General features: G+C 42.5%; 2 protein-coding genes, 2 long non-coding RNA genes and 1 other non-coding gene across 10 annotated transcripts; 3 read left to right on the top strand and 2 right to left on the bottom strand.

Annotated features, from left to right (window-relative positions):
- Positions 1–23,059: 23,059 nt before the first annotated feature.
- Positions 23,060–39,291, bottom strand: LOC138770018 (uncharacterized). 2 transcript variants are annotated; one of them, XR_011359374.1, is made up of 3 exons: positions 38,918–39,291; positions 34,614–34,689; positions 23,060–26,990 (listed from the first exon to the last, which is right to left on the bottom strand). It is a non-coding gene; the product is annotated as an uncharacterized lncRNA (long non-coding RNA). The 2 variants fall into 2 exon arrangements; XR_011359375.1 differs by having other exon boundaries at positions 34,614–34,686.
- POU2AF3 (POU class 2 homeobox associating factor 3) lies at positions 26,014–45,982 on the top strand. Of its 4 annotated transcripts, none has more exons than XM_069948861.1 (5): positions 26,014–26,916; positions 35,855–35,949; positions 38,997–39,063; positions 39,851–40,059; positions 43,461–45,982. In XM_069948861.1, the coding sequence occupies exons 1-5, from the start codon at positions 26,910–26,912 to the stop codon at positions 43,791–43,793; spliced, it is 711 nt and encodes a 236-aa protein (XP_069804962.1). In that variant the 5' UTR covers positions 26,014–26,909; the 3' UTR covers positions 43,794–45,982. The 4 variants fall into 4 exon arrangements, with proteins under 4 accessions (XP_069804962.1, XP_069804963.1, XP_069804964.1 ...); XM_069948862.1 differs by lacking the exon at positions 26,014–26,916 and adding an exon at positions 34,161–34,741; XM_069948863.1 differs by lacking the exons at positions 26,014–26,916; positions 35,855–35,949 and adding an exon at positions 36,177–36,264 and having other exon boundaries at positions 43,461–45,981.
- A 6,250-nt stretch (positions 45,983–52,232) lies between these two features.
- Positions 52,233–52,430, top strand: LOC138770178 (U2 spliceosomal RNA). Its single transcript, XR_011359426.1, has one exon. It is a non-coding gene; the product is annotated as a U2 spliceosomal RNA (small nuclear RNA).
- Positions 52,431–77,412: 24,982 nt separating this feature from the next.
- On the bottom strand, positions 77,413–130,144 carry POU2AF1 (POU class 2 homeobox associating factor 1). Of its 2 annotated transcripts, none has more exons than XM_069949092.1 (5): positions 129,780–130,144; positions 84,914–85,044; positions 80,672–80,714; positions 80,305–80,585; positions 77,413–79,124 (listed from the first exon to the last, which is right to left on the bottom strand). In XM_069949092.1, exons 1-5 carry the CDS (start codon positions 129,793–129,795, stop codon positions 78,798–78,800), a joined length of 798 nt encoding a protein of 265 aa, XP_069805193.1. In that variant the 5' UTR covers positions 129,796–130,144; the 3' UTR covers positions 77,413–78,797. The 2 variants fall into 2 exon arrangements, with proteins under 2 accessions (XP_069805193.1, XP_069805192.1); XM_069949091.1 differs by lacking the exon at positions 129,780–130,144 and adding an exon at positions 87,865–88,039.
- LOC138769291 (uncharacterized) lies at positions 96,177–100,750 on the top strand. Its single transcript, XR_011359232.1, has 3 exons — positions 96,177–97,829; positions 100,178–100,212; positions 100,618–100,750. It is a non-coding gene; the product is annotated as an uncharacterized lncRNA (long non-coding RNA).
- Positions 130,145–137,177: the final 7,033 nt, after the last annotated feature.

Raw genomic sequence — 137,177 nt, 5'->3', positions numbered from 1 at the left:
TGTTCTTTAAAAAAACGCATCCATTTTGATCCTTTTTGATAATGAAGAAAAAACAAAAACGGACGAAAAAAAAAACAGATTGCAAAAACAACAGTGTGAACCCAGCCTTATTATAATATATTAATAAGTTATATATCTTGGACTTTTTTATGTACATATAATTTTCTAATAATGAAGAACCCTGTTAAAAGGTGCAAATATAACAAAAGGAAAAGAAAAAAAAAACAATAAAAATATTTAGTTATATAGAATGACAGATAAATTGGTTCCAACCAAACAGTATTTTTAGATCTGTATAAAGATGTAAATAAGTATGGGTGTCATTGTCCAAAGGGTATAGTAAGTCGTAACTTGAAGTGAAATGTTTACTTTTCTTGGTGTTGGTGCTCTGATCTGAAAGGTACAGCAGGTTATTTGATCACATAGGTTTGCCTATCTCTACACATCATGAAGGGGGTTTCCAGAGAAACCCCATTGATGGCTCATATGCATGATAGGCCGTCAATAGCAGATCATTGGGGTTCCAACAACCAGTACCCCCACCAATTACCTGTTCTGCACAGCCGCACGAACAGAAGTAAACAGAATGTTCCAGATTGATCAGTTTGTCCAAGACAGAAGCCGGACACAGTTTTGTCTTACAGATAGCAACCAATCATAGCCCATTTTTATAAAAAGCTGAGCTGTGATTGGTTGGCCAGTGTATAAAGGCTGTAACCTCAGCTCTGTACATTGTGTAGTGGTGGTACTGGATTACCTCCACGCCACTTTCAAAGAATTGAATGGGAGCTGCACTGCAGTAACCTAGGGCCACCACTACACCATGTACTAAACGGAGGCTGACCCAGATTTATCAGTCAGTCTAAGGACAAAAAACGTCTGATCTGCCCATAACAACCATTCACAGCTCAATTTAGTTACCCAAACCTGAACTCTGATTTGTTTGTATGGGCAAATTATACAATTTATGTCCCCAGACAGATTGATAAATATGGACCGGACCACTGTCTATAGTTCCAGTGAAGAACAGCTGATTGGTGGGGATGTCAGGTGTGGGCACCCCACCAGATCAGCTATTGATAGCCTATCCTGTGGATAGAACATCAATATTTTCCCTGAAAACCTTATCTAATCTTAAAGGGGTTGTCCAGCCAAAATCTTTTTCTTTCAAATCAACTGGTGCCAGAAAGTTATATAGATTTGTAATTTATACTATTCAAAAATCTAAATTTTTCCCGTTCTTATCAGCTGCTGTGTGTCCTGCAGGAAGAATTGTTTTATTTTCAGCCTGACACAGTGCTCTCTGCTGACATCTCTGGCCGAGACAGGAACTGTCCAGATTAGGACAGAGTAGGACTCTGGGCAGTTCCTGTCTCGGCCAGAGATGTCAGCAGAGAGCACTGTGTTAGAATAAAAATAACACTTCCTGCAGGACATACAGCAGCTGATAGGTACCGGAAGACTTAAGATTTTTAAATAGTATAAATTAGAAATCTATATAACTTTCTGACACTAGTTGATTTGAAAGAAAAAGATTTTGGCTGGGTAACCCCTTTAAGCAGTCACTGATGACTGACCTCTCCTAGATTTGTTAATTCTATAATGAACCTTATACAATAATAATAAACCTCACACAAAATATATTTTTTAAAACTTTATCTTTGTAACCGATTTTCTTTTTACTATAAAAAGATTTTTTTTTTTAATAGAGAGTCTGTATAGAAATAATTATTCTAGACTAATGTCATAGAAAGTGTACACAGTAACAGTGTGCTTGGTTCTGCTGGGTTTATGTTGTTTTTGGAGCAAAGAACCATCAGGCTGGGAAACAGAGCCTTAGATACTGTAGATGTTTGTCTATTATTGTAAACGGCGCAGCTTCTACTCAAATACATACTGTCACAGTACATTCCCAAAGCTGTATCTAGTAGGGTGACTGTTGGTTACACAGCGGCAAATGGGTTACTGTGACTGTCATGCAATATCAATCACAGAACATCTTTTTAAATGGGTACTCCAGCGAAAAGCTTTTTCCTAGTAATTGAAACACATTACAAAGTTATATAACTTTGTAATATGCTTCAATCACCTACCTGCCCCCCTTCCCTTTCTTTCCCCCCCTCAATCTCCCACCAGGAAGTGAAGTAAACCCATTCTTACCTAATGACTGTTGACCCCAGGCTTTCCTGTTGCAGCCATTTTGTGACAATGACATCATCAAGAGGGAGGCGGGTCTTAGCCCTGTTAGGCCAGCCTCCCTTTGTCAGATGACTCAGGTTGCTCAGCTCTGATTGGCTGAACAAGCTGTAAGCCATCTAAAAGTTTTACAGAGTCAGTTAGACATCACAGGAGACAAAGTGCATCATGGGAAACCCCAAACCAGGAAGTAAAGAAAAAATTAAGACACCAATTGGAGTTTTATGGACCTGCAAACAGCAGGAAATTGAAATGGAGAGAGACTCAGGAGGGATGGTAAATGTAAAAGCTATGTTGATTGATTGATTGATTTTTTTTTTATCAGTGCCGGAGTACCCCTTTTAGGAATTGTCCAAGATACATAAATAAAATTACAGCCTAATAAGGTGTTAAAATAACAAACTACACTATATTCACTATTAGGTGTGCAGAGCTGAATGCTACTTTGGTCCTCTCCACCGCCTTTATTTACTTCCCTGCATTATGTGCTCTCCCTGCTCTCCTGCAGCCATCACTAGCCTCACCATTAGAAAATAGTGAGTTTTTTTTTTTATTCATCAGACTACCGCTTTAATGTGTACCTCTATCTATATAAAACTATCTAAGATCATGAACAGAGATGAGCGTGACCAAACTTTTTTTTTTCCCTTCACTTTTTCATATGTAGAGTTGATCGAACCTCAGGAAATCCTATGTTAGATCGAACTCGAACATTCACGAACCTGCCGCATTTGATTGCTACAGCCTTTCCGCTCCGTGGGGAAGGAGGAGACAGCCCGGGTACTGCCTGGAATTACGGGATTCAGCCCATTACCTAGGCTGTATCCCAGAATTCCAGGCGGTACTCAGGGAACCTAGGATTTCCCAAAATTCAATCAACTCTATTCATATCTAGGGAACAGATCATCTATGGCCGTATTTTACATGAACATGCATGGCTACACTTCTCATATCTACTTTAGCTAGGGGGGGGGGATTTTGTATTGTGTGCATTGGCATACACCAGGAAAAAGATGCAGTTTATGGTTATACTGATTAAAAAACTGAAGTACAGTACAGTAAGGCTATGTTTACACCTTGTGGTTGTATCATTTTTGTAAGTGGTTCACATCATGTGTAGCATATAGAAAACTCCTAATGACACCTTGTAGATAGGCTTCAATCATCCAAATGGGGTTCCCAAGATTGAATACACATATAGATGAAATGTCCCCATTCAAATGAATGGAAATGACTTTGTGAAACAAATTTGCCAAGTGTGAATATACTGTACATTTACGGTTCGATCTCCTCTTTGTAATTTGTGTTGTACTATTGCATGACTGTACACCTGTAATAAATAATGTAGCTTATTTATAAGACAACTACATACATTTCTATGGTACTTGTTTCTCTTATTACATTTCTCTTTCTCTTATTATTGGAATAAAATGTATCTATGTACTAAATCTCTGTGGCAGATGATTAAAGCTATTTACAACTAAGTCACAAACAAAGGTTTCAGAACAGTCTAAGGCCCCTATTACACGGGATAACTGTGAGGAGCAAACAAGCGCTGTCAGCGCTCGTTTCCTCCTCGTTCCCCGCTTGCTGCCGCCGCTATGAAAGCAGTGAGCGGGTGAGAGCCGTGGGGCCCCCTGAGAGGTGCAGGGGGCTGTCCAGGTTTGCTTGATCGTCCGGGCAGCCCATAGCGTATCTGCCGCGGCCGCTCCTGGTCAACGGAGTGACGGCCGCAGATGGCTGCTATATGAGTCGTTTGTATTTCAACATGTTGAAAGACAAACAACTACAACGATCAGCCGACATCGTTCATGTCGGCTGATCAGTGTGTTCTATTACACAGGACAATTATCGTCCGTAACGGCTGATATCAGTCAAATACGGTCAATAATCGTTCCGTGTATTAGGTTATATTCACACAACGATCATTTTGCGACCAACTTTTTGGATTTTAATGCTAAAAGGAGTCCGTCTTTTGATAATGACGTCCCAAATAATGATCATGATTATGATTTGTGGCCGTGTGTGAACATAGCCTGTATCTGCTCCCTATGGACAGCGTATCACCAAGATATGAGAAGGGAATGTAAAACTTTCTTGGCAGCCTTGTATGTTCTTGTTGAAATAAATCTCCCACATACAAAGGGGAAATTCCTTCTAAAACATTATAATATTACAACTACACACTGAAAATAATGCTGGGCAAATAAATACTCAGTAAGTCTAATCTTTATTGAATAGTAAAAGATACACATAAGAATATGTAAAGAGGCGATGCAGAGCACCATTAAGTTAGCAGACACATGAACGAAATTAATACATTACCCCAAGTAAGTAGTGAGCTGGACAGATGTGAACATATTTTCTGCGCTGACATATATATATATATATATATATATATATATATATATATATATATACTTTTTTTTTTACATTAAAGGGGTTGTCTGGGATTTTTCAATAAACTAGCATTGCACTGTCGGTGTTGTATATTCTACATACACTATTTTCTATTCTATTTCTATTTTTTATTTAGAACACTTATTGTGTTTTCAGGCTTAGTCACATGACCACTCTGCCTGTGGTTTCTTTACTTCCTGTGATGTCACGTACCTTTTCTGTTTGCTGTGTCTGCCAGTGAGGGAACAGTGAGTCATCAGGTGGGTGGGGTTATGCATCCACTTTTTTTAGCCCCACCCCTGTAGGAGGAGCAAACATCTGAGCCCAGTAGAAACTGCAGCAGTAAGGCCTTATTCACACTTACCAAAATTTACGGATCCTTATTTCCATATCCGAGTTAGTGCACAATGATGTCTACTGGGCTATTCACACTATCAGTAGATGAAACGGATGAAAATCAATGCCGAAAAAAAAAGGACATGTTCTAGAGCGGACCCAGTGCGGACCCAGATTTTTTTTACGGATCCTCTCATTGAAATCAATTGTTTGCGGACTGTTTATGGATTGCAACATGTTTGGCATCCATATTTCCGTATTCCCGTAAAAAAATACGGATGACTCATAGGTCACAAGGTTCTGTTTCTAGGCAACCACAGGCTGACAAGCGATCATGTGACTTATTTTAGGGGTTGGGCAAACTGGTCCTATTTTTCTTTTTAACCTACTCAACTTTATTAACTTGTATAAAGCAATCATTAGTAAAAACAGATTTATGGAAATACGGATGCAATACGGATGTACTACTTGATGTCCAATCCATAATTTTTAGCGGGTTGTTTCACGACTAAAAAAAATTACTGAACGTGTGAATAAGGCCTAAGGGCAGCATGAGATGGAGGAGACCAGAAGCTATGTTGTGGGTTAATCATGTTGTGGGGTGCACAGAGGTTCACTATGTTGTCTTGTAGTGTTGGGGTCCTGGGATAAAAGCTACATGTATGTCCCCCAATGTTTGCATGGATTTTATCACACTCTCCAAAACATTGTGAGCTCCATTGGGGACAGTGACCAAGATGAGTGACTACAATCTCTGTATAAATAAAATATGGGGGTGATTTATCAAAACTTGTGCAGAGTAAGGCCCCATTCACACGTCCGTGTCAGTTTTTACTGTCAGGAAATTCTGATCAGGAGACCTCAAATGTCATCAGGAAAGTATCAGGATTTCCTGACAGTAATCCGTTTTTACCTTCAGGAAACCATCAGGAAAAACCTTTAGGATTTCCTGATCAGAAGAAAAATAGGACACGATCAGAGATGTATTTCTGCAAACTGGATGGTCACAGCTTGCAGAAGTACAACTCCTATCATGCCCGGCTGACAGGTCATGATGGAAATTGTACTTCTGCAGTCTGTGGTCACCCAGGTTGCAGGACATGATGGGAGTTGTACTTCTGCAACCTGGGTGGCCACAGGCTGCAGAAGTACAACTCCCATCATGAACTGTCAGCAGGGCATGATGGGGGTTATACTTCTGCAACCTGGATGGCCACAGGCTGCAGAAGTACAACTTCCATCATGACCTGTCAGCAGGGGCATGGTGGGAGTTGTACTTCTGCAACCTGGATGGCCACAGGCTGCAGAAGTACAACTTCCATCATGACCTGTCAGCAGGGGCATGGTGGGAGTTGTACTTCTGCAACCTGGATGGCCACAGGCTGCAGAAGTACAACTCCCATCATGAACTGTCAGCAGGGCATGATGGGGGTTATACTTCTGCAACCTGGATGGCCACAGGCTGCAGAAGTACAACTTCCATCATGACCTGTCAGCAGGGGCATGGTGGGAGTTGTACTTCTGCAACCTGGGTGGCCACAGGCTGCAGAAGTACAACTCCCATCATGACTTGTCAGCAGGGGCATGGTGGGAGTTGTACTTCTGCAACCTGGATGGCCACAGGCTGCAGAAGTACAACTCCCATCATGGCCTGTCAGCAGGGCATGATGGGAGTTGTACTTCTGCAACCTGGATGGCCACAGGCTGCAGAAGTTCAACTACCATCATGACTTGTCAGCAGGGGCATGGTGGGAGTTGTACTTCTGCAACCTGGATGGCCACAGGCTGCAGAAGTACAACTCCCATCATGGCCTGTCAGCAGGGCATGATAGGAGTTGTACTTCTGAAACCTGGATGGCCACAGGCTGCAGAAGTTCAACTACCATCATGACTTGTCAGCAGGGGCATGATGGGAGTTGTACTTCTGCAACCTGGATGGCCACAGGCTGCAGAAGTACAACTCCCATCATGGCCTGTCAGCAGGGCATGATGGGAGTTGTACTTCTGCAACCTGGGTGGCCACAGGCTGCAGAAGTACAACTACCATCATGGCCTGTCAGCAGGGCATGATGGGAGTTGTACTTCTGCAACCTGGGTGGCCACAGGCTGCAGAAGTACAACTACCATCATGGCCTGTCAGCAGGTGATAGCAACATGTTTGTTTATTTATTTATTTACTTTGATTTAAAACATGGGGAAAGGGGGGTGATTCAACTCAACTCTGACAGCTGCCTCCGATTATCTAATTAGCGGGCACGGCGATTGAACCGTGCCCGCTAATAGCCACGATCCCGGGCTACACTCGGCACCTGGGATTGTGGCGGGTCAGAGCGGGGTCGCCACGCGGCCCCGCTCTGAACACCTCCTGGGGACATATGACGTACGGGTACATCATATGTCCCTAAGAGGTTAAAGGGGTTATCCAGCGCTACAAAAACATGGCTACTTTTCCCCCTACTGTTGTCTCCAGTTCAGGTGTAGTTTGCAATTAAGCTCCATTCACTTCAATGGAACTGAGTTTCAAAACCCCACCAACACTGGAGACAACAGTAGGGGGAAAGTGGCCATGTTTTTGTAGCGCTGGATAACCCCTTTAATGCTTAGTCCCGGCTCCCGGTAAGGCTGGGTTCACACTACGTTTCTGCAATGTGGGGTTTTTTTTCATCCATTTTTTGCAAAAACGGATAAAAAAAAAAAGGGATTGCAAAAGCGTAGTGTGAACACAGCCTAACTAGACATGAGGGCAAAGCCTCAGCAGCTTGTAAGTCATGCTTCCTCTGTCTTCTTCCCAGCCACTCATGCTTTGCATTACGTTACATAGTAAGCACAATAAAAAAAAACACATGCCCAACCAAGGAGGAGATGGACGGAGGGAATAGGGGTGGATGATGGGTACATTCTATACATAAGCATTAATGTTATTTTGTTCTAAGAACTTGTCTAAGCCTATTTTGAAGCCCCCCACCCACATTAATAATGCTCCCTGTTGTGCTCTAACATAAAAAAAAAAAAAAAAAAAAAAAACATGTGATACTTACCAGTTGCAGGAAAGCAACAGAACCCTCAATCTTCTGGCTCCAGTCTGTGAGCCGTGGGACCAATCCTCTACCCGGTGTGATGACGTCATATCCTTGTGCCTGCTGGAGAGACCACATCGCGGCTGCTCATAGGCTGGGGGCGTGAGGCATCCTCAGCCTATGACAGAGAATAGAGCAGCAGGACGTTGATAGGTCCTGCTGCTCTGTTCTCCTCCTTATGTTCAGTCCGCTCACAATGCAGCTTCTAGGAATGCTGGCTGGGCAGTAAAGGTTGCCCGGGTCTGGCTTAGGGTATGTGCACACTGAGGAAAAGGCGAGGAATTCAGCTTGAAATTCAGCTTGAAATTCCTCCTGTAAAATATGTACAGAGCAAAGTCCCATTGTGTTCAATGGGTTTTCTGCTCTGTTGTTCACACTGCAGAATTTCCGAGCAGAATTTTCTGCTGTAGATCTGCTAGAGGAATCCTATAGAAGTCAATGGGGGGCTTAAATTCTGCTTGAATTCTGCCTGAAAACTTTCTGCTTCAATTCCTCGAGAATTCCTCAGTGTGCACATACCCTTAAAGGGAATGTGTAATCAGAAAATTACCTATTGTTTAAATTAAGCTTTTATGTTAAACATATTTTTATAGAATTTTTGGTGATTTTTTTTGTTACTGTATAAGTTATAAAATAATCCTGTAATTATTTTATCACACTGATCCACGATGCCAGATTCAGGTGCCAGATGTGAACCGTAGAAAGCTTACAGGCCAGCCAGGTGTGTCGGTATCTCGGAGTTTGGCCTTTTCTTCTGGCAGTTTCTCCAAATTTGTTGTATGTTGCTAGGAACGGATATTGCATTGTCATAGCATTTTTAAAGCCAACAAAGGTTTCAGGCAAGGTATGTTTAATGTTTCCAAGACAAGAAGTCATAGTACCTGGCTGCATTAAAGCTGTGTTGCGAAATTTATTTCGGCATGGGTGGCTACTGTGGTGCTGTATACTAATCTTGAGAGGGAAGGGGGGGATCCAAACTCCTCCATAGGGCCGGAAAATAGGCTCTGGTTTCATAGACCAAGTGATGGAGCATGGAGTGGCAATAGGTTTATATTATATAGCTATTATATAGAATATACAGATACACAATACAGCGAGTCTCCAATAAACCCTTAGGCAATAATGTAGTAGATAACCATTAAAAGTGTGTACAGTGTTGTAAAACTCAATCTGAATTTGCTATGATCCCTTCTTAAGACATTAAAGTAAAGTAATAAATTCCACAGGCTCACTCAAAAATAGAACTTTTACTGGTTTAAAAAGTGCTGATCTGTGACTCTGAAACATGCTGGTTGCCATCTGTTGTATGATGGCTTGGTTGCAAAGGACTGCAAAAGATTTCCTTATGCTACAAAAAATAAACTGCATATTATGTTCACATTGCTTCGGGCCTTGAAGTGAAGGGGCCCTGTTCTAGTTGGCTCCATTAATTCTGCTATTAGGTGTTCAGGTCTTGTGCAGGAGGACTCCTCTCTTCGGAGGACCTTAAAGTGTCACTGTCACTTCAGAAAACTTTTGACATTTCATAGAGACAAGACTAAAGTTTTGATCAGTCCGGGTCTGAAAGTTCAGACACGTACCTATCGGGAGTTAGAGCCGGGAAAAGACGCTCTGCACGCGTCCTCTCCCGGCTCTGTGTCTCGTGATCAGTTGGACTTACAATGGAGGTCTATGGGTCCCAACTGATCAGTCCGACTGATCACATGACACAGAACTGGGAGAGGGCACCCTGTAGCGCGTCTTCTCCCGGCTCTAACTCCCGATCAGTACGGGTCTGAACACTAAGATCCAGACCGATCAAAACTTTTGACATGGCTCTATTACATTTTAAAAGTTTTCTGAAGTGACAGTGACACTTTAAGGGGTTGGACTATGGCCTAAGAACTGCGGAAAAGGGACTAAATTCAGGGCCCGTCTAACTGACCTGAATGAGACTACTGGACCACTGAAACAGAATGCAGCTCTTCTGACGACACAACTGGTAAAGCTAAAGGAAAGGAAAAAGAAAAAATAATTAAAAGTAGAAAAATTGGGACACCACTGTCCCTTTAGGAGAAGAATCAGAGGAAGAGAAATCAAGAGTAAAAGGAAAAGGGAACAAGAAGGACCCCGAAGTGCAGGAAAGCAATGGGAACAATGAGTGATAACCTGTATACAGACATTGAAGTGCACATTGCATACTTACCTTTGTCAGGAAGGTCTGGTGCTTCTTTATCCTGAAAAAAGAATTGCTGAAAAAACACATTGGAGCCACAAGTCTCCCCTCCTTGGTCTGGCACTGGGATTTAAAGCCTCAACCTTTTGATTTTTAAATTGATTTGTACAAGGACATAAGGAAAATTAATCTCTTCCAATTCTTAAAGAAGTCGGCCCAACTTCGTAACGTTGTGTTTTTAAAACAAATATTTTATACATTTTTATCTTCTGCCTGATTTTGGACCTGCGTCCGATTCCACCCAGGATTGTTGGAGTGGAGGAATTTTTTACTTTAGAATCCTGTTATGGTACCTGGGAGTGGCTGCGGTTCTCATACATGCTGTTGTGCCTTGCATCCGCACAACAACATCAGGTGAGAGTCTACCATTTACTCTCCTTCACCACTTTTATCCTTCTCAGACATCACACCATGAATCACTGTTCACATTTGTATTTTCAGATCACAGATGAGTCTTCGAAAGCTTTGGTAGGGAGAGGTCAGTTGTCGCTGACTACTGTGCAGCCTTTTGGCTTTGAGGATTGGAGAAAAGGGGCTCTTTTCTTTTTGGACACAGCTTGTGATGGACCATATTCAGGTTTTTTTCACACAATGATTGCTTTGAGATGTATTTTTCGAGGCAAAAATGTGGCCATATTTTCACCTCAAATTGGCAGCTTTTTCAAAAATATGGCCAAAACAAATGTTGTATGGACATAGCTTCACCCTTTGAGAAAGCATGATCTCTGGCTTATACCGTGTACATATTGTAATAATGTATATGTATAATTTAGCTACGCTTTCATAATTGTGCTTATAAATCTCATGGTTGCTAAAGAAATCGCATATTATTTCTCAGTCCGTGACAAGTACTATAATCTGGCTCCAGGCACTTTCGAGGAATGCAATGGTGCCCTTACTAGAATACAAATGTAATGTCATTCATTTGTCAAAACATGTAGGTGGAATGTTAGTTTTACAGCAAGATCTGAGCAGCTGATGTAAATACATTAATTTGTCTACGTAGGCTGAGAACACTTCAGGGCTACTGTTAGTAGAATGAGCTACTAGTAGTGGTAACCTAAAAGCACTGACACCTACTCACTGGATAGGCTGCTGAGGCCCCTGTCAATGACAAGAATAGGGAACCCCAGTCCCCCTTTTCCTATCTTTAGGAATGTAGACATTCAGAGGTTAGTATGGAATGGTGGTTAAGCAGGCTTTGTATATGCACCATTCAAACCTTACGGCATGGACAGAAACAGCTTAGAATAGCATGCTATGTTCTCTCTCATTTTAACCCTTTAAAGCGACTCTGCCCATCCCACCACCCACCCACCCCCAAACCGCTTGTACCGTCGGATAGCTGCTTTTAATCCAAGATCTGTCCTGTGGTCCGTTCCGCAGGTGATGCAGTTATTGTCCTAAAAAACTGGATGGTGAAGGCGCATGTGCAGTGTTCAGACTAGTGATGAATAGGAGAAATCCTGCCTGGGGTATTCCTAATAAGGAGAGCGGGGATAAGAGACATTGCAGGCCAAGGGCATGGGTACTGTTTAAGGGTGCCTTCACACCTACCGGATCCACAGCGGATCTCACTTCTGCGGATTCGAAGCGAGAACCGCTGCAGATCCTGTACCATTCACCCGTATGATAGCATATATTCGCAGCGGGATTAACATTCCGCTGTGAATATGTGCTTTAACCCCTCGCTGTCCGCAGCCCCGCCGCCGCATCTCCATCCCCGGCCACATCCCCCATCTCCGGTCGCATCCCCCCATCCCCCGCCGCATCCAGCAGCCCGCATCCCCTATCCCCGGCCGCATCCTGCAGCCCGCCGCCAAGAGCATAAAGTACCTGCTCGGCGGCGTGGCTGCAGTGAGGCTCCCGGAACCGGGAGCCTCACTGCAGCTGCGCCGCCGAGCAGGTACTTTATGCTCTCAGCGGCGGGCTGCAGGATGCGGCCGGGGATGTGGGCTGCTGGATGCAGCGGGGGATGGGGGGATGCGGCCGGAGATGGGGGATGCGGCCGAGGATGGGCTAATGCGGCGGCGGGGCTGCAGACGAGGGGTTTAAGCACATATTCACAGCGGGATCTTAATCCCGCTGCGAATATGTGCTATCATAGGGGTGAATGGTAACGGATCCGCAGAGGTTCCGGTGAGATCCGCTGTGGATCCGGTAGGTGTAAAGGCACCCTAAAAGTAGTTTTTAGGGCAATAGCTGCATCACCTGCTGAGCGGACCCCAGGACGGATGTTGTATTAAAAGCAGCTATCTGACGGTACAAGTGGTTTGGGGGGGCAGATTGTCGGTACAGAGACGCTTTAAGGATCAAGCCAATTTTCGTTTTCATGCTTTCGTTTTTTCCTCCTTGTGTTTAAAAGACCACAGAGCTTGCATTTTTTCACCTACTAACCCACATGATCCCTTATTTTCGGCACCACTAGTTGTACTTTGCAATGACAGACTTAAATTTTTCATAAAATACGCTGCAAAACGGTGCAAAATAAAGAGCAAAACTTTGAAAATTTGAAAGTGCCCTTTGGGAAAACTGACATGTTATCTATGTTCTTTAAGTTGGTACAATTACAACGACAGGTAACTTGTATAACTTATATTTTATTCGACAGCTTTTAAAAAATTAAAACCTTTAAAAAAAAAAAGGTTTACAATTGCTCTATTACCATCCTTATAATGATTTTATTTTTTGGTCTATGGGGCCATGTGAGGTGTCATTTTTTGCATCATGATCTGTACTTTCTATTGGTACCTTGATTACTTATATGCGACTTTTTGTTGACTATTTATAAAAAAAAATTCTGGATTTGATGCAACCAAAATGTGCTTTTTTTTTTTTCACTTATGCCGTTTATCGTGCATGATCAGGGATCATTTTTTATTTATAAAATGGGAAAAGGGGGGTGATTCAAACTTTTATTAGGGGAGGGGATTTTTATTAATAAAAAAAGCTTTTTTTACACATATATTAATTTGAAGTTAAATTGACTTCTAATACAACTGCACTAATCTCTCATATATCCCAGAGCTATGGATTGGCGAGCCGGCATCAGCGTCATTGTGATGCTGAGGCCCGCCAGGGTAAGAATAGCGCGGGCGCAGGGGGGGGATCCATGCACTAGACACCAGGGATGGGCTTTTCAAGGCATTAAATAGCGGCCGGGAATGCAGCAGTTTAGAGAGAAATCACTGCGCAACCCCCTCTGAACCAACCTCTTTATAAGCGCATTTTGGGTTGCAAATGCAAAGAGTTTTTCGCTCTGGAAGACCTGTCCTGCATTATAGAGATAACCCATTGAGCTGAATAGTACTATGTAATTTTTAGTTTTTGCTGTGGTGGCAAACTGAACACTTCAAGCTGTATTAGGTCAATTATCAGCCAACCTGTCCTATACCTGCCCTGTTTAATAGACCCATCAGTCAATGTGAGAAATATTTGTTTATTGGCTGATCACTCTGAATTACATAAGCACAAAAACTTAACTTCCAACAGAAAAAGAAAGATTCTGCAAAAGAAAAAGACATTTTTTGGGTTAATGTATCATGTGGCCACCATATGTATAACCACATTTAAATACATTTTCAAATACATAAAGAGGAAATATCATCTAACTACTTGTATTCCCCATAAAATAAAAAATTGGAAACACTCTTTCTTAGAAGTTTGCATAGTTTTTTCCTATATTATTCCTTCTGGAGATTTATCAATAAATTGGCAACTCACAATTCTCAATTAATTGGACTGTCAGACTATGTACTGATAGACCTTATTTACACAAGGGAATGGTAACACCCAGTTGACAATTAATTTGAACATCTCATGAGAAATATTAACGTTTTGTTTTTTTTAAAGCACACAATGCAGTGTTATTTTTTGTACACGTGGGATCCAACCCATTTTAATGGAGTGAAAGTAAGGCAGCTCACTGAACCTCCGCTGGGGAACCTGGATGGTGCACAAGACAGCTGTATGGCACACAGCAAATGCAGAGACAAGGAAAGAAGGATGTCCAGCTCCAGATATCCAGTCCCATAAAAGCAAACTTTATTTGAAGATGAAACAAATACTCTAGTTTTGTTTGAATATATTCACATGAAGTCATCTTGATGTCATGTTCACACACCGTGTCAAACAACGTCCACTGTCTGACATGTTCACCTGGCCGATGCTGCAGTATCGGCTGGATGAACATAACTTGATTTTAATTGAAATGCGGGCACATTCTGGTGTGCCTGAACTCCAATGTCCCATAGACCACAGTGAAAAGTACATCCGGGAGCTGTATATTATTACACTGAGCACAGCCTATTTTGTACGGCCGCTTTTCACCAAACTGCAGCTATACAAAATAGACCTGTCAATTATTTTGTGCGACTGCAGTAAACAACGGCCATAGTGTAAACAGTGTGAATACACTACTGCCCAGTGGCGTAGCTACCACAGAGGCAGGGTAGGCAGATGCTATGGGGCCGTGCATGAGGGGGGCCCGGGGGAGAAGGTAAGAGCCTGTGTCCTTCTGCTTAACCCGTTATGTACTGCAGTGTGTAAGTTACCCAATGTTTGCTTACATGCTGCAACACAAAAAGGGGTTAACAAGCAGAAGACAGAGATCTCTGCTTCACTGCACTGATAACCTCTGACCTCTGTTCTCCAGCTGGCAATCAAGTAGAAAATGTGCAAAATGTTCTCCATGCAGAGGTCAGGGGTTATCAGTGCACCAGCAGTAAAGCAGATATATATATATAATATGCACAATGTTTTGTGTTGTGCATAGGGGCCGGGGGGCCCTTAAAAATTTTTATGTGGCCCTGTGAATCCTAGCTACGCCCCTGCTACTGCTATGGTTCCATTCACTGCTACACAATTAAGCAGTGCTCATAAACAACGGCCATTGTTGCAACCTGCAACAACAGACGTTGTTTATTGCTAAAATCCAGCATGTGAACGTGGCCTGAGGCTGGATTCACATTAGCCTAATAAGGACACATTATTACGGGCTCAGGTGTTAAGCTGCATTCACACGTTTAGGGATTTTCAAGGTCCTTGGATGAAGTCCGTTATCTACCTCTGTGATCCATGAAAAACCATCTGTGGTTGAATCTGTTTTGCATCAGTGGCCGTGTTTTTCAAGGATCCATTTAAAGCAATTTAAACGACACTGATTACATCATATCCATGTTTTTCACGGACTGCACGGATGACAGATCCGTGCAATCCGTGAAAAACACGGATCTCAGAGACTTCTATGGGGAAATCGGAGCTGTGATCTTGTCCAAGTTACAACATGTCCTATTTTTTCAAGGAACGGATTGCGGATCCAGGAAAAAAACGGAACATGTAAATAGCCCGATAGAAAACAATGGGCTATAAAATTGTCCATGATCACAGAACACTTCACGGAATGTGTGAATGCAGCCATAGGCTATGTTCACACAGCGTTTTTTCAGCTCCGTCTAAAATGACGTCCATCATCTTGAGTCTAAAATAACGGACGTCATTTAGCTGTCTTGCCTCCTCTTAGTGCAATGACAGCTACTGGCACATTATTCTAGTTTGGGTTACCAATTGGCCTTTAGGTGTGTCTTAATTGAAAGTCCATTGAAATTAATAGTAAAAACGGAGAAAGAACAGTGACAAAAGAAAAACTGTGTGTAAACAACTAATAAAAAACGTCTGCTGTGCGCAAAAGACTCCCGAAAAAAATGATCATGTTCATTGTTTTGCCGTCCACAGTAAAAACGTCCATTATTCAATACATTGTGTGCATTGGACGTCCTTCTTTCTATTGACTTCAATGCATTGCCATTGCAGTCAGTTAAAGCAATAACGGACGTTTTTTTAAATATCAAAATCGGCCGCCTTTTCTCTATTTTTGACCTTTTGTGAACATGGCCTTAGTCTGAACCTTGTTCTGATGATACAAGCTAACAGCTGTCAGTTTGGGTAGTCCGACCCACATTTGGGCTGGGACTGTGTCCATAAGACCCATATATATGACCATACTAGGTTAGTGTGAACACAGCCTAGTAATGAAGTACTCTCCTATTACTTTACACATTTTCTACCATACACAAAGCTGTAATCTTATGTATCGGCAGCTGCTAGAACATGTACAAAGGTGTGTGCTGCAGCTTGTGAGCCACTTAATCAATAGGAATAATAACGGCTTATACACAGTGAACAGAGCTCCTGTATGCAGTAAATCTCCTAAATTACTATGCAAACCTTTCACCTATGGAGTTTACCTTTTGAAGTCAGCGAGCTTCAGCATAGATCATGCAATAGTTCTATAGAATGGCCGTCAAACCACCTGAAAAATATTGTTTTTAAAAATGCAACCAATAGTCGAGAATTTTTTTCTATTAGTTCTATAGTCCTTGCTTTCATCTAGACCTAAGACACTGTAAATAAGATAAAAATATAATTCAATACATCTAAATACTTCGCCCTTTATTTATAAGGAATGCATCATGTGCTCAGCTTGGCGGAAGGATTCATTGACAACTCACAAACTCCATTTATAATCATGTATTGGTAAAGCTGGGATTTAGTAGGGATAACTGTAGAAATGAATGGAGTAGCACTATGACACCGTGACTTTTTGCCATATAGATGTAATACAGAGTGGAGATCCAATAACATACAGCCGCTCACACTCTTTGAGTTATGAGGATGCTTATAGGTTATGGTGTGTACAGTAATTTGCTCTCAACCATTTGATCCTGCTGAAGATACCAATGAAGTCAAAGTGGAATTTTGAGCAGCATAAAAGAATTCAAAGAAAAATAATTGGTGCCAAGATTTTCAGTCCAAGATACTAGAAATAAATGTTTAACGTTACGCATGAAAACCTTCCTCTTAAACAATTTATAAAGTGCTCCTCTGATTACAGATGGAATGAGGGCTAGATACGAGTGCCTGAGCAAACACAGATGGAAGACTGCCAATGGCAATTCTAATTTCCAAGAGTTATCCAGACACAAAACTATTTTCTATGGGGTTCTTTTTAAAGTGTCACTGTTGTTTTTATTTTAATTTTTTTTTTTTGCAGAAATCAATAGTACAGGCAATTTTAAGAAACTTTGTAACTGGGTTTATTAGGCAAATATGCCATTATCTGCATTTAAAAAGACTTTCCCCAGATCCCCCCTCCCTCCTCTCTCTCATTCACTGTCTATTATCAGGAAATCATGTCTTGTTTACATCAGACGTGCCCTGTATAATCTATGAAGAGGGGAGGGGGGAGAAGGGAGATTAGTCGCCAGCAGAGAACAGAGAACAAAGAATTACACAGTGAGAGCTGTATGAAAGATGGTATTCAGAGGTAAGTGCTGACATCAGAGGAGATAGCCCTGTGATGTAGCTGTAGATTAACTCTTTGTTGTCCTGTTTTGGTGCCTTATCTCCCTCCACCCCTCCCCTCTCCATAGACAACCATGAAGATGGGGGGAGAGCTTTAAAAGGCTTTTTCATGATAAAAATGCTTTTTTTGGCTAATAAACCCAATTACAAAGTTTCTTAAAATCGCCTGTACTATTGATTTCTGCAAAAAAGTGTAAATGACAGTGACACTTTAATGATCATCATAGTTTTGTATAAAAAAAGAAACTGGTGTCTATTCTTATGAAAGGTTCACATGATGTTTGTGCCCTTCTTGGCATGGATTTGTCATAAAAATGAGAAAACAGGGTGCTGAGCACAGGTACACACTCTATTACTTTCAATGGCTCAAATGTAGTAAGGTATGTTGAGAAAAAGGCATTTTTATTTAATAAGATATATTACATTGAACTTTTTAATTATTTTCAGTTTGTTGAAAGAAGGAAAGTATAGTTTGTTGAAATTTAATTATTTGTGATAAACAATACAAATTGCAGTTATAAAAGTAGGACAAACAATACATTACAATGATATCCAAGTGTAAATTGTTTACCCACTACTGTAGGCCTCACATTTATGAATGGTATGCTGAATATATAAGGTAACAAAATGAAATAAGGGAACATGATCAGCTGTGAAACATCACAGAATGACTATGGTATGAATATTAACACATCAAGCTGTATTAATACAGCATTAATATCTTTGTAGATAAATGCACTTTATTTTTTACAATTTTTTAATCTTTTAAACCACTGCTATAAAGAACATTACATCAGGTTTACCATATACAAATAAGAACAAATAGGAGCAATAGATAAGGAGGTCAATTTATTGCAGATGAGCAGTGAAAACAATTGTAGCCATAGCATTTCAATAAATAACATTACTGATATTGAATGTGTTAAATTAGATGAATGTTCACTAGTGCCTGAAGTCAAGCAAGCAAAATGGGGGAACGTGAGTCCTTGGTTCTGGAGGAACACATTGATGTAGTTGGTGTCACCGAGACATTGCAAGACTCCTCACATGACTGGACGAAGGATAGAGGTGTATGTCTCCATGGTAAAAATGGTATGAAAGCAAGTATGAAAGATTCAATAGTTGGTGATGATCATGATGACATGGAATCCTTGTGGATAGAACAAGGTGAGGTAAACATCACTAAAAAAAAATAATTGTGTAATCTATAGACCCTTTCCTCCACACACTCCCAACATTACTGAGGTGACTGTAACTGTCCATGAAAATCCTGTCAATAGTGACCACAATATGGTTATATAGCTGATATGCCGCAGTAGCTGTGTCCCTCAGTAGTATATTGCCATTAGTTTCACCCCTCTCGGCCCCCGCATTGTTTCGAAAATCGCTAAGTGCTCTTATGCAAATTACTTGCATAAGAGCATTTAGGGCGTTGCTCGGGGCCGGAGAGCTTTGACGCACTTCGCCTGCCCCTTCCTGTCCACTATGCATATTCATGCATATGCATAGTGGTCTCTATTAACGGCAGCTTCACAGGGAAGCAGTCCCATCGGAGACGGGCTGCTTCCCACGCATGCGTGAATCCCCCGGGCCGCCGCCAATCCTCCTGACTTAAGTATAAGTCTATCTGTGAGTCCTGAGGAACCTCCGGGAGGATTGGCAGGGGCCCAGGGGATTCACGCATGGGAAGCAGTCCCGTCGGAGTCCCTGCACAGCTGCGGTGTATAGAGTCCACTATGCATATATGAAGGGGGAGGGGAGGGCTGGGCGGGGCAATGTTCTCCGGCTTCGAGCAATGCACTAAATGCTCTTATGCAAGTGATTTTAGAAACAATGCGGGGGAGGAGAGGGGTGAAACTAATGGCAATATACTTCAGAGGGACACAGCTACTGCGGCATATCAGCAGGTTCTCTGGAAAGAACCTGCTGATAGTGCCGCTTTAAAGGATAGAAAATACACATTGGGAGGGCAAAAACATTTAATTTTTCCTGGATTAAGTCTGAACCGGTCACCTGTCAGGTTACTTCAGGTGGTGTCAGGAGCCGGCTGTCATGCTCGGCTCCCGGCACTGCTTGGGCATGCGGTCGGCTCCTTGTGAGCACCGACAGCATCCTTGGCAACTGGCCCACCTGTCCTGTGTCTCTGGGTCCCAGTTCTGACAGGTGGCCTGTTCTAAAACCATATCTGGCAGCAAAATAGGTGTCAATGTCGATTCACCTAACACCTAGGTGTCAATGTCAGTCCACCTAACATAACCTGACAGGTTCTTCACAGGGATAACTTCACCCAGTTAAGCTGTGGGCATTTGTGGATCACTGACATACAATGACACTTATTCTGCTGCCAGACACAGTTTTAGGAGAGGCCACCTGATGTAGCCTGACAGGTGACTCACAAGGTTAACTTCACCCATGAGAGCTGTAGACCGCGTATACTGACACAAAATGACAGGACAGGTGCAATTTCACAGCTAAACAGCTTACACTACTTCTCTCACAATAACCTTTATCTGTCCCTGATACCTAGTCAACCTTCTATAACCCTCTCTAACCCTGTCCCTCCCTATCTCTATTTAGCTAGTGTGAATGTATGTATTCAGTTCACTGTACATGAGCTGACTGGCTGGCTACAGATGCACTCCAATATATATAGTGAAGGAGAAACTGTGATGTTGCAGGGGGGTTGCTTGCAGTCGACTGCCCAACTGTAAGGGATTAAGGATAAAAAACAAACTTTTAGCAAAATTTGTAACAAATCTGGGTTTGGGAAGTTTAATTCGCTTATCTCTACAAATGAGGGTTATTGTGGATAAATGTAAAGGTAAGCATTTGAGTACTAATAACCTGCATGCATGCATGCATACATGCATAATATGCCCTAGGGGGACTTGGGTGTACTCCTAAATAATACAGTACAGAACAGCACACAATGTCAGTCAGCGGCTTCTAAGACCAGCAGAATATTGTTATGCATTAAACCTGGTCTGAACTCTCAGGACAGGGACATAAAATTACAATTTATAAAGCTTTGGTGCAGCCTCATCTGGAGTATGCCGTTCAGTTTTGGGCGCCGGTTCATAGTAAAGATGTCCTAGAGCTCAAAAAGTAACAAAAGCGTGCAACTAAACATGTAAAGAGCATTGAGCATCCATAGTTATGAGGGAAGGTTGAAAGAATAAATGTGTTTAGTCTTTGAGAAGAAATGTATAAGTGGAGATATGATTAATTTAAATAATTGTCAGGGACGGGCACAACAAGGCAGGAAATAGGACACGGACAGTGAGCCCTAAGCTGGACCCGCCCTCTGTCCCTACCTACTAGCCTCAAGACAGCCCTAGGCGACTGCGGGGAACCACGATGACAGTCCCTTTACTGCTAAGGTGGAACACAAAACAGAGACAGACTAACAAACACAATAAGCCAAGGTAAACAGTCCGGGTCGGTAACAGTGGGCAACAAAAGTACACAATCGATTAACAGTTGAATAGTCGGGGAAATGCAAAATAGGTCTGGGCAGGTAGCAGGCTAGGCAGGAGAATAAACAGGCAAAGGTCAGACAGATACACCAGAAACAGACAGAACACTTAGCTGAGTATACATTAATAGCCGGCGACTTGTATATAGAGGAGCTGCCACTATTTCATGCTGCCATTGTTTGGAAAGTATGAAGCATCTTATAAGTTTCCTTTAAAGTGAATCTGTCAGCTGAAAATCAAGATCCAAACAGCTGACACTGCTAGAAAGCTCCCAGGTCAAGGAGATACATGGTTCTTTTCATACCGGTGTAAAATTAATGAACATGCTCATGTCATGAACCTGTCATGCTGCACCTGGAAGAGGATCATTTCCCTCTGGGATGACTTGCAGAAACTATGCCCTTCTGAGCATCATCCCTTCAAGAAGCAGTTTTCTGTAAAATAAAATTCAACTATAAAATCCAAAACCACAAACACATACTTAAGGTTGGCTTCACACTGCCTTAAAACGCAAATAAAAAAGCCATGGTGCCAGTGCTTATGTGCATGGCGTTTCTTAGTGGCACTTTTTTGGGACGAAAACCCCATGGATTGGTACCCAGGGGGTAAACTTAACCTCCTGTGAGCTAGACTGTGGTCCATAAGGGGATGGGATGGGAGGGGGTCCGGGGGGTGACAGTCTGGTCCCCAGGGGTTAAATTAACCCCCTGTGGCCAGACTGTGCTCTGTTAAAGGGGGGTGCGAACGGGGGAGGGACAACATACTTTCCGGACTTCTCCCCATCTTCAGCCAATCAGTGTCTGAGGCAGGACCCTGCTGAACCCACTGATTTGCTGAGCAGACACTTGTGCAGTGTCTGCTCAGCCAATCTACAGCTGCAGCGATGACCTGGCTTAATTGCTGATGGCGAAGAGAGAAGACATCAGAGGTGAGTACTGACACCCCCCCCCCTTCCCGCACTGCACCATCCCAGCAAGAGAGGGTGCTCTTAACCCCCTTTCTTGCTGGTATCGGTACAGTGTGAGACCAGTCTGGCCCCCAGGGGGTTAAGTGCATTCTCGCTTTGGCGATGCATTTTCACTTAACCCCTGATGTGCCAGACTATAAGCTGCATGTGGCAAGATCCTACATACTGCAAGGCGCAAAACACCTGTGAAAATGATGGGTGTTCTGCTCCTGCCTTTTTTTGTGTCTCCCATTTTGTTTTTCAGATTTCAGTATCCAAAGGATTGCGTCGTATTCGGTGGACCTAGTCGATGACCAGTGCTTTGGTGTTTTTTTTAATAAAATGGTCAATGAGTCGTGTGGGGTGTTATTTTTTGAATAAAACATTTTTATCAATTGTGTCTTGTCTTTTTTGTCTAATTTACTTTACAGGCTTAATAGTGGAAGCTGTAGGGGCTTAGAGTTAGCTGGTATAAAATGGCTAACACTAACTGCCCCCCCCCCTTCATTATTACCCCTGTACCCACCTTACCAGTGGTACTGGGAAGAGCCAGGTACCACTATTCCCGGAGTGTCAGAATTGGTGCTCCTGGACTGGGAGGACCAAAATAAATGGCCCCTCCCACCCTGGTAATACTAGGCTTCTGCTGTTTGGCTTGTTAACCTTGCTGGTTATGGAAATATGGGGAACCCTACCCCCTTTTTGTTTTAATAAATAATTTTAAAAAATGAGTAGGGTTCCCTAGGGTTGAAAAAGCAAACAGTAGCAGCCTAGTAGTGCCAGGGTGGGAAGGGCCATTTATTTTGGTTGACTGGCTAAAGACCAGAGGGTAAGTTAACCCTTCCGCCGACCACCCCCATCAACAGAGCAAGTCTGGCCCACAGGTGGTTAATTTAACCCCCTGGGGACCAGACTTTCACCCCCTGGACTCCCTCTCACCCCACTATAGACCACAGTCTGGCCCACAGGGGGTTAAGTTAACCCCCTGGGGACCAGACTGTTTGTTCTCCCCCCCCCCCCCCCCGTCCACTACCCCAACAGCCAGGCTCACAGCAAACTTTGTGTGAAGGGTCCGGCGCCCACTTCAGCAAGGAAAGGGTCACTTATCCCCTTCCTTTCTGGAGCGGGTTCATTCTGGTCAGTGAACCCAGCGATGAAGTCCATGTTCGGTCAAAACGCTAACCTGAAAAACATCAAAAACACACAACACATTATTCACACATAAATAGTAAGGCTGCATTCACACGTCCTGTGTTCTGTCCGTGAAACACAGGCGTTAAATGCAAACCCTGGTCTGTTTATCCAGACGGCATGATGTTTAGATACATCATGCCGTCCAGGGAAACAGACAAGGGTTTGCATTCAACGTCCAAGTCGTCCGTGTTTTACAGATAGAACACGAGGCGTGGAAATGCAGCCTTAGTGTTTTTCTTTAATGTCTAATTGTTTATGATCCATCAGAATTGTAAAGTGCTGCAGAATTTGTTTTTAATTATTAAATATTATTAATATTTTATTTTTGACTGTAGACTAGGTTTCACCGACCGTGCTTAAACATGTCCCTTCTTGGCTTCCATACAACTTGGGTGTAAACCTTTATGTTGGACATATATATATATATATATATATATATATATATTGAATAATACTAAAAAATAATACTAAAAAAATGAAATACTAAAAAACTGTGCTAACTCAGTGAAGTATTTACAAAGTTATTTAACCATTTATGTAGCTTTACATTGTGTAGGTTATGGTGAAAAACGTGAAGTGAATAGTACTTAGTAGGTATAATGGACAAATTGGAGAGCGCAAACCAAAAACAAGAAGCAATGCTCCCTTTTAACAGTAGGTGGCACTGTAACCATTACTTTTCACTGTACAAACTTTACTGCACAAAGTGTTTGCACATGGAACTTAAATGAGTCGTGCTTTGTTAATATATGCAAGTATAATGTCTGTCTGTCAATCTATTTAATACCTGCTTGCAAATATATACATGAACGTGAGTGCTATGGCACTGAACACTGACCTGCCATTCATTTTTATCACGTGTTCACTGGAGATTATCAATCGTGTGATCTTAGTAAGAAAACACACATAATATATATATATATATACACTTAGTGCACAGCCACTCACTACACTATTCAGGTGGTCATCTGTATATGAGGAAATAAACGTTCTGCAGCTGCATATATTACACATAGGGCCCTATTCCACCGGACGATTATGGTTCAGATTATCGTTAAATCGCTCGAATCTAAACGATAATCGTTCGGTTGAAATGCAGTTAACGATTAACGACCGAACGAAAAATCGTTGATCGCTTTATAAGACCTGGACCTATTTTTATCCTTGCTCGTTCACAAAACGTTCGCAAATCGTTCGCATTGAATAAGACATCGTTTGGTCGTTTGCAATAGATACGAACCGAATAGCAAATAAATAGCGAAGAAAAAACGATCGCAATTACTATCATAAGTAACGATTAACGTTCCATGGAAATGAGTGAACGTTTTCAGGTCTTTGGCAATAGCGGTCGTTTGAGATTGTTAATCGTAAACGATTATGCAAACGATAATCGTCCGGTGGAATAGGGCACATAGGCTGTGTTTACACATATGCGTTTGGAATGCATTTGAAATGGTTTCCACAGCATTCAGAATGCAGTCTGAGACTATGTTCACACACTACTGTATAAAACAGAAAAAAAATTCAATAAAATAACGCACACAATCAAAGTCAATAGGAAATCTACCAGCGGTCCCACACCATATAGAATAATGGACATGATTGATTATAACCCTCCAAATAATGCTCATTTTTACTGACTGCTTTTTGGGGAAAAAAATTTCACCAGTTTACACTGGTGTTTTATTTTCAAAGGTGTAAGCGTATTTTGATATTTTTTCTAGATGTGCTCACACATTCAGGTTGTTAAATTCAATTACTGAATACAGAGGCAGTAATGGATATGAAAAGAGAGGTCTCGGTCCTCCATTCATATTTCTGGCTTTGTATTTGAAAACTGCAATTTTAAACCTGAACGTGTGAACACACCCGTAAAGGTCGCCAAATGTCAAACTGGAAAACGTGTGAGTAAGTGGGTATACAAGTGTGTGCACAGCATAAGTGCATCATATAATGGTCCGTTTACACAAAGCGATAATTTGCCCAATCAATCGTTAAACGATTTTGAAGTAACGATTTTGTTTTTATAACGATCAGTGTTTTGATGAATAAATCGTTAGAAAAATCGTTTTTAAGATCGCTTAAGCCAATCTCACACATAGGGTAAATCTTTGAAAGTCTGTTTACACAAAGCGATCTGCGAATTTTTGCGAGCGACCAGCGACAATTTTAGAACATGTCGAAAGATCAGAATGAACGATTTCTTGCTCTTCGCTTGATCGTTTGCTGTCTTTACACGACTCAAATGCGATCGTTATTGCGAAAATTTGAACAATAATCGTTCCGTGTAAATGCACCATAAGAGTTATATATGTTCTGTGATTTATATAGTGCTTGTAGTGTTATGTCATTTTGTATAGGACTCTGTCATGTTATAGTGTGTGCAAACACGTCTGCTATCCATCATAATATTATTATTGCACACGTAGAAAACATTACTTAATCCAATCCTAAAAATGCAGCTAAAAATGAAATATCATGTCCTGACACCTTTCTGCATCATAAAAACATTCTTATTTTTCCTATTTCCCCACCTCCCCATATTATACAATAATTACACCAAGATTTTGCATATATCACTGTCATCTATTGCCCCCCAGAAAAATTTTAGCCTGGTTTACTATGTGCCCCTAACCCCTATAATAACAGTATATATAATAATAAAATAGAGAAAGAGCAGCAGAGTCCCCCCTCCCCCCTCTACAATACTTGGGGTTGTGTGTGCAGTCCGCATTATAACACTGCCTAACCCATATGCTGTTAAATATTTAATATAATCTAATATAATAATTTATATGAGCCAGGTATAATCCCTATATATGCATTTGCACCCATTCCACATGCTATCTGCACTTAGTAGAACAGGTTTTACAGTGTAACAGTTTCAGAATCCTGTGCCCCCCATAACCTGTAATCTGAATTCTTATTATTAATGGACAGAGGTGTAAGCTTAGTAATAATACACTGCCCATAAGCAGAGCAGCAGAGAGTGTGAGGCGCCTGGCCTGCTCCTCTCCTACAATGACACAATGTTCAGCACTGTCTCTTCAGCAGCCACGCCCCCTGCTGGCCTAGCTGCCTTGTATCCCCCAAAAACCCCTCTAATCAGCCCTATAGGACCCCCTAAAATGTGCCTCCTGCCCCATCAGCTCCTATACCACTAGCTCTCACATCTAAGCAAGTGACTGGGGATCTGCAGGGCTCTGCTCTCCAGTTCCTGGGCTTATTTCTCTTCTTACTGCTAATTTTGGGGAAAGCTTTGTAAAATGTTAAAAATTTCTTCCGAAAAATCCTGGTGGGAGGGATTGACATCAAATCTTATTCCCAAAGACCCTCAGTTACAGGCACAAGGGCTTTGTTTCACCAAAAGATCTCTCTTTTTGTTAGGGCTTTGAATATTCAAATTGAAACTATCGCGCAATCATTGATTGTCAAATCATTGGTTTCTAGAGTTTTTAAATAGATGGCATGGTGGGGAAAAAATCCAAACCTATATCTGTAGCCATAATACATTTGTATGCTATATCCACAGTCTCCATTACTGCACAGGGACTTGCTTGATTTCATGAAATTTAAAGAAATTACACTCTTGAGCCTTATTTTGCCTCTCTAGAAGGGACTCAGCTCCCTATACAAGACTGCAGCCTTCCCTGGGGATTCCTCCTTTTTGAAATCAAAGAGAGAAAAAACTTTATTCATCTTCTCCAATGTCTGGTAAGTGGATTTTAGTCTTATTTTGCCACATTTGGGCAGATTTTTGCTGCCTTTTCTTCGTCTATGCTGTATACCTTTAAAAGAGAAAGGAGAGAGAGAGACTTCATTAATATGCAGAATGCTGCTGCACTGTGCAAATCACAAAGGCTGAATTCAACAGGTTTTGCATATTTACCAAACAGATTATTCTGAGGATGTTTTTTTGTTACTTTGTTATTTATATTATTAAATAGAAAAAGAGGATAATGTTATAAGGGGGGGGGGGGGTAGTACAGGAAGGGGCAATGAGGCAGTGGGGGGTTCAGGGCTGCTGATAGTTGTGTGGAGGGGTCTGGGGGGACATTGAAGCTCAGCACTGTTGTTTATTGCAGCTTTATGTTGTATTTTGTATTTTTTAGTGGTAGTGGGAGCAGTGCAGGGCTAGCAGGGGGCATAGGTACTAGGCAGGATGCCACTGTTCACACTCAGCAGATTGCAGGATCAGGTGAATTCAATGACAAATCAAGTAATTTTAGTGACTTTGAATTTAAAAAACGAGATTAGAAATCAGCGTATTGCGGATCCCCCATCTCTGACCGGGGAAACTGGGCGTTTCTGTTTTCCCCTATGGCTACGAGCAGCGATCAGAACCGTATGTTCTCCAGCGAGATCCCCTCCTCCCTCCCTCCTAGATCTGCACATGCAGAAGGGTCACTGGCAAGTCCCTCTAATCCGATATCGGAGCCGAGTTTTCCCCCAGGACTGAATTCCCTTCTGTTCTCCCCCTGCGAGCGATCGGGACTCGCTGATCAGAGCTCGGCTGCTAGGCCGCCTGTCACCAGCAGGTGGCGCTCTATACGGGCGATTTCCACTTTTCTCGCCCGGCTTAGTAGCTACACGGTGCGGCAGCTTCAGCTCAGCCAGTGCCCAATGTGATAGATACAATAACCAGCCCCTATATACCGCACTATATGATATATTCAATGCACACTTACTATGTTCATGCACTTTATACTCTCTATATAAGCCACACTGCATACTATGCAATACTAAAAACTATACAAGCATGGTTGTACAGTCCTCGCCTTGTTCCATCTGTATTACTCTGCATTGTGTCTCCTCTGCACTCAGCACTATAATAAATCAGGTGCTTGTATAACAGGATTTACATGCCCCCCCCCCCAATCTATAATTGTAAACAACACAGTATAATCACCTGCTGATAGTTTGGGGGATATACAATATACAGGGTCTATACAGGGTCGGTGGGTTTACTATGCAGCATGTCCGACATATACAGTGTCAGCCCCTGCTCATGATGCTTCTGTTATACAGTATATATAGAATATCCAAGCCAAGGTGAGATCATGTGTCCCATGTATACATCACACGTGTCCCTACAGATAGTGTGTATCATGCTCTATATACCCAGCAGGGATCAGTCTATATATCATATACAGGTTATTATACATATCCCTCCTGTCTGCTGCATGGCACCCATATCCAGCTAGTCTGTGCCCACCCAGGGGATGTATGACCTGCTGCTGCTGCTGAGATCAGGGGGAAGGCTGTGTACCCTATATACCACATTACTACTGCCCCTGCATATGTGCAATGTCCTGTAACCAGGGGGATTCTACTGCTACTGCTCCTACTGCTGAGATCAGGGGGTATAGTGTAATATATATATATATATATATATATATATATATATATATATATATATACTGCTGTACTGCTGCTGAACTATACAGTATATCTACATTGCTGCCCTGTAGCTGGGGCCATGGGTATACAGTATATAGTATATCTACATTGCTACCCTGTAGCTGGGGTCATGGGTATACAGTATATAGTATATCTACATTGCTGTCCAGTTGCATTGGTTAGGGGTTAAACAGTATATAGTATATCCACATTGCTGTCCTGTAGCTGCAGTCGGGGGCTATACAGTATATAGTATATCCACATTGCTGTCCTGGAGCTGGATGTATAGTATATTCTGTGTAGGCAGTACAGTATACAGTATATCCACATTGCTGTCCTGGAGCTGGGGTCAGGGACTATGCAGTATACAGTATATACACACTGCTGTCCTGGAGCTGGGATCAGGCACTATACAGTATACAGTATATACACACTGCTGTCCTGGAGCTGGGGTCAGGGACTATGCAGTATACAGTATATACACACTGCTGTCCTGTAGCTGGATGTATAGTATATTCTGTGTAGGCAGTACAGTATACAGTATATCCACATTGCTGTCCTGGAGCTGGGGTCAGGGACTATGCAGTATACAGTATATACACACACATACTGCTGTACTGGGTAAGGGACTATACAGTATACAATATATACACATTGCTGTCCTGGAGCTGGATGTATAGTATATTCTGTGTAGGCAGTACAGTATACAGTATATCCACATTACTGTCCTGGAGCTGGGGTCAGGGACTATGCAGTATATAGTATATCCACATTGCTGTCCTGGAGCTGGGGTCAGGGACTATGCAGTATATAGTATATACACATTGCTGTCTTGGAGCTGGGGTCAGGGACTATGCAGTATACAGTATATCCACATTGCTGTCCTGGAGCTGGGGTCAGGGACTATGCAGTATACAGTATATACACATTGCTGTCCTGGAGCTGGGGTCAGGGACTATGCAGTATACAGTATATACACATTGCTGTCCTGGAGCTGGGGTCAGGGACTATGCAGTATACAGTATATACACACTGCTGTCCTGTAGCTGGATGTATAGTATATTCTGTGTAGGCAGTACAGTATACAGTATATCCACATTGCTGTCCTGGAGCTGGGGTCAGGGACTATGCAGTATATAGTATATACACATTGCTGTCTTGGAGCTGGGGTCAGGGACTATGCAGTATACAGTATATACACATTGCTGTCCTGGAGCTGGGGTCAGGGACTATGCAGTATACAGTATATACACATTGATGTCCTGGAGCTGGGGTCAGGGACTATGCAGTATACAGTATATACACACTGCTGTCCTGTAGCTGGGGTCAGGGACTATGCAGTATTCAGTATATACACACTGCTGTCCTGGAGCTGGGGTCAGGGACTATGCAGTATACAGTATATACACATTGCTGTCCTGGAGCTGGGGTCAGGCACTATACAGTATACAGTATATACACATTGCTGTCCTGTAGCTGGGATCAGGCACTATACAGTATACAGTATATACACATTGCTGTCCTGTAGCTGGGGTCAGGGACTATGCAGTATTCAGTATATACACACTGCTGTCCTGGAGCTGGGGTCAGGGACTATGCAGTATACAGTATATACACATTGCTGTCCTGGAGCTGGGGTCAGGGACTATGCAGTATACAGTATATACACATTGCTGTCCTGGAGCTGGGGTCAGGGACTATGCAGTATACAGTATATACACACTGTTGTCCTGTAGCTGGGGTCAGGGACTATGCAGTATACAGTATATACACACTGCTGTCCTGTAGCTGGGGTCAGGGGCTATGCAGTATACAGTATATCCCCTCACTGTATAGTATATCCTGTATGTATAGTGTATATACTGTATACTCGCACACACGTGGTGCAGCCGCCATGCCTCCATCTCCTCCGCTCCCGCCGCCGTGGAGATGACCCCGCTGGCCCCGGCACTTACCTGGCAGTCACAGGGGGCCGCCCGGGCTGTGGGGGTGAGGGAGCCGGGCACACAGCGGGCACCGCACTCCCCGCCGCCGCCTCCACTGCCGGGAGACACGCTGTCGTAAAAAGAACCTGCTCTATCCGAGACTTTACGTCTCCTGAGCAGCCCGGGAGCCCCGTGCTGTGTGTGGCCGGGTACAGAGGAGGGAAGGCGGCCGGGGGTGAGCAGCCGGGGCACAGAGGAGGGCAGGCAGCCGGGGCACAGAGGAGGGCAGGCAGCCGGGGCACAGAGGAGGGCAGGCAGCCGGGGGTGAGCAGCCGGGACACAGAGGAGGGCAGGCAGCCGGGGCACAGAGGAGGGCAGGCAGCCGGGGCTCCCCGTGCTGTGTGTGGCGGGGTACAGAGGGGGTCAGGCAGCCGGGGGTGATCTCTGCCATAGCTGTATGGATTTTATTAAAAGGATGACAGATCCCAGCTTCTCTGTAAGTATCCCACAGCCTGCAGGCCATCTCCTGACCATTAGCTCTATAGCAGACTTAAAGGGGGTCTCCACTTTTATGTAAACCAGTAGCTGACATGCTATAAATGATCATCTAGTGACAATACAGATGCAGGCAATCTAATGTATATAAGGGTTCTCCCAAATCTTCCTCCTATGGCTGAGGAAAGTGGGCTCTATTGTTCCTGTAGGTTACACATGGCTGCCAGTAATCTCTGGCATCTGATTGTCCCTTAAAATGCACACCACCCCATTAAAGACACCGAGCTCAGCACAGGAGTTTGCTCAGTGATGCACATAGGGTCTTCATGGCAGCCGCTCACCATGCCCATCGCCCACTGATTGACAACTTGTTGCCTGTACTGTGCACTGACTGACAGCTGTCAATCAGAGGCCAGGGGGGGGGGGGGGGTTGCACGCTGCACTCAGCTTAGGAAGGAATGGATGCATTGAACCCTATAAGTAATACACTGCTGAATACTACCGCTGCCTTAGATAGGGCAACATGCACTAGTGCCAGCTATATGGGCCGTAACTATAAGGAAGTCAGGTTTTAGGAAGCCATAATAATCCCGCAAGCATGGAGCCACTAGACCCGAGAAAAGTAAACTGACTGGCCGTGTGGACGTAATGCATGAACTTCTTGAGTCAATTGAAATGCCTTATTGGCGGGGGGGGGGGGGGGGGACCTCACATACAGCCATGGCGCCGAGCAGGTAATGTATGCTCTGGGTGGCAGGGGGTTAAAGGGGCCGGGTTACATACTCGCAGTGGAATGAAGATTCCGCTGCAGGAATGTAGCCCCATTTATCGTCACAGTGCAAGGATTCGCAGCAGATTTCACAGCAAACTCGCAGCGTGAAATCCATTCTGCATCCAGTACTTGTGAAGCTACCCTTAAAGGGGTTATCCAGCACTACAAAAACATGGCCACTCTTGTCTCCAGGTCAAGTGCGGTTTGCAAATAAGCTCCATTCACTTCAATGGAACTGAGTTACAAAACCCTCAGAGTTGAGACAAGAGTGGTGTCTCTGAAGAAAGTGGCCATGTTTTTGTAGCGCTGGATACCCCCTTTAACCCCCTCCCGCCGCTGCACTGTAAATTCACGTCGCTGCAGCCTATGCCTGGTGCTGCAGCAACGTGAGTTTACTGCAGAAGATGACACAGGCGTATGAGCTGCGCCTGTGTCATCCGTGGCGGGTCCCGGCTATCAGTGATAGCCAGAGACCCGCCGCAACTCTCAGCACCGGAGCCGCGCTCCGGTGCTGAGAGTTAACCCTATAGATACTGCGGTCAGCACGACCGCAGTATCTATAGGGCTCCAGAGAGACAATTCTCCCTCTACTGAGGAAGAATTGTCTCTCTGGTGTCCATCGGGGCTCTGCGAACTGATCACAGAGCCCCAATGGTAGCCTCCAGCTTCCGGTTTCTATCTATGGAGGCCGGCAGGGGGAGGGAGGACAGAACGCGCGCCTATGAGCTCTGCTGCCTCCCCTCTCTGTCTGCCTCTGTTATAAGATAGTAACAGCGGTAGGGGACATCGGAGAGGCGGCAGAGCTAGGGGACATCAGCTTATGGGATCTTTATGATCCCATAAGCTGATGTAAAATCACGACCTGGGCATTGAGGCATCAATGATCCCAGGTCGTGAAAGGGTTAATTATTCCTCTTATTTCAATGTTTCCAGAAATACCCCATATGTTGCCACAGTGCATTAACCACGCGCCTCAGACATGACAGAGGCATGATGAATTTCGGGGCCTCCTTTTATTTAAGGGGTTTTTTTTTAGCCATTATAACAAGTCACACCTTGGGTGCCAAAATATTTTTGCAAGACAAGTTGGCGCTTTCATCTGTACCATACCTGTGCAAAACATGGTCTGCCTACATGGTGTGCCACTTACAGCAATCCAGCAGCAGGGAAGCAGATCTATGACCTGCATCCCCTCCACACACACATACTCACCTGGCCCGTACAGGTGAGTATGTGGGGGGAGGGAGGTTGTACTGTATTCATGGGAGCCTATACAGATTTTGGTATGGGTCCCCATGCATCCTATCTACGCTCCTTTGGGTGCTGTATGGATTAAGATACTTCCCCCTAGAAGCAACGCATATAGGGGGCAGCTCCTGCACATGTGCCATCTCATTAACAATGCCATGGATACTGTGGAGTACCTGCCATGTGCCAAGATGTAATAAAGAGGAGCCAATTTTTTTCTCTTTCTTTTTCACAGTTTTTATCCACTTTGCATAAAGTATTGGTGTGCCAATCATGAGGTAATATAAGGGAAAAGGTCTTAGGGGGAGATTTATCAAACAGGTGTAAAGTAGAATTGTCTTAGTTGCCCCTAGCAACCAATCAGATTCCACTTTTCATTCCTCACAGATTCTTTGGGAAATGAAAGGTGGAATCTGATTGGTTGCTAGGGGCAACTGAGACAATTCTACTTTACACCAGTTTGATAAATTTGACCTGTTTATGCCAATTTTTTATACTATAGACATTTTTATGATTTTGGCACTGTATGCTACAAAACTGTTTCTAAATCTTCCTCATTAAATGTAAGAATAGATGGTAGGATGATAAATAGTTCTTGCAAATTAAAGTCACCTTCTGCTAGTACAAATACCAGGAGTTGAACTCCTTATAGGGTACTTTATTGTAAGTTTAGTGGGGGCAGTTTCAAGGAAGGAGGTAACTACAGTACAGTAGGTGATTGGTAGGGATCCAACCACTGGGACTCCTCCAATGATAAGGACAGAAGTCAATAATCGCATAAGTAAATGGATCACTGACCTGAGCATGCAGATTTGATTTACGACGACTGAAGAAGTTGGATGCAGCCCTAGGAAGTCCTTGGAAACCTGAATACAGCCTATTAGGTTTGCATCCAACATCTTCAGCCATCGAATCCTGCATTCTTAGGTTCACTCATTTCCAGTTAGAACACAACGGGGGAGATTTATCAAACTGGTGCAAAGTACAATTGTCTTAGTTGCCCCTAGCAACCAATCAGATTCCACTTTTCAATTTCCAAAGAATCTGTGAGGAATGAAAGGTGGAATCTGATTGGTTGCTAGGGGCAACTAAACAATTCTACTTTACACCAGTTTGATAAATCTCCCCCATAATGTTATAGGGAGATAAACCTTTCTTTTCGATTTATTACACCATTTACTTTTAATTGACAAAAATCCAATATGTACTGTAAATGAGGTCATTTGGTGCACTAAGAGTGTTCCATGACCCCTTGGTGCACTGGGCTACCCCCCGCCAGTTTCTTCTGCACCACCTTCGTATGCATACCCATGTATTCATAATGTAGTGACATCTTTTCCTGGCCCAAGATGCCACGCTTTTGCAGTAACAGCCCACGGGATCTTGGGGCGGGGGAAGAAGATGTCACTATGTTATGCATACATGTATATACATAAGCAAGCAATGTAGAAGAGGTCAGCAGGTGGGCGAGTGCACTGAGAGACCTGTCTACTGACTTCCACAGATATTGCTTCACCTTTATGCAGCATCTAAACATTTCCAGTAGTTGTTTAGTTTAAGTGAATTCTTACATATAAAACAGCTTCATCATGTTGGTGAGTTTCCCCCCATAAACTTCTCACGTCAGGTCCTTCTGGAAGATTTCTGCTGGATTAAATTCAGGACTTTTTCATTAAGAGAAACTTTTGACATGTCACAGGTACAGTATATGTTAAAGGTTTGGTCGGTCAATGTTTCACCACTATTACATTTGTCACTCACAGATACAGTATGTCATTTTGGAACATTCTCCTTAATAAATAAATCAACAAGTCTACTACGTGTGACCTATTGTTTGATTTGGTTCTCCTTATCTACTTTTAATGGAAACTCTAAGGGATCACAAACTTTCAAGCACAATCGTACTGAGTTTTCTCCATTGATGCTCCAGGATTTGGAGCTTTGTATGATAATGTGCTATGTATGATTTCAGCATAAGCAGTGGATAGTCATGACGCTGCCCTAACAGTAGATGGCAGGGGAGAAAAAGTTAGACATGTTAGATTTCAACGTCCCTGATTATGTTAGTTTGGGGGAGGGGGGGGGGGTAATACCCTTCCAGACACCTCTGGTGGTGGCTTTCTCCCTTCCCCGATTCCAAATACATGCACATACATACACTAGCCAAGTGTGTTTCTCTATAGAGAATTGGGAGAGATAACTGTCAGCCAAAATGATGTGAAGTGTATGGCTAGTTTTAGTATCTGTTGGTATCAACAAATTTAAAGAAGAATTAGCAAGAAATATGAGTGAAAAACGTAACAATATCATGTCAACAGAAAGCTTATATATGGTCAAGAAAGACTAATATATAACGAGCAAACTTGCCGAAAGTTCATTTTTGTGCAACGTTCATTGGAATCCAAACACTCAGGAGATGACTCCCAGTGTCTGGAGAAGTTGGATGCTACCATAGGGCTGCCAGGAAAACATGGACACAGCCTATGGTTGTATCCATGTTTTCTAGAACTCCCTAGGGCGGCATCCATCTTCTCCAGCCACCGGGAATAAAATGCTGAGTGTTCAGATTCAGATGACCATTGTGGAACCTGAAAATTCGGCAAGTTCGCTCAACACTACTAATATACTATGGATGTACCCAGAATTACTCGCCATATCCCTACAGTGTCTCCTGTAAATTACCAAGAAAATCTACCAGGCTGGATCACTCACATGACTTGGACAAAGTTTTCAACAACAAATATGATATTTGCTTTTCTCATGATGCATATTTTCACGTTCTGCCATTTAATTTTTTAAATATTTTTTGTAGCCAAGCCAAAGGTGTACCAAGGTGTTAAAGTTAGAATGACTGTGAAAGAGATGCTGGAACAGAGGAGGGCGCTACAAGCAGAAAAGACCGCCTTGGTAAGTCTTCCCACCCTCATCTGTGCAGTAGCCACCAGACCATTATAGAGAACATCTGCAGCCTAGTAGACACACAGCACTGTTTGCTTTTCTCACCTGTGTAAGCCCATGCCAGGTATATGTAATTATTAATAGGGCAAGTTACTGTGCAGAGTGAAAGGGAACAATGGCTCTGTGGAACATACAAGTGCAGTTTGTCCTCCACCTTCACATTGAGTTAATCTATCTACATACATTGTAGGACTGTCTGGGCGCACGATATGTCACAGATTCTCTTATGTACTGCCGGGGATTGATGATTAACATCTAAAACAAGTAAGGCGGGTGGAACAAAGAATTTATTTACAATGTGTAGTAGCATAAGGAAATAACAAGGTATTAATACTCCAGAGATGTACACTGTATCAGGAGGGTTTCTTATGCATTTTGAGGGCAGAATCAGGAGTAGATCATTAAGTTAAAACATATATTAAGAAAAGACTGAGGGGTTAATTTATCAATGGTTTTTATGTAGACTTTGCAACCTTTCCTGTGCTTTGCAGAAAAAAAACTTTTTTTACACCCATTTTCTGGTGAAAATTTCCCTCCTAGATCCCTCCTCTTTTTTAATTCATTTTTTTTACTTTGGATTAAAAAAAACTACATGAAAAAGGTGAACATATGAGCGTACCCTTAAACCGGGACACTGTGGGACTGGATTCACTCATTGGTGGTCTCTAATTGCCCATGTAATACAACATTGTGAGACCATGCAATAGGTTTAACACAAATTATAATTATTGCCTGGGATGTTCCTTTATAGCTTAACCAAAGCCTAATGATCATATTAGTCCAATAGTCCACCCATCATTGATTCAGGGGGCCTGGAAGCGGATATATGAAACTTAATTTGACACAGTATCTTTGGATTTTATATGATAATGACATGTTTTAGTACTTTGTCTGAAAACGTAGTTACTTGTTGAGGTAGAATGCCATTTTTGGGTCAATGGAGCATTTTGTTTGTTCCTTCACAATCACTACTTATTCAGTAGAGAAAACCACCATTGGTCACAGAGTATTTTTCTAGCAAATGAAAAAAGAAGCACCCATATGCGCTGACTCTCCTGTGAAAGTGATGGTTGTTGACAGCCATATGGATAAAATATCACCCTCTGGGGTCACACATTAGACTGCACTTTCCTATGCAATGGGCCACCACAAAAAAATATATATAACTGGAGACTATGGGCAATATGTACCTTGATTTGGCTAGACTACCTTATAAAAGGTAGCTTTCCCTTCAAGTCAGTGTTTCACTCCAATTAGGGGTCTTAGAGCCATAACTAGCAATAGATACCAAGCCAAAAAGTAAAATTAAAGAATACCCATGACTAGGAATGGATGCCAAGCCAAAAAGTAAAGAATACCCATGACTAGGAATAGATGCTAAGCCAAAAAGTAAACAAAAATACCCATGACTAGGAATAGATATCAAGCCAAAAAGTAAAAGCAAAAAATAGCCATCAGCAGATAGCTACTTTAGGGATATTGCCCCTCATCAGTATAGAGTAAGGTGCTGGCTGACTATTGAGAGGGCTACTGATGTGGGACCGAAGGGATAGTGAATGTCCTGTGTATCTCAATATATCTTTGTCATGTTCTCCTCCAGGAGACTTAGTACCCCTTTGGTCCCATGACAATGGGCCTCTCACTAGCCTGTCAGAACCCTGCTCTGTACTGATGAGGGGCAATAACCCCAAAGCAGCTGTCTACGGGTAGGAAGTATTTCCTTTTGGAGGGATTTTTGGCTTGGCATTTATCTCTAGCCAATTTTCTAAGACTTCTAGTTGGAGTAAATCACTGACTTGAAAGGAAAGCCAACTTTTTTGCATATTCAATCTTCCCGGAATTCACAGTGGAGCATGAATGGCCTGTAAGTCTTTATCTATCTTTATGAAGCTCTCCTCAAGGAGACTTAGTGCCGCTCTGGTCCCACTGTTTGACGTCCGCGCAGTCTGTCAGAGGTATAGGTCAGGCAATACCCACAATGTATACATCTAGGCTTAGGCATGACTCTTTATGACCTTCATCTTAGTTAACTTTTATTTACATGCTGCACAAACCACAAGTCCCAGCATGGGCAGTGAATCAGATACTGAGACATGTAAATCCAGAATAACTGAAGGGCCAGTGATTCTGTCCCTCAGCCTCATTGGTTTCCTTCAGAACCCCTAACCAGTAAATAGACTATCATTACAATGACCACTTTTACAATACAAGTTAAGGCAATCCTTAACAAATGCATTCATTGTTTCTTTCTTTTTTTTTGTTAAATTTATTCTTTGTACTTTCACGGGCAAAATACAAGTCTTGGAAGGTTTCTGTACTTAGAAGTATTTGCATTGGGAGCTGCCAGGTAAATCATTAGCACTTCCTGGTTCATGACATTGTAAACCTGAATCTGTATTATGAACAATAAACCAGAATAAGCTGCCTCTCCCACCCAGCAGCAGACTATAGGCTCACCCCCTCCTTCTCCGCCAGTTACACAGATATCAGTTCTGCAACACCTCAGTCCCTTTAAACATTAACCCCCTTTATGCTGGAACAGTAGTATCAGCTACTGGACCTCACCTCTCCTAAAACATTGAAACAAGCTGGAAACAATTGTCCTCAGTGTGGGCAATCTGAACTGAAAATAACAAGATGTTTAGCTATATGTCCCCATTGAGCTATATAGAAGTAGAATACATGGGAAGGAATTAAAGGCTTTAGAAGCAGTACAGAATAGCAGAGCCATATAGCAGCATTGCACAGTATGCTTTCCTCTTGCTACAATGTATTTTTCTTCCCTTATCTTAACAAAGAATTCTGAAGACATAATATCACCACCACATCATATACAATATCACTCACTGCATATAGAAGACTAAGCAACGGACACACAACTTCATAAACAATACTAATAGAATTGCATAGGACTTACCACCATGCCTTCTTCTGGAAACATTCTTCTATATGATATACCTAATGTAAAAAATTCTCTGCTATTATCGTTTATGCAGGAGTCCAGGCAGAACAAAATGCAAGTTTCACATCCAATCCCTCCTCCTCCTTCTTCTTCTTCTTCAGGTTGGTGTTTAAAAAAAAAAAAAAAATCTTTAAAAAATGTTCAAATCCTGACAAAGCGGCAGTGAATTCTTTGTACATGGAGGCTCATAGCTCACAGCTCGACTTAAGATCCACTCAATAATTACTGCAACCAATCAGATGAGTCAACAGGTAGAAGGAATGCAGATGAGGACACGGGATAACCATGTAAGGGTTTTTTTTGTGACATATTTGATCTGTAGGTCTAATCTATGTTGGGGAAATTCAGATATATCACCCTTCAAACCATCAGATCAGTTTCGTAGTTGTAAAGTACAAGAGATTACATCTTGTTGCTATGCCTCCCAAGTTTTTTTTACGTAGTGCTGTTGTTTTTTTCTTAGGGTTTTCTGATCCTCAGTTGAGATAAGGGAATTGTTTGTTTTTTTTAGATTAGCTTAGGAGGTTATTATTGAGTCCTAAAGCTGAGAAGAATTGCAACGTCTTGTAAGGTCATCATAGTAGTTAACTACCTTAGTATCATCTGTGTCCTTAAATGGCTGAAATAAAGTCTTAGTGATATGTTTAGGGAACATCTTACCCAGAATTTATCCGATACTTGAGAATCCAGAATAGAAACCTCTAAGATTCCGGTTACAAAAGCTTTTTTATTAGGTGATGTGCTAAGAGTCAGAGGTCCACTATGACCAAAATATGAAGTCGGTTATTGAAGGCAAACAAGATTATGCAAAAGAGTTAATTCATGTTTGATATGCAAATCTACCATTGTATACATAAAACTAACCATGGTCTTGTGTCCTAATCCTAGAAGTGATATGTGCACGTGAACCTACATCCTGTGTACCCAGTTACCAGGAGACCAGACAGCCTCCAGTCTATGGTGCTCCGGAGGATAGTCTAGTGGATGCCTACCTTCACCCCGAGCCTCTCACCGACTCCAGCTTTAGTATATTCCAGAACCAGTCGTGTTTCCAGGATGAACTCTTCCAGCCGTCTCCCATCTTCTACCACAACATGGTAACTTTTATTTTTATGCTTCTCCTTGATAAAGTTTTGAACAAAAGTCATGCCCTAAAACAGGCCGTAGTGGTATCTCTCATTAGATATGATGACCGATGAGCCCATGTACAGATTATAGTTACATCTCACCATAATATTTATGGAACACATCCACTCCCTGACTCTATTTTCCCTTCCACCTATCGTTCTCCTTTGATCCCTGTAATCTTATTAAATGCAGACACTCTCAGTTTCTCTATCATTTTCACTCGTTTCAGCTTCCTTTCAAACCATCTAAGAAAAAATATATTTCTATTTGCTGACACTATACATAAAGTACACCACTTAATAATATTAACATAAAAAGGTAAAATGCCAATACTGCAAGTTTTCCTCATTTGGTATTATCATATTGTAGCTCTTGGCTGCTCTTTCTAAAAACACATAAATGTGTCACAGCATATGTGTCCATGCTTTGGGACCCTACTTTGTGAGTTTGAATTGAAAGCCACCCTGTATGAGTGACTCCCAATCTTGTAGACTTTGGTTGGTATCTAAATGACCGCCATGTAAGGAAGATGCCTGAGTATCCAAGTTCAGAAAAACATGGCCACCTTCTTAAAAAAAAAAAGCACTTTTTTGCAGTTAGGCTTATTCACTTCAATGGAAGTGAATTGAAAAACCCCACCCAAACTGGAGACAAGAACGGTGCTGTTTCTGAAAGAAAGCATCCATGTTTTTTTTCTAAGTCTGAATAACCCCTTTAAGCTTTACAATAGCTTTGTATGAAGAACGGGTTGCACTGCTTTCTTCTGATAGAAGCCTATACTATTACTGGTATAGTATAGGGCTTTTAATCCACTGCTACCTAACGTAAAGGGGTATTCCGACCATTTTTTTCAATGTAGTGCTGGGGCTGCATAGAGATTAATAGACATCTATTTTTACCTCACCGTGCTTTCTCCAGGGTCCTCCCTCAGCATTTTCGGGTCCCCCACTAAACACTCAGGTCACTACTTCTGAGATTGGTCTCGGGAAAGATAACCCACTTAGCCAAACACTAACTGAAGTTGGACTGCGCCATGGCCAGTAGTTGGCTGAGCGGGGTGTCACTGCCAGGATGAATCCATTTGAAAGTAGTGGCTGGAGCATTCAGCGGGGTACCCAAAGATGAGGAGGAGCCAGAGGGAACGTGATTAGGTAATGGGATCCTTATTACTTTATATGCAGCCCTAGTACTATATAAAATATATATATATATATATATATATATATATATATATATATATATATGTATATATAGCCAGAGTTTCTTTTAAATAGTGCCACCCTGGTGCGTTTTAGAGCAATCGATAACTGAATCTATAGACCATTACATTGATTGACCTTAGGAAATAAAAACTTGAAAACCTTTCCCCCTACAAAAGTGAAGGCTAAAACTGTTTCTTTAAGATTTAAGAGTCTTTAAGGCTGGCCATACACATTAGAGATATGTCAACTGACTCCACCGATTTCATCTCTTCCCCAATGGCAGATGCCAGAGGAGTGGAGAATCAGCCATGTCAGATCTTTTTGTCCCCTGAGGGTTTTTTTGGCCTCATTTTTTAAATAGCACTAACTAATGGCACTAACTTACCTCTCAATGTGTCCGTGATCTGCCATCTGACTGGCCCAGGCCGCCCTGCCGTGCTCTGGGATCTCCTGTGCTGCCAACATCATGACCCTGCTGATTGACAGCCCGCTCAGCCAGTCATTGACTGGGGCGAGACGCCACTCCAGTCACTGATTGGCTGGGTTGGCTGTCCATCAGCCGGGTTGGGCATTTTACAACGAGTCGTGACATCATCACAACTTGGGGGAAATTTCTTCCGGCGAGGGTCCTGGGGTCGGTCAGGTGGTGCATTGCTGGCATGGGAAGAGGTAAGAAATCAATAATGCTCATTTTCTCCCCTGCTGCCTGACAACAATTTGTTATGGCCAGACTTCTCCTTTAACAAATTACAGGTCAAAAGGTGGATAGTAGACATGGTAGACATAGTAGACATAGGTGGGATTGTGAATTGGTCATAAAACCTTTGTATAAAATAGAGAAACTAGTATATAAGCTATTAGATTTTAGAATATTAGTAAATACTACCCACTATTCAACAATTTGGTAAAAATAAATAGATGCACCATATATTGTCTGCTGGTAAAGTATACTAAAGCAAGTAAATGGAAACGTGAAAATTACTTAATAGAGCTGTTGATAGGACAAATTGTATCATGCATTTAGTGATGCAGGTGGTTGGGGACTAAGCACAGGGACATGGCAGAATAATATAAATCCATATACTATAGAAGGCCTGGATAGCATATTTATAAAATTAAGATAATGTTTACAGCTTCAGGCACATGACTTTTTTCTTTCCGTTTTTCATATTTTTAAAATGAGGTTCATCAATTTTCAGGTCCAAATGATTTCAGTTTGGGCACCATTCATTACAATGACAGCTGTTGGTACATTATTCAGGCTCTTTTGGGTATGGTTCTTTTTTAAAGGTCCATTGAATTTAATAGTAAAGATGGTGAAAGGATGGTGAAAAAAAATGTGTATGAACAAGTAAAAATAACGTCCGCTGTTTGCAAAAACTTCAGCAAATAATGGTCATGAATATAAATGTGACGCCCACGCCATCAATGTATTGGGCATCCATCATTCTATTGACATCAATTAAAATGCAGTAATAACAGACGTTATTTAAAAAAGAAAAAGCAGATGCTATTTCTATTTTCTTTACTTAGCGTGAATATAGCCTTAGGGAGAATGTTATATGTAGATATTATTAGTATTTGCTAAATTTTAATCTTGAAAATTCCTATGTTAATTAAAGGGGTTGGCCACTTTATAGTAAAATTACTTCGTGTACAGTATTAGTAAGTGTACTTACTATATACTCTCAGCATCTCCCTGTGTACCTGTGTAAAAATCTAATTCTACTTTTCCAGTCTCTGCTGTCCTGCTCTGTGGTGAGTCTGTCCATAAGATGGCCAACATGGAGGACCCCCGACCCCCAGTGTCCACCATAGGCATGTACAGGCTCAGTCGTGGACACTGGGGGCGGAGCATGGTCACATGTTCCTCCATGTTGGCCATCTTATGGACAGACTCACCACAGAGCAGGACAGCACAGCCTGGAGACGGAGAGTCTGGTTTTAACTCTATGGGGTACACAGGGAGCTGCTGTCAGTAAGTGCAGTGAATACACCTACTAATACTGTATACTGAACAATTTTACTATAAAGTGGCCAACCCATTCATAAAAAAAAAATGGAATGTCAATATGTGTGAACAGATATTGTCAGCTAATTAGCTGTATATTCACATAAAGAACAAAGAAAATGGTAATAACTGAGTATTTGTATCTTTCTCCTTGCAGACTCCAGAATCACCTTCAGATTCATCTGAAATGTCAAACTCTTTTGAATATTCCCCGAGTTGCCAAGGTTTAGAGTTTGTAAGCCAGAACTATAGTTCTCCTTCTCACCAGGACACCAAGAGCTGTGCATACGCTGATATGGATTATCCTGTATACCAGCACCAGACCAATTCCACATGCTGTTACTGTGCTTACTGCTGCTCAATGGACTATCAGGAGCCACTGAACACACAGGAGCCATGTGCTTACCCTAATACAGACTATATGGGTTATCTTACCTCCTCTGAGGATTTCCTTACCAGGGAACTCAACATTTACAATATGTACAGTTAACCAGTGACCAGAGCCTTACCCCTGTCATTCAATAATTACAATGTGCTTTAATTCATTCAGCTGATTGTATTCTTATGTCGTTACTGGCATCTTAAGGCCCTATTCCACGGAACGGTTATCGGCCGTATTTGTCAAAAAACAAACGACTGATACAGCAACGATCTGCTGCCGTCGCTCCGTTGAATAGGAGCGTCAGCAGCAGACGCTGCTGTATCCTATTGGCTGCCTGGACGATCAGCCACCCCCCCCCCCCCCGCAGCTCCCGGCGCCCCCCCCCCCCCCCCAGACTCACTCGCTCGCTGCTCCTGTCAGTAGCCCGTGGAATAGGGCCTTTAGTGATAGAATGGGCTTTATCTGGTCCTAAAAGATACAAACACTACAATAAACAATACATCCATATAGGAAAACTCCAGGAAAGACTAAAGGCAGCTGCAAATTGTCCCTTGTCTGAACACTGTGACATGAGTATGACTAGCACTGTGTTATGCGTAGTGACAGATCTGTCTCTGTGTCATGCACCACCCACTCAGGTCTTGCTTCAGGTATAATACAGTGGGAAAGACAATCAAAACTGAAAATATGATAAAAGTCTGGCACAAAGTGCACCATAAACTGGCTCCCATGACTTGTACTACAATATTAATGTGTTTTGAACATTTTTTTTATACACTTTTGCACCAAATTTGACAAAGGGGTATGACTTATGCAGCAGGATACCTTCCCAAAACTGTGGCAGGTACACAGTCCACTCCTAAAATGAGTGGTGTACAGACCTGCCAATAGCAGTCCATGGTGCATCTGCCAGTTCTATAAACTCTAGGAGCGAACCGCATACCTTCTGGAGTTTTGAGAAGGAATCCTACCATGTAGACTAAATGATAAGTACTGTTAGGCTGGGTTCACACAATGTGTGACAGGCCGTGTCACAGAACAGCTGCTGTCTGTGAAGTTCATTCCCTCTGGTACTGCATCACTTTTTTTAAATTGGAATACCAATTAACAATGCAGACCATTGCAGAATACCATTGCAGACAATGTAAAGTGCGATTTAATGAATAGTGGCCGCATAAAATTGACATGTCACTTTTTTGTGCCGCCACATGGAATCCTGGCCGGAGAGTATACAGTGTGTATACACTCTGGTCAAGACTCCATAGACTTCAAGACAATCGGACACTTCATTAAATATTGGCCGTTGTTGCAAATCTGCACAAACGGCTGTGTTTATTGAAAACTTACGTTGTGTGAACTTGGCCTTAAAATGGTCACCAACATTTCAACAAACATTTTCAATAAAAAGCAGCAGCATAGTAGGCATTATAAATCAGTATTGGGTAGTGTAAGCTGACAGCAGCGTCTCGGTTTATCTCAGTCCCCTTATCTCAGTCTTACTACAGTATCTTCTCCTTACATGCTTATAGGCATTATGTAACTTGATCCCTCAGCGAGATGATCAGTTTTAAGATGGATCTTTAACCGTTTTATTTTTTATATTCACTTGTACTATGCAATATAAATTATGCAATATTTGAGGTAAGGTTTGTGACCATTTAGATGTTACCCAATCAAAATTTTAATTTGTTAACTGGATGAGGAGCCATTGGGCACTAGAATTTTCCTTCATGGCATATATAACAATGGTAGGGTCTGGTATTTATAGCCAGTAACATAGTCACGTGTTTTATAGCTGCCTATATGCTTCCTTCTAGACTGATCCCGACTCACCTGAGCATGAAGACTATATACTCAAACACTTAAAACCAAATGCACTGTGCCAATGTTTCACTGACTGCCGCAAGTAGACACTGCCTATTGACAGTATGTTACTTTTTGTTATTTTCACGTCACTTTTTTTCTTCTGCACAAACTGCAAACATGAAGCTGTCAGAACTGAAGCTTCGGATTCCTTGAATTCCACGATTGTCGTTACTTGAAAGTCTTTTTTATTTTAGGAATCCTTTTCAGGGCAGGGATTTAGAACAAAAATATAGAGAGATCTAAAAGGCCAAAGGAATAATTTTAACAACCTTTTTTTTAACTAGAATATAAAATTCATAGCTGAAATGGAAAATTGATGTCTATTTTTACTATTATAACTTACTAATCAAAACTAAGAATGTGTTTTTTTATATATAATTTCAAAGCGTCTGCCTTTTTATATGTTTTATGTGTTTTGTTTGTCTTTGTTTGCATTGTATATAGCAAATTATGAACAAAACTGACATTTTCTAATAAATGTATATATTTTGTAACAAATAATATTTTTCTATTTTATTATGACTCGCCAATGTGTATTTTCAATTACTTGAGATGAGCTAAGTTACAGTAATATCGGCTGAACCGAACCTGATCAACTGTCCAGTAAATCCAACTGCCAAGATGGATGTAGTCCTAAGGTGCCTGGAAAACATGGATACAGTCATTGGAGACCTATGGCTGCATCCATTTTTTCCAGGCAGCCCTAGGGATACATCCATTTTTTCTAGACAACGGGATTAAACGGCTAAGCCATCAGGTTCAGGTTCGGCCGAACTTACTGTAACTTCGCTCATCTCTAGGCATGATGTGATGTGTAGGTGGCTAAACCCATCCTATACAGTATTAGGCTATGTTCATACAACGTATACTTTCGTAAAACCAAAGTTGTTGAACAACGGCCGTGATTATTATGAACATATACGTTACCTGGCCGTCTATGGGATGCCGGCTGGAGTGTATACACATAGTATCCCTAGTGGATACTAGTAGGGATCCCTAGTGGCGCTGCAAACAACTGACATATATATATTATAAAACATTTCTAAAATCTTGCAGTTTTTATTCTGGCGACTAAGCCTATTAACCTCTTAAGGACGGAGCCAATTTTTGTTTTTGCGTTTTCGTTTTTTCCTCCTTGTGTTTAAAAGGCCATAGCACTTGCATTTTTCCACCTAGAGACCCACATGAGCCCTTATTTTTTGCGTCACTAATTGTACTTTGCAATGACAGGCTGAATTTTTGCATAAAGTACACTGCGAAACCAGGAAAAAATTCAATGTGTGGTGAAATTGAACAAAAAAATGCATTTTTTATTTGGGGGGTATTTGTTTTTACGCCATTCGCCCTGGGGTAAAACTGACTTGTTATGCATGTTCCTCAAGTCGTTACGATTACAACGATATACAGTATTACATGTATAACTTTTCTTTTATCTGATGGCTTGTAAGAAATTCAAACCATTGTTAACAAATATATGTTCCTTAAAATCGCTCCATTCCCAGGCTTATAGAGCTTTTATCCTTTGGTCTATGGGGCTGTGTCAGGTGTCATTTTTTGCGCCATGATGTGTTCTTCTATCAGTACCTTGATTGCACATATACGACTTTTTGATCGCTTTTTATTACATTTTTTCTGGATTTGATGCGCAATTTTGCACTTTGGGATTTTTTTGCGCTTACGCCGTTTACCGTGCGAGATCAGGAATGTGATTATGGGGAATGAGATCATGAGAAAAGGGGGGTGATTCTGACTTTTATTAGGGGAGGGGGCTTTTTACTAATAACTTTTTTTTTTACACTTACACTAGAAGACCCCTGGGGGACTTCTAGTATATACACACTGATCTGTCATATACACACTGATCTGTCATTGAGATCTTTGCTGTATACTTATACAGCAAAGATCAATGAGATCTGCGCTCGTTTGCTCTCGGCTGCTGAAGCCGAAAGCATCCGAGTGCCGAGCCGGGATCAGCGCCATTTTGGAGCAGACACCCGGCCGGCATAGACATGTGGATTGCTCCTCCGGAACGATCCACCCCACTAGACACCAGGGAAGTGCTGCATACAGTAATTGGATGCAGCTGTAAACTTTGACAGCTGCATCCGATTACTGAATTAGAGGGCATGGCGATCAGACCGTGCCCGCTAATAGCCGCGGTCCCGGGCTACACGCAGTACCCGGGATCGCAGCGGTTCAGAGTGGGGTCGCCGTGCGGCCCCGTTTTGAACACCTCTTGCGGACGCATGACGTACCGTTACGTCATGCGTGCTTAAGAGGTTAATAATCTGACACTTCATGTTCTTAACAGATCACTTTCTGATGGTGCCCTTCTTATCATCGCAAGAATAGAGTGAAAGATGACGCTAGTAGGATCTATCATCATTCAGAATAGGTGATTCTCTTATATCCTCTGCACAGGTTACATAGCATGCCTGAAAACCTCCTTGACACAAATTAATGGTGTCCCCTCCAGTCTATTGTGACAGTGTCCATGGGGCTTTCTGTACAGCATATCTCTAAATGCTGTTAAAAACATCTCCGACTGCCTCTATGATGATGTACTAAAAATAATTAGAATAAGTAGAAAAAAATTTATGCCTAAGTCTGTGATTCTAGGAAGTAAAACATATTTAGGTGATATATTCACTTTAAGGTTAAACTTAAAAGAGAAGTACAGATAGACCTCTTTTTTTCACAAGTGTCGGGGAGGGGAAGGATAAAACAAATAACATCTCTCAACTCCCCAGCTCTTTCAGCTGTTCATATTATAGCTCTACATTCATTTTTATTGTCTATTCTATTCATTGTTTCCTACGCTGCATTTGCTGGACAGAATTTGCTCACTCTTATTCTTTTTAGTTAAGTTTTTTCAAACTGGTGTGCTTTCTCAGGTCTGTCTCCTAGCAACCTGTTCTGAGGCACCATTTTGTCCTCACTGTGAGACAGGGAGCACACTTGTTCTTGGGCTTGTGAAGGCATCAATTTCTGACCAGCAATAGCCACAGCAATATCTCAGAAGTACCTCAGCAGAAACATTAGTAACTACAGAAATAACTACAGTGTTGTATCATCCATTACTGCTGTATCAAAGTTCAATAAACCAAATCTTCATATCATTCATATCACTGTGTACTGTATGAGCTGGTGCTTGTCCGGTCTGCTCTACATTCTGTATACGAAGGTGGGAGAGTCTCACAGTCACTATAAGCCAGTTACACCTTCATTCGCCTCATATGGGGACAGAACAGACGCCTACCGCCTATCCAGTCCCTAGGGAGGTCTGCCAGGACTCCTCCTTTAAAGTGGTGCCCTAGGTCCCTAAGGTGAGTTTTTGTGCCCTTTCTACCTTCCAGTCCTGTTATTCAATGTCTACATAGTGTTATTAAAAGTGTGGAAGGAAATTTAAAAGTTGTAAATTGTGTATCTAAATATTCAAAAAATTTTCATTGTAGAAAATCTTATCACTGTATTCCCAATGTTAAAGCTGAAATTGCCTACTAAGAAGTTCAGTTTAGCCCAGAAATATGTGGTGACTTAAAGAGTGTTGTCCCAACTGCCGAATATTCCCAAATATTCCCGCTTACTGGTTTGGCGGCGGGGTGGTGGGTTATCACAAACATACACATACTGTACTCTCCTCCTCCAGTCCACCTTACCTACTTACTCATTCCCATTCCTCCACTGGTCTCCACTTCTGTGTTCTGTCGTCCCAACCCCATAGGAGCTGCCCCCACAGTCAATCAGTGGCCACAGTGTTGTTCCAACTCATTGAGTCATTGGCAGAGTGGACAGATCCTGTGGGATCGGGACAACACAAAACACTAAAAAAGTGGAGACCAGAGAGAGACTGAAAGTGTTAGTGTGGGCGCAGCAGCAGGGGGACTGGGGGTGTTGAGTACAGCATGTTTATTATTTTTACACATACTTCAGCCCTAAAGCTAATTTTTCTTCACCACAAGCATCCTCTCCAGAACATTAGCATACAAGTAATAATATAAATGAGGCTTTCTGCCCAGGAACATGTTCATTTACAGGTTCACATTTACTTTTCTAGGATCCCAGATTTATTTTGTGTTGCACTACATTTGTAAGATTTGTTGGTGTTAAGGATTGGTGTCCCATTTGTATATATAGAGCCGTATATAAGTATAAACTGTTTGTTGTGGACCCACCAGTTTGGTTCACATATGTAACAAATAAACTTTTCATATTTTATTACTCTATTACTTCATGTATATATAGCTAAATTGATCTGCACGTCACTCAGATCGCTGTAGGGTGTTTATACATGTATCTTTCTTTGCTCTTTTATTGTAAATACCCAAACTATATTTAGTCACCCATTTGTGTCCTCACGCTGTAGTTAGGCACTTGTTGAGCCTCTTAAACGATGGTTTGTGCCCCAATTTTGTGGTTATCGCCCTTCTTTGTGTCTCATTCTGTATTTAGTCCTCTTCTTTGCACCCCTTGCAGGCCCTGACACATAAAAAAAAAAAAGACAAACTCACCTATGATGAGCCGCAAGTCTTCTCCCCATGGGAGCCTCCTAATGCAGGTACTGAAATGCATGGTCATGCTGCCAGTGCCTGTGGCTGTCGGGCGGCAACCTACAGAGGATGTCATAGACAATGAGCCGAGGGCTCACTATTCTATTAGTTTTCATCAATGTCTGCATCCTTGATGATGCAGACACAGTTAAAAGCAACACCCTGCCAGGTAACCAGGGCTTGTGCCATGGATCACCAGTCAGGCTCTACTTTTCTGCCACTGGACCTGGAGGTGGCACATTGCTTTGCCAGCCCAATGCTGGTTTAAATCTCAGAAAGTTCAAACTGCTTCCCAACATTAGTGGGTTAACCTCCAAGTGATTTACTATATAACTATGATGTGGTCATTTGAAATAAGATGAGCCTGGTGGAAGTTTCCAGACCTCAAATAACCTCGAAATTTTTTAATGATTACATCATATCTTACTTACTTTGGTACGTGATTTGTGGAAGCGGGCATTCAGCAACTATCCATGTTTCTCTTATTTAGTTTGTATTGTTCAGCCATTCTATTGGAAATGGGATGATAATCCATACCAGCTTGCTACTTACCCATGGCCAAACTGAAACTCGAGTGTGAAACTGGAGTCTTATTTAATTTCCATGTTTTCTTAAAGAATAACAGCTGTATAGGATTAATGCACTACGGACTGCTGATTAAATCGAGAAGGAGAAGGAGATTAATAAAAGTGACCTTTTAACAATGGTTTTAGATTTCCATTTACCCACAATACATTCAGATTAAGACAATGTGTAGATCTAATTAACAGTAATTGAAGAATAAAGTCTCCAATCCGTGAGCCAAGTATATCACTCCCAGAGTTCTATAGCCAGTAGCAATTTGCTTTCCTCAGCTACCATGGACAGGGGTCTCGATGGCAGTGCCTTGAAAGACACAGAAAGCAAGAGCACGAGCCTGGACACTTTGCCACCATGCATAGAAGAAATGGCCACAAGGTGGAGTTAAAATAATAAATGTGAATATATTTAATTAAAAAATGTACACTTTTAGGCTATGTTGACACAACATATTTCAATTGACACAACATTGCAATTTGTAACAACGGCCATGATTAATTCAAAAGATACTTTGCATTGAAAATGAATGGAATCCGAGACGGAGTGTATGCATATAGCATACGTTCCGGCCAGGATTGCAAGCGGCCACGGGGAAAACTAATGTGTGAACTGAACTGTCAATGGAAAATTGTGTGCTATGGTGAGTTGGGATGTGGGCACACGGATGCACCAATTTAACATAAATTCAACATAAATGAAGTTTATCCGGCAGGTACTGCAGTACCGGCCGGGATGATCTTCACTGACACCGGCCATTCTGTGACAGGGCTGGGTCACAGAACAGTCGGTGTCATACAGCTTATGAACCCGGCTTTATACTCTTTTACTGGTTACTTCATCAGGTCCAGGAGAGAAGGCACCTTACACTACATAGAGAGGGTTACTGGATTCTGATATTTTTTCATGTTTGATATTTTTCTTGTGTAGCAGTCATGTGAAAAAAAGCACCTTAATGGGTAGTTTGTTTTTATATGGACTTAATCGACTATAACTAATAGAGGCGAGCAAATTGCTGATCTAAACGAAGCGAAGCGTTCATTTGATCAGTGCTTCAATCATCAAGTCGCTGGCCCTTGAGTGCTTCTCCACTCCCTGCCGTTCCACCCAGGATGCTGGGAAAAGCTGGATCCAATACTAGGAAACTTCTCCAAGTTTCCCTGGATTGGATCCAGCTTTTCCCTGGCACCTGGGGTGGAGCAGCAGGGAGTGGAGCACTGATCAGATGAAACGCTTTGATTAGTTTAGATCAGCGATTCGCTTATCTCTAATGACTAGGGACTAGAGATGAGCGAACCCCGAGTCCATCCGAACCCGATCGTTCGGCATTTGATTAGTGGTGGCTGCTGAAGTTGGATAAAGCCATAAGGCTATGTGAAAAACATGGATATAGTCATTGGCTGTATCCATGTTTTCCAGACAACCTTAGAGCTTTATCCAACTTCAACAGCCCCCGCTAATCAAATGCCGAACGATCGGGTTCAGATGGACTCGAGCATGCTCAAGGTTCGCTCATCTCTACTAGGGACCACTCAGGACCAGAAACATGTTAGTAATCGCTTCTCTGCCTTTTGGCTAAGATCAAGTGTCTGTTCTTATCAGTATAATATCTGATACGTCCCCTTTCTGGGGACCATATAGTAAATGGATTTGTAGTGCTTCAAGGTTCAGTGCAAAAAAAAAAAAAAAAGAAATATGTTGGTAGAGATTGTTATTGATTTTATGAATCTTTCCATAAGAAAGTCAATCATTTCAAGTGGTGCTGGCCAAATTTGGACTGAGATTTGGCCTGTTGTAATTCATGCCTTCACTGGAAAAAGTCACTGCTGGGGGAATCTTCTTCTCCTTTCCCAAATTGACATACATTGTAAGTTCTAAGTTCTTTTCATACTGCCATCACCATCCTATTTAGTGTATTTGATATAATTATTTGTAAACCAAAGCCGACCAGAACAAACACCAGGAAAAGCAATCCACTCCAGGTTTTGGCTTACAACTACTCATGCAAAGTATTGACCAAAATACTGCGATGGGAAGGTGAACTATGTAATATGCTAAAGAAATGAGCAGCGTTTGACATGTATTACGCACTTGTACAAACACTATAAGAGATTCCCAGCAGTATGGCCCGATTTAATAATCACATGGTATCAGAAAGGTAAAGACAAGCTGGCACCGCTACAATGGGAAGCACTGCTCCAATTATTGACAAAGCAGAATAAATCCGTTCACATAAATGATTACAGATCTTTGTCTATAGACTGTTCACTTATATCCTAGAACCAAGTAAATTAGCATCAGAGCCATTGTTCTAGCAGGTGAATGTAAACCAGGAACAACATATTGATCTTTTTATATGAAAAGAAACTTAACATAACAATGTATAATATGAGAAAAGGAAATATTGTGCAACAATTGTAACAGCGTGCAAAGATCCCCAGGTGTTTAATTTGGATTGGGCTGTATGTGAAATTATACATTATTGACTTAAGGGTGAAGATGTGAAATCAGAATTAAATATTTATGCAAGTTGATCTTTCTAGTCTAGTCTTTTCAGATCAACCGCAGTACCTAAAAGATGTCAGCATGGGGAAGGCGAATGCAAAGAAAGGAGGGGTAGCTACAATGGTGGCTTGACGGGAATCTGTCATGGTAATCTATCAAATACAATACTTCTATATTGCTCCTAGGTTCATCAGTTTTTTTTTTTGTTTTTTTTTTAAACAAACTCAAACCATTTATAATCTGAGCCAAAAATGAGAATATGGAATCCAGCTGTAATTACCTTTCATTGTCTCATATGGACAAAAGGTATTATACAGACTGTGGTAGCTTGGTGGGTTCACTTAGGGTCCCGTGAAAGGGTATCCCATTATGTAGCATATCAAATAACAAACTCAATATTTAATAATTGATGGGGTCAAATGCCCTGCTTTTTGTAGATTGTTAACATATGGTAAATCTCTACCTATGGCATTCAGGACCATGGACATAATAGTACATCCGTGTGTCCCTAAGGGGTGACCCCACTCTGTACATCGCCACTAATAATAAATAATAATAATAATTTTTATTTATATAGCGCCAACAGATTCCGCAGCACTTTACAATTCTGGAGGTACATACATAGACAAAAAAATCGACATTACAGAGATACATATAATTATCCATACATGAGGAGTGAGGTCCCTGCTCGCATGCATGAGCTAACATACTACATACATGCTGCTACATACTACATACTACATACATGCTACTACATACTACATACATCCTGCTATTAGCAGCTGGGTACTGTGCATGGCTCATAGCTGGCACAAACCGATCGTTTTTATTGGCTTTTCAACCATTTATATGCTAAAACTGACAGCACCATTTAAATGGCCTGTAAAGGGCTTCAGTGGTGATCCAGTAGCAAGATCGGCTCCATGTGATGCGATGGTGTGAAGCCGATCTGTTATGCTTACTTAGCGATGAAATGACACTGGTCCTGGCTCAGCGATCGCTAGAGGCTGCTTTCAGCAGCAGTAGTAGTAGCAGCAGCAGTAATTGGGCAATGATTACATAGATCAATGCAGTACATATGTACTGCACTGATCCCTATGAGCACAGCAATCATGATGTTGCTCATAGGAGTCCCCCAGGGGGGGCTTTAAAATATAAATTATCCTATCCCATAAATAATAAAAGTTTAAATCACCCCCCTTTTCCAATTTGCAGTTGCTGTGTGCGGAAACGTACAAATAAATTATCACATTCCTGATCTCCCAGGGTAAACAGCGTAAATGCAATAACCCACCAATGTGTAATATTGAAGATTTTTGGTCACATCACATGCAGAAAAATTTTAGATCAGTTCAAATTTCATGCAGATCATGGTGCAAAAAATGACACCTAGAACAGCCTCAAAGATCAAAAAAATAAGGATTGTGATGGTCAGAATAGAGCCATTTTAAACACATTTAGTTTTGACCACACCCCCTCTAAAATAAAATAAAATAAAAAAATTTCAATTTCACTGTGCAATTTTTTTTTCTTTTTTTTTTTTCTTTTCGCTTTTGCTGCATATATAATGGCTAAAATAAGTCTGTCATTGCAAATTACAATTGCTGTTGCAAAAAAATAAGAATGCAAATGGGTCTGCATGTGAAAAAATGCAAGTGCTATGGCCTTTTAAACACAAGGAGGAAAAAACAAAAGTGCAAAAACGAAAGAGTCCTGAGGGTGATAATATGGTATCCCCTTCAGCTGTCCAGGCATGATGGGAATTGTATTTTTACAACAGCTGGAGGGCCGAAGGTTCCCCATCCCGGCTTTAAACTTATATATAAGATAGATAGTTAGAAAGATAGATAGATAGATAGATAGATAGATAGATAGATAGATAGATAGATAGATAGGAGATAGATAGATAGATAGATAGATAGATAGATAGATAGATAGATAGATAGGAGATAGATAGATAGGAGATAGATAGATAGATAGATAGATAGATAGATAGATAGATAGATAGATAGATATGAAAATCCTCCCTTAAGATCTATACCCCTGTGGCCAAATTGATATGTTGACTGTTTGAAATCTGCGAGATGGAGATGTTATTTCCCAGGCCACTTTAAATTATTTTTGGCAAGTAGCCTGTATTACTTTACTGGTGTTTTGTTGAGGGAAGGGCTATGGCACTCATGTAGTTCCCTTGTGAAATCCATTGGGCTACTTGATGCCCTGGCAAGAGGTGAATACTATTTGTTGGGTGTATGCAGTGGCCTGTAAGGTGTGTAATCATTTCACTGCCAAACAGTCTGTGAATGGTATCACAATGTAGTGTCAAGGATTGCGTGTAATGTACTGCCAAGTGGTGTATATAATTTTCTGCCAAAGGGTTATGCAATGTGCTTCCAATGTTCAGTGAAGGTAAAGTTATGCAGGGAGATAACAGTGGAGACAGGAAAAGTGATTTGTTCATGTTGAATAAGACAAGTATTAGTTTTGTAAAAATAAAAAAAAAACAGCAACCAAGATGACTATTCCATGATTTCAGGTAACTAATACAAGTTTACTGTAAGAATACATTCATAAGATGCCACTTAAAGGAGAAGTCTGGCAAATGTTTTAATTTGCCAGCAGGCAGAGGGGGGGGGGGATAATAAACAAGTATAACAGGCCCCAGGATCCCAGCTGGAACTAATTTGCCCCAGAGTTCTGATGTCATCACGCCCCGGCTGATGGGCTGCCCCATTAGCCAATCAGTGACTTCAGCAGTGTCCAGCCCCAGTCACTGACTGGCTAAACGGGCAATCCATCAGCTGAGTTGTGATCTCCCCTGAGCTGGCGATTCCAGAGCCTGGTGGGGGTCCCAGGGCGGCAAGGCAGCACCTCAGGTGCACAGGGAGAGGTAAGTTAAGCTTGTTAATTACCCTCCTCCCTGCCCCTGAAATGTTTAAGGGTACAAACACACAGGCCGGATCCACAGCGGATTTTTCTCTGTGAATTTGCAGCAAAATTCCCTGCAGATCCCTTGCCTGTAGTTTGTAAGGGAAGACATACTTGCGGCGGGATTGACATCCCGCTGTAAATATGTAAAGAGACCGCCCCGTTAACCCCCGCCGGCCAGAGCATACTGCACCTGCTCCACGCACCGGCTTGCATCAGGGGCTCCAAGTCAGGGATACCAGTAAAGCAATTCAGGAACAAAAAGCTAGGTCAAAAAACGCTTGGAGTACAAGGCTCTATGGCTTGCAGAGAACACAGGTATAGGGAGGATACTTATGGGGCCTAGGGTCCCAACCCCAGGCATGATTGAGGCTGACACTCCAGCCCCAGGACACATCAGACAGCTGACTGGTGGTACCGGCCGCCAGTCAGTTGATTGTAAAAAAAACCACCTATTGCCGATCGGCCGAAGTTGGTGAAGCCCTGACCGTAGCTACATAAAACAGAAGTACAGCTGCACCCCTAGCAACACCATCGGCGCACTCCCTGCAGCCGGTCGGCAAGGGGCCGGCCGCATGCTCCGGAGCCTTGGTGTAATGTGCCACAGAAACTTCATAGAGGAAACATAGTCAAAGCCTGACTGGAGTTCTCTATTCCACTTATAAAACAGAGAGCCAGGGATGCTTTTTGCATACCTGACTTACTAAAAGTAATTACTTGAGGTTATTCCCTATCCAATCGAACAGTGGTGGGGAACCTGTGGCCCTGTAACGAGGGGCTTAACTACCACTGTAGCAGCCATAGCGGCTGCTATGGGGCCTGCAGCATTGCTCCTGCAATACACTAGGCCCCTGAGCTGTCATCCTTTGCAGCACCAGGTGGCCGAGTAGGCTTCCTGGAATCTGCAAATGTCCCTTTAACTGAAAGCACTCCTCAGATTTATAAGTTAAGAATACATACTTACAACTTAGTCAAGAGGGATAGTTTGTTGGGAGAACATCTACTAATGCATGAGGTTGTGCACTCACCACTTAGCACACATAGCACTGAACTGATACATATTATATATTGCTATACTGACAAATACAGAAGAAAAAAGTAGAAATGCAACATTTCATAGTTATTTGTCTTGGCCTGAAATCCTGAAATACTAAATACCATGCGAGTGGGAACAAGTTTTTCTTAAAAACCACATGTAATAAATCTAACACACCCTTTATAGCATAATTATATCAGTTCTAGAAATAAGGTAATTTATTTTTTAGGTTTCTTGAATCTAGGAAATGTTCATAGATGATTTGGGAAGTGTATAATGTATATATCTCATGAATGGTCAAGTATTTCATGACATTCTCAGTCACTTACATTAGTATCAACTATTACTTAAAAGGCTACCTGTCATGATGTTTGCTTACCTGATTGCTTACCTGATTACCCGGTTGGGTACCATGCACGAGCCCCATTCTAAACCCTATACGGCTCATGCATGGAACCAACCCAGCATGTTAGATCCAGGAACAACTGAACTTCCAGTGGCAGGAGCAACTGCATTCCAATCAGGTTAGTAAACAACATGACAGGTAACCTTTTAAAGTGAATGTCCACTAGGTACATGGCTTTGTGTTTTTTAAATAAACAGACCGCGACTTGGTTCCTGCACACAGTGCCAGTCTATTCCTGAGCACCGACCAGGCATGAGGCACTGGGGTTAGGCCGCCTGTGTGACGAAACCCCCTCCCATCTTTGTTGCGGCTCCATTAGAATTGATGGAGCAGTGTCACAGAGGGGATCGTCCAGTGCTTCTTGCCATGCCAGTGCTCAGGAATAGAATGGCACTGTGTGCAGAAACTGGTTGGGGGTTCAAAAGAAAGGCCTGCGCCACCGGCAGCCCTGTGTCAGCGCCAGTCTATTCATGTAAAAAACACAAAGCGATGTACCTAGTGGTACATTCACTTTAAAGGGAACCTGTCACCGGGGTGACAGGCTCCTGACCCCCAGTTAGAGCACCCTATACTCACCTAATCCCGCCATGTCCCGCTTCTGGAGATGGTCGGGTCACGGAGATATCGGCGCCCAAAGCCCGGCGCGCACGCTCCTCAGATGAGTCCAACGCTCATAGAGAATGACGGAGCGCTGGACTCTCCTGTCATTCTCTATGAGTGTTGGACTCATCTGAGGAGCGCGCACGTCGGGCTTTGGGCGTCGATATCTCCGTGACCCGACCATCTCCAGAAGCGGGACCCGGCGGGATTAGGTGAGTATAGGGTGCTCTAACAGGGGTCAGGAGCCTGTCACCCCGTCACCGGGGGTGACAGGTCCTCTTTAAGTAATTCATATAGAAAAAAAGACAAATTTGGTCAGCTCTCCTAGAACACCATTCACACTTGGCAGGAGCACGTTGCTATGGCTGAAGTTGCAAACACACAAAAACACAGAGAAATGCAACAGCTCACCGCAATGGCAAGATACAGACCCACTACAGACATGAAAATAGTCAAAAGCAGCCAACCCCCAACTGCCAAAAAAAACTTCCATAAAAATAATGAGGCTCTTGGTTACCACTTGAAAATGGTGTAAACTGCCCCACCACATTACGGTGGCCTCATGCTCGGGGCAGTCCTACACTGTACTATGGCCTCTCCATGGCATAAAAAATACGCCTATGCTCTGGGCATGCAAGATCCGTCTAATACCAGCAAGAGTAAACTGCTCCGAGCATAAGGCCACCGTAACGTGGTGGGGCAGTTTACACCATTTTCAAGTGGTAACCAAGAGCCTCATTATTTTTATGGAAGTTTTTTTTTTTGGAGTTGGGGGGGCTGCTTTTGACTATTTTCATGTCTGTAGTGGGTCTGTATCTTGCCATTGCAGTGAGCTGATTTTTCTGTGTTTTTGAATAATTCATATAGTAAATATAACTCATGTTGATGGCCTACTTTCTTTAAAGGAAAAATTAACAGTAGGTTTGACAACTCTATGGGAGCCTAACAATAGGTTAGGCTAGGTTTACACTGCGTTTTTGAAGTCCATTAAGTGCCATTTGTTTGGATCCATTTTCTTATTGACTTACTTTATTTGAAGTGACACTGTCACCCCCTTTTTGCATTTTGACTGCTCTCCACAGGTGTAAAGGGTAAATGTTACAGCTTTCATTACTTATTTTATATTATACCTCATGGTGTTTGTTCTGGTAAAAAGTCGTTTTTATCACCTGTGGATTGGTATATGTGGGCTTGGCCTCGCTGCCTTTGTGCCACATCGCTGCCCCTAGTGCCACTTAGCCCCGCCCCTATCTGGGACGTCATTGTCACATAGGCCCCGCCCCCTCAGCAGCCATTGGAAGGGCAAGCCTAAAGCTCTGGGCCCCACCCCCCTAGATTGTCCCACACCAATGGCCGCTGAGGGGGCCTATGCGGCGATGACGGCAAAAATGGGGGCGGGGTTAAGTGGCACTAGGGCGGAGCAATGTGGCACAAAGGCAGTGAGGCCCCGCCCAAATATACCAATCCACAGGTGATAAAAGCGACTTTTTAAGAGAACAAGCACTATGAGGTGTGATATAAATGAAATATAATGAAAACTGTAACATTTACCCTTTACACCTGTGGAGAGCAGTCAAAATGCAAATAGGGGGTGACAGTGTCACTTTAAAAAAACAAAAACAATGAAAGCTGATCCATTTACAAAAAAAATGTGGTTGACTGCATAAAAGTAACCATTTAAAAACAGATCCCTTAAACGGGCTGCAAAAATGCAGTGCAAACCCAGTCTTGCAGTCTTTTGAACCACTATAAGTGTCCATTCAAAGTATAGAATAACTTTTTACATACATGTCAGAAGTTTTGATTGGTCAGGGACTTAGTACTGAGACCCCCACAATCAATGAGAAGTGAGAAGGAAGAGACGAGCAGTGTGCTACCCCAGCTCATAGCAATCTCTGTACTGTTTTTTTCCGAATGGTGCCGTTATAAGCCAATAGGGCTGTCCATTAAAACAAGACAAACCTAGGGAGTGAAGAGTGCTACCTGTCCATTTCTTACCATATCTTTTAATGATTGGTGAAAGGCTTGCCATTATACTCCCAAGCAGAGATTTAAAAAAAGAGGGAGTGCTCCAAAAATTAAATTTGGGGAGGCTTACTGTGAATTTTTCGATCAATTTGATTATACATTGTAGGTCTTGCTGCTCAGTGAACATTGATGAGCCTTCTGACCACTTATCTCTGTGTACCTGTCAGGAACCGGTGACACCAGACACACAGAGACACAGTTCAGACAGGGCACAAACAAAGGCAAACAAAACACAGAATATATGGAAGATTATGGCCAAAATCGCAGTCTTTGGCGCAGAGGTCGAATCTTCGCAGCAGAGGGTGGCACTGATGCCTTTTCAGGCGCGATCATGACATTACCCCCCCCCCCTTTTATGAGGGGCCTCCGGACCCTCACCAGACCCAGGAGGAAAAGGACCTCTTACAATACAGGTCTCAACATCGCTAGAGATCTCATTGTCCGTCTCCCATTCATCAGAATCCGACTCCAAGAGATAGGTAACCGCTCTCCTGACAGATCTCCCATAACCACTCATATCTGTACCAGACACAGAGCCAAATTCAGCATTACATGAAGATACCGACGTGGAAAAATCACCAGGATATATAGAGCCTATTTCCACATTACACGAATTGGCAAACATGGTATCCTCGGCGGGACACACAGTGCCAACCTCCACATTGCATGAACTCAAAGATATAGCATCTTCAGCGGGATACACAGGACCAGCTTCTACATTACATGAAGTCACAGATATATCATTGGCAGGTTCATCAACAGGATAATGCACACAAACTCCACCCACCTGCGCGCCCAGATGACCCTCCTGGTAGTCATCTGGACGCTGATGATCGGGCCTTGCAGGACGCTTGGTACAAAAGCTGATAAAATGTCCACTTTCTCCGCAATAAAAACAGAGTCCATTCCTTCTTCTAAGTTCCTTACGGGCCAGAGATCTTTTAATTTTGCACAGTTCCAGAGGTTCCTCCAGGGTGACCAGAGGACAAGTTATAGAAGGCAAAGGTTTAGAGGGAACAGGGGTAGGCACATCAATGACACAGGGGAATCTTGGTTTGATTTATTTTTATGTTCCCTGAGCGTGCGGTCAATAGAAATCGCTAGAGAAATTGACTCTTCAAGGGAGCTAGGGGTGGGGTGACTGACCCAAGCATCTCTGAACGTCACATATGTGTTCAGGTCCCCAGAACACTTGTCAGGCTCCTTGAGTGTGACCACTGGGGTGGCAGGAGTGGTAGCTGGTAGCTGCTGGGCCAATAGCTGGACCTGTTTGGCCAGCTCAAAAACAAGGTTAGCAAGACCCTCAAAACGGACAGATAACTCCTGTGCTGAGTCCATTACTGGCCACAGGTAAGGAGTTAAAAAAATATTGTAGGGCCGGTTATTATGTCAGGAACGGGTGACACCAGACACACAGAGACACAGTTCAGACAGGGCACAAACAAAGGCAAACAAAACACAGAATAAATGGAAGATTATGGCCAAAATCGCAGTCTTTGGCGCAGAGGTCGAATCTTCGCAGCAGAGGGTGGCACTGATGCCTTTTCAGGCGCGATCATGACAGTACCTCACATTATGAGCAGGGCTTGGGGGTTGAGATCTACTGATGCATATTTTAGTCATCTTGCTGCCCAATCTTGGATTGTTCCTTCTTTTATTCTTTAGTATTATGTGGGAACAGTAAACTACCTGTAAGTGACAGCTCACAGCCCACTGAAAGGGGATTGGAGATAGCTCATCCTGGGTGTTTATCAGTAGCAAATGGCACACGGCTGTTTAAAAATGTGACAGGCAGCAGGGGTAAGGGGTAAAATAACAAGCAATTATTGCTTACCTCTCCCTGTGCCCGTGATGCGCTGCGTGACCGGCTCTGGGACCCCCACTGGAAGGCATTTCCCCCCGAGTTGTAATGACTTTTACGTCTCAAGGGAAAATATCTATCCTGGCTGATGGACAGCCCACTTAGCCAATCAGTGACTGGAGCGGCGTCTTGCCCTAGCCACTGCTGTTTAAAAAAAAATTCTCCCATGGCCGGACTTCTCCTTTAACTTTAAATTGTCTGTGTTCTTCATGGGTTAATTACTTACTCATATTAGAGAATCAGGATCCTTTACAGCGGTAATAAAAATGATACAAACACATGCCCTTGTGGTTCCCATTCTTCTTAGGTTGAGTTAAGAGCTTGTGTCTAGCCACATTAACACGCTACATTTGATTAAACAAATATTAACTAAATTTCAAAAGAATTGTTAGGTTTGCTCAGTTCTTTGGAAAAAAAATTATGGGGTTTTTCACTTTTTTTAAATAGCACTTGTATAAAAAAGTAGAACGGTAAATCAGTCAGACAAAGAATTATTACCACCTTCTGTTTACTGGTCCATGCAATACCCAGGGTTTGGAACCTTCTCAGAATTTTTTTATTGACAGCTGAATAAAAATATAATGGATGACCCAAAATCTTTACAAACATATGCTTCACCCTTCTAAATACAACAAACCTTCATGTCACACCAACAAAACACAGCCAAAACATTGGTCTTTAAAAGCGAATGGCCCACTGGTACATCGCTTTGCTGATAGTTACATGGCTAGAGCGCCATCGATGCAGGAATGCCGGCGCCACAGTCCTTTTTTTAACCCAGTTCCCGCAGTGCCGTTCTATACCCAGGCACTGACCAGGGGTGAAGCATGGAGGCTTATTATTTCCCCCTTTCCCTGGTGTCCAGTGGGGGGATCTCCCACCCGCAATGCGATTGTGGAGGGGAGATCCCTTCTCTTACCAAGCCGGGACTCAGCGTAGCGCTGACGCTGATCCCGGCTCAGCAATCAATGTATCTGGTCTGCTGCAGACCAGAGTAATACAGCAATGATCTAATCAATCATTGCTGTATAAAGTATGGGAGATCACTGCAGTAATACTGAAAGTCCCCCAGGGGGACTAAAAGTTAATGTTTGCTGTTAAAAAGAAAAAAAGTATTTTTATTAATAAAAAAAAATCCCATAAAAAAGTTCGAATCACCCCCCTTTTTTCATTTTATAAATAAAATATAATAAATAAATAAATAAACAAACATGTTTGCTATCGCCACGTGCGTAATCGCTCGAACTATTAAATTATTACATTCCGGATCTCGCACGGTAAACGGCGTAAGCTTAAAAACCCACCAAAGTGCTAAATTGTCACATCAAATCCAGAAAAAATTGTAATAAAAAGAGATCAAAAAGTCGCATATACGTAAGTAAGGTACTGATAGAAGGTACACATCATGGCGCAAAAAATGACACCATAGACCAAAGGATAAAAGCGCTATAAGCCTGGGAATAAAGCGATTTTAAACACACTGTTTTTTTTAAAGGTTTACATTTTTTAAAAGCTGTCAGATAAAATAAAAGTCACATAAATTACATATCGTTGTAATCGTACCGACTTGAGGAACATATATAACATGTAGGTTTTACAATAGAACAAATGGCGTAAACAAGAAAGCCCCCAAAATGAAAACAAATTCCTTTTTTATTTTTTCAATTTTACTGCACAAATAAATATTTTTCTGGTTTGGCAGCGTACTTTATGGAAAAATTAAGTCTACCATTGTAAAATGCAATTAGTGGCACAAAATAGGCTCATGTGGGTCTGTAGGGGAAAAAATGCAAGCGCTATGGCCTTTTAAACACGAGGAGGAAAAAACAAAGACGCAAAAACGAAAATTAGCCCAGTCCTGAAGGGGTTTACAAAATGCAGGTTCATCTCACACTAGTTTGGCCTGAACCAACCTTTTTCAGTTCATAGTGGGACGACCTTTTGAGAATTTAGCAGGAAGGTTCCTACTGATAATGGGGGAGATTTATCAAACATGTTGTAAAGTGAAACCAGCTCAGTTGCCCCTAGCAACCAATCAGATTTCAGCTTTCATTTTCCAAGGAGTCTGTGAGGAATTGAAGGTGGAATTTGATTGGTTGCTAGGGGCGACTGAGACAGTTTAACTTTACACCATGTTTGTTAAATCTGCCCCAAAGTGTTTAAGAAAATCAATGCTTCTTTCTCATTTTCACCTGAGGAAGAGGCACTAATTAGAGATGAGCGGACCGTCTGACTTTTGGTCCGATGGCATCGGCACTCTCTCGTCACGCCTGTGATCCCGGCCGCATAGTTGCGAATATGCGGCCAGGATATTGCAGGGATTTCAACATCGATTCCCTAGAATATCCTGGCCGCATATTCCCGGGAGCGCAAGTATGCGTCCGGGATCACAGGCATGACGAGAGAGCGAACTGCTTTCGGACCAAAAGTCCGAACAGTTTACTCATCTCTAGCACTAATACTCCAAAGTGCTTGTATGCATTGTATCCGTTTGTTTTAAACAATAAAACCTTGGAAAACTGTAATTTATGAAATATCCAAGTGTTTCCTTCACTGAGTATCTGAATCACATTTATAGGGGTTTGCCTTCTGCTCTCTTTGCCTTCATACTATCAGATGTAAGGCACTGGGCTCAGCCAGCCAGTGATCAATGTGGGACACTGATGTGGTCATTGATCGGGTCAGTTCCTATAGGGTCGGGATGACACAGAGGGGAGATTAGCGAAGGATGGAAAATTGTCAATCTCATTTACATTTCTAATATTGTTCACACCAAGATTTTAAAACATCTGTAGGTTCTAAAAAAATCCCACTCTCCCATTCATTCCGGCAAGGATATAAAGCTGCCTTCCCGTCATATATAATGGCAGAATACACCTACTCAGCTGATTTAATACTGTCAGCATATTCTGCCAGGGCAGCATCTTATCTACTACAAGATCAGGGGATTTTGTACTTAAAGTGACTGTAGAATGTTTGATAAAAGAAAAGCCTTTTTATCCTCTCAACCCACTCAGCCTATAGTGAAAGTAAATAATCCAGAAATACAAAAAAGCAGCTGCAGGAAGCATTGGAACAAAATAAAGACCAGAAGAATAAAATATATGGCTCAAAAGCATACAAGACCGTTTAACTACAAAACTGCAATTAGCTATGAGCTAACGGAAAAAAATAATTTAAAGGGGTTTTCCTATAAAAGACACTCACCCCTTATCCGCTACTGCACCTTTTAGCTCTGTGCACCAGCCAAAGATAGCCAAGCACTGTGGTTACTGATCTTCATCTGACTGCCACAACATTCAAATAAGAGGACACGGGTCCCAGAGGTTGGACCCTAAATGGGAAAACCCCTTTATCTTTTATAACTGAAACATGGGGTGATGTAAATGCAGATCTCTTAGGCTAAAATACCAAGAATCTACTTAGGGCACCGCACTGTACTTCAATCTTGGCGGTTGCTTAGAACATATATACAAGTTGTAATGCCATTGGTCTGTGCCCACTGAGGTATCGCTTTCTCAGCAGGCATGGACGCCAGGATTCCTTTATTCCATGTGCTGTTGTCCATGCTCTTCCACACTCTTGCCTATATCTATTTCCTGTGGTTGCTGGCTCTGCCCATAGGGTACTGCTTATACCCTCGCTGATTCTCAAAGGGTCAGCATGCCCAGAGACTTGTCCCTAACCACCTTTGTCACTAGGTATAAGAGGTATGTTGACCACCTTGTCTCGGCAAGAAGGCCTAGTCCACGCTAGAGTTCTTGTAAAGGGGAATTTTTGAGTGAATGAATTCCATTACTGACCCTGGCTTGCCCCCTTGACCTCACTCCAGTTTTCTGTCTTTTACTAAGTGAGTCTCATGTGTCCAGCCTTGGCCTGTTTGTGACTATGAACTTGTGTTGCCCTCCCTGATCTCTTTGCCCTCCATTTACCACTCATGTGCTCTGCCAATTTAAGACCTATGACCTGATGAGGAGATTGATTGCATCTCAAAATGCATTGTCTGTATCCTTTTCTTTGGATCATCTTCTTTAAGTAGCATTCTACAAGACAATGGTCTGTATCAAGACACCTCCCTGCACGGCTCCTTGGTGCTCTGCTCCAGTATCTCTTGCCCCTCAGTGCCAGCCTCCACCTACAATAGGACCGCTACTAGAGGGGGAACTACCTGGTGGCACCCTGCAATAAAGACCAGATCATACAAGGCATAGTAATGCTATATATTAGGGATAGTCCGAACCTGCCGAGGTTCGGGTTCGTACGAACCTGAACTCTCGGCAATGATTCCCGCTGTTTTCAGCCAGAGGCTGTATCCTAGTTTTCCAGGCGGTCCTCCGGCTGTATCCACCCTCTCCACGGAGCGGGCAGACAGCGGGAATTATTGCCGAGAGATCAGGTTCGTACGAACCCGAGCCTCGGCAGGTTCGGACCATCCCTACTATATATCTAATTATACCTGTCCTTTCTAGGAGCCCGTGACTCATCTTTGGCTATATATTCTTGGTCAACCCAATTAAAAAAGTGAATTTACGTCATCTAGAAATAACTGAACTTCTCTTGGTCAGAGGTCAGTGCCTAACAGCAAAATAGCAACTTCCATATCTGGGTACTTTTCCTTTAACAACTGTGTGTTATGTTTCCCTTCTGTGTCATTTGTATAATTGTTTTATGTTTTAATCTCTTTTCAGTTGTAGAATGTAATTCTGTAATTCCCCTTTCTCGTCTTTAACCTAGAAAGCCAATATAAATCTCCACCATCCCCCCAGGCAACACCATTTTCCTTTATCCTAACACTTAAAATGTTGCCAAATAATAAAATGAACATTGTTATACATATGTCAGACATTCATTACATTCCCGGATAATGGTGTCTCTCCAAACCTCTGCATCATATACTTAATATTTTAATCTGCTTTTGAAACAATGACTATAATCTTTTCTGTAATAGCACAAGGCTTTCTCTGCACTGTTATTATATGTATTCATACATCGCAAAGCAAACAAAATGTTTATTAAAAAAATAAGAATGGTAATTTAATTCTAGTAATCCTCCCAGTCATTAGAGGATTGCTGAAGAAATTTGTGCAGAGCAGCAGGTTCCCCTGTATTGTGCAGTCATGCTGCCATGCTGCTTAAAGTGACTTTACCACTAGTACATTGCCTTTTTATTTTTTACATGAATAGACAGGCACTGTTCACAGGGATGCCGATTACGCGGTCCTATTTTGAACCGCCACCCGATTGAATGGCTGAGCACAGTCCGGGCATGAAGTCCGGGCCCCCAGTGTGACAAAACCCCCTCCCCTCTGTGACACGACTCCATTAGAATTAATGGAGCCACGTCACAAAGGGGAGGGGAGATCATCACACTCGGGACTGGCGACCCAGCTCCAGTGTTTCCTGCCCAGCCAGTGGTCAGCTCTAGACTGGCGCCGTGCACAGGAAATGAGCGGCGGTACGTGCGTGTGAAGGCACCCTAAAGGGTATAGTAGTATTGGGCTGGGTGGCCCGGAGTTTCCTGAGACTACAGTTTTCCATAAAAGTAAGTAACAAACTGTGTTTAGGGTCGGCGTGTGCACTACCCACTCAGCCGCTGATTGGCTTAGAGAGAATGTGCTTTTTTATGTTTTCAGCACAGCACAGTAAAGATTAGATTGATTTAGAGGGTTCACCTCTGTTTTTAGTTGTTTGTTTTAGATGCTGACGACACAATAAAGAATTTAACTTTTAACCCCTTAACGACATAGGGCGTATATTTACGCCCTATTGCCAGTAAGGGAGTTCAGAGCGGGGCCGCACGGCGACCCCGCTCTAAACCGCGGCGGTCCCGGGTGCCGCTTGTAGCCCGGGACCGCAGGTATTAGCGGGGACGGTCCGTTCGCCGTGCCCGCTAATACAGTAATCAGATGCAGCTGTCAAACATGACAGCTGCATCCGATTACCGGATTCAGCTTATCCCTGGTGTCTAGTGGCGGAGATCGCTCCCCCGGGACGTTATCCCGGAGGAGCAATCTCCGTTTCTGAAGCCGGCTGGGGACCGCTCCACGATGGCGCCGTCCCCGACTCAGCACTCATTTATTTCCGGATGCAGCAGCCGGAAGTAAACAAGTGCCTATCTCATGGATCTCTGCAGCATATCTATGCTGCAGAGATCTCTATGAGAGATCAGTGCACTTATACTAGAAGTCCCCCAGGGGGGCTTCTAGTATAAGTGTAAAAGTAAAAAAAAAAGGGTCATTATTAATAAAAAGCCCCCTCCCCTAATAAAAGTCTGAATCACCCCCCTTTTCCCAGGTTATAAATAAAAGTAAATAAATAAATAAACAAGCATGTTTGCTATCGCCGCATGCGTAATCGCCCGAACTATTAATTAATCACATTACTGATCTCGCACTGTAAACGGCGTCAGTGCAAAAAAATTGCCAAAGTGCAAAATTGCGCATTTTTGGTCGCATCAAATCCCGAAAAATTGTAATAAAAAGCAATATAGTCGTATATGCGCAATCAAGGTACCGATAGAAAGAACACATCATGGCGCAAAAAATGACACCTGACACAGCCCCATAGACCAAAGGATAAAAGCGTTATAAGCCTGGGAATAGAGCGATTTTAAGTGACATTTATTTGTTGACAATGGTTTGAATTTTTTACAGGCCATCAGATACAATATAAGTTATACATGTTATATATCATTGTAATCATAACGACTTGAGGAACATGCATAACAAGTCAGTTTTACCCCAGGGCGAATGGCATAAAAACACAATCCCCCCAAATAAAAGAAATGTTTTTTTTTTTTTTGTTTTTTTTTATTTCACCACACATTTTTTTTTTTTCTGGTTTCGCAGTGTACTTTATGCAAAAATTCAGCCTGTCATTGCAAAGTACAATTAGTGACGCAAAAAATAAGGGCTCATGTGGGTTTCTAGGTAGAAAAATGCAAGTGCTATGGCCTTTTAAGCACAAGGAGGAAAAAACGAAAACGCAAAAATCGAAATTGGCTCTGTCTTTAAGGGGTTAAAGAAGCTGGAGACCCACAACTTTCTTTGCTGCAAAGATTATAATACTACTTTAATAGAACCAAGCTGTAATGCCAGACACAGCTGCTACTAATTTTACAGAGCTGCTTCTGCAAGTATAGAGTTTATCCCCCGGGGTATACTGTGGCCTGGTTTGACATTAGATGGATATATTCTGGCGTGGATGGGATACTCTAGCTTAGGCTATTTTACACCCCAGGGTATAATTTTACACCCCGGGTATAGTTTGGCCTAGGATATTTTACACCCTGGGATATAGTTTACCCTAGGCTATTTTACACCCCAGGGTATACTCTGGCCTAGCCTATTTTACACCCTGGGGTATAGTTTGGCCTAGGCTATTTTACACCCCAGTGAGTAGTTTGGCCTAGGCTACTTTACACAGCGGGGTATACTTTGGCCTAGGCTATTTTACACAGCAGAGTATAGTTTGGCCTAGGCTGTTATGCACCCTGGGGTATATTCTGGCCTAGGCTATTTTATACCCTGGGGTATACTCTGGCCTGGAGGGGTATAGTTTGGCCTAGGCTATTTTATACCCCGGGGTATACTCTGGCCTAGGCTATTTTATACCTTGGGGTATCTATACCCGGGTATAATCTGGGTGAGGGTTAATCTGGCTTGCTACACCAGGTTCCAACAGCAGACACGCAGTTCACCCAACTCCTGGCGTCTCTCCCAGTTGATTACAGCCAAGCAGTAGTGGATCTGCAGCCTCCCTGCAAGGTGAGGGGGACTTAACAGTATCAAGGTACATAGTTTCTGGGGGATATGGCAGGCTAGCATTAGGATGCAGGCATACATGGGTGCTCATATTGGGAAAAGTTGCTCGTTTACCCAGTCACAATTTTAAAAAAGTGTTAGCTCTTCTTGCAAAACAATGATTTATGCCACAGCGTGCCCTATGCCAATCCATTCATGTTCTCTCTGCACATTTGAGAGAATATATTGTTTTTTGCAGGGTTGCCCCTGCACATTATGGTATACATGGGCATCCTGTTCATTGCCATATACCACAATATACTTTTATCATGTTGTGTGCTGTGAACAGAATTGGTAGGTAACAGCATCAGAAAATGTACAGACTATGCTCTTATAACATTCCCTAATCTCGTCTCCCTCTCTGCTATCCCTTCTCCATCCTCTCTATTACCTCTTTGGTGCCATCTACATTGTACTTGCTACCTGAACTCAGAAATAGTTTGTATTTTTGCATGGACTTCCACCATAGATGGTGAGACCCTATCCTCTTGGTCAGTCTGGTGAGGCCCAGGCACCATTTTGCCTTGTTGGATGAGGCTCCAGTAAAAAAAAAAAATCAATGGAAATGATTGAAGACTGAAAATAATGGCCGTTATTTCACTAAACAAGACAGCGTGACTATGGCCTTACGCTTGTTTTGTAAATGAACAAAACCTCACCTAACTCCATTGGCCTAAGAAGAAAAAGAATGTAAAAATATTGTGCCACAATTATATTTTTTTTTTTTTGTGATATATTTGTTGTGCAAAAGTATTTAAAATACAGTGGTGCCTTGGATTACGAGCATAATTTGTTCCCGGACTGTGCTTGTAATCCAAATCCACACATTGTACACTCGATGTGTCATGATTTTCTAGCCTCTAGAGCACCACTCAACCTCTTTTCAATAATTGCATTTAAATACTAGAATGTGTGAACACACCCTTATGGACATTATTTACACCCTTCCAATCTACTTTGTGTTTCTCCGTGCAGGCTCTGCTGTGTGCATAAGAAAGAGTGGGGATGATAAAAAAAAGTATGCATATGTATGTATTTTATTTTTTCTAAGAACACTTGTGTACACATAGTAACCCATTGAAACTCATTCACTTTGGAAGAGGGTGCTTGCTGATAACACTTCCACTGATAACCATGGTTCATTCTTTATGCTTTTATTAATTATGTAGGCTAAAGGTCTGGGCCGAGTAACTAAAAACACTGTCAAACACGAGACAAAGGAGCCTTTTTTTTCCCAATGGTTTACAGTAGGCATTTTGAAATATCCTGTTGGCATATTTGTGCAACACTTTGATATGAACTATACAGTATATATATAACTTCATTCCTGACTTATCTATAGATGTTAAGAAAGAAGGTGAAATCATATTATACATATCAGCATTGTAAGCATTCCAAAACGTCGCCATTCAATAATTGTATACCTTGTTACAGGTGTTCAAGGGCTCATTCATGGGCGAGACAGACATGAAACAGTAAGGCTGGGTTCGCACCACGTTTTTATAAACCGTTTTTTGCAAAAAAAACTGATGAAAAACGGATAGAAAAAAACGGATGCATGTGTATGCATCCGTTTTGATCTGTTTTTCCATTGACTTCCATTATAAAGAAAAAAAAAACGGATCAAATCAGATCCTTTTTTTTTAGCGGACACAAAAATGAGGTTGGCCATGTTTTTGTATACGCTAAAAAAGGATCCTTTGATCCTTTTTTTAATAATGGAAGTCAATGAAAAAAACGGATCAGAACGGATTCACACAGTTACATCTATTTTTACATCAGTTTTTCATCCGTTTTTTTTTTGCAAAAACTGATTGCAAAAACGTAGTGTGAACCCAGCCTAAGGAGAAAAGTGAATCCAACAGCATCTAATATTCCAAAGAATTTTCAAATCTTTATTGTGCTCACAAGCAAATACGACGTTTCGACATGTAATGTGTCTTTGTCAAGTATACTTGTGAGCACAATAAAGATTTGAAGATTCTTTGGAATATTGGATGCTGTTGGATTCACTTTCCTTCTTGTATGCACACCCACTGAGATAGTGGGCCCCAGCGTACATCCCCATATTGTGCTATCTAAAGGACTGTCTAGTGCTGTTGGACCCTACCTTCTACTGAATGAAAAAGTAAGGGTCCATTTACACAAAAAGATTATCTAACAGATTATCTGCCAAAGATTTAAAGCCAAAGCCAGGAATGGATTTGAAAATAGGAAAAATCTCAGGCTTTCCTTTATGACCGGATCTTTGTTTAGAGTCTGTTTCTGGCTTTGGCTTCAAATCTTTGGCAGATAGTCTGTCAGATAATCTTCCTGTGTAAATGGACCCTAAGAAATATAGACTTATCCAAGTCAATGAATAATGCTGAAGGCAAATAGTTCCAGGGAAGTTTGTAATTTTACACTTTTTTTTGTTTGGTTAAATAAAACTATAAAGGGCATAAAAAATGGTAAAAAATGATATATTTAAACTACTGAAATAAAAAAAGTAGTGAGAAGGCAATAAAATTTATGAAGATAATAAATTGTGTAAAAGACAAATGAAGACAACTGATAAAGGAAACGGAGAGATTCATTACCAGAGAAAGAGATCAGATATTCTTTACCTTTAGGCTATGTTCCCACTTCAGGAATATATTGGGCATATATTCACTATATATAAATGGCCGCTAATAATGATCATGATATGCCCGATATGTTCCCATATAGCCATTTAAATTATAAGTCTACAACTAAAATAGTTGACCCCCCCCCCCCCCCTTCAGAAGTAATCTGGGTAGGGTGGTGGAGGAGGATGAGAAAAAGGTCAATCTAATAAATACAGTACTTTATTTTCTACTGTATTTACACAGAAAAGAACCAACAGATTATGTCAGTTCGGTGAATTGTCGTCTGCTTTAAAGGAACAATCAATCAGTCAGTACAGTCAATGCTATAAAAGCAAGAGTAGTGCTCAAAGAGGTTGCCTGATGTATAACACTGATTGCCCATCCACAAAATAGGCCGTTAATGTCTGGTCAGCAGGGGTGCCACTAGTCAGCTGTTTGTAGAAGCCGCTGTTCTCTCACCCATACACAGTGAATGGTGACTGAATCTTTGTGCCATCTGCTGTTTAGTTATGGCGCGGGTCACTGCAGCTCAGCTTCCATTCAGCTCACTAGGAGCTAAGTTGCAGTAGATGGCACAGGGCTTCTGCCACTGTTTTCTGTGTACGGGTGACGGTAATATGGCCCAGGGATAGGCCATCAATGTAGTAAACCTGGTCTACTCTTTGAAGTGAGCTGAGTAAATGTCTGAAATAATACAATGAATGTGGCATGTGGGGTATGCAATTTAATCCTAAGTAGGCATCAGGGCAGAGATCAAGCTGTAACTAGTCAAAGCTCTAAGCTTCTATGCCTCTTTGCCAATCACGCCTGCAGAGCATGAGTATAAGCAGAAGCCATGCCTAGTTGTGGTTTTACCCCATGTATTCTTAGGAGTAATTTGCATACCCCATGCTGCATTTACACAGCTAGTTATTGATTGTACATACTCTAATTGGGTCACGGTTACTAGTGGGGTACCACAGGGGGCAGTATTGGGCTCCCATATTAAGATATCTTGCTGCTGTGAAAGTGTGCAAACCCTCCGCAGCCTTCTGAGAGAGTAGCTAGAGAAAACACATGAATTTAGTGAAAGCATTTGCAGAAATTGCAGTGGTCAGATTTAAATAAAAGATCTGTACAAAAGCTGTAAGGGAATTCTACATACTATTTGGCAGTACTATTTAATATTTAGATATTAAGTTTCGATTTGGGCTAGGGTTTCTCCACCTGGACAATGTAGGATCGGATATTATTAATGAGCTTAGGATCATGTTATACCTAATATGAACTAGATATCAGGATTCAGTATCATAGGACAAACTTGTATGTGAAAAGGAACAAGGAATTATTGGCATTGTAAACTTTTTATATCTTCAGAGGTCCATTAGAAAAGCAGAAAGAATGCTCAACATAAGTCTGTTGTATTCTTATGGGCACAATCCTTTTACCCACTTGTCAGACCTGTTGTTGTAATAACATTAGTAATAATACTAATAATAATAATATAACAATGCCTCTAACCTGAGTAATATATAGTATTAACAAAAAATATAAATTCAATTAAAATGTCTGCACCCATGTGGCTTCAGTCATTTATAAACCCAAAAATATTCAAGGAATTCTTTGCTTATTTTTCTCATAAAAAAGTCATGAAGATAAATAAATAATTTGTCCACTGAAATCTAATATACAGGTTCTTTCTGTTTAACAGATCATGTTAAACGATAACACAACGCAACATCAGATTGACACTATTGACACTACAGCAACTTAAATAGTAAATGGGGGGGGGGAGAGTAAACTTGGGAGATAGCTCCCACATGCTGGGGGGAAAGAGAAGAGAATACAAACAAAAAAAAGTCTACAGAGTAGTGTTGAGCGAACATGTTCAGCTGAGCTAAGTGCTTGATCGAGTTCTCGGGTAACGGTGGCCATACACCTTCAATACCTGTTTGGCTGTCAGTTATATCTTCAATGGTAACCTATTGCATTTTTTCTTTATAGTTTTTGTATATTTGGGCCCTTGAAGGGGAACACAAAATAAAAATACAAAAATTAGAGCAAAAAAAATGCAAGGCACATTAGAACTCTGGTTATGGCAGCGGTTGCAACAGGTTAAAGCGACTCTGTACCCACTTTCCCCCCTCCTCAACTACTTATCCCTACTTGTAGCTCATGTGAAGTCCATTCTTCTAGTATGTTTGTGGACGCTGGTAGAGTTTTCATTCGGGTGAAAAAAGAAATTTGCTTGTGGAGATGTTGTGTCTAAGATGCGGGGCCGAGAGCCTTCGTGCCCAGGTGAAGCGCCGCCTCTGTGGTCCCGGTCTGCGTCTCCCCCTCCTCTCATTCCACCCTTTGTCCGCCCTCACTACTGAAGTTGTTCTCTTGCACCTGCGCTGTGCGTCGAAACCCCTGGCGCCGTTTCCATGACATGAGAGGTCAGCGCCGCCTCGTTGCGGGTCACGCTGTGCGTTGTCCACGCCCAGTGTTGGCGACACGCTTCTGCGTGGCCCGCCTCCAATGTGTTTGTAATCCGCCTCCCCATGTTCCTGTCCCGCCTCCCATGTCAGTATTCGTGCACCACGCTTCCCGCTTATGCTGTTTACGTTCCTTCTATCCTCGGCATTGCACGGCATGCGCAAAGGCTCTCGGCCCCGCCTCTTAGACACAACATCTCCACAAGTAAACTTCTTTTTTCACCCGAACGAAAACTCTACTAGCGTCCACAAACATACTAGAAGAATGGACTTCACATGAGCTACAAGTAGGTATAAGTAGTTGGGGAGGGGGGAAAGTGGGTACAGAGTCGCTTTAAAGCAATACTGTATCCACCAACCCCCTATCGCCACCAAACCACTAGTACCGTCTTCCAGGTTGTGTCTTTTAAAATTTGCCCTATGCCTTGGTTAGGCTAAAAAAATTATCTTTTAATCTGCAGCCGAGTAAATTAGGTGTGATCTAGAGCAAAGAAGCCATTACTCATTGATTCGCTGCTGCATATGAAATGATAATTTTTTTTCTCTAACCAAGAAAATGGGTGTAACTACGATTCATAGGGCGCCATAGTACAAAACTGTATAGGCCCTCCTAGCCCCCAACATAAATACCTGACCCAGTTAATATGTGTATGGGCTCGTGACTGGAGGTGAACAGCTGCCTCCGGCCACAAGGGAGACCCACGATGCTGTGCCATGCAAAGTGTTGTGAGCCGCTACCATGAAGGTAGACCAAGGTGCCTGGGCTCCATAGCAGTCGTGTGGTCTGCCTTTATGGTAGCTAGGCCACTGCCTCTAATATGTATATAATACCTACATATATAGCCCTCTATTATTTACAGATTAAAGGTATATACAAGAGTATTAAATACATATTAAAGGGGTTTAGAACACTTGATATAGCCCCTCCGCTCTGAGACAATATCCCCCGGGGGAGAGGGGGGTGCTGGCCAGGGGGAGGGGCGCAGTGGTGCTTTTCTTCTGTGGATGTAGGCAACTCAGAGACCCTGTGGCCCAGGTGGTGGTGGGGGGGGGGGGGGGGGGGTTGATTGCAGGCTGCTATGACAAAAGATGCAAAAATAAAGGTTAAGGCCCCCTTCACCCGTCCGTGTCAGTTTTTACTGGCAAAACTATGTGTGAGCTAAGTGCTGCGGAATCTGTGTGCGCTATACAAATACTGTCAGGGAATCCTGATCACGAGGCCCAAAAAAAAGTATCAGGATTTCCGGACAATAATCCGTTTTTGGCATCAGGAAATGCATTCCAGATTTTATGAATGGGGGGGGGGGGGGGACAGTGTGTTTAATATGGTCTATTATGCCAACATACATTGCATAATTCCAAACACATCACATGTACCCTACATGTACACATGAAGCCGCATGGCCACTAGTGTACCATGCCACTGTCTACCCCCATGTACCGTGCCACTGACTCCTCCTTGTGCACCATGCCACCATCACCCCTTCATGTACCATGCCACTATCACCTGTTCATGTACTGTGCCACCATCACCCCTTTATGCACCGTGCCACCGTCTCCCCTTGTGCACTGTGCCAGCATCACCCCTTCATGTACCGTGCCACCATCACCCCTTTGTGTACTGTGTCATTGTCTTATTTGTTGCACAACTAAAACTCCCATTATGTTGTGAAGTCCTGCATATTACCACACACAACAAGCTGGGAAATGTAGTTCTACAGCTTACCCTATACAGAATGCTGAAGGATGTAGTCCTGCATATTACCACACAGCATGCTGGAAAATGTAGTTCTACTGTGCCACTGCTTCCCCCTTCCTATACTGTGTCATCCTCTAATCTGTCGCAGAACTAAACTCCCATTATGAACTGCCAATAGGGCTTGATGGGGGTTGTAGTTCTACACAGGGCCTATCTTAAACGCTATCTGGGGTCCCTGAGACCACCATGGAGGCAGGCCTCGCTTTGCCATGGGAACGGGCCGTTCAGGCCCAATAGCAGTTTTGTGGTTTGCCTCCATGGTAGCTACACCACTGGACTTACTGTCATCAAAGGACGGTACTAGTGTTTTTGGGGGTGGGTCAGTGGATACAGTATCGCTTTAGCCACACACCTTCCACTCTGCCGGGCACCTGCTTAAATTCTTGAATCTCCCATTAATTTCAATGGGATGTGTTACTCCAGTCGAGCATTCAAGCATTTTAGTGCTCACTCAAGACAACTGCAGAGAAGAATCATATTGGAGAGATAATAGTTCTCACAAATGAGCTGCAGACCATGTAAAAGCAGAACTAAGCCAAATGTTTAATAAAAACCCATGGATAGAATGTTTCCTTGCCCCATAAGAAATACAAAGCAACAATTTAAAAAATGTGTTTAAAATGTTTAAATAGCCTTTAAAGCTATTTAAAATTATTTGAAGCCCATTTTTGATTAAAAAAGAAATAATAATAATAATTTTTATTGTAAATGTAATTTTAATTTGAAGTTCTATGGTTTTTTTCCCATAACATTTGTTTTCTTGTTACTGACTTCTACCTGTAGTAGATACTGTAGGTCCAGGAGGCCATTTGTAGCACCTACAGGGACAAAAATGTCACATAAATTAATTTTTGTGGAAGCCTGAAAGTGAAAATTGAGAAAAATCTCATTTTCTTTGTTTTATAGCCCTTTTGTTTGGCTGTCCAGTAGACTGGACCTTATAAATCTGACATTGATGGATTATCCTAATGAATGTCACAAAACTTTATTTGATCGGATTTAGGGTATGTTCACACTGAGCAAAACAGGCTGCCTGAGTGTGTCAATGAGAAGCCTAACGCGCCTCCGCTCTCCACTCAAAGAATTGACAAGTCAATTGTTTGAGCGGAGAGCAGAGGCATGCAAGACTTCCCATTGACACACTGAAGCAGGCCGGATTCCGTGGCAGGGGCTCCGGCGTGGAATTCCACCTGTTTTAGTATGAACATACCCTTACAAATCAAATTATTAGCCAGTAAAGTGAAGGTTAGTGAAATGAAAAAAAAATGAGTGAATCAGAATAGTATTGTACAAGACATTTTGCACCTGATATGTTGGTAGGTGATTGCTGTTGACAGTTGTTAAGAAACCATAAGGATACTATGATGGGTAAACAAGCAAATTTATTTTACTCTTGTGAAACACTTTGGCCCCTTTCACACATCTGTTTGTGGACCTGCGAATACGGACAGAATGCAGACCCATTAATTTCTATGGCCCCATACATACATAGGTGTTACGGATCTTTGTTGGGACCTTGATCTATGCCACAAAAAATGGGCATGAACCTGCTGATAGTTCCTCGTAGCCCCTTACCTTCTCTTAGCGGCAGCACTTTCTTAACCCTTGTGAGTCCCATAGTTTTTGTGAAATTGAATCCTATAAAATATGCAACTTAGTTCCTGTGGAGTACTGCGTGTGTTCCTTGGCCTCTTAGAGCACCGTTCAGCCCACCTGCCGCCTATGATGCGCATGGCAACTTATGCATATGCATAAGCAGGCTGGCGGGAATGTGCATCAGCAGGCTTGAGCGTCTGAACCGACGGGGGGGTGGGACAACAGTGCTCTCAGGGGGTCAAGAAAGTCCCCAGTGCTCCAAATGAGCTATTTTGGTTATCTTTATAGGACCTAATTTCATGATAATGGCGGGCTTACAGGAATCAGAGACCAGCAGCGGAAAAAGGAGGTAAGTGGCTACCGGAAACTATCAGCAGGTTTTTATGCACAATCCTGCTGATAGTTTTCCATTAAATCATAGACACAATTGTAGCTATGGTTTTGGAAGCGATACACTGTTAATTGTAGTATTTGGAATTACATCAACTCAAATCACAGACTTTTAAATATTATACTATAGAAGAAATGCGTCATTTACAGGCTCTCAATGGACAGAGTGTGATGTAGAACATAAGAATCATTTCCTTCCTCCCCCTGCAGTAACTTTTCCGTTGGCACAATGGGGATGTCTCGTCTTGACTCATCAAGTTCCACTGGCAAAGTATCTGATACAGCGATTGGTATGGGTACAAACTGTTGACTTTGAACTGTGGTTGGAGTTGCTTGGTACGGTATCGAATGAGTTGCTGTAGAAAGGCTGGGAATGCTGGGAATGGTCTGAGCCCAAGGAAAGTAAGTCAATGGCGTTTGTTGCTCGCTGTATTCTATCTGGGTTGCAACACATGGGGTGGTGTTCCTTGTCTGTCAGGAGAAAGTTAATGAAGGTTCATTCAACAGATAAAAGAGATTACAAATTAGGGTTACACAAACAGAGTTTACGTTTGGTTTTCATGACATGTTTAACAGATTTTTTTTTTACTTTGATAAAAATGTGCAGCAGGAAATTTACAGGTAAAATATTGGGAGAATATTAAATTGGCACTGCCGTTAAAAAAAAATTGATGTGTCAGAAGGACATGTCAAAAGTTTTGATCAGACGCAATAATCTCCATATTGCAGCGATCTCCGTCTAGGCAGCGACATTAAAAGTCTATAGAGCTGCTTGGCTGGAGAAGATTGTGGCTGCTTCCTACTCTTTATCCTGATTTTAGCAGTGGAAATCCCACAGATTGAAAAAGTTTTGTGTTTGTTTTTTACAATGCTAAGGCTATGTGTACTCATGTCAGTCTTGTCACTCCTGTCAGGTCAGCTCTCGCTTGCTCCTCATTCCCAGCTTGCTGCCAGTGCTATTACACACGTCGACAGCACGCGGGTAAGTGCGGGGGGGGGGCCTGGGGAGCTGCCCTGGGGAGGCCATAGGAGATAATGGCTGCCGTTATCTAAGAGCGACTGCAGCAGATTGTTGCTATCTTAGTCATTTGTCTTTCAACTCATTGAAAGACGACAGCCAACGATCAGCCAACATCGTTCATGTCAGTTTATCGTTGCCTTCTTTTACACGCAGTTATTATTGGCCGTAATGGCTGATAATTGTCAAAATACCACCGATAATCGATGTGTGTAATAGGGCCTTAAGTTCTCCACACAAAATTCAGAGATTGACATAAAAACTGTTTAGAAAGGCACACCATTGTTGATGAGTTTGTCATAGGAAACAATGGGAGGACCTGGAATTGTTTTTAGACAAACAGACTTCTAAAATACATACATGTTACATATAAATGATGTCCAATGATGGCTATACACGTTTAACAACTGTCTGCCCAAGATTAGTGTCAGATAGGGTCAGATGCTGAAAATCCAACATGCCTGACCTGCAGTTCCTGACACCAACGTTGGTGGCAGCAGAGAGGACCCTGTTGCCCCTTACTGCTGCCAGTCAATGTAAGTGTATATGCAAATAAAAAAAAATTATATATTTATTTTATTAAAGTTACATTACAAAGTAATATATTACTATATTTAGTAATTGCTGACTTACTGTGAAATTTGTTAGTAGAGGTTGTGAGGTATAAGTCAGGACTGAAGGTGGGCCAACCACGGTATAGCCCTGACACATTGGCTGAACATACATATCTCCTGTGTACGGACAGCTGACAGTCTCATGTGAAATGTACTCTGGGCATGTTGTCCATTGTGTTATAGGCTGAAAGGAGGACGGCTGAGAAATCCATCCAGTGTAGAACGTTCCTTCATCTTGTATTGGCAGTAATGATGTTGTAGCATCCAAATCGACATAGGGAAGCTCAGTGGTATTTGAGACTAGTTAATAAATCATAACATGATTAAAAAGGGCTAAAATGAAATATTAGAATAAAGAAGTATAAAAAGTAAAAGTGAATGATTACCTACTGACGTGTACTGTGGAAGAGCCTGGTAAGATGTGGGCACCTAAAAACAGATGTCAAGGTTTAATACAAAATGAACTCACGTGGAGATGTATTTTACCTGTACAAAACAATTAAGGCTAAAATATATATCTGTCTCAATAAAGTTGAGCCTCCATTGTTAAAGTACAGTAAGGCTGTTAGGACGGGACTCAGAGACACTTGACAGGTGAGGCCCTGCTCTGGCACCAGCCCCGCTGTCGCTGCCTGCTTACCACTATCTGCCCGGCAGCGGGTAACTGGGCGACAGTCCCTGACCTGAGTTGGTGAAACACAAAACAAGGACAAGACAAATCAACACAATAAATTAGGGGTAAACTAGCCAGGTAAGTAACAGTCGTAGTCAAAATCCATAGTCAGAAGAATAGTCAAAAGTCAAGCCAAGAATCTGGAAAACCAGGGAATAGCAATCAGGGAACAACACTAGCTTAGTCACACTCTAAATAGGGTCTATTGCAGGCAAGGAAACATGATGGGGGTAGTAGTTTTATGGAGGCTGAAGTCCCAGCCCCTGGTGTGATTGGGGCAGAAACACCAGCCCCCAACAATACACAGAGCTGACTGGCTGTGCCTTCCACCAGTTAGCATAATATTACACTTGACACCTGTGCCGATCTTCTGGGGTTGGTGCAGCCCCAGCCACAGCAAGAACAAAGGATGCCTTCACCAGGGCGCCCCTAACAACTAGTCATCAGGTCACTCCTCGCAACTGGCCATAAACTTCTACATCAGCACCTGAGGGAGGCCAGTCCTACGATCTGACGGGCCGGGAACCGTGCGCGCCGTCCGGTTCCTGACAAAAGCTAATCTTTATTGACAATATTGATTCTTACATGAAAAGAATCTTTTACATCACACTTAAAAATATTGTCTTACAATTTCTTTATTACTATTTTATGGTTATGGTTTCTTCCTATCAATATGCCTACCCCATAAAGTCTAATTTAATCCTTTTATTGACCTGAAAACCAACCCTAATCATGTCCTGCTAACACAGTTGTTCAGTGAAGGAAAAGCTAGAATGCTGTTAACCCCTTAGTGACATCCTCTATCAGTGCCCACAGTGTCCGGTGGGCCCCTCCCCCACTCACACTGTGCGTCCAGCAGCCGGACGCTGCGGCAGCTGTCAGGCCTACATGTGGAAACCATGTCTCGGGTATGTCCAGGGAAGCCCCGCCCCCTGTCAGCGCAAATGAACTCACTCATGCAAAGCAGGGAGAGGAGTCGCTGGGGGACTAGAGGAAGCATACAGGTGAGGTAAGTATAGCTGTTTTTTGTTTTAAACACAGATAAAGGGGCAGGAGAATGATAAAGTAGGTAGTAGTATGGTGATGAGGGGCAAAAGGATGAGAGGGTACTGCTATGATGATGGAAGGGTAGGAGGATAAAGGGGGTAGTAGTATCAGGGCCGGCTCCAGGTTTTTGTGGGCCCTCGGGCAACAGAACCTCAGCAGGCCCCTCATCTATCCACTATGCACAATCACTTGAGACACCACTAACATATACAACACACACACTGACTCTGACACACTCAGACACATACACGCAGCACTTACAGTTCAGTCTTTTCTCTCTGTCGGGCTGCTCTCCACACTGTAAGGTTCAGGACTAGGGATGGTCCGAACCTGCCCAGGTTTGGGTTCGTATGAACCCGAACGCTCGGCAGCAGATTCCCGCTGTCTGCCCGCTCTGTGGCTATGGCTATGGCTATGGCTGTATCCCAGTTTTCCAGGCGGTCCTCCCGCTGGATCCGCCCGCTCCACGGAGCGGGCAGACAGCGGGAATCATTACCGAGGGTTCAGGTTCGTATGAACCCAAACCGAACTCGGTTCGGACCATCCCTATTCAGGACCTTTGGGTCATGTGATCAGGTCGTTCACCCTTTTCTCTGTGTGCAGGTCCTGCTCCATCCCCTGTGTCTTCTGATGTTCAGCCCCTCACCCTGCACTACAGTTAGAAGGCTGAACAGTAGAACAATGGGGCCCTTTTTCCTCTCTGGGCCCCTAGAGGCTCTGTGGGCCCCGGCACTTGACCAGGTAAGCCTTGTGCTGACGCCGGCCCTGAGTAGTATGATGGTGTAGGAGGATGATGGAGGGGTAGTAATATGATGGAGGAGCAGGAGGATGAAGGGGGTAGTAGTATGACGATAAAGGGGGCAGTGTGATGATGGAGGTGCAGAAGGATAAATGGGTAGTGGTATGATGATGAAGGGGTAGTATGATCTTGGAGGTGTAGAAGGATTAAGGAGGTAGTAGTATAATGATGGCGCTGCAGGAGGATAATGGAGGTAGTAGTATGATGATGGAGCTGCAGGAGGATGAAGGAGGTAGTAATATGATGATAGAGGGGTAGGAGGATGAAGGAAGTAGTAGTATGATGATGGAGGTGCAGAAGAATTTATTGTTCTTTGTGTACTGGATATGGTCAGTAACAGTGTGATGGTATGTTGATAAGTACAGTATGGTGATTAAGAGATTAATATATATATATATATATATATATATATATATATATATATCAATTACCATGCGAATCACCATCTTATCAACATACCGTCACACTGTTACTGACCAAATCCAGTACACAAAGAACAATAAATTCTCCTGTACCTCCATTATATATACTGTATATATTATATATTTTATATATATTATACTGTATTCTGATCTCCCAAAAAGCTTCCAGTGTACAATGAACCTAAGACTCCCCAACTACAACAGCTGCAGGCACTACAACTCCCAGCATTTACTAATAGTCTGCATCCCTCAGTATATGCTTAGAGTTGTAGTACATATGAGCTGCCACTGTAGAAAGATATAGTGCTGGACCTTCAGGGCTGATAGTTGTAACAGATTACGGCCACCAGAAGCCTCTACACAACAATCACTAATTAAAGGTTTGTTCCCTCTGAAACTACAACTCCCAACATACCCTTCATTAAAGCTTCATGAGTGTAAGGTATTCTGAGAGTTATAGTTCGAAGGAAAACCTGTCATTCACAAGGGAGTTGTCGCAGATTCAGATGAATCCAGGATAGGGCCGGGTCAGTATGTCGCTTTTTACCAATTCTTTGGTGGGCCCCAAGGATCATTTCCTCTGGTGGGCCCCAGGTACCCCAGTCCGACACTGTCCTCTATACATCTACGGACAATGTTCGTGTGGGGGCTATGAAATGAGCTCAGGAGTTAAGCCAGAGGCGTAACTAGAAATGGCTGGGCCCCATAGCAAACTTTTGATTGCCCTCCCCCCGACTGACCACTAAACGGTCAAGTGAAGTCATAACTACATAACTGCTAGCTCTGGTCAGGAGTGCTTGCAGTTAAAGGGACATTTGCAAAACCCAGGAGACCAGCAGGGCCACCCGGTGCTGCAAATGATGACGGCTAAAGGGGCCCAGTGTATTGCAGGAGCAGGCCATGGGGCCCCCTGATGCGGCGGGCCCTATAGCAGCCGCTATGGCTGCTATAGTGGTAGTTACGCCCCTGAGCTAAGCTTGCTTATTAGATATATATGGCACATATTAACAGCTAAAACTTACTGGCAAACTAACACACCCGTTATTCATTTTAAATTGAAACTTTAAAATGAATAAACAAAGGTTTAGGAAGGGAAAACTAACAAGAATCTTAGTGAACTGTGTTTTTTCCCATCTGCCATTTTATTTCAAACCCCTCCTGATAGTATGTAAGCTCATGCATGCGAGCAGGGACCTCACTCCTCATGTATGGATAATTATATGTATATCTCTGTAATGTCTATTTTTGTCTATGTATGTACCCCCAGAATTGTAAAGTGCTGCGGAATCTGTTGGCCCTATATAAATAAAAATTATTATTATTTTTCACATTTGTGTTTTTTCTTTCTCATTTTCACAAAGTTGTAGGCATCTATCATCTCCCATAAAACTCTTTTAATCAGCCTCTTTTTTTTTTTTTAAATGTTTATTTTTTTTTTAAATTTCATCATAAACATAGAAACATAATAAAAAACTCTAAAAGTTCAGCACTTCTAGTACATCTGGTACTAGTCTCGTTCAGTCCTCAGAAAGTAATAGTATACGATACAACTTTATAAAAGTTTCAAAGTCTATCTCTATTGTGTGTGGAAACATTTGTGGTCCAAAGCCTCTGGGGCTCACGGTAAATACTTAATAAGCCTCTTTATTATTTTTGATAATCTATATCACATGTTTGATCAAGTTACCATGGGCGTTAAGGAGCTAGCACCAGCTAAATTTCCTCTCTTTCTTTTCAGAAGCTCTTTGACTGGTTCCTTGACTCGCACTCCAAGGTAAGGTCGGTTTTGGTTATGCTGGTGCTGATCTGAAGTCACAGCTAGAAAGCAAAAGACAAGGGGTAAACGTATGAGAGATTTTCATTTCATTTGTTATTTACAGGGAAAGGTTAAATTTGGTCATAAATTAGTCATCTTAAAGGAGAAGTCCAGCGAAAATTTTTATTAAAGTATTGTATTTCTCCCCAAAAGTTATACAAATCACCAATATACACTTATTGTGCTTAGAAAGTGCTTTTTTTTCCCCTGCACTTACTACTGCATCAAGGCTTTACTTCCTGGATAACAGTGATGTCACGACCCGACTCCCAGAGCTGTGCGGCTGTGGCTGCTGAAGAGGATGAAGGCAGAGGGATGCTCAGTGTCCCTCCAGTGCCCTGTGTCCCTCACTGTTCTCCTGCCATCATCCTCTTCAGCAGCCACAACCCGCACAGCTCTGGGAGTCGGGTCGTGACATCACCATGTTATCCAGGAAGTGAAGCCTTGATGCAGTAGTAAGTGCAGGGAAAAAAGCACTTTATAAGCCTTTTCCATAATAAGTGTATATTGGTCGTTTTTATAACTTTTGTGGGGCAATACAATACTTTAATAAAAATTTTCTACAGACTTCTCCTTTAAATCCCCTTTTTGTAATTAAAAAATATCCTTTAATTTTGTGTACAGCTCCTGTGCACAATATGTCTCCATGGTTACAGACTACAAACAAGCTTTGTGTAGTCTGCAGTTATACTACTTTTAATCTTTTGCAAGGATGGCATAATTGCATTGTGTAAAGTTTGAACAAAGTTTAGTCCTATTATATGATGCTTGACTATATTACAGGTAAAAAATATTTATATATTGACAGCCCTGGCAACTGTCCTAACTACTTTATATCTAATAATGTTTAATAACAGGAGGCCTTTGCCACAGCTCTCATTATGCCATTCTTTATTGGTAATTTAAGGTTTATACTAACAGACATTAGGAAGGTATATTGTGAAGACAGGCACTCCCAGCAGAATTGCCGTACAAGTTCCTGAAACCAAGGTTACCATTGTAAATAACATAGTAATATAAAAGTGACTGTACGAGTGGCGGCTTGTTGTGTCCTTGAAGTTAAAGAGAGTACACGAGTCATAGAGTATTGCAAAGGTTGTAATGCAAAATGTGGTTATGTGAAATTAATTAATTGAAAGTGATTGAATTCTATAGAAAATTATAGGGCTGTGCTCATAAAGTGCCACAGAAGGTTAGGACGCCAAGTCATACTTAGCTATCCAAGGAATAGGTGCCTTTCAGGATATCTACATCCTAAGGGTATAAGCACACTGAGCAATTTCATGAAATTTCAAGTGAATTCCATGTCAAAATGTGTGCGGAATCCGCTTGAAATTCCGCCCGTAGAAAATGAGCAGTCTTGGCTCTCATGGGTTTCTATTTCCAACCATTATTGTACATGGCGGATTTTTCCATCCGGAATTTCTACGCAGAATCCGCATGCCGCCCATAGGATTGACATGGCCATTCTTTGGGTGGATTCTGCTAGAGGAATCCTATAGAAGTCAATGGGGCTTAAATTCTGCTTGAAATTCCGCTCTAATTCCTTTTGAATTCTGCTCCTATTCTAGCAGAGCTGACAAGGGGCCCTTGCACACTGAGGAAATCACGCGGATAACTTGCCGCGAATTCCGTGCATGCTCCCGCTTGACTATCCACCCCTCCCATAGACTCCATTCAATGGTCGAGCGGATTCTGTCATCCGCCCAAAGGAGTGACATGACATCGGAATCCACAAGCGTGATTTCCTCAGTGTGCAAGGGCCCAAGGAGAGAAATTTCAAGCAGAAATCTTTCCTCTTCAATTCTTTATGGAATCTGCAAGAATTTCTCAGTGTACATATACCCTTACACCTATCTGGCAGGACATCCTTCCCCGGCCACACATGCAGTCAGCTGGCCTCAGTCTAACTCACTGACTGCTTTTCTTCACATGGGCCATAGAGTTCAAGCACGCAATATTAGAGAGATGAACCTTCACTGTATCAGTCAGTACATCAATGGACACATCAGTCAAGAGAGATAACGCTCTGTTCTTCCTGGCCCAGCAATGCCGCTGCCTGGGGTCCTTCCCTATATTTGTGCATTGTGAAATAATTTAATATTTTCACAATGAATCATAGGAAATAAATGTTCAATGAGATATAATAATCTATATCAAGAACTGGCTTTTTCTAACAACAGTTATACAAGCCAAAGGATTGACACCTTCCCTGCATTTTCCTTCTACAATGATTCTTGTTGAACAATGTTGCACAGAGCAAATAGATCATGAGGCCAACCACAGATTTTAGCACGCAACATGTCTAGACCATTCATTAACATGATGAAGTGGTTTACACTCCATCTAATAAATCTGATTAAAATTTAAAAAAAATTTCCTCAGTATTACTTTGCAATTTATAGTCAGGGTAACAGATGTTGATTAAATACTTGCACAGCGTGAAGCCGGAGCTCCAAGTGATATGTGCGGCAGTGATGAAAGATTATTAATGTCTCCTGAATTCCTTGCACAAATGAATGCGTAGTTTTTTTTCCCCCACTATTAAAAGAAAAACACTCAAATAGGAAGATACTGGCCTGGATATAATTTACATGGTAAAACCTTGATGACAGGAATGTTGTTCATCAACAAAAACACTGTCAGTATTTTTGTACCAAAAAAAAAAGCCCTCTAAAGTGGTATTTTTTGTTTTAGGAACTATTGAGGTTTAGTTTTACTATTGTATTTATTATATCTTTTTTTATGTTATACATCCAAGTGGAGACTGCAGCATTTTAGCGGTTGTGAAATTCAAAAAGTACAGTGGTGCCTAGGATTACCTGTATAATTCATTCCGGGACTGTGATTGTAATCCAAATCCATTCTTAAACCAAATCAAATTTTCCCATAAGAAATTATTGACATGCAGACAACTGGTTCCACACCCCAAAAATAATGATTTTTGATTCTGAATAACATGTAGAACACATGAAACAAACTATGAGAAACAGTTAAATATGTGATATTATAAGCTACTGTACAGTATAGAAATCAGCATGTAGAGTATAATGTATAGTAATTGCATAAGAATGAAAAAACAGCAGCAGTTTGTAGATACAGGATGGAACTGCAGATCTCCATAATGCAGTTGCGTAATTCAACAGGCTAGAATAGAGATGCAGGGCTGCTGTCAGGGGTCTGTGTGGTCACATGACAGCAATGGGGAAGGGCTCATGTTCAGCATGGACCAATCAAGAAATTAGAATCACAGAGCTGTGCAGGAGGACAGTGACAGAAACTTTTCTATACAGCAGTGTGTATAGCTGTTTATAAGTGTAAGTGCAGGCACATTATAGCGGCAGTGTGTATAGCTGAGTGTGGGTGTAGGCACATTATAGCAGGAATTGAGATGATGGGAAACACAATTATTGACAGAGACTGCAGCATGAAGGAATGAGCAGGGCAGATGTGAGCACATAAATGCAGCACTTTCTGTCCAGGGAGAGAGGGGTTACAGCTATGAAGAGATTACCTACATAGTCCTGTCCCCTCATGCAAGCCCCAGCCTGAAGTGGATTTGCTATGATTTGGAAGGTGAGGGAGACTTCCTGGGTCAGAGTACAGTGCTGTAGACCCCGCTATGGGGACCATGCTCCCCTCCCCCACTCGCCCTCACACCAAGTACAGGAAGCTCTTAAACCAAAGCAAATATTCTTAAACCAAGTTACAATTTTGAAAAACTGTGGGCTCTTCTTGCAAAACGCTCTCAATCCAAGTTACTCTTAAACCAAGGTACCAATGTAGTTTTTTTTAGCATCACAAACAAAGAACATTCTTAGCATTAAAGGGTACTCTGGAGAAAAAAATCTTTTCAACTGGTGTCAGACTGGTTTACAAATTTGTAGACCACTTTTATGTAAAAAATAAAAAAAAATCAGCTGCTGTATGTCCAATAGGAGGTGTTTATTTACTTTCCAGTCGGACACAGTGCTCTCTGCTGCCACCTCTGTCCCTGTCAGGAACCTGTGCCAAGTCATTAGAAGTACTCTTCCAGTGCCGGACTGGGGCATCTGGGGCCCACCAGAGGAAAGGATCCTGAGGGCCCACCAATGAAGAGCCAGTGAGAAAAAACATGTTGGTCAGTGTTAGTGCAAGTTCTAAAGCTGGGGGCCCACCGGAGGATCCTCTGGTCTTCTGGTGGGCCAGTCCGACACTGTACTCATCTGAGCACTTCATTCTCCAACTTACTGGTGATGAGCTCCAGCAAGAGAAAGGCTCCACTGTATGTCTATAGCAAACTGCGGCCCTCCAGCTGTTGCAAATCCACAATTCCCATCATCTCCGGACAGCTAAAGCTTTGAATTTGGCTGTCAAGGCATGATGGGAAATGCAGTATTGCAAAAGCTGGAGGGCCGCAGTTTGAAGACCCATGGTCTATAGAGATCTTTTCTGCAGGGAAACAGAGATCACAGAGAGCCATGTTTCTCCTACCTCTATCTAATGATAGTTGGGGGGGCTGAACACCCAGAATCAGACTAATCAAAACTTTTACTTTTTTTTACCTCTCTACAGGATATGTCAAAAGTGACAGGGACACTTTAAAGAGCCTACAACCAAACTATATACACCAAATATTCCCCCAATGGCTCATGCTGTATGTTAAATGTGGTAATAAAAAAAGAAACAGTGTCAGCTCACTGATTCATGCAGCCCTATGGGGCCCGGATTCACACCTGGCCAGTATGTGCATCTGATCCCTAAGAAATACTGGTAAACCAGCACTTGCAAAAGGCAATGCTTTATTAGTAGATAAGCAGTACATACAAAAACACCTTATTTCAGTGACCCCACAGAAACAGACGCAATTCAAGCACATGCACGCTCTTGCTCAGGGGGTAAGCAAGAGCGTGTATGTGCTTGAAACGCATCTGAATTCTGTGGGGTCACTGTGGGGTCTCATGAATATTAAGGACTACTGGGCACATGCACATAGTGGAGAGGACTGCTTATTGTCAGTATTATTCAGGAGGATATATCTGGACCAGCTGCAAAGAATAATGTAAGTGATACATTATTCTGTTCAGCTTCTCTGTCACTAGTTTATGCTTTCCTGAGATAGGACAGCATAAACCTACTGACAGAGTCTCTTTACTTTTATGTTACCACTTGTTTGACCTACTCAAAAACATTTTTGACTCCAAAATGTTGCCTCAATGTGATGTGTTTTAAGCCACACCTTTTCACCTCTAAGCCATGTCACTTTGGTGCCCACAATAAGGCCTTATGCACACATTCAGTAGGAGAGTCCTCCCTATATCCACTCGTAAAATCCGCAAAAAATTACGGATTGGGCATACTGTATGTAGTGCATCCGTAGTGCATTTCTGTAAATCTTTTTTTTTTTTTTTAACATGTCAATTATAACTCATCTGTTTTTTTTTTTTACGGAAATACGGATGCCAAACAGGTTACAATCCGTAATAAAAAGCGTTCGTTTCCCATAGATTTCGATGAGAAGATCCGTAAAAAAATCTGGATCCGCACTAGGACATGTCATTTTTTTTAAGCATTGGTTTGCGTCCTTGTAATCTACTGATCGTGTTAATAGCCCAATAGACATCAATGTGAACTAACTCCAATACGGAAATACGGGTACGTAGATTACAGGACGTGTGAACTAGTGTCTAAAACATGTTATAAGTGTAGAACACAAAATGTGCACAAGAATTGGAGCCGGCCGTCTGGCATATTTTGATTAGTAAATTTGCCCCATTATCTTTAATCCAAAATATATCCAATCCTTAGTCACAGATGCACTACAAAAAAACCTCTTCACAACCAACACAAACTCAGAATAGTTATCTTGCGGCCACATTTCATCCTCATCCTTATACTTGAGATGTCATTGAGTGACAGTTCAGCTTTATTCGTATGGTTACCTGACTTATATTTATAAACGTTGGCAAATATTTCTGATACTTTACTGTCCTATGGTGCCAAGTCCTATTGCCAAGAACAAATATTGACTTTTCTTCTGTACAGTCCTTGAAATTTTTGGCTTAATCCAAAGAATGTGAATATATAACAAATCTTCAGCTTGTTAAAAGACGAACAAACATATCTCCAACCGCCTCTATGTTCTCTATTACAACATTTAAGAGGTCTGCTCTACATTGGCCTTTTTATGGGGTACTAGATGTATAGTATAGCTATATTTGACTCAATTTGACTCTACTTCTGGGTAGAGTTAAATTGTGGTCACTTCTGGGTCCATGTGTCCATGTATACCTGAATAAAATTACAATTTCGCATATAAAAAGAACAGGACATGGTCCCTCTCCATAAGCCCAACTATCACATTTGACGACTGAGACACAAGATGTGTGCTGACATGTTCAATGTAAGGGAATGTATGCAGTGACAACCATATAAGACAAACATCCCCTTATCTAAACATAGTAAAAACATACATTTGCGCTAAAGGCATTTTGTATAATAGAGTGTAATTGAAGAATAACTTGGGGAATGCTTGTAAATTGGATCATTATAAGCAATCTAACCCTTTCATCCCTCTATTATTATATTTAAAGGGGACCTGCCTGCTGGCTTAGATAGGAACAGACGTGGTCTGCCCTATATGTCAGGAGGTAGCATAGGTTCATAAAAGAGTCACTTATCACTGTATATGGAGAAATCTATCAATGATCAGGGGGTGGGTGAGGGCAATGGCAGTGGTGACTCTTTTCTCGCCACAGAAAATATTGAGTGTATTGAACATTCCCTTTGTGGCAGTATGAGTTTGCGTTATGTGCATGGATGAGACGGAAGTAAAAATAGTACGTTTCCTGCATGCTTGAACTTGGAGAAAAGAAGGTGCCTTATGTGTAGGAATCACAGTATAGCATTTACATCCTCCTTTCTCTGTAGTTTTTGCACCTAGCTGATGGCACTTGTACTTGATGGGGACCTTACGATCTGACTGTAGGATGGCTTGAGTTCTACTGCCAGCGTCTGCAGAAGCCCATGTAGACCACGTTGTATACTATGTAGTGCACTGTACAACTTGGCCTGTATAGGCTTCCTATCAAAGTTGACACTATTACTGTGAAGCCATTGTGCTGTGGCAGCCCTGGTAATTTAGACTTCAATGAAGAAAATAGTGGCTCCCAGCTCCGTAAACGGAGCTGGGAGCCACTATTTTCTTCGTTGAAGTCTACATACAAGAGACGCCTCGCGATACTGCTTTATGTGCTCCAGAACTGGGGAAACATAGCGGCACACACATACTGCAGCCGGTGAGCTGATTTCTCCTTTATAGTTCTGGTAATTTAGACCCAAGCCCTGTACAAAAAGTAAGAGACCAGGGGATAGGTCTGGATTACTGTACAGTAGTGTTCAAACCTGTACTGTACCTTAGCATGCTGCTGTGTTTTCTATAATGTAAATATGTTCAGGCTATGTTCACACTATTTTTTAAGGTGAAAATATGTCTGTATTTTATTAAATATGGCTGTAAATATTGACCATGCCCTTTATTTACGGTCCTATCTGTCACGGCCGCGGCGGCGTCCCGTGTTCCGGGCCGCCGCCGCGACCTCCTCCTGCCCCATGCAGCCGCCGGGGTCCTTGTGCAGGGACCCGGCGCTGCTGCTAGTTCGGCCCCTGGGGGCGCCTCACCTCTCCTCCGCTCCTGTCTCCGTCTGTGCCGCCCGGCGCGCGCGTCCCCGCCTCCTAGGGCGCGCGCGCGCCGGCTGTCTCAGATTTAAAGGGCCAGTCCGCCCTTAATTGGTTAGTTTCACCTATCACTCCCTATAAGTTCCAGCCCTGCCCCACTACAGGTGTTGGAGCCTCTACATGCTTCCCATAGCGTTTGGCCCAGCCCCCTGTTGTTCCTGATTCCTATCCGCTACCTGGTCCCAAGTTCTTGTTCCTGATACCTATCCGCTACCTGGTCCCTAGTCCTTGTTCCTGGTTCCTGCTCCCCTGTCACTCCATTGCTCCTGTGTTCAGCCTGTCACCTGCGGTTACGTCTACAGACCTCTGCCAGCACTATCTCCTGCCTACTGCTCCTGCCACGCCTCGCCTGCCGTCACTAGCAACCAAGCCAGGGGTAGCGACCTGGGGGTCGCCTGCCGCAGCAAGTCCATCCCGCCTTGCGGCGGGCTCTGGTGAAAACCAGCGGCCCCTTAGACTCCGCTCCCTGGTGAGGTTAGTGCCACCGCTGGTGACGGTCCAGTGGATCCACTACTCCAGGCGTTACACTATCTCAAAAATCAAAATGCGTCCATACTTTTGCCTCAAAAACATTGTACAGAAAAATAAAAAAATGGCGACCACAACCAAGACCACTATTCACACTATGCAGGTGCACGCATAGAAGAGTGCAACATAAGAGAAGATAACAGAAGAGTGCAAGAGCAACAGAAGAGTGCAAGAGCAACCCGACAGAAGACATAATATAGATATTTAGATTAGTAAAACTGCTACGAAACTTTGGAGAAAAATTAGGTTTTCATCAAACCATTTGATCAAACAGTATTTACCATCTCGCCAGGTTACCAAGTTGTGATATGATACTGCGCTCCATTGAAGTCAATTGGAAACTGACCAAGAATATAGAATAACGACCATCACTGATTACGACCGTCCAAATAATTATCATGCTCTTTTTTACCACCTCCTTCTGCTAAATATTTCTTTATTTATTTTCACTCAAAATGATGGTCACACTTAACTTTCATTTGACTGTTTGTTGATTCATACATCAAAGGGGATTTTATATGGCAGCTACAAGATTCCGTAGATTTTGGCACGCAAAAAGTCAAAGATGGCCAAATTTAGGAGGAGGAAGGTAAATAAGGGCGTCTTACTCAATTGTATTTTTGCTTTTGACCACGATATAAAATTCTGGTCTATAATAAATCCTGGAAAATGATGAAATGAATAAGCCCTTCCATCATTTCCCTAGGGATTTGATCAAATCACTGACCTCTTTCAAGGAAATGATGGAATGAATGATCAAGGAGTCACCCGGCTCTATGTTTGGCAGCGGGGCCGATGGGGGAGCAGACCGGCACACCTCCCGGCAGGCATATGGTGTTGGGGTGGACGGGGAGCAGAGAGGACAAGCCAGGGGAGCAGGAGGCGTGTAGCAGGGGAAATGAGCGGAGCAGAGAGGTGGTGGAGGCGGACGGAGAGCAGAGCGGACAGGCTGGGGGGAGCAAAGTGGCGATACAATAAGCAAATTCTATGTCGCAGGGGGAAATGAAAGAGTGAACTCCCTCATTTCCGTGAAAGGGGTCAGTGATATGATCAATCTCCTAGGGAAATGATGGAATGGCGCAGATTTGATCAAATCCCTGATTCTATCATTTCACTGCAACATATACATACATAATATATGCATAATCCAGAATACAAAACCACAGTGCACTGATGTCCTGCAGCCACAAGATGTCACACTGCTGCCCTGACATGTTCAATCACTGCCATATGTTTGTCAGTGGCTACATCTGTAGCTAGGTCATTTCTAGGTGTGAATAATGTAAAAATGATAGTAGAATAGTAGAGTTTAATATATGTATACTTGTTTGTGTAATATATCTAGTATTGACTATATGGTAAATATTATCGAACTGTATAGTATTTGTATACGAATGTTTCAATTACATCAACAGATTTATTTACACATATAGAAAATTCTGCTTTATGTATTGTAAATATGATTGTATATATCTGTAAATATTGTAAACATTGTAAATATTACACTTATTGTCAGTGCCACACTAGTGTTATTGTAGAAAAAAATAATAAATATACAGTGTGTATATATATATATATATATATATATATATATATATATATATATATATATTAGAAGCATTTAGTGCTATAAATTTAGTATATTTAGTATACACACATCATTGAAATGACAGCTGACTAATTGGAGAAACTGCCTAAAGCAGCAGGGACTTCTGCCATTTTGATAGGAATCCCTGTCCTTCTAAGAAGCAGGGAAAAAGCTGATCACTTTGCGATCACAGGACTTAGTGCCATGCTGACCACTGGAGGTGTGTTCAGGGCTACGACATGGTCACAGGTGGTTGTAATCAATAACTGCCAATGAAGGAAACAAGCAAGCAGATCAATTGACCAACACAGATGCTTAGGTGGAAGACCCCTTTACCTGCCTGAAGGAGCTGTAGTTGGAACTGTATAAACCATTTGGTCAGGATTTCATGCTGCCAATGGTTAAGGCACCATAAGGCTATGTACACACTGTAATATAAAAGAAACATACGGCCATGATTTTCAGGTAAAAATATTTTTTAATGTAATAATGCGCTCCATTGAAGTCAATAGGAAATTGGCCGTAATTGAAAGCTGGGGTCCCAGGGCTGCATATACAGGTAACACATCCCTGCAGCCGAACTTGTGTCCCCTGATCAGTTTGATCAGCTAAAGGGAAGACTGCACGGCTGGGGCTGGCTGCACGCTCAGCAAATGGTACTGCCACTCCTATCCCCCAGGGCACAGCATCTCAGAGGAGGCCGCCAATACACCCCTCTCTCCCCCAGGAACTGTGCTGCCACACCCTGCTCTGTTCCTCTCCCCCAGCAGTGGAGTGATCTGCACCCCCTTCTCATCAAAGAACCCCCTCCCCCCGTCTGACAACGCAGTAGAGGAGCCCGTCCCCCCAAACCCTTACCTGGGATGGAGCATCAGAGTGGGGATGTTCTTGAGTATGTGTGACGTAAGTAGTGTGCTGTGTTATGTGTGATAAGGTATATGTGAGGTGCTATGTGTGCTTTACATCCAGACTAGTACCACAAACCATGATCCACTAGTTTATTAGTTTATATACTCTATCTTACAAGCACAGTTTTATGCTCACTATCCCTGACTCATGTGGACTCTGACACACCTCCCACTCCCTATTTGACATGCTAGACACGGCCCGCCCCCATCTGGCATTATAATTCCCCATGCGTTCCACTGTGGAACGCACGAGCCGGAAAACCGGAAGTGACGCGCCAGCACTTCCGGTTTCGGCCTTTTTCAGCGCGGCCCGGCAGAGACGCTGCACACAGCGCTTGCCACGCACAGGAGGACGCCAGGAGCACTCCTGCCCGGACTACCCACAGGTACTAGTCCCTGTCCTCTCCCCCGCTTTGCCATGTCCCCCGCCACCTGCCTAACACCAGACGTAGTGCTACCCGTCCACACCACAGACCCTCCCATTTGCCTCCACCTGATACACTATGCCTTACTCCTATGTCTTCCCTGGTCTTCTCTTACCTCCACTTGCCTCCACCTGATGTACTGTGCCTTATTCCTATGCCTTCCCTTACTCCTTACCTTGATCCCCCACCACCCAGCATTTGACATGTGACCTGACTAGTTTCATTTATTATGCATACAATCGTTTTCCAACCAGGTATCTGTGCACACTATGTATATACACCACTCTCCGCTATATCCTGGTATTGCTTTTGTATATTATATACTACCACTGACCAATACCATCTGCATTTTGTTACTATGCATCCACACTGCCTACTTTTACAAATGCATAGATTCCTTCTTGTAGTATGATCTCTTATATGAGGTTATGTTCAGACACAAGATATATGTATGTATATATATATATATATATATTTTCTGCTTTTTTTCTTGCTTCTAGGTTTTAGGATTTATTTCATTTTTTTCATTTTGTTCATTTTTTTCATTGTTCTGTTACATTCTACATTGATGTACTTTTATCAGGTATTTAATGCATGTTCTTCTCTCAACAGCGACGTTGAAAAAGACCCGAGTAGGGTCGAAACGTCCTCAGTCGCCTCTACCAATATATCTATTTACGTGCATCGTTTATTGCATATATACCTGGCTTTGTTCCTATCACGCTGTAAATAAACTTTTGATCACTACTGCATGAAAAGAGTGCTACGGAGTCTTTCTATTACTATTTATTGGGGACACAAACCCGTCCGTGAAAAGCACCAATAACCCACACCCGTTGTGCACCCCTATTTCGCTTTCTACCTACATTTCCTGTGGAGCAGTGCACCGGGTTCCCTAGATGTCAACTCCTAACAACTACGATGAACAGACAGCCTCAACTATCCTATCGCAGGTGACGACATCAAGTGACTTCCTGAGGATCCCCTCACACGAGTTGAGATCACGTCACTATGAAAAGGAATCCCGCAGATTGATAGCGCATGAACTGCACAGCGCGACCCTAGCGGAATACCACCGATCCAACAGGATACCACGAGGCCTAAGAAGTAACCTTAGACCAACCCTCTTTATAGAGGATAATGAATATTGTGAAAAATTCCAAGCGATACTTGACAAAAGCTCACTGGATATAATCTTACTAACCTTAGAATTTCTACAAAAATCCATCTCAACAACCAAAGAAAAAGTGAGAGCAACTGAAGAACAACTCTCGACTTCCCTGAATCACGAAGAGTGGGAGACATTAAAAACAAAGACCCAAAAGGGCCTGTCTGAATATAAGCAAACCCTCGAGCATCGCAAAAGGGAGAAATTCCATCGGGACGCAGAAGACTATTTGAACAACTAAGTCTACAAATGGCAAGAGTCCTCACAATCATCCCAGTTCGGCCCACCTCGACGCCGCCACCAATGGAGAGACACAAGCAGTTCCAGCAGCGAGGCATCATCCCAAGGTCGCCAACAACATTTTTTAGGCCCACGCCAAGGCACAAGAAACCCACGAGGAGGGCGGGGAAGAGGATCCAGAGACTACGGGCCAAGGATGCAGACCCGGTCCCAGGTAAGCCCACAAACCTGGTTGTCAACATCTCCTCATACATCTTATCCCCTGCAGAATTACAGGTCCTACAGAAGGGCCTGTCATTCTGCCCCACCTGTCCACTCAACACCTTCCTATTAGAGCAAGAACTTAATAACTTCTATAGAACTCTAAGACTTAAAACCCATTTCAGCTCCATACCTGCTCCACTCCCGAATAGAGAAACCACAGACAAAGCAGAACTATTGATCTCTAATATGGGTCTCCGTAACAAGAGCCCATTTAACCCTCCCCGAACCTACCATGCCACAGAAACGGTTATCTCACTCATAGACAGAGATATTAAGACCGTCATTAAAGAAACACAAAGAGGTAATCTACCCACTCATGACAATCTCCCCACCATCGAGAGACAAGCACTTAAAACATTACAGTCAAACAAGCTAATAGTAGTTAAACCTGCAGACAAGGGGGGAGCCACGGTGGTCATGAATAAATGCGACTACATCTCGGAGATTGAACGCCAATTGAGCGACACGACCACCTACACACCTCTCCCCCATGACCCCACCCCGAGTATCCGCACATGCATCAAGGAACTACTAGAAAGAGCGGTTCATAACAGAATCATTGATGAAAAAACACAGTCATTTCTGACCAACCCACATCCCATAACACCTGTGTTCTACATCTTACCTAAGATCCATAAATCTCTACAACAACCACCTGGACGCCCCATAGTCGCTTCCACAGACTCCATCCTGTCCCCTTTGTCTATCTTTTTAGAGAAAATCATAACCCCCCTTATCAAAACCACTCCATCCTTCCTCCTTGACACAGGACATTTCCTAGAGAACCTCAGAACCCTTAAACAAATTCCACCCTCCAGCCTGTTAGTCACATTGGATGTCAACAGCCTCTACACCTCGATCGAACACGAGAAAGGCCTACATGCGGTAAGGACCCTACTCTCCACAACAGACCTATCTAGCCAAACAGCCGATTTTTGTATCGAGCTATTACATATAGTATTACACAAGAACTTCTTCCTATTTGGTGACACCTACTATATGCAGAGATGTGGCACCGCGATGGGCTCGAATGTGGCGCCCCCATACGCTAACAGCTACATGGCCCAATTTGAGTCACAACACGTCTACACACACCCACTGTTTCAAGCCCATTCACTCTGTTGGTATAGATACATCGATGATGTGTTTTGCATATGGCATGGCACAGAAGACACCCTGACACAATTCTTCACAGACATGAACAATATCCGCCCCGAGCTTCAATTTACAATACACCAAGATACACAACAAATATGTTTCCTGGACACATTGGTCATCAAAAACCCTGAAGGCCTGCTGAGCACGGATATTTACTCCAAACCCACAGATCGCAACAGCCTACTCCATTTCAAAAGCTGCCATCCCAAAGCCACTAAACTCTCACTTCCCCGGTCCCAATTCAAAAGAGTAACCAGAATAGTCTCAGACAGCAGATCAATACCAGAACGCATAGACAGCATGGCCACCAAATTCCAGGATCGGGGATACCCCATGCCCCTACTACTACAGGAGAAAACACTCGCCCTATCCAACAACCCCACCACACCTAAAGACAAGAAAGCCCCCCGCATTCCATTCGTTCACACATACCATCCTGTAATCCCCAAAATCCAACAAATAGTGAAAAAACATTGGCCTATCCTCAACAAGTCATATCCCCACATTCCGGAATTCTCGGAACCTGTTATGATGTGTCTCAAACGTCCCCCGAATATCCGCAACACACTCATCAGGGCCGACATAGGGAGCCTCAACAGAGGCCCTAGACAAACCCTACTCAACCCCAAACTGAATGGCACATTCCCCTGTCTGGGCTGCATGAGCTGTTCAAATGTGATTAAGGGCGAACGATTCTCACATCCACTAACTGGTACGTCCTTCAGGATCAAGGGACATTACACGTGTAACAGCCGCAACGTGATTTACATGATTAAGTGCCCCTGCGGACTCGCCTATGTAGGCGAGACTTCTCAGAGGGTAAAGGACAGGATGAGTAGCCACAAATCCACAATACGCTGTAAGAAAACGTGGCTTCCCATCCCGGAACATTTTGTGGATAAAGGACACACAGTGGCACAATTAAGGTTTCAAATTTTGGAGCAAATCAACCACCCAAGAAGAGGTGGTAACATGAACCTACTACTGAGGAAACGTGAATCCTACTGGATTCATACACTCCAGACTCTCACACCTAACGGCTTAAACCGCGAATATGACATTATGTTTTGATGTACATACTGTATGATACCATATATTTACTGTACCATGTTCCTTATGTTGTACAAATTTACCTTTCAGGTCAACTAGTCACACCATCCTCAGCGTCCTAGGAGGTAGTATGCCCCCCCCCCCTTTTTTTTCCCTTCCCCCCCCCCCCCTTTCTTCCCCCCCCCCCTCCTTTCCCCCCCCCCCTTTTCTCTTTCCTGGTATTGCTTTTGTATATTATATACTACCACTGACCAATACCATCTGCATTTTGTTACTATGCATCCACACTGCCTACTTTTACAAATGCATAGATTCCTTCTTGTAGTATGATCTCTTATATGAGGTTATGTTCAGACACAAGATATATGTATGTATATATATATATATATATATTTTCTGCTTTTTTTCTTGCTTCTAGGTTTTAGGATTTATTTCATTTTTTTCATTTTGTTCATTTTTTTCATTGTTCTGTTACATTCTACATTGATGTACTTTTATCAGGTATTTAATGCATGTTCTTCTCTCAACAGCGACGTTGAAAAAGACCCGAGTAGGGTCGAAACGTCCTCAGTCGCCTCTACCAATATATCTATTTACGTGCATCGTTTATTGCATATATACCTGGCTTTGTTTCTATCACGCTGTAAATAAACTTTTGATCACTACTGCATGAAAAGAGTGCTACGGAGTCTTTCTATTACTATTTATTGGGGACACAAACCCGTCCGTGAAAAGCACCAATAACCCACACCCGTTGTGCACCCCTATTTCGCTTTCTACCATAAGGCTATGTACACACTGTAATATAAAAGAAACATACGGCCATGATTTTCAGGTAAAAATATTTTTTAATGTAATAATGCGCTCCATTGAAGTCAATAGGAAATTGGCCGTAATTGAAAGCTGGGGTCCCAGGGCTGCATATACAGGTAACACATCCCTGCAGCCGAACTTGTGTCCCCTGATCAGTTTGATCAGCTAAAGGGAAGACTGCACGGCTGGGGCTGGCTGCACGCTCAGCAAATGGTACTGCCACTCCTATCCCCCAGGGCACAGCATCTCAGAGGAGGCCGCCTATACACCCCTCTCTCCCCCAGGAACTGTGCTGCCACACCCTGCTCTGTTCCTCTCCCCCAGCAGTGGAGTGATCTGCACCCCCTTCTCATCAAAGAACCCCCTCCCCCCGTCTGACAACGCAGTAGAGGAGCCCGTCCCCCCAAACCCTTACCTGGGATGGAGCATCAGAGTGGGGATGTTCTTGAGTATGTGTGACGTAAGTAGTGTGCTGTGTTATGTGTGATAAGGTATATGTGAGGTGCTATGTGTGATGGGGTAAGTGTGCTGTGTGATAAGGTTAGTGCGCTGTGTATTGGGGTAAGTGTGCTGTGCTATGCGTGATGGGGAAAGTGTGCTGTGTGATGAGGTAAGTGTGCTGTGCTATGTGTAATGGAGTAAGTGTGCTGTGTGATGAGGTAAGTGTGCTGTGTAATATGTTTATAATGGGGGTTTTACACAGAACGATTTATCGTTCGAATATGCACGATAACGGTCGAAATCGAACGATAATTGTACGTGTAAACGCAGCGAACGATCAAGCGACGAGCGATAAATCGTTCATTTTGATCTTTCAACAACTTCTCAAATCGTTGATCGTTCGCAAAAAAAAAAATTCGCAGATCGTTCCATGTAAACATTCTTTCAACGATTTTACCTATGTATGAGATAGGCTTAAGCGATCGCAAAACGATCGCAAAACGATTTTTCCGTACAATGTATCGTTCCACGTAAACGCTGATCGTTATGAAAAAAACATCGTTCATTCAAAATCGTTAATTGTGCGATCGGGCGAATTATCGCTCCGTGTAAAACCACCATAAGTCCCTGGTTCTGGCGGTTCCATGCAAGACTACGGACAGATGCTGGTCTAGATGGAGCAACTATCTCGGTGAAATAGGAGAGGACAGTCGTGAGTGGATCCTTGGGAACTTATACAGGGTTTCATTTAATGAGGCTCATAAATTTATTCAGTTTAAACTATTACATTGTGTTTATTACTCACCAAAACAGTTGGGGAAAATGGGTATTCTAGAAAAATCCCGTTGTCTGAAATGTGAGCAGGAGGATGTCAACCTAATACACATGCTCTGGTCGTGTGGGAGTATTGTTAGTTATTGGGGTGAAGTATGTAATGTACTTGATTATAAGCTGAACTATAGTGTTCCCAGGGATCCGTTAACTTTCATTTTTGGTGATTCAAGTAAGATTAAAAAATATAAGATGCTTATTGTAATTGTTATTCTATGCGAGGTTGGTGATTCTTAGAAATTGGATTTCTACGACCCCACCCTCAGTGCAAGAATGGATAAATACGGTTGATAAAATCATGTTGTATGAACGGTACTGGTACTTACATAAAAGTAACGGGGCTCTTAAGCATCAATGTTTTTGGAAAAAATGGGAAGTAAATTAGATGGTTTCTATGGAGTGTATGGTGACACCTCCCCATATTCCTCTATTAGGGACCTGACTATCTTTCCTTTTCTTTTTTTTTTCTCCTCTGTCCAGGTTGGGTGGGGGTGGGTGGGTTAGGGGATAAAATGTAAAATGTTTATTCTTCAAATTTTTTGTAATATTTTATGGCTCCTTATTAGAGCAAGTGGTACTATGTAAATATCCTCTGAATAAAAATTATAAAAAAATAAATAAAAAAAAGTGTGCTGTGTAATGGTGTAAGTGTGCTGTATTATCTGTGATGAGGTAAGTATGCTGTGTTATGTGTAATGGGGTAAGTGTGCTGTGTTATGTCTGATGGGGTAAGTGTACTGTGTTATGTGTAATGAGGTAAGTGTGCTGTGTTATCTGTAATGGGGTAAGTGTGCTGTGCTATGTGTGATGTGGTAAGGAGTGTGCTATGCTATGTGTGATGTGGTAAGGAGTGTACTATGCTATGTGTGATGAGGTAAGGAGTGTATGATATGTGTGATGATGTAAGGAGTGTGCTGTGTGTGATGAGGTAAGGAGTGTATGATATGTGTGATGAGGTAAGGAGTGTATGATATGTGCTATGATGTAAGGAGTATATGATATGTGTCATGAGGTAAGTGTGCTGTGCTATGTATAATGTGTGACGGTGGATCAGAGCGGCCTACAACCCCCCTCTGTATCAACCCCCTTCCCCCTGGGAGATGCATTACAGCGGGCCACACAACACCCTACTGCCGCCCCCCCCCTTTGGGACAGAGCATCAAAGCGGGACCAGCAACAACACCTTCACCACCAGGACAGCGGATCAGAGTTGTCTGCTACGGCAACCCCCCAAGGACGGCAGAAGTGTTGCACGTAACGGATACTGTGAGTAACATCAGATGCATATATACATACATATAGCTCTCTTGCAGCTGGAGGCAGTATTGTATCTCCAGCAACAAGAGCCTTCTCCATACACATACTCACCTTGCCCAGTGCAGCGTTCTTGCTTTCTCCCAGCTCCCTGGTGCAGGAGTGACATGCCAGGGGACTGCGCTAGGCCAGGTGAGTATGTTGAGGTATGTGGTGGTGTGGTTTGCATAAGGGGGGCCCATGCACATTTTTTGCACAGGGGCCCTAGGCAGTCTGTGTCTGCCCCTGGAAAGAAGATACCTTCCATTTACTCATCTTCATTCTACCTATTCACCCCTAGCTGCTGGATATTTCTACTCTACCTTCTTATTTTAACACTCTATTGTTACCCTTTCTTTCCATTCCAATTCTCTTTAGGGCTCATCACTCCCTTCAGAACCCTCTCCCCCTTTGGGAGGAAGACCTTCCTGCTAACTATGCCCTTACCATTTTAAAACTCCTCCCTATTACCCAGGGCATCAGGTTACTCCACTACTGACAAGGTCTTCCACTGTCTTCCTCTTTTCTATTCTACCTTGCTGCGCGGATGCCTGAAGCACCCCCCCCCACACACACACACACACACACACAATCTTAGTCACATATTAGCCAGGCCTAATTCATTTAATTTTAGATTCATCTCTCTCCCTCCTCACTAAAAACAAAAACAAAAGAATAAATAACTAAAAATCCTGAAAAACAGAAACACCCTACCCCTACTTACAAAGGCGTAATATTTTTAAATAGAACTAATTTACAAATTATGGCACCAGTTAATTTTGAAAAAAAAAAAGCTTTTTTTTTCTAAATATATTAGGCATATAAAACATGTATTCCATTTCACCAATACTGTAACAATCTGTTCTATAAATATTTACACATTAACGTGATTGGTGTAAAAAATAAAAATAAATAAGCGTTAATGTTAGGACCCCGGTGGACAAAGAGACCCTGCAAGTGGACCCTAAGGCTAGCATCTCCCCCCACACTGTCCCTGCCTACTTGCAGAGCAGGTCCTAAACGACCATCCACAACTGGGCAACAGTTCCTGCATTAACCCCTTGCCTCTAAAGCCTGTTTTGGCCTTAATGACCAGGCTCATTTTTCAAAATCTGACCTGTCTCACTTTATGCGCTTATAGCTCAGTGATGCTTTAACGTATGCTAGCGATTCTGAGATTGTTTTTTCGTCACATATGACACTTTATATTAGTAGCAAAATTTGGTCACTACTTTGTGTATTTTTTGTGAAAAACATCAAAATATCAAGAAAAATTAGAAAATTTTGCATTTTATGAACTTCTGAAATTCTCTGCTTCTAAAAAAGGAAGTCATAGCACATAAATTAGATACTAAATCACATTACCAATATGTCCTCTTTATTCTGGCTTAATTTGGGAAACATATTTTACTTTTTTAGGGTGTTACGGGGCTTAGAAATTTATTAGCAAATTATCACATTTTGTGAAAATTTCCAAAACTGATTTTTTTTTAGGGACCAGTTCTTTTTTTAAATGGATTTAGAAGGCTTGTATACTGGAAACCCCCCATAAGTGACCCCATTTTGGAAACAAGACACCTTAAAGAATTAATCTAGGGGTATAATGAGCATTTTAACCCTACAGGGGCTGGAGGAAAGTATTCATAATTAGGCTGTAAAAAAATCGAAAATTTAAATTTTCAAATAATATATACGTTTAGATTAAAGTTTCTCATTTTCAAAAAAAATCATGCCAAAATTTTTAACGCAGGTTCTCCTGAATACAATGGTACCCCAGATGTGGGCGTAAACCACTGTATGGGCACACAGCCGGGCTCAGAAGTAAAGGAGCGCCAATTAGCTTTTTTAATGCAGATTTTGCTGAAGAAGTTTCTGAGCGCCAGGTGCATTTGAAAAGCCCCTGTAGTGTCCGCAGAATAGAATCCCCACAAAAGTCACCCCATTTTCGAAAGTACACCCCTCAAAGAATTCATCTTTGGGTAGGATGAGCATTTTGACCCCACATGCATTAGAGGAAAGTATTCAAAATTAGACAGTAAAAATAAAAAACACGAATTTTTCCAATAATATGTTTGTTTAGTTTGAAATTTCTCAATTTCACGAGGAACAAGAGAAAAAAAGTACCACAAAATTTGTAAAGAAGGTTCTCCTGAGTACAATGGTACCCCATATGTGGGCATAAACCACTGTATGGGCACACAGCGGGGCTCAGAAGAAAAGGAGCGCCAATTAGCTTTTTCAATGCAGATTTTGCTGAAGAAGTTTCTGAGCGCCAGGTGCGTTTGCAGCGCCCCTGTAGTGTCCACAGAAGAGAACACCCCCCAAAAGTCACCCCATTTTGGAAAGTACACCCCACAAAGAATTCATCTTGGGGTGTGGTGACCATTTTGATCCCACAGGTATTAGAGGAAAGTATTTAAAATTAGACAGTAAAATTGAAAAACTAGAATTTTTCCAATAATATGTTTGTTTAGTTTGAAATTTCTCAATTTCACAAGGAACATGAGAGAATCTGCATCTGTAACGCAGGTTCCCCTGAGTAGAACGGTACCCCATATGTGGGCATAAACCACTGTATGGGCACCCAGCTGGGCTCAGAAGGGAAGGAGCGCCAATTAGCATTTTTAGTGCAGATTTTTCCGAAGAAGTTTCAGTTTTTCCGAAGAGTGCCAAGTGCGTTTGCAGCGCCCCTGTATTGTCAGCAGAATAGAACCCCAGCAAAAGTCACCCCATTTAGGAAAGTACACCCCTGAAAGAATTCATCTTGGGGTGCAGTGAGCGGTTTGACCCCACAGGTATTAGAGGAAAGTATTCAAAATAAGACAGTAAAAATGAAAAACTCGAATTTTTCCAATAATATGTTTGTTTAGTTAAAAATTTCTTAATTTCACGAGGAAAAGGAGAGAAAACGTACCCCAAAATCTGTAAAGCAGCTTCTTCTGAGTAAAACGGTACCCCATATGTGGGCATAAACCACAGTATGGGCACACAGCCGGGCTCAGAAGGAAGGGAGCGGCAATTTGCTGGAGCAAAACCGCAGCTAGTAATAGTTATTAGAATAGCGCAGTTACTAAAATACAATAAAAAATGAGATTACAGGTAATGTGGGGTGGTCACGGGCAACCTAGTGTGGTCACGGGCAACCTGGTGTGGTCACGGGCAACCTGGTGTGGTTATGGGTAACCTGTGGTGGTTACAGACAATCTGGGGTGGTTACGGGCAATGTGGGGTGGTTACGGGCAACGTTGGGTGGTAATGGGCAACGTGGGGTGGTTACGGATGAACTGAAGGTAATCTGGGATGGATACCTGTAATTTGTGGTCGTTACAGGCAATCTGGCGTGGTTACGGGCAATCTGGAGAGGGTCACTGGCAATTTGGGGTGGTTAGAGACAACGTGCGGTGGTTATAGGCAACGTGCGGTGGTCAGAGGCAACGTGCGGTGGTCAGAGGCAACGTGCGGTGGTTACGTGCAATCTGGGGGGTTACAGGCAATCAGGGCTGATTACGCACCATCTGGAGGGGGTCACTGGCAATTCGGGGTGGTTACGGTCAACATGAGGTGGTTACAGGCAACGTGCGGTGGTTATAGGCAATTTGCTGAGGTTATGGGCAACGCGTGGTGGTTATGGGCAACGTGCGGTGGTTAGAGGCAACGTGCGGTGGTTAGGGGCAACGTGCGGTGGTTAGGGGCAACGTGCGGTGGTTAGAGGCAACGTGCGGTGGTTAGGGGCAACGTGCGGTGGTTAGAGGCAACGTGCGTTGGTCAGAGGCAACGTGCAGTGGTCAGGGGCAGCGTGCGGTGGTCAGGGGCAGCGTGCGGCGGTCAGGGGCAACGTGCGGTGGTCAGAGGCAACGTGCGGTGTTCAGAGGCAATGTGCGGTGGTCAGAGGCAGCGTGTGGTATTTACGGGCAATCTGGAGGGGGTCACTGGCAATTTGGGGTGGTTACGGTCAAGATGTGGTGGTTATGGGCAACGTGCGGTGGTTACATGTAATCTGGCGTGTTTTCGGGCAACCTGCGGCGGTTACGGGCAAACTGGGGCGGATATGGGCAACCTGCGGTGGTTACGGGCAAACTGGGGCGGATAAGGGCAACCTGCGGTGGTTAGGGGTAATCTGGGAGTAAACCGCAATTATTACTATAATAAAAAGTGTGTTTTATTTTGTTTGTATGTTTTTAACTTTTTCACATTTACACTTTTTCACTTGTACTTTTTACACTTTCATTTTAACTATATTACTATGATTACTGTAATATTTTCTATCACAGTAATCATAGTTTAGTGACAGAGACCAAATTGGTCTCTGTCACTTTAAATTTTCAGAGCTAACTGCTTCTGACGCGCATGCGCACATCAGAAGCAGTCAGGACGTCTGGAAGGGGGGAAGGGGGGGTGACTGGGGGGGTGGGGGGCGACTTGGGAGGGGGGCACGGTGACACTTTTTATCCCCTGTCACCAATGATTTATGGTGACAGGGGATAAAAAGTGCCGGGCAGCACTGGGAACAGGCGATCAGCGGTATATAGGGGGGGTCCCCGATCACTGCCTCATGCTCTCCGCTACCTCCGGTGGCGGAGAGCATGGGGTTTTCATTCATTTTTTTATTTCCATCGCTGCGAACAAACATCATTTGTTCGCAGCGATGGGGGCGCCATCTTGGATTTGATGGCCGCCCGGGGAGGGAGGGGGGTTAGAGATCGGCCACTAGGGGGCTGATCTGAGGTCTGATTAATACTTATTTCATCTCCCCCCACCGTGGATTCACGGTGGGGGGAGATGAAATGCAGCGGCGGCGCCGGTAATGGCCGGTACTGGCGGATCGCCGCTATAACGGTAATAGCGGCGATCCGCCAGTACCGGGGGGAACAGGGAACTGCCGGGGGAGGATCTGTAGTGGCGGCGGGAGGAGGCAACATGCCACAGCCCCCTCCCGCCGCCCGATCGCCTCCCAATCCAGAAATATCCCCATAGACGCTGCGGTCGCATTGACCGCGGCGTCTATGGGGTTAACTGCCCGGGGGGAGCGCGGCTCCCCTCCAGGCAGAGGCAGCGGGCGGAAGCTATGTGACATAGCCTCCTCCCGCTGCCCGATCTCACCTAGAGACAGCGGGGGGAGGCAGGGAAGACATGACGTTTGGGAAACGTCATGTTGGGGGAACTATCTGCTTTACATGACGTTTCCCAAACGTCATTTTGCGGCAAGGGGTTAAAATAAGTGCAAGAATACGGACAGACAAACAAAGTGTAGACAAAAAGACAGGACAAAAAGACAGGTAAAAGACGAGACACAGAATGGAATGGTCAGAGGGGCCGGGTCAGCAACAGAGAAGTCGAACAAGATACAATGGCAGCAGGCAAAGTCACAAAACAAGTCAGAGAACCCTATAAGGGAAACAAAGTCCTGGACTCAAGGCCCATAGGTCCAGGCAGAGAAAACACATAAAGACAGAGGAGGAGAGACCTGTCCATCAAAGCATAGCAGAGACAATTAGTGACAAGGCAACAGCAAAGGTAAGTGCAGGGAGAACTAAAAAACATGGAACGTACAACTAAAGCAAAGAACATAGAAAAACCAGGAGCGGAATTTAAGGACAAAAGTGTCTCTGGTGCAGAGGTTGAAACTAGAGGGCAACACTGATGCTTATCAGGCACGGACATAACAGATAATGTATGGAAAATAACTTTTTCTCCTAAAGAATGACCCCAACAGAACAAATGGACACCATAGTGAGCTTTAATGGAGAGTTGTCATGTAATACTATAGTCAGGGGCGGATTAACTTTACCATAGGCCCCAGGCTGTTCACCAAGCCCTGGCCCCCCCTATCCCACTGTAACTATGGCACCACTAGCGTGGTGTTCATAGTACACGATAGATGATATCATGATGCCCTGATTTGTGCAATTTGCGGTAAAAAAAAAAACTGCAATTTTTGTTAAATCATGGCAGAACTGTAGCCAGGAACAATACACCACTGAAAGTATGTCTTTTTGGGTGGCCATGAGCCCCCCAGGAGCTCAGGGCCCCGGGCTACCGCCCGAAATAGACCTATTTTAATCTGCTACTGACTATAGTGCATTTACTTGATTGGGAATATCTCAATCTGGTGGCAGAGGTAGAGCATTACTATTCCTATTCATCCATGGTCCTATTTCTTATAAGAGAGACATTGCAGGGGAATCTGTAAATCTGCAACCTTCACAGCTGGTGATATAGAGATTGGTAAGGAAATGATACTTCTCATTTATATATCAGCAGATACCATGTAAAGGTTTGTAGTTTCATTTCTGCTCGTCTCTAGTTTCTGGGGGTCCCGGTGTGTCACTACATATGTTACTTTCATTTCTCGTCTTCATTTCTAGTATTAGAACAGATCAATTTCTAGTACTAGACAGATCAAATGTGAAAATATTGCATCTGGTTCGTGGTTATTCTGCAAACACTCACAAGGAAAATGATTTATCTTCTACAGGAATTAATGTACAAAAAAGGTGCCTTATTATATCAAATATTCCGTATCAGAGAGCTGAGTGACTCATGAAGGGGTTAGTTGTGTTACACATATGTAGTAGATAATAAAGGTGCGTCTTCGGAGCTAGGATTGTCTGGGTTGCTGAACATGGATGCCCTGTAACTTCTTCTACCTGCCAGCCCTTCATTACACAGTCCACATGTCCAGTCATTACTGAATGGGGCACCAATGACCTCGGTGGGCAACTAGATCTTGCACTCCAAACCTAGAGTAGTTTATTGATTTAACAGCTGGACATTACTTGTCAGTGTTATGGAGATACTTTATGACAATGTTATTTGTACACTGTATGACAGTATTATTAATTCACTATATGGTAAACCATAAGGGGTGAGTCATTAATAAAAGTTTCTGCACAAGGCAATACCCACAAACTAAAGGAATGCCTCCTTTGATAAAGCCAGTGCCACTGGCAAAAACTAGTCAGGTCTTTAAGGCATGGATATTTTAATATAGTCAGCGTCTATAGGAATTGAATTACTGTATCGGTTACTATTGAGCCATTGTGATAGCGGCACTTTTCCATAGTGTAGTTGATATTGAGTGACGGCAGTACACACCGTGACCGCGGGATACCACGCGGCGGCACCCCTTGTGTGGTGTGACCCCGCCACTCATTCACTTGTAGCGGCTTGACACTCTCGATTGCTGGGCAAGTCTCCCAGTGCCAGCCCAGAGTCCAAAATCCGCACAGCGCTTTCAAATTGACAGTATACTATCGCCTCTGACAAGCAAGACCTCCCGCTGTCAGTAAGCGAGATTTACCGCACGTACAGATATCACCTATAGTGTGTGTTGCAGCACTGCCAATCAAAGTAATTCCTTATCGGGATCGAGTTACACAGTGCGCTGTTCATAACACAACACCTAAGTGATACACACTTATTACACAATAAATAAGCAAAGTGCAGTCCTTCACAGATACAGTTGTATAACTAATTATTAAAGTAGTTACATTTAGAGCGCATAAGTGTTGCCAGACTGGCCGGCGGTCTGAGCAGCTTCGCTCAATAACACACAACACCCTACTGCCCCCCCCCCCCCCCTTGGGACAGATCATCAAAGCGGGACCAGCAACAACAGCCGCACAACCAGGACAGTGGATCAGAGTGGTCTGCTACGCCAACCCCCCAAGGACGGCAGGAGTATTGCAGGTAAGGGATACTGTGAGTAACATCAGATGCATATATACATACATATATCTCTCTTGCAGCTGGAGGCAGTATTGTATCTCCAGCAACAAGAGCCTTCTCCATACACATACTTACCTTGCCCAGTGCAGCGTTCTTGCTTTCTCCCAGCTCCTTGGTGCAGGAGTGACATGCCAGGGGACTGCGCTAGGCCAGGTGAGTATGTTGAGGTATGTAGTGGTGTGGTTTGCATAAGGGGGGCCCATGCACATTTTTTGCACAGGGGCCCTAGGCAGTCTGTGTTTGCCCCTGGAAAGAAGATACCTTCCATTCACTCAACTTCATTCTACCTATTCACCCCTAGCTGCTGGATATTTTTACTCTACCTTCTTATTTTAACACTCTATTGTTACCCTTTCTTTCCATTCCAATTCTCTTTAGGGCTCATCACTCCCTTCAGAATCCTCTCCCCCTTCGGGAGGAAGACCTTCCTGCTAACTATGCCCTTACCATTAAAACTCCTGGATCCCCCTATTACCCAGGGCATCAGGTTACTCCACTACTGACAAGGTCTTCCACTGTCTTCCTCTTTTCTATTCTATCCTGCTGCGCGGATGCCCGACAATGTGCATGATGGCTGATCATGGCTTTTTTAACATGTGCAGTAACACTAAATAATTATCAACTTAAATGGCCAAGTAAGGGCGATAAACACTTAGTGTAATAGAAGTCCCCACATTTTAAGGTAGCTTCACACATATAGTATTGTAATGGATTTTCTGCTGCGAATCCGCTGCAGACGTGACTAAATGAATAAACACAGCATCAAATCCGCACTGTAAAATCTGCTGCGATACGGTACGTGTGAATCTACCCTTAACACTATTTACATGAGCATCTGGACTTCCCTGCAGGGGACTACCAAGTTGCTATGATGAAAGTGGTCCCAGTATGGTAGAGCCTGACTCAGAGGGCCAAGAGATGCCAAGACACGTCTAATTACTGTCCTATTACTTAGGCTGGAATTCCGGGTAGTACCCGGGCTGTCTCCTCCTTCCCCACGGACCGAGAAGGAATCGGGAATCAAATACGGAAGGTTCAAAAAGGTTTGCTTTCTATAGAACTTAAGATTTTCCGCTGTTCGATCATCTCTAGTGTTGGCTTGGCAACATATGAGCATGGACCAACCAAGGTGAAAAAACGGAGATTCAACAAAATTCAAGGTAGAAGACAAGTACAAGGTCAAGGGAGCAAGATAGTGTTATACAGAGTAAGGGAATTATATGCACAAGAAACAGTTATGATGGAACACTAGTAAAGTAGAAACATTGTTGCTTAGTCAAGGTAGAGAAGGTAAAACTGTCTCCTATATACTGTATAGTGTGTGTACTGACCCCTAAAGAGGCAGAAAGGGGGAGCATGCACATCCTAGAGGCAAGAAGAACAGGCAGCAGATGAGCAGGGACAAGGGAATGAAGAGAAGCACAGGATGCCACACAGGAAGCATAGCAGATCTGGCAGAAGCTTCATATATACAGTATATGGCATCACTGTATGAAAACCCCCTGAATGTCTTATAAAAATCTGTATATGCCAGTCATGATTCCCTGCACTACTGTTCTCAATTGTCACCACACCTAATAAAGCTGCAATTTTTCTATGTACTATGTAAACTTATATTCATTGTGTCATCTTCCGTGTATCAGAGATAAGCTAAACCCAAACTTATAACACTTCAACCACTTACTCTCAGTCCTATATATTGTACCCAGCTCCTCAGTCCGCCCTGTTCATTAGCTCAACTTTCATTTTCCAATTCTTAGTATTGAGAACAGGAGTGTTCAGAGCAAAGATCAATATCTTCAAAAGGATCTTATTTTTAATGACGTGTGTAGGTGTGGAAAGTTTCATGAATAGGCGGTAAAGCTTCCTGGGAAGCCGTGCGAGAAACAATAGTGAGCTGTAAGAACTGAAATAGACAATGTGCTTACTGTCTCCTCAGTGATAAAGTACCGTATGTAGTTCAGATTAGCACCATGGTAGAAGATTAGAGCCGGTTATTATTAAACACAACATATTCGACTGTGCCAAATATTCAATAACTTTTATTCCAAACAGTCTCCTATAACCAACTTCCTCTCTTCAACAGGTAGACCAGTTCTCTAGTAACATAATAACAGTAAAATAACAATAAAAATGCTACAGTATCTGAAAAAGCATTTGTCTATGTAAATCAACATTTTCTTATTAAGTGTTGATCCAGAGGAAGGTAAATCCACAATTAGATGAAAGCTAATTTTCCTGTTCATAGAGGAAAATTGCTTTTTGATGGGAATCAGTATTGGAATCTGAATAAATTCCGGGATCAATGACCCTTCTCCAGTGGTCTAGTAACTATAACCCATTAATGTATTGCTTTTAAGAAAGATAGCCACATCACTTTAGGGCTTTTTTCATAAACTAACCGCCTTAAGAATTATCGTGATCACTATTTATGGCCTTCCTTATCAAATAACAGCTGTTATTAAAAAATAAAAAAAACCTTTAAAAAACGATATGTTAGGGTATATGATAGGATAAAGGGGTATTTCAAATGTAACCAGAGTAGGGGACGTGTCACATTACAGAGGGTCTCCCCGCTGAAATCACTCATGATCTTGAGAATAGGGACCCACGTTGCACCTCACAATAAAAAGGTGTGTTGTATGTTTCTGCTCCATTTATTGTGTATGGATCTGTTGGGAAGTACCCCTTAGGCTATGTTCACACAACGTAAATTTTCAATTAATCACGGCCGTTGTTGCAAATTTTAACACCGACCGTGATTAATTGAAAATTTATACATTGCACTGAAGCCAATGGAATTCCGGCCGGAGTGTATACACTCCGGCCGAGATTCCACACAGGCGCAGCGAAAACAGACGCATCAGCTTTGTGCAGCTGCTATTCATTGAATAGCGACCGCACAACATTGACAGTTCACACAATGTAGAGTGCAGCTTCGGCCACACTTTACATTGTGTACTATGGGTAATTGTGATGCAGGCACACACGAATGCGCCCGCATTCCATTTCTAAAAGAAATTAAGGCCAGGATGAACCTCACTGACACCGGCCATTCTGTGACACGCTGTCATACACTGTGTGAACCCGGCATTAAAGTGTTCTTGTCACTTAAAAAAAAAACTTTTGACGTCAAAAGTTTTAATCAGTCGGGTTCTAGTGTTCAGACCTTGACCAGAGCGAGTGGTCAGGCATGAGAAGCACGCGCCTGAACACTCACCAGTCCTACAGACTTACATAATCTGTCTCCACCACATGCACAGTTAGGAAGAGAACACAATGAGCACATGTTGGAAATTTTTTAAAGTGCCCATATAAACTGGTTCAATGAATTAACTAACACAGCTTCCTCTCCCATAGAATTAGCATAGCATAGTCTCAGCAAGGAATCTCCTTCTATTTTAGTGTAGAACCTTTTCCTCTAGAAGAAGTAGATGCCCTCTAACATGTTTTGGTAAACTTTCTGTTAGATTTTAGTTGTGAAAAAGTTTTATAAAATTAAACATAAATAATGCATTATAAATTAAACATTAAAATAAAACGTACATGTACAGCTTTGCAAATAAAAAATCTATTCCATCCATATAGAGAACACTGGCACTACTGTGTTGGAGCCTGTGCACACAGCAAAAAAGCTGAATTTATGAGCAGAGTCCATGCAGCGGATTCCGCTTAAAATTCTGCCTGTCCTATGGGATTTCTTGTGCGCCTCTGCTCTCCGCTCAAAGAATTAACATGTCTGGGAGGGGAGATGCCTGTGACTAGTCACAGCTCTCTGCCTGTCATTATGCAGTGTGGGGATGATTGACAGGCAGGGAGACCCATTAGTGGCCTCTCTGCTTATCAGTCATCCCCACACTGCATGTTGACAGGCAGGGAGCTGTAACTAGTCACAGGCGTCTCCCCACGCAGATGACTAGTTGGCGCCCCCCTTCAGGCCTCACGGGCGTAAAAAAAAAAACACCCTTTATCCCTCTGTGATCCATGAGCCGCACAGTAGATCTATACTGTACTGCTGTGAAACTTTGTGCTCATTGGTTCCCTTTACTTGAAAACTTAAAATGTTTTTCATTGTCTTTCCTCCTACTAAACTTTACAAAAAGCTTCATTCATAAACGTCTCCCGATACCCTTCTTTCTGACAGTTGCTGCAGCTAGGTCCATAGCCTGCGATATAAATCCCTAAACATTACTGTCAAAACGTCTGAGTCGTATAAATTGTCCATACACAATGGCCCTCTTGAAGTGTCAAGAAAATCGAAACTCAAACCTCTGTAAACTAAAGTTAATTGCAGAATTATTTTATTGTCCATTTAACTAATCTACAAAGGCATTAAACTGGCATGCTGATTGTGACCGAATAATAAATACGTCGTCCATATACCTAAAATATGTGATAATGTGTTGCTCAAAAGGGTTAACTGAAATGGATATGTGCTTTCTTTCAAAGATAACCAGAAATAAATTTGCAAAGGTACAAACTACTGATGTTTCCATTGCCATCCCGTTGACTTGGATCTTGGGTTTTAAATACATTATGGGAAAGTATAAACTTTACTGATTCACAAACAAGTTCAATATTCAGCTTTTTATTCATTATTCAGTTCAGGTCTTTCGTCTGCATGCTGTCTTTGATTCCTGAATAAAGTTAGGTAAATAGTAAGGATGAGTGCCACAACTTTTTTTTACTAGTTAGCTGCTAGACACGTCTATAAGGCTGTCTCCTGCAACCGCACAGAAATCACAGTTTAAGGGGAGGAAAGCAAGATTTTTTTTAATGTAATTTGTTCTAATAACATCTAAAAAATTGTGTTATTGGATAACAATGAGTAATTTCAGATTTATTTTTTGTTATTGTTTTATTGCTATTTTGAACATAAAAATCATTTATCAATAAAAAACATTATTTGCATTTGGTATATGCAGGCGTTCTATGACAAGAGATATGGTTATAGCACTCAAACAGAAGGCTGCAAACAGGTTGCAGCATTGCCATCTACACGAGAGGTAAAATGTAAGTAACTCTCTAGTAAAACCTTTATTTAGGAGCTGTCTTTAACTCTCCAAATCTAAACCAACAGTATATGTGATATAAAGCAAGTTTGCAATTGGGAAAACACAGCACCTCCTGTGTTAAGAGTCTAAATACAGGAAGTCCTGTATTTCCCCGGTCATCTACAGAGAAGGCAGTCATCTGATTGATGGACACATTGCGCTGTGACTCTCTGTACTGGCCAAGACTTCATGTGTTTAGTCTCTTTTTTTTAACCAGCACAAGACTAAAAATCCGCCTTCAGATGACTAGACCGGGATTTTAGCTTTATTTTATAGCTTAAAGTGACTGTATCACCAGGCCCAGGCTTAAGCACTGGAGGCGGGCCGACCCACCCTTAGTGGGAGGAAACCCCCGCCCCTCTATGATAGGGTTCCATTCATTCTAATGGAGTCACATCATGGAGGGGCTGGAGTTTCTTCCCACTGGGGGTGGGTCGGCCCGCCTCCAGTGCTTAAGCCTGGGCCTGGTGATTCAGTCACTTTAATAACTAGAAAAAAAGAATAAATGTACATTGCAGTGATGCTTTATATCTCATCTACTGTTGTTTTAGATTTAGAAAGTTAATGACAGTGATACTTTAAGAACCAATTAATTTACTTTATAGTAAGTGAAATGAATATACTCTCTTACGGAAAATAATTCATTCCAGAACTTCCAGGCTAAAACTTAAAGGACAACTCCCGCACTAAGAAACATAGGTTTTATACTTATCATCCCTCCTGAGCTGTCACTGTTTGAATTTCCCACCTTCTGATTTCTAGTCTTGTTCTTCATTTCTTCCTTGCTTCCTGTTTTCAGCTTCCCATGATGCACTTTGGCTGCTGTGACAAGCCAGCCCCCTGCTGTGACACAGCAAGTGCCTGCCCCTCCATCCACTACAACTCCCATCATACACTACACATGACCCCCTCTCTGGCTCTCTTCAGTCAGGCTGCTATGTACACACACTGAAGCTGCACACACATACTTTCACTTCACTGTAGTGTACATTCTGCAGGATTAGGTCAGGGCAGCAGGGGAGAGATAAGACGGGGTCTGTGTAGCTGACATGCCGGGAGTGAGGAGAAAGATAAGCAAGTGACATGACTCACTCACTCACTGAGTCCACTCGGCAGCAGGAGGGAGTATGGGGGAGGGGGTCCTGTAGCTGGTTATGTGTCGGGAGTCAGTCACAAGTCATTATTGAGTTGCAAAATGTCAGATGGCTTACAGTTACTCAGCCAATGGGAGTTGAGCAAGCTGAGTCACCTGACCAGGCAGGGGAGGGGGAGGCTGGTGTAACAGGACCTAGAGTAGCCCTCCTGCTGATGACTCATCGTCACTAGAAGGAGCTGAGAGAGCAGCCTGGTGACGACAGTAATTAGGTATGAAGGAGTTTCTTACACTTCCTGGTGGGGGGTTGAGGGGGGAAAAGATAGGGAAGGAGGACAGACAGGTGATTGAAGTATATTACAGTGTTATATAACTTTGTAATGTGCTTCAATTACTGGAAAAAAAGTTTTTCATGGGAGTTGTCCTTTAAACTTGATAGTGTTTCAGCATGTGTCAAAGGGAACTAATATAAAGCAAGGATAAGTTAACTCTGCTCATTGAGGACCACGATCTATAAAACCTAGGAAACCCACATGAAAAAAGACTCAAGTTGGAAGCGAAACCTATTACTCATTACATACTGTATATACTTTATAGAGGGATACTGAATGTGAGGACACATATGCACATATGCATTAGAATATATATGTTATATATAGTTCAATCATACCGTTGAGTGCTAGTTAGTCTAAACATGTCCTAGACAGTAGTTTATGACTTTCAAAGAAGTTGTCTCCTCAGATATGACTTGGACAACTTCAATTCTGTTGGAATTGGAGACACTGTTTAAGAGTAACTCTCATTTTGACTCATAGAAAGGGGCCCTGAGGTGCTAGGGAGAAGCACGGCTAGGTAGTTCCCTCTGCCCCAGATTAATGTTTTCCCTACATAGGTGTAGCAATATTACATAATGTTAGACAAATTTGTACATAGATAGGAAAATGAACTGCTCCACCTTAGTTTGGGATTTGTCCCTGGACCCAATTATCTGTGTAGGGCTGAAGATTGACTTGTAGACCACCACAACTACAGCTTCATTTCTAGGCCTTGACTAGTCAACCATCTGGCAAGTAGAGTAGTAGAGCAATTTGTTATGTTATTTACTATATTCCCACAATGTTTTTTCTTGTCCAAAATAACATCCGTTATTTTGCGGTTTGGCCGCCCATCAGTGCAATAAAGGCTGTTGGTACATCAGTTTAGGTGGAATGATTGGCCTTTTGATGTGTCTTTAGTTGAAAAGTCCATTGAATTATAAATAAGGACGGTGAAAGCTACACAATGACTTCCCCAGAGGAACATATTTCAAAGCAATTTTGGGTGGTCATCTCAAAGATGTTTCACTAAACCCAAATTTAGTAGAAATAGGTTTGCTGGCTAAAACATATGGTCTATGGACTATCTATTAAGGTACAGTAACAAGAAAATCAATAAAAAAAAAAGGTAGGAACAATTGCAGTAATAATATTAGGCACTAGAATTTTAGCACAGTGGCTTATGGGTGATGCCATGCACCAAATTATGCTATACATTCTTGCCTTAAGAGTAAAGCAATTTAAAAATGGCAGTCTAATGATGTGCCAGATTTTCAAACAGCCAAAAATACTAGGGCACTCTTAAAGAGGATGTACCATCGGATACATCCTCTTTAATCGGACCCACAGATTGAACGGCGACGTCACGGGGAAGCCACTGCCGCGGTCCATTTTTGGAACCGCGGCCCATTTCCCGTGTACGGCGCCATTCTATCCACAGGTCCCAGGCCAGTGCTGAAGCACAGGAGGCCGCTCCCAGCGGGAGGACCGCCCCCAGCGGGAGGAAGTTCCCTCCCCTCTATGAAGCGGCTCCATTGATTCTAAATGAGCCGTGTCATAAAGGGGAGGGAATTCCCTCCCAGTGGGGGTGGACCGGCCCGCCTCCTTTGCTTCAGCACCAGTTTGGGACCCTTGGATAGAACGGCGCTGTAAACGGGAACCGGGCCACGCTTCCAAAAAATGGACCGCGCCACGGCTTCCCCGTGACCGCGCCGTTCAATCCTTGGGTCAAATTAAAGAGGATGTACCTTATGGTACATATTCTTTAAGGTTCCTGTACACCATATATTTTATGGGTTGTATCCAACGTTCTCAGCGGGTTCAGTTGTTAGTATAAGGTGTATGGGGTTCTCCTAACTGATCACGAACAGATGATGTTGGTGGAGATTGGGGTCAGACAGGATGGAAAATCACAGCTTGACCCCTTTGTTCTCAGGGAGATAAGATAGCTCTGGCTGTGGCTTAACCCTACCCATAGAGAACAAAAACGCTTTTCTGTGCCAAATGCACTTGTGTATGGGAAGGAAGGGAGCCTGACAAGTGAGACAATTGACGGCTGAATGATCATTTGGCCATCAGTTATTGAAGGTGGATGGCGACCTTTAGACTGTCTAGTCTACTAGACAGTTTCCATTTGTCTCCCCCCAATACCATAGGGACAAGCTCAGTGTGTTGCACCTCCTCTGTGGCCACAAACAGAACACACATGGCACTCAATGAACAATGATATTCCCATTAATTTCTGGGGTCCCTGGGGTTTACCCTGTGTTTATTTCGTATCCTAAGGATGGGCCATTGATATAAAAAATCCCAGAAAACCCAAAGACAAAAAAATGACAGCTCATGTGAAAATTTATTTAGCAAACACCTTAACCACAAAATTCTGTAAATAACAGTAAACCAGTAAACTACTGTACTAAATGGAGACATCGAAAGAATTCTGTCACATGAAAGCAGTTGTAATAGTTGCTCATCTTTCGTTAAATCTGTGACATTTTTAATGTGGTATTGTATTCTGCTAAGGTGTTGTTACGGTATCATGAAGGGTGACTGGGTGTGTGCGTATACAAAGTAAACGAGGATTTGTTATTGAAATGATTATGCTAAATGTTACTTCGGGGAAATATAATTTAGTCCTGGACTAGGTTATCAATCATTCTTCATTTATAACATATTGATGGTGCAGTCTCATGAAGATAACTCCAATAGACAACAAATCCATTCTAAATCATGAAGCCCATAGTACATATACCCTAAAAAGCATACAAAGGAGTTAGTTTTATGATATCGATAGGCAGGGGCGAATTAACTTAACCATAGGTGGCCATGTGCCCCCCAGGAGCTCAGGATCCCAGGCTACTGAAACAGACATTATAATCCGCTATTACCAATAGGTGAGGGTAAATAGGTTGTAGAGCAACTAGAAACACTCTGATAAGGTAGCAAATATTTCTCCACTAAAATTGATTATCGAGATCCAAGGCTGGGTGTTACATCCTCACCTTTCCACCCTCCAGTGATGTCATCCTCTGTGTCTGAAAAGCCACCCTGCACCTTTAGAGGACCGCCCTGGCAGCTCAACACTGCCAAAGCACATCCCCACTTCCTCAGACAATGCGGGGTGACGTCACGGATACCCGACAGTGTCCCTGGTAATCAGGGATGCCCCGGGCCCCCGTCACCCTCAGTGAGACTGTGAGAGCAGCTGTTCTGAGCTCTGTTGGGTTGACTGGCAGGTGTTCCTGCTAGTCAGCTCCGAGCTTTGGGAGTGTTCTTAGTCCAATCAACTTCTGTATCGGGCCACTCATATACTATAAAGTGAGTCAGTGACACATTTTATACACTGGCTATCAGACTCGGCTCCATAGCATGATGATATCCCTGCATTTATCTCCTGTGTATTCTCGGGTATTTCTTACCCCAGCTTTCTGTATCCAACTTCCCTGGTTTTCTGCCTACCCTGATCTTTTGGCTTTGTGACCTGACTATTCTCTGGATTTCATTTTTGTACCTTTGCTGCCCTCTTGTTGTGACCCTGGCTTGCTGTCTACTCCACCTAGGGCTGTTTGTGTAGGCAGGGCAAGTGGGCAGGGACAACTGTCCATGTCTGCCCTGTTTCCTAACTGACCGATCTGTCGCTACTATTCATGACACTGGGATTCAATTTTGTCAAAAGTTTTTGTCAGGAACTGGGTGTCCAGGTTCCAACGGATCGTTAAATAGAGCTAGGAGACCATGGTTAAGCGTATCTCCCCAGATCACTGGCCTTTCCGTTGTGTCTTTATCCTAAGCCTATGGAGCCCCTCTCCTGTAGTAAGGAGATCAAGTTACTACTGATCTCCACTTTGTGCGGTGGCCAGGACCTGGGGGATCGTGTCTCGTCTGGTGAGTACTATCAGCCAGCTTTTCCATCTCCCAACCAGATCACAGACAGCTCCAAAGCTTGTGGACTGTCCCAGGAGCACTGTGTGATCTCAATGGGAGATGTAAAAATGCAGAGCTGATTTGTTTTTGTCTTACATCATTCAACAACTTTTTTGTGGCTCTTTCTGTGGGACATCTTGTTTTTGGCATTTTAGGGAACACTTTTTAGGGATGATTTCGCTGTGTAAAAAATTATTTTTTTTGTATTATGGTAGACTTCTGAAAAACGTGTCACAGCATTGCAATAAAGACTGAGATTAAGTTTAAAGAAGCCTGGCAGCATCTTCTTTTCCACAGGAGGATTGAAGAAGGGCTTTCAAACAGGGTTTTGGCACCAATACCAGATCCACATTTGCGCTACAAAAAACGTACAAATAGTTTCATTTAGAAACATAGAAGATTGTTGGCGGGAAAAGACCACTGGGTCCATCTAACCTGCCCTTTTAGTATTTCCCTTCTTAATATCTTAGGATAGATGTATGTTTATCACAGGCAGGTTTAAATTCTGTTATTGTAGACTTACCAACCACATCTGCTTCAAATTTATTCCAAGCATCTACTACTCTTTCAGTAAAGTAATATTTTAATAGCAACGACCAGTATGCATCCAACACTGTGAGGCATAGTGGTGCTAGGGCCCAGAGAAACCTAGGCTCCGCCTCCTTGACACTATTCACAGCTTAAATGAAGGTGCTTTTTAATGAAGATAAAAAGAGACACACGAAAGAAAGGTACTGTATGCTCTGAACAGTTTTACTGATATCTATCTAGCTCTGTAGGTAATCAGGGGGTGACAAATTTGCTTTAAGATAAAAAGGAAAAAGTATTGAAGTCAATACTTTAAAGCATTAAACTATTTGAATACCTTTTTCTTTTCTATTTCAAATGTGCTAAATCACAGCCGCTGGAAAATCTAGGTGGAAATCAGATCATTGCAGCCTGTGAATTAGCACACATCGTTACACATAGATGTTATCTCTGTGTGAACTGCAACATGACACATATTTAGAATTTTACCAGTCGTGTCAGTATAAATATCTTGATATGAAACATTCAAAATCTATTCCATTCATCATAGGTGTAGACCTCTATTAAGATATAGAATTCTTCACTGCTCCACTGCAAATCAGGACAGTGGTGAAAGACGTAAAAGATTTCAACATGACACATCACCATGACTAAGATACAAGTCACATACTGAAAAAATAGTAACAGATTTGTTTTAAATGCTTTTTATTGTCTTATTATGTTTTATTTTGTTTTCTGCACATGATTACGGGACCAGCTGTCTGAATTGCTGCTCTGAGTTGCGTGGAGAAATTTAGAGGTTCACTTTACAGCCATCACATGGACATTCAAAGGTCTCAGAGTTAGGCCTTATTCACACGTTCAGTATTTTTTTCTGGTCCTGAAAAAACCCGTGAGAAATGATGGATTGGACATCCGTATTTCCGTAATTCCATTTTTTTACTACTCATTGCTTTTCAATGCACTTCATCCGTATTTTTTTGCGGAAATACGGATGCCAACATGTTACAATCCGTAACCAATCCGTAACCAATTGATTTCAATGAGTGGGTCCGCACCGGGTCCGCACTAGGACATGTCCTTTTTTTTTAGGATAGATTTTTGTGAATAGCCCAATAGACATCAATATGCACTAACTCGGATCCGTAAATTACAGGACGTGTGCATAAGGCCTTACTTCTACTGCAAATCGCATGGAGCTCAATCTCATCCACAACCACTTAGGAGTCTTCACAGATTTACCTGTTATCTCCAGCAGCCCTCATCTCTCTCGGTTGGCCCATGTCCACACAGCTTGCTATACTTTCTGCTGACACATCAGCTGTTTGTCACATAGATAACACACTTGCACTGAACAGCCCAGCAACCCACAACAACAACAACAACACTGGTGGGAAACCATGTCGATCATGTGACCACAGAAATTTGCCCTCACAATAGTTATACAACCACACAGCCACAATGGGGAAGATTTATCAAACATGGTGTAAAGGGAAACTCCCAGTTGCCCCTAGCAACCAATCAGATTGCACCTTTCATTTTCCAGAGAGTCTGTGAGGAATGAAAAGTGGAATCTGATTGGTTGCTAGGGGCAACTGAGCCAGTTTCACTTTACACCATGTTTGATAAATCTCCCCCATTGTTCTTAAATTGTTTTATAGATTCATAAATATTGACATTTTATAGTCAGATAAATTGATACATTGTTGTATATCCACAAAGCCTCCATTCTCAGACATTTCCTTGTAAAGTATGCAATGCTTCATGGTTAAACAGAGCTAAGCACCTAAAAAATTTTACTATGACATTTTTCTCTGTGGTAGGCTTCTATATAGGACAAAAAATGAATATTGCTTTTTACATGCTCTTGCCATAGATCAGGGGTCCCCAAACTATGGCCCGCGGGCCGCATGCGGCCCCCCGAGGCGTTTTATCCGGCCCCCGCCGCACTTCCGGAAGGGACAGCTCTTTCATTGGTGGTCAGTGAGAAGACTGCTCTCACTGACCACCAATAAAAGAGTTCCCCCTTCCAGATCACGCCAGCCCCGAATCCACACTGCTGCCGACATCCGCGCCGAAGGGATCCCCCAGCAGGTACAGCGACGTCATCACTGCCCCTGCCGGAGGATCCCTCAGAGATCATTTCCAGGTTACATCCCAGGCGGGGGGGTTGGCGGTCCGTGCGGCGCGGAGGAGGCTGGCGTCAGGGCGACATCTCACACTGCTCCGAGATCTGTGGTCCTGCTCCGGGATCTGCTGTCTGGTGCAACAGACCGCAGATCCTGGAGCAGTGTCAGATGTTATCCCTGCCGCCAGCCTCCTCCGCGACACACGGACCACCAACCCCCCCCCCCCCCCCCGCCTGGGATGTAACCTGGAAAAGATCTCTGAGGGATCCTCCGGCAGGGGCAGTGATGACGTCGCTGCTCCTGCAGGGGGGATCCCTCCGGCGACTGACCGGCTGAAGAGACTAGAAGAGATGAACACAGTATTAGGTGAGTATATATGTATATATATATATATATATATTTTTTTTTTTTTTTTTTTGTAGCAATGCAGGGGGGCATAATAACTATATGGGGGACATTGCAGTGGGGACAATATAACTATATGGGGGACATTGCAGGGGGACAATATAACTATATGGGGGAAATTGCAGGGGGTCATTATAACTATACGGGGGACATTATTACTATATGGGGGACATTGCAGGGGGTCATTATAACTATATGGGGGTCATTATAACTATATGGGGTCATTGCAGGGGGGCATTATAACTATATGGGGGACATTGCAGGGGACAATATAACTATATGGGGGACATTGCAGGGGGACAATATAACTATATGGGGACATTGCAGGGGGACAATATAACTATATGGGGGACATTGCAGGGGGACAATATAACTATATGGGGGACACTGCAGGGGGTCATTATAACTACAGTATATGGGGGACATTATTACTATATGGGGGACATTGCAGGGGGTCATTATAACTATATGGGGGTCATTATAACTATATGGGGGACATTGCAGGGACAATATAACTATATGGGGGACATTGCAGGGGACAATATAACTATATGGGGGACATTGCAGGGGGACAATATAACTATATGGGGGACAATGCAGGGATACATTATTAGTATATGGGGTGAGGGGGCTGGTTGAGGGTGTGAAGGGGGAGTTAGGGGATGCTGGTTGAGGGGGGAGTGAGGGGTTGAGTGGGGGCTGGGTGAGGGGTGGAAAGAGAGGGATGCTTTTACTTTTGAGGGGGGGGGGGCGTTGTGGCATTTTGCACTGGGATTTGATTATAGTTTTTTTTTTTTAATAGTCCGGCCCTCCGACGGTCTTAGGGACAGTGAACTGGCCCCCTTTGTGAAAAGTTTGGGGACCCCTGCCATAGATAATAAGCTCTTGTGAACAGAGTCCTCATGCCTCTGTACCTATCACTTTGAAAATCCTATGACATGTCTGATATTTTGATTGATAGCAGCCTTGGTGCTGAGAAAATCTTTAGCCCTTCTATAAACCTGTACACCTCTTCTACCAATCTCTGAGCAGAGTCGAAATGTGCTTATCAGAAACAAATAGGAAAAACACTCTGCCTAGTGATCATGGGGATCTCAGGACCTGGACTCCCACAAATCAAAACGTCTAACATGTCAATAGTGATAGGTGCCCTTTAAGTAGTTTGTTACAGATTTCAACTGTACAGGGACCCTCTGTATGGTAAAGTACTGTGGAATACAGATGTAGCCACAGCAAAACATGTGGCGGTGGCACATCTGGCGGCTGCAGTACCCTAGCAGCCCTTGCACCCTGTGTACATGGCCAGAAGTGCATAGACAGTAGTTTCTGTGGCAAGCAGGGACTTCTCTCAAACAAATATCCATTCCAAGCATCAAGGTGATCATTGTTGAAGAGCTTGGCTTATGAACCTTTTATAGGGGAACTCCAGGAAGAGGTTAAAAATGTAACCTTCTGCAGAAGCATATAGCATTGCCTACCTGTCTATCCCTGTTTTGAAAATACCAAAAAATCCATTTGTTTTGGGGGGGGTTTGTTCTGTATTGTGTTTCTGTATTTCCTGGTTGAGCAGTTGTACACAGTACTACAGGTTCCAGAATGCAATGCTTTCCTTCAGCTGTTCATCACAGTCCTCCAGCCACGCCACCTGTGACATCACGCCCTGCCCCCTGTCTGCATCATCAGCCTGTGCCTAGCAAACACACACAATATAAGACAGAAGCATGTAATCTTTGTCTCCTATGGTGGGAGAGAAGTGGGAGCAGAAGACAATATGGATTGGCACAGAGGCCATTTTTCTTCACTTCCTGGATGTCTATCAAATACCAGTGTAGCAGAACCGCACAGATATGGTAATACATTACATAGACACATCTATATAACTTTTAATGTACTTTTAATAGAAAACAAGTTTTGTGGAGTACCCCTTTAACAGCTATCATTCCATTCCCATACATTGTATAAGATATATAAACGTATGTGTTCTCATGTTACAAAATGTGAACATATGATCTTTTTGTAAAATTCTGTGGGGAAAGGGAGGGAGGGAGTTAGAATTATTTTAAAAGAAATGGTTGAGCAAAAAGAACTTTAATGAAAAGGCCAATACATTGTGCATAATAACATGATTTTTTCTTCAAATGGGCACTGTGACATGTCCTAGAGACTTGTTGAATGTTGTTATTTGTCTAGGACATAGAAACATAGAAAAATGTTTATGGCAAAAGAAAATCTGGTCCATCTAGTCTGCTTTTATATAATTTGGTTTATTATTATTAATATCTTAGTATATATATATATTTATCCCAAGCAGGTTTATATTCATTTACTGTAGGTTTACCTACCACATCTGCTGGGAGTTTGTTTAAAGTATCTACTACTGTTTCAGAAAAGTAATAATTTCTCATGGTGCTTCTAATCTTACTGCCAATAACCTCAGATTATGTCCCTTTGTTCTTGTGTTCAGTTTCTTATTACAACACTCCCCTCTTGAACCTTATTTAGGCCTTTACCATATTTGAAGTTTTCAATCACATCCCCCTTTACCCTCTTTCCTCCAGTCTATTCAAATTTGATTCCTGTTATGTTTTGTGTTGTAGACCGGCCACCATTTTTTTGTATGGTCTGCAAAACTGGACACAGTATTCCAGATGTGGTGTCACTAGAGCTCTATACAGCAGGATCACAATCTCCCTCTTCCTACTGGTTATACCTAGCTATACAGACGGCATACCATTATATATATACAGACTGGCATACCATAATATATATATATATATATATATATATATATATATATCCCAGCATACGATTAAGTTTTCCTACCACCTGGTTGCACTGGTGATTTTAAGGCTGACAGAGATCACTACCCCTAAATCCATCTTTTCTGAAGCCTTTACTAACATATGACTGCTGATATGATACTTGGATAGAGGCTTCCTAGCTTTTACAGTATCAGTTTAATTATACCTAGAATTTTAGCTCTTCTCCTGCTAAATTGGGATGGGTGAATATTTTTTTTTCCCTTGGAGAAAATGAAGCAAAAATAGTTGCAAACTAAATTACTCTGACTGTCAATGGTACTAGAACTCAGGTGAAAAGGATAATATACTAATATGACAGCTTAGTTCCCATCATCTTGTCCCATTTGCATAATGATAGTATTCTTGGGTTATGATATTGCCATCATTGTATGTATTGTGATGAGTCATACACCATGCCAGTAAGCAGCGGAATGTTACCCTATTATTAAGCACAACCTAGTAATTTGATGACTAGTGTTTTTGTTTGAGGATCATTAGAATCACCTGACCATATGATAAAATCAGGAAATAGGGTTTAAAAAAAAAAAAAATACGCAAATGAAATCTCGCTTGTGGTCCAAGGAAATAAATGGGATGTAATGTGTGATTTTCTAGGACAGATGAGGTTGTGTTTGATGTATACGTTTTATATGGCTTTTTACGCTTTTAGGCCATGTTCACACAACTTAAGTTAAGTATTAATCACGGCCGTTGTTGCCGATTTGCAACACGGCCATGATTAATACTTAACTTACATTGTGCTGCAGCTAGAGGGAATCCTGTCCGGAGTGTATACACATAGTATATACTCCGGCCAGGATCACTAGGGGAGTTTTCTACAGCTGCTATTCATTGAATAGCGACCGCAGAGAACCTGTCAGTTCACACATCCGAATTCAGCAGAAGTGAAGATCATCCAGCCGGTACTGCTGTAATGGCCAGAGTGATCTTCAGTAACACTGGCCGTTCTGTGATATGGCCGGTGTTTTACGTAATGTGAACATGGACCAACACAATCAGAACAAATAAAGGAAACTGTGGAAACAAACTATACAACCATGTTATTTTAAACATGGATTTTCTGGGTGACTTTCGTACACCATCATATAATCAAGACATCAGATGAAACAAGCTTGACACATACGAAACATATAACACAATTCGAATAAAGCTATACATCACGTTTGAACCATAATCAATGCAAATTCATCCCACCATAGGAAGCGATGGGAATCAGCACCAGATTACCGCTACTTTTCTATAAGCCTTTCTGATATACTTATTCATACTTTTAGGCAGATAGGCTAAAGAAAAGAGGAGTAAAGATTGAGGTAAAGGTTCCCCTGCAGGCTTGCATGGGGCATTGTGTAGATTGGACAGCTAGTCAGGCAGCTGCCAGTCTTGCTTAAACAGTATCTCTTATAAGAAATAACTTCGATATGTCGTCAGGTCTCAGCAGTAAACCCGCTACAATCCTGAGATACAGCAGTGTCATCCACTTCACAGCCGCTCGCTAATTCCAACAATGTAGCCTCATAGACTCACATTGGCAGAATTAGGCGATCAGGAGATACAGCTGGGGAGTGGATCACATTCTCTCCCTGGCTATATCCCCTGATCACAGCGGGTATTAGTAGTGAGACCCACTGCAGTCAATAACTTTTGACATGCCCAATGACATGTCAAAAGTTATTTTTAATGACAGTGACTCTTTCAGCTGACATGATGAAAAGGGATAGGAAACGTGGAAGATAATATATGTGCCTGAATAGTAAAATATAACTAAAAACAATGTTTCTTTGATTTCTAGACTGGTCAACCATAAATCCCATTTTTACCATGGTTCCCCAAACCCAATGGTCAGCAATGATTGATATGCACATAATGTTACTGTCAGTAATAGTGAGCACCACAATAATAGAATTGAAAACTATAAGTACTATAAAATAATCCTTGTTATCCATTGTAATAGTGTAATATAAATGTATATTTCTATATAGTGCAAATTAGAATTTCATACAATCACATCCATATATATGTTATATTTTTCACAGGTTCTCTAAACATATGCATAATTGATATGTAACAATAAAACAGACTGAAATGGAAAGGTTCATGCAGATGAGTTTTTTGGAAAATAAAGGATGAATTGTAAATGCATTGAGGTGCATGCTGTACAGGGGGCTACTTAAAAATTAAAGTAACAAAATTTTAGACTTTTTAATCTAATCGTATTAGATGAATCAATCAATGGTCATATCTTGTAACAGATTTTCTCGCCATTAGGAGATACAGTACATAACATTCAGCTATCTTAGCAAAGGAAAAAGAAACTTACATTTTTGCCAGTGCATGTTCTGCGACAGCAAGTTGGAGTTTTTTTTCTTTGAAGAAGACAGTTTGGCTGTTTGAAGGTTTTCGGTGTGGAACTTTTTTTTTTTCACCTTTTAATTGCAGTTCAACAATTAAAAGAGAGGATGTCTCCTTCAGGGTTTTATAACCCCCAAGTGCCCGGTGTGACATGTCATCATCACATGACCACAAGAAATGTGTCAAAAAAAAACACACATGAAAGGAAACCATCTTCAGTCTTGGCCCATGTGGGCTTCTGTAAACTAAAACTTGCCGGTTCAGAATTGTAACTATAGTTAGAAGAATCTATTGTATATTTTTAAAGCATTCAATAATCAGTAGATGTGTGAATATGTCCAGAACCCTCCCCATTATTACAGATGCCCTGTGTTTTCCCCTCTATAATATAAACTGCACATCAACTTTGAATATGTTATTATTTATGTAAACTGAATAACGGTTTTCAAATTTAATTCGGTTGACAACTTTTTAATTTTTTTTTTTTACTAATGTCCCTAAGGGCATTAGTTTTGTAAGGAAGCACCTGCGGGGGCGTCATGCTTTAATGAACCTCAACCATTCTCTATTTTACTTCTTTTATGACAACACTTGTCCTATATCAGATCAGAGATACTTAATTTAGATGTGAAACAAGCTTATGATAGCTCACATAGTTCAAATCTGATACTTTATGTATAGAAGAATTTATTCAGGATAAGATTAATAGTTGTACTGCTCAAAGAAAAAGAGTTGTATTAAAGGGTTATTCAATAAAAATATTTTTCTTTCAAATCAACTGGTTTCAAAAAGTTATATACTGTAGATTTGTAATTTACTTCTATTTAAAAATCTCAAGTCTTCCAGTACTTATCAGCTGCTGTGTGTCCTGTAGGAAGTGGTGTAATCTCTCCAGTCTGACACAGTGCTCTTTACTGCTACATCTGTCCATGTCTGGAACTGTCCAGAGCAGCAGCTAATCCCCACAGAACACCTCTCCTGCTCTGGACAGTTCCTGCCATGGGCAGAGATGGCAGCAGAGAGCACTGTGTCAGACTGGAAACAAAACATCATTTCCTGTTGGACATACAGCAGCTGGAAGACTGGAGATTTTTAAATAGAAGTAAATTATAAATCTATAAAACTTTCTGAAAGCAGTTCATTTGAAAGAAAAAGATTTTTGCCGAGGTATCCCTTTAACCCCTTAGCGACCCATGACGTATCTGATACGTCATGGTGCCGCGGGGGGTGTTCAGAGAGGGGTCCCGCCGGGACCCCGCTCTGAACGGCGCTGATCCCGGCTGACATGTGCAGCCGGGCAGTACCTCTATTAGCCGGCGCTAATTAAGCCTCTAAGTGCAGCTGTCAAACCTGACAGCTGCACTTAGATGCTTAGATAAACACATCCCTGGTGTCTAGTGGGACGGATCTCCCCCCGCAATGCGATCGCGGGGGGGAGATCCATTCTTCTGCACGTGTCGGGCCTCAGCGTCGCAATGACGCTGATCCCGGCTCAGCAATAGATTGCTATGGCCTGCAGCAGGCCATAGCAATCTATCACCGATCTCATTGATCTTTGCTGTGTATATACACAGCATTGATCTCTATGAGAGATCAGTGCTGTCTATATACAAGTCCCATAGGGGGACTTCTAGTTAAAGTAAAAACAAAAGTAAAAATGTTTTTTTATTAATAAAAAATCACCTCCCCTATTAAAAGTCCAAATCACCCCTCTTTTCCCATTTTATAAATATAAATAAATAAATAAACAAATAAATAAACATATATAGTATCCACACGCACGTAATCACCTGAACTATAAATTAATCACATTCCTGATCTCGCATGGTAAACGGCGTAAGCGCCAAAAAATTCCAAAGTGCAAAATTGCGCATTTTTGGTCGCATCAAATCCAGAAAAAATGTAATAAAAAACTATCAAAAAGTCGCATATGCGCAATCAAGGTGCCAATAGAAAGTACATGTCATGGCGCAAAAAATGACACCTCACACAGCCCCATAGACCAAAGGATAAAAGCGCTATAAGCATAGGAATAGAGCGATTTTAAGGAGCATATATTTGTTAACAATGGTTTGAATTTTTTACAAGCCATCAGATAATATAAAAGTTATACATGTTACATATTGTTGTAATCGTAATGACTTGAGGAACATATCTAACAAGTCATTTTTACCATAGGGCGAACGGCGTAAATGCAAAACTCCCCGAAATCAAAACAAATTCCTTTTTTTTTTCAATTTGACAGCGCAAATGATTTTTTTCCAGTTTCGCAGCATATGTTATGGAAAAATAATGCCTGTCATTGCAAAGTACACTTGGTTTCGAAAAAAATAAGTGCTCATGTGGGTCTCTAGGTGAAAAAATGCAAGCGCTATGGTCTTTTAAACAAGTGGAAAAAGCAAAAGTGCAAAAACGAAAATTGGCTTTGACCTTAAGGGGTTAATCATATACTAAGTAACTCTGATATGTACTAAATATAAATGCAGATATGAGCTGCAAACAATTAGGTGTCACCCAAGTTGTACATACCATTGAGAGCAGAGATGTGGAACCTACGGCCCTCCAGCTTTTGTAAAACTACAATTCCCATCATATATCTGGACAGCCAAAGCTTGCCGAGGTGTGCCTCCCAATGGGGAGATCACCAAACCACCCTGATAGGTAGCCCCTTAAATCCCACTCTGTTGCAAGTATTGGAATATAAATAGGGAAGTACCAGGGTGGTCCCTTTTGCATCAAAGTTGTGAGTATTGCAACATGACAAGGATTTACCAAGGCCAAGCATCCATCCACAGACAGCTGTTTCGGGGTATTTTCCCCTCATCAGTGTAGAGCAGGATTCTGGCTAACAAGGGCAATAAAGAGTAGACCAACAAAACACAGCAATCACAGAGCTCAGGGAGATCAGTAAAAAATATTGAGACTCGCAACTGAGGCTCCACGAGCCCTTTTTTGGATATTTCCATTTATAGGGGGCAATGCATCAATAGAGACTCTTCAGTGAGTACTTCATTGGATTTTTTTTCACTGATCTCCCTGAGCTCAGTGATTGCTGTTTTTATTTTACATGTCACAATAACAGGTGCTCCTTGGCAGCTGTTCAGAAGAGAAGGAGGGTGGACTGTTATGACTTACTTCACATTATGATGTGATCCTTCCATGTCTGTACACATTCTATGAAGGCCACCCTCCAGCTAAACAGGACAAACAAATGCATGGTTATAATTACATTTATTATTATGCATAAAAACCATGGTAGATGCCAGCTGAAGGTTATCTACCCACTGTCAGCTTCTTATGATATTGTCTACTACTTAAATCAACTTTTTAAAATCAATTTGTGTCAGAAAGCTATACCAAATTGTAAATGACTTCAGTTTAAAAATCTTCAGTCTTCCAGTACTTACCAGCTGATGTATGTCCTGCAGGAAGTGGTGTATTCTTTCCAGTCTGACATGGTGCTCTCTGCTGCCACCTCTGTCCATTTCAGGAACTGTCCAGAGCAGTAGCAAATCCCCATATAAAACCTCTCTTTCTCTGGACAGTCCCTGTTCACGGACAGTGGTGGTAGCACTGTGTCAGGCTGGAAAGAGTCCACCACTTACTGCAGGACATACAGCACCTGATGTACTGCAGTAAGAATTACAGTAAGTACAGTAAGTACTGTAAGAATTGATATTTAAAAAAAAAAGTAATTTACAAATGTATATAACTTTCTAAAACCAGCTGATTTGATTTTTTTTCCTCCTGAGTACCAGGGCTGTGGAGTTGGAGTTGGAGCTAGTTTTGGCTGGAGTTGGAGTCGGAGTTGGAGTAGGAGCTAGCTTTGGCTGGAGTCGGAGTTGGAGCTTTAAAAAATCTTTAAAAAATGTAGAATTGAATTTTAATATGAACTTTACAAGTTTTGCTCATGAATATATATTATGAGCAACATTCTAGGACACTGGCCCTATTAGATAAGGGTGGTCATGGGAAAAGTTGTCAGTCACTATTTGGCAGTTTGTTTCTGAACTGGAAGAGTCCATTGTGTGGGGGGAGATCTGTGCTGTGCTCTTCCTGGATGCTGGATGACTGTATATAAGCAGCAGTGTAATATGAAGATATTATGTGTAATATAGAGGAGGAGGAGGAGAAGACATAAGTAGTGTAGCAGTAACGTCTGTCCTCAGTGTGGTGTTTTCTCTCTGGGAGAAGATTGTGTTTTTCTTCCGTGTTCTATGGCTGCAGCTGTGTGTGTGTGTGCGTGCGTGCGCGTGCTATGGCTGCAGTAGGCTGTGTGTGTGCTATGACTACAGCAGGCTGTGTGTGTGTGTGTGTGTGTGCTATAGCTGCAGCTGCAGCAGGCTGTGTGTATGTGTGCTACGGCTGCAGCAGGCTGTGTGTGTGTGCACACTATGGCTGCAGCAGGCTGTGTGTATGTGTGCTATGGCCGCAACAGGCTGTGTGTGTGTGTGGTGTGCGCTATGGCTGCAGAAAGCTGTGTGTGTGCTATTGCTGCAGCAGGCTATGTGTGTCTGCTATGGCTGCAGAAAGCTGTGTGTGTGCTATTGCTGCAGCAGGCTATGTGTGTCTGCTATGGCTGCAGCAGGCTGTGTGTGTGTGCTATGGCTGCAGCAGGCTGTGTGGGTGTGTGTGTATGCTATGGCTGTAGCAGGCTGTGTGTGTGTGTGCGTGCTATTGCGTGCCCCCACAGTGACCTTCTATATCACTGTGTGACCCCTCTTCTATGTTAGAAGAAACATAGAAGACTGTCAGCAGGAAAAGACCACCTGCTCCATCTAGTCTAGTTCTGAGTAGTTCAGGACATGGAGGCTGGAGACTGGCTGCATCCACTGCACACACAGGAGAAGCTGCTTTATATCTTTCCTTATTCCCTCAGAAGTCACCCCAGGATCATGTAGGACATTAGGGAGAAGCTGCTGAGCCAGTGTGATAAATAACTCCCCTGGTATATGACCGGCTATTTATGAAGGAGCAGGAGTCGGAGTCGGAGTTGGAGTCGGTCCTGATACAATTCAGGAGTCGGAGCTGCAGCTTACCGACTCCACAGCCCTGCTGAGTACCCCTTTAACCTGCTGACAACACTGCTGCCATGAACAGTGTATAGAGCAGGCTCAGGACGTGAGCCCACTCTATGCACAGCACCTCAGCTATCAACAGATGGGATTTTTTTCAATGGGAAAAGTAGGGATCATTGCAAAGTACAATTGGTGTCGCAAAAAATAAGAGCTCATATGGGTCTGTAGGTGAAAAAATGAAAACTGTGGCTTTTAAAACACAAGGAGGGAAAGAATAAACTTTGCTCTGTCCTTAAGGGGTTAAAAACTACAGTAAGCCTAGTCAATTGTTTTTTAATTATGAAACACAGCATTTAAAGGACACCTGTCACCCCCTGTGCCGGGGTGACAGGCTCCCGACCCCCTGTTAGATCCCCCTATACTTACGTGATCCCGCCAGTTCCGCTTCCTGAGCCGGTCAGGTCACAGAGATTTCAGCGCCCGAAGCCCGGCGCGCGCGCTGACAGCAGAGTCAGATGCCCATAGAGAATGAATGGGGAGTCCGATGCTCCGTCATTCTCTATGGGCATCGGACTCATCTCTCAGCGCGCGCGCCGGGCCTCGGGCGCTAAAATCTCAGTGACCCGACCGGCTCAGGAAGTGGGACCCGGCGGGATTACGTAAGTATAGGGGAATCTAACAGGGGGTCGGGAGCCTGTCACCCTGTCACGGGGGGTGACAGGTCCTCTTTAAGACTATAGGTAAAAATCACAGTCTCACTGCACAGCTAACACAAGAAAACATATCCAGTCTTCAAAATCTTTAAGTAAAACCTTAACCACTAAATTTACATGCAATTTATTGCAATTTTTAAATGTAAATTGGAAACTTTTGCACAGATTTTTTAAAATGATTTGTTTACAAATTATTTTTTTTATATTATTTGTTTCCTAAATTTAAAGGGCAGCATCAAATCCTGATCGGCTCCATCATTCTGAACAACTAAGTTTGACTCTGAAATGTGACTCTGAAAAACGTAATCTAAAACTAATCCTGGGCATTGGTGAAGTGTCTGGGAGGAGGTGTCCCCATTTTAACTGTTAAGTGCGTTGCAGTAACCCGACACAGTCACTGCACAAAGTAGCTGTCTGCTCTTGTTTTTTTTTTTACTTTATATACAGGCACCAGTGTTTTGGCAAACAGCTGATCAGCAGGGGCTTCCACTAACCAGATATTGATTGTTGCTTTCCCTCAGCTCTCCATCACATACATCCTGCATACCCCCCTTCCCACAGCACTCCTACTAGTTCCCCACCCAGAGCTATTGCAGAACATCTCATTTTACAGTAGACCATTGCACCAGTAAGTTACATGTGCTATCCACATCGGTATATCCATTTATATCACTGTTTCATGGTTATTTGAGCATGGTCATTTTCTTTTTCATGCACTGTTATATAAGCCCCCTTAGAGAACTTATGTATGCAATAATTAGATTGCATATGATCAATGCTATGTCATTGCATAGTACTGATCAGTATTATCGGTGATCTCCACATAGAGTCTGCCTGAGGGCAGACTCTATAACAAGATCGCCAATCGGACAGGATGAAGGTAAGTATTATACCCCCAACTGTCAGGACGGAGGTAAGTATTATACCCCCGCTGTCAGGATGGAGGTAAGTATTATACCCCCGCTGTCAGGACGGAGGTATTATTCTCCCACTATAGCGTTTCCTGATCCGTCAGTGACAAGTACTTCTCCTAACACTGATCTAATTAAACATTGTGATTGCTATAAATCACGTGGATAAGGGGTTAATGACAGGCTGTTGCATGATCGTGGCTGTCTGCCATGTTGGGGGGGGGGAAGGATTTACAGAAATACGGATGCACTACATATGCCCAATCCAGGTGGATAGCGGGAGGAATTTACTAAACGGAATCTACTGAACGTGTGACCTAAAACCACTAAAACCTAAGACCTAAAACCCCTTGACAGTCAAAAATGTATATACAGGCTCCTACAGCACGGGGCATCAGCAGTAGGAACGTATATATACGTATTGTGGGCGTGAAGGGCTTAAAGAGTATTAAATATTATTCATCACTGACAAACCTGCTTAATAAAGTTGTGGAAAGATTTGTTTATTTAACATTCCTTTGTTGTATCCTTGCCTGTACTAGTTTACCTGTGGGAATATATGAAAACTGTGATGACGGACAAATATTTAAACAAGTGTTTGGCAAATAATTATAATAAATAAAATGACACTTTACACTTCTTCTGGTAATAAGTCAATAAAAAAACCTTTTGACACAGTTATCACTTTAACCGCTGCCATCATGACTGGCACTAACACATAAAT

Source organism: Dendropsophus ebraccatus, chromosome 12 (assembly GCF_027789765.1).
Source record: "Dendropsophus ebraccatus isolate aDenEbr1 chromosome 12, aDenEbr1.pat, whole genome shotgun sequence".
Classification (NCBI taxonomy): Eukaryota; Metazoa; Chordata; class Amphibia; order Anura; family Hylidae; genus Dendropsophus; species Dendropsophus ebraccatus.
The sequence above is the reverse complement of the archived record's forward strand: the minus strand, read 5'-3'. Positions and strand labels throughout refer to the sequence as shown.

Excerpts from the sequence above, each read along its gene's own strand:
- POU2AF3 (XM_069948860.1), top strand. The coding sequence starts at position 38,231 with ATGCATTCATTGTTTCTTTCTTTTTTTTTGTTAAATTTATTCTTTGTA. Across the intron at positions 38,348-38,996 it reads TTTGCATTGGGAGCTGCCAG|GAGTCCAGGCAGAACAAAAT; the intron begins GTAAATCATTAG and ends TCGTTTATGCAG. Across the intron at positions 39,064-39,850 it reads TCCTTCTTCTTCTTCTTCAG|AAGTGATATGTGCACGTGAA; the intron begins GTTGGTGTTTAA and ends TCCTAATCCTAG.
- POU2AF1 (XM_069949091.1), bottom strand. The coding sequence starts at position 87,907 with ATGGATTTGGATTACAATCACAGTCCCGGAATGAATTATACAG. Across the intron at positions 80,586-80,671 it reads TCCACAGTACACGTCAGTAG|TCTCAAATACCACTGAGCTT; the intron begins GTAATCATTCAC and ends TTTATTAACTAG. Across the intron at positions 79,125-80,304 it reads CTCTACTAACAAATTTCACA|ACAAGGAACACCACCCCATG; the intron begins GTAAGTCAGCAA and ends TTCTCCTGACAG.